This window comes from Lissotriton vulgaris, chromosome 11 (assembly GCF_964263255.1).
Source record: "Lissotriton vulgaris chromosome 11, aLisVul1.2, whole genome shotgun sequence".
In the NCBI taxonomy this organism is placed as follows: Eukaryota; Metazoa; Chordata; class Amphibia; order Caudata; family Salamandridae; genus Lissotriton; species Lissotriton vulgaris.
The window spans coordinates 410,823,951-410,968,129 of record NC_141699.1 but is presented as its reverse complement, the minus strand read 5'-3'; the positions used below and the strand labels follow the sequence as shown (position 1 = coordinate 410,968,129).

The window sequence follows — 144,179 nt, the reverse complement described above, 5'->3', positions numbered from 1 at the left end:
CCTCCATAATGCATGTTAAATTACTTTAGGCCAGCACATACTATCCAGCATCTAGATTTCAGTTGTTTAACATGACGTTTATACAAAAGGTAATCAGCATTATAAACCCCTAGATTGAGGTATTAATTAACCACTTCTATTTTATTCCCAGTTATATTTCAATTGAATTTCTGTTTTCTAGGAAAGTCATAATCTCTGTCTTCCTCAAATTATGTTTAAGTTTATTTACTTCATTTAGTCCTAGGAAGCCTATTGGCCTATTTAAGAGTAATTTTAATTCATACATTTAAAATTACGATCTTTAAAATGTTTGTGCCTGCTTTGGGAGATGGACTCAACTTCTTCAAATAAATAAGATTGATCTGAAACACACAGGCAAAAAGAGGGGGGTAGTATATATCTTTGGTGCGAGCTGATCAGTAAGTTTACTCTAGATGTTAAGGTCATTCCATTATCTAGTTCTACCCTGACCCATATATTTCTATTTAATTCAGTTACAAGGGTCAATAAGCCTGGATTAATGCCGGACTGTTAAATATTTGCCTACAGCCACCACCCATCTACCTGCCTGAAGGCAGTACTAAAACCCAAACAAAGATTTTTCTTTCTATTGCCGGTCTTACTGGCTGCCAAAACTAGAGTATTTCAAGAAATTACATTTTGGAACATAGTGATTCCCTCATGGGTAAATTTGTATTGCTACTGGAATGAAAAGAAGCAACTGTATTATGCCTCTTAAAGAAACCAATCACCCACTCTTACTCATTGAAACTATAAGACAATAGTTTACTTAATTTCCTCACCAAAATAGTATAAATGGTTGTACATTTATAACTCAGTCTGTTTGCAAAGCAAATGCAAGCAAGATTTATTCAGGATAATTAATGGAGCTAACTTGAATACTCGTTCTTCAGAGGTTCTCAGACACAGGAGGATTGGCTGCAATGGTCTATTTGACCATCTCTCGCTTTTTACACTGTCTCCTGTTGAATTCTCCTACAACAATTTTGCAAGCTTGGAGTGGTTTGCCTCCTTCCTGCAAAATGAGCTCTGGTTGTTCTTCCCAGAAAATATCCCACTTGAGGTGTTTTTTCAGCTGTCATTACTTAATTAATCATTTAACATGTACATACGTCCTCTTATTGCATTCATCCAGTTGTTTCAATTTCTGTTTGGTACTATGAAGATGAAACATTACTGATTGTTCAGGGATGATGAGGGAGATTCCATGCAAGAGAGCTTTCAAACATTCATGATAATAAGGCCCAGTGAACATCAACCAATGCGCTATAGCCAAACGTGAGTAAGACCAAAGGTTGGTTGCAAGAGGCACCACCACTTCTTGGTTCAAAGTATTACAGCCTTCCTCCATGCTTGAAACACCCCTCCAGACATAATTAGTAAGAAAGCTGTGTTTCATCATTGGTAACTAACTCACATCAAATCCCCACATAAAAGATAATTTAGGCATAATTCTTGGTTCTGCTGTCGGCAAAGAAAATTCTACATGTGGTATATAAGTACTGTTGAAAAACAGTTTTTAGAAAGCAATTACTTCACGTATGCACTATGGCAACTCTCTAGGTCGGTCTTCTAAAATGTTTTCGGATTAACTTGCAAACTGTGCAGTAAGCAGCAGTGTGGGACATCTGCCTTCTCTGTGTGGTCATTCAAGGTTTTTCACCTTTTGCTGGACCCCTGATTTTTTATGGCTTTAAAACTCTGCATTGGACCTCTGTTAACCTGTAGAACAGTGCCTGTGCTCCTCCTTAAAGGAAAATGCTCCTTACCAGTATGCATCTGTTCTTGGAATGTAGAGCTGCAGATTCACACACTATGCATAGATCGCCATCTGCTGTTGGGCCCAGATGTTTGCACTTGTTTTTGTCTTGGAGAAGTCTTCGGAAGTCACAAGATAGAGGACTCCTCCTTTGGATGATAGTGCGCATGGGCATCGGCTCCATCTTCAGATTGTTTTTCGCCAGCAGGGAAATTATGGAGTTTTGTAAGAAACAGAAAAGATGCCCATGTATGCTGTATCTAATTGAAATAATACCGGAATAGATAAAGGTAGCCCGGTGGGCGTGTGTGACTCTGCAGCTCTAAATGCCAAGAACATATGCATACTGGCAAGAAGCATTTTCCATTTGAGGCATATGAGCTGCAGATCACACACTATGCATCGATTGTATAGCAGTACTGTTAGACCTGGCATCTTTGGCGTGGTTTCCCCCTATCTTTTTGCCTCTACCTCCTGTATTTTTGATGCTGTGCTGGATTTCGTTTTTGCTGGTTTAGATGCTTTGGGCACTTTGCCACTGCTGTTCAGAGTCAAAGTGCAAGTGCTCCCTGTGTAAATAATATTGTGAATGGTTATCCATGATTGGCATATTTGTGTCCCCAAGAAGTCCCTAGTAAAGTGCACGGAGTGTGCCAGGACTGATGATAACAAATGTTACTAGTGGGCCTGGAAAACTGATTGTGCACCCAAGCCCCCCCTCCCCCCCACGAGTAGCCCTAAAATGGTGTCTCGGGCCTGCCACCGCAGTGCCTGTGTGCAGTCTGTGAACTGCAATGTCCTCCTGGTCAGTGTCCCCACTGGCCAGGCCTAACCCATCCCTTTCTGTACACATTGGTCACCCCTATGGAATGCCCAAGGTACCCCCTTGGGCAGGGTGCAGTGTATGTGAAAGGTAGAGCATATACTTGTGCAGGTGACATGCTTTGGTGGTGAATTACAGCCATTTTCGTTTTTCACTATTGTAAGGCTATCTTGCCCCATAGGCTATCATGGTGAATGCTGGCTACAGTGGCTACCAGCATATCTTCCCATAGGAGCAAGATAGGACATAAACGTCTGGTATCCCTGAACTCAGAATTTAATAACACATCTTTTAGGAAAGGTTGTTTTTAAATCCTGTGTTTGAGAACAGCACTTTTAGAAAGTTGCTGTTCTCTTGTCTGACCCTTCTGTGTGCCTCGTCCTGTTTATGAATTGACTGTCTGGTTTGTGAGTGGTCTGAACAGCTCCATCTGCATCTAGAGTAGGTGCAGGGGATAGCACCTGGGCCTGAATAGGGCTGTGCCTGCCTTCCACAATGCAGGCTCCACCGCCTGCTGGGCAACTGACGACCCTGCCCCTCTCTCTGTTTTCCTGGACTCTCCTTTCCTTTCAAAGTGCTCAAGGAACACCCAGAACTGGTTCAGACCGGGATCAGAGCCCTCCTGCACAAAGGGACCAAGGCCCACATGCATCAATATCGGCATTTGCTAATTCTTATTTGCGAAAAATAGCGAATCGCAAATAAGAATTCGCAAAAGCCTATGCATCATTTTTCTCGCAAATTTTATGCGATTCGGTAAAAATCGCAATTTTTACCGATTCGCATGAAATTTGCGATTTTTCAATTGCGAATTCGCAATTCCCATTCATTCCTATGGGCTAAAAGGCCCATAGGAATCAATGGGAATTGCGAATTCGCAATTGAAAAATCCCAATTCATGAATGCATTTCAAGGGTGGAGAGGGGGGTCCAATGACCCCCCCCCTGCACCCATGAAATGTACTTTTCAGTACAAGTTACATACACACATGTCCTTAGGACATGTGTGTCTGTAATTGAACAGTTTAAAAAAAGCAATTTTAAGCATATTTAAACCATTTCGCAAATTACCACGAGGTTCAACCTCGTGGTAATTTGCACTTCCAGTTTCAAATATCGCAATTTTTTTTTAAATGATGCATTGCTTTTAAGGAATCGCAAATTTGCAATTCCTTAAAAGCAATCGCATTTTTGGAATTCGGTAAAAATACCGAATTACTCAAAAATGCTTGCTGCATCCCAAAAACATATTTAGGAAGTGCAAACGGCCGGATTTACCGATTAGCACCGTTTGCACTTCCTAAACACGTTGATGCATGTGTCCCCAAAGCCTTTTAGGGGTATAAGTACAGGACCCCTGACTACAGAAAATTAGATCATCCTGGAAACAAGTAGGAACCTCTGCCAAGGAGAAAGCTGGAAGACTGAAGAAGTACTGCCCTGCTGTGTGATGCTGGACTGACCTGCAGGTGCTTTGCTGCCTAGGAGAGGGGAAGGACTTTGCTGTTGCTTTGTCCCCTTACTTGAAGGAATCTCCAAGGGCCTTTTGTGAGCTGGCTCCCTGTTTTTGAAGTCCCAGGAACAAATGGACTTCACCCCTAGCTTCCCTGAGCTCTGCTGAGAGAGCTCTGTCCTTTCTAGAGTGCTTGAGCCAGTTGTGGTGCCTCTGGAAGTTGTACCTGTGCTGGGAAGCTGGAAACCAAGATTTGAGAGACTTTGCTACGGAAAAGTTATCGCATCGCTCACTTGCGGGGCGCATCACCGACAGTGCGAGGAAATTCCCGCCACTACGAAGGCAGAGATCGTCGCAGCACCTGTTGCCGCTGCCAGAAACGTCACATCCTTCGTTCACCATCGCTGCGTGCATCGTCGCAGAGCCTGTCATCGCTGGGTGAGATTGCCGCACCGCCCGCTTGCGGACCGCATCACGTCGCTGCGAACATAGTCGTAGAGGCATCGCATCGAGGAGCTGCGAGAGGAAGATCGCCGCTGGATCACGCATCGTTGCCCAGGAGATCGTCGCAGCCCCCACAGATCATCGCATCGTGCCTTTGCGAGACCAAACTTCCTACGAAACCTACACACCGGAATCCATACAAGTCATCGCCTTCCTCCCCATGAAGAACGGATTCGTCGCAACACGCAGGACTGCCGCCAACACCTCCCCATGGTCTCAGGAGTAACGCATCACTTGTTTTCCACCGCACCAGCTTCTGCTTTGGAACTTTGTTACACTTAAAGGTACTGTTGGCTAAACGTGACGCAACTGTGAACTTTTCACGCAACTGTGGATTATTTTTATTGCAACTTTAAGAACTCTTTCGCAACCATATTCTTGAACTGTGTATTTTGGATTTTTGTCGTTTTGGTCTTATGTAGTTTAGATAAATGCTTCTATTTTTCTAAACTGTTGTGGAGTCAGTTTGTGGTGTTTTCACTGTGTTACTGCGAGTGTTGGTACAAATACTTTACACATTGCCTTTGATAAGCCGGACTGCTTGTGCCAAGCTACCAAGGGGGTGAGCAGAGGTTATCTAAAGAGTGTTTCCTCCTTACCCTGACTAGAAGCAAGGGTCCCTATTTGGACAGTGGTACCTACCTCTGCCAACTAGAGACCCCCAGTTCTAACAAGTACCCATCCTTAGGGTCGACTACCCATATCTGTTGCAGTAGTTTGAAAAAATGTTTTGAGTACAGCTTGGCCTGCAGCAGCTTGCTTTTTTGTTTGCACATCGACACAATAGTGTTTTGTGAATGTGTGCGGTGTAGACAATGTAGCTGCTCTGCAGATGTCATCTAAGGGAATATTCCCTAAGAATGCCATTGAAGCCCCTGTTTGCATTTTGCTTTGAGTTAGCAAATTTGTATACATTTGACAATCCACCTTGCAATTCCAGATTTGGATATGGGGTTGCCTTTATGTGGTGGTGAGAAAGATACAAAAAGTTGTTTTATTTTACGAAAAGGTAAAAAACAGAAAGTGATGTGTTAAAAGGCAAAACTCCACCGTAAGTAAACTTCAATGAAAATGGTGAGGTTTTGTAGTTAAAAAGCGTTGGTTATAACTGGAGATCGTGTTACTGGATCTTTTTATAACACTTAATTGACAAGGTTGACATGTTTCTGCTCCTTTTCGCCCAGCTGGGTCTATGGAGCATTCGTCAGGACAAACAGAATGAATAACAGGTAAGTTACTTACAATACTTGTGCAGTACCCAATGGTGTTCTACTATACACTCAGTTTCATTCTTCAACAGGGAGCTTTAGGACTCTCTGGTCCTGAGCCGCAGGAGGAACAGTCTCCGCGTCTTGTCCAGGGGCAGAGCCAGCACAAGACGCGGAGACTATTCCTCATACGGCTCAGGACCAGAGAGTCCTAAAGCTCTATAGTAGAACACCATTGAAGTGTGACCATGTGGAAATGGTCTGATTATACGTACAGGTTTAGGGGTCTCAGGTCTAGAATAGGTCTTAGAGAGCCGTCCTTTTTTGGAATGAGAAAATACAGAGAGTAAACTCCTGTGTTTTGTTGGTGCAAGGGAACTGGTTCTATTGCACCATTCTACAGGAGTGAAATGACTTCCTGCTTGAGCAGCAATAGATTTTCTAACGGCATTAGACGCTGTCTGGGTGGTATGGGGGGTAGAGGTAAGTTCTAGACAGTAACCTGACCGAACGATTTGTCTTGCCCCTATCTGTGGTAAAGTTGTTCCAGACAGGAAGGAAATCCCGTATTCTTCCCCCGACCAGAGTGGAATGGTCTGGGGGGCGGAGGGAAGTCATTGGGTAGGTGTAGAGGCAGATCTGGTATTATTGGTCTTGCCTCCACCTTGCTTATTGTTGCCTCTGTACCCGCCTCTCTGGTAACCTCTGATGAATGTAGACTGGGTGGGAGTCTTGTAAGAGGTGGAGGGGTTGTCAGAGGAGTAGCCTCTAGAGGTGCTTTAGTAGAAGGAGCAACAAAATGAACATCTGGGAGCTTGCAATTGCAATGCTCCCATGGATTTGGCTGTGTCTGTGTCCTTTTTCGTTTTTTCTAGTGATGAATCAACGTTAGGCCCAAATAAGTGTTCCTGGTCGAATGGTTGGTTTAGAATAGAAGTTTGTACTTCTAGTTTAAACCCAGAAATGCGTAGCCAGGCATGTCTACGCAGAAGGACACTTGTGTTGACTGCTCTAGAAGCGGCGCCTGCTGCGTCCAGAGCACAGCAAATGTAAGTGTGAGTGATCATTTTTCCCTCTTTTATAAAGTCATTGGCCCTGTTTTTATATTTGTCTGGAAGGTGCTGTAATAGGGTCTCTAAGTCATCGTAATGTGCCCTATCATACCTGGCTAACAAAGATTGAGTGTTGGCAATACCCCATATGTTAGCAGCTTGGGATGCTGTTTTTTTGCCAGAGGCATCCAAAAGTTTGGACTCTTTATCAGGGGGTGGAACATCACCTGATGTCTGAGAATTGGCTTTTTTCCTAGCGTTGGAGACTACCAGTGAGTCTAAGGGTACAAGGCCTTTAATATTAGCTGGGCCCACAGTGGCAGCTTTGTATTTCTTCTCGATGCTGGGGTTGATAACTCTAGCCCTTACAGGATCTTTAAAAACTTCAGGTGCATGCTTGATGACCCCTTTTAGCATAGGCAAGATATAGAGTTGGTCCTTTGTGACGTGTCAAAAGTGTCCATTCGGAAATCCTCTTCCACTGGGTCTGTATGTAAGTTAACCTCATGGTATTGTGCAGCTCTGTTGAGCAGCTGATTAAATCATGCTGTGTGCTCTGGAGGTGAAGGTCTAGAGGGGTATACATCCTCCTGTGGAACATTAGGGACATCTGGAGTGTTGTAATCGTCCCAGGGGTCAGGGGAAGAAGGTGGACTAAGGTCTCCTGGTGGCTCTTCACCTGCGCTCTCCCCTGTGCTATCCGAACTATCTTCATCGTCCCTTGGTGGGAGGGGGAGGTTGTAGGAGAGTGGTGAGGTGGGGGAGATGAAGGAGAAGGTGGAGGAGGTGATGTAGAAGGAATTCTAAGTAGAGATGTGGCAATGCCCCGTTTTTTGGTGGTGGAGCCGGTGCAGGTATATCCAATGGTCTCTTCTTTGAGCTTAGGATGAGCTGACCAGTTTTGGGGTCTTTTACAAGAGTCTTTTATTTAGGATCTGGCATAAAAAGCTCTTCTGATGGAGGCTGGTCTTTTGGGCGCTGACTTTTTAGGTTCGGCTTCCTTACGGGGCACCGTCTCTGGAACGGTTTTGTCTTTTGGCTTAGAACCATGAGGTTTTACAGTCTCTGTATGTGGAACCGGTGTTTTCTAGGGTTCCGGAGTGTTGGAATTGGGGGTTGCCCAAGTCTCAAAGGGGGTAGCATGGCATCAAGCGGGCAGGCCAAACTTCGAGGACATGTGAAGCATTCACGCAGTACCCTCAGTCAACACACCAGGCACACTACAAAAGAGGCAGGACACCAATTTGAGTTGGAAAATTAAGCAGTTTAGTATCTCCAACCTGCAAGGCAAAAAGGAAAAATACACTGGTAATCACAACAAGGCGCCAACTGGCGCCAGAGCCAAGTACATCCTGGGGAATTATTTACATGGGACAAAAAGGGTTGAGTCCAAAGTCCATGCGGTGATAAAAATGGTTGGTTAAATGAACATTAGACCTGGGGCCAATCTGGCGGGGCCAACTCAGGGTCTCATCCTTAGGGGTAGGCTGTAATTGCAAACTCTAATATTATGCATTAATACACTTTATGCGTTATTACGCCAAACCCCACCTCTGTAAGGGAAAACATCAGGGCATCATAGTACATCATAAATAGGAGCACCTGTAATAAAAGGCACAATCACCTGCACGGTGGCACAAAAGCATGCAATTAACCATTAGATAGGAAGGTGGCCTTACCATAAATGTATAAACAGTAGCCTAAGAGCCAGGCCTAACCTCAGGGACCATCTGGCTACAGGTAACAATGGCATTTCATTAGGCCTATCATCTGGCTAGGTGTATCAAACGTCAGGCGGGCAACCCTCCTCGGGGCATACATATAGAGGTGGGATGTCAGGTCTACAACACTCCAGGGAAAATTAGGCAGCAAGCAAAAAGATGCATTCCAATGGGCCTCTCACTTGGCTGTATATGACAACCCTTTCCCTGGGGACCACTACAACCTTCTACCTCCCTCCTGTGATCCTTAGGGTGAGCAAGGGCTTCTAAAAGCAGTTCAGTACGCCTCCCTGGTATCCTGGGGCTCTGAGGCAGCAGTCACCAACAGCCTTTAGTTGGTTTCTAGGCACTTGGGCCCCACTTAGTCAATAGAGGCAGGGGGGGGAGGCGGACACCGACCCTATGTCCCGTTGCCCTCTCTACCCCCCACACTGTACATTATTGCCCACACTCACCGGGCTGTCCAGGGCCTCCTTTGCGGTGGGGGCAGGCACCGGCAATGTGCCTCGATGCCCCTGCTGCAATGTGCTCTCAATTGCAGGGCTTCCCTGACCAACTGGGAGCCCTGCGGGTCCTGCAGCACCTTCCTGCGACTTCCGATTCTCCCAGGCCCCTCTTATCCTGTGGGGACCTGGACTGCAAGGCGTAGGGGCAGGCACCGGCAATGTGCCTCGAGGCCCCCTGGCGTAGCACACGCAGAGGGGAACTCTACTCCCCTCTGAGGGAGTCACCCGGCTCCTTCTCTTCCCTGGGTGGTCGGGGCGGCTCAATCGGGGCTCCCTCGACTGCACGGGAGCCTCGCAGCTGCTCTAGTCCGGGCGCCTCAGGTCGAGAGGCAGGGCTGGCACCGACAGTGTGCCCCGGCCCCGCCTGCCTCACCGGTCCCTCGCGTGGGGACACAGACCGGCGGGGTGGCCTCCCGCTCCGGTTGCTCCTCTCGGGGCCCCCTCCTTGGCATGGGGGCCCCGCAACGAAGCTTCACCCGGGTCCCCCTCCTACCTCACGGGGACCCGGGGCTTCGACTCCGCTTCTTCCTGTCTTCCCGGCCGCCCGGCAGGCGACCAATCCCTGCGCGGCGTTGGCGGGGGCGGGCCAATGACGCGGCCGGACGCCCCCGTCACATGGGCAGGTCGAGGCTGGCTTCTCGGGCCCAGCGCGGCCCTTTCTCTACTCCGGCGGCCCTCTCCTCACACCGGGGGCCGCCGCAACGGCATCCACAACGGTGGGGGTCCCTCTGGCGACACCGGGCTGCGGCGGCGACGACGGCACCAGTAAGGGGTAGGCTCCCTTCTTGATTAATTAATTATATGGCGGAAAGCGCCAAAACGAGGGTTGGCTCCTCCAACGCTATTTCTCCTCACAGCGCCAGGCCATGGCAGTGACTTTTGGCGGCAATAAAGGGGTAGGCTCCCTTAGCGCTATGTAGCGGCGAGAGCGCGCCTCCTCAACCGGCGCTATTCACAGGATTCCACCGTCTCCTCACGCAGAGCGCTCCACAATGAGGGGTAAGCTCCCTTAGCGCTATTCATAACGCACGGCACCTCCTCTGGCCACAACCTCAGCATCTTCCTTGTCAGGCTGAGGGGGCAGGAATTGAGCGCCTCACCACAAGGTGCTGGACAGGCAGTAACCGTCTTAGGCGGCCATTGTTCACCCCCCTGGGCAAACAGCACTCCAGGGGCCACAACAGCCACAGTCCCTCACAGGGGCCCAATCCTCCTCAGGCGGCTCCACACGGGCAAACTCCTCACCTCCTGGGGGGAAATCCAGTTAGCTCCTTCCCTTCCCAGTGCTCTTTCAGCGCGGCGCTGGCAGGGTTCAAGATCCCAACTGTGACAGGGACCTAGTCAGAGGCCCTACCTTGTCAGGGGCCCATGGGGACAGCATAGGAGGGGGTTCTAGGGGTGCAGGGCCCAGCTCACAGGCCCATGTGGCGGTAGCACCTCACAGCAGGTCCCCTCTCTTCCTTGTCCCTGCGCTGACTGACTCTCTGGTGACACTTCCCCCTATTTATATCCTCCTCCCAGGCAGTGCCAGGACCTTCTAGAATGTTGGCACATCTAGCCTAAACTGGTTCTAGGGGAGGGGGTGAGCACCCTGGGTGCCAGGCTTTCCCTCCAAAAGCTAGGGGTTGCTGGGTAATATTATCTAGACCGCTGACCTATGTCAGTCCAGTGGCAAAACCCATGGCCATGGCATCCATTTTAAAAGCAATACTTTTCAGTCAGGTGCGTTTTCAAAATGGGGGATATTTACAAGTGCACCATTTACAACATGTAATTTTACATTTTCACAAAGTGTCTCACATTATGTCAGGTAATTACATGTTTCAAAAGGGGTCTCACACCACTCATGGCCTATACAGGTTTAATCCCATGGGGGAGACATCCTAGGTAAGGGGGTCAAAAGCGAAAAATTTTGGGGGAAAAAGGCTAAGTCCAACACAGAGGTTTTTTTGGTTCCTTAGTTTTTGGCTCTGAAGGTTGTTCCGAACCTTTAGGGAGTGGCTTTTTGCTCGGCTCAGAGTGTTTTTCGGAGTGGAAGGGTTGGTGGCTGTTGGTTTAGGTGCAGAGTGCTTCGATGTGGAGGCAGTGTTCGACGCTGAGGAGCAGGGCGTTTTCTTTTTCGGTGCTGGTGAATGAGTTTCAGTACCGATGGCAGGCGGACTTGATCCAGAGTAGCCTGAAGGCTTGATAGGCTTCTTAGCCAAGCCTGAGGGCGGAGCATGGGAAGCAATCTCTTGGTGTGCACCCCTGGCCTGAAAATGAAGGTGTGACCGATGCCTTTTTGGATGGTGTATGGAGGGGGTCGGGGTCGACATCTCTACTTGCAACCCATTGCGCCGGAGTGAGGTCTCCGATGTCAGAGTCCTCGGCTTCGGAGGCGCTGTGTTCTTCGACCCGCTATTGTTCTGGAACGTTGACGCCCTCTTGGAAGATGTCATCGGGAATGGATGTCGATGAGCGAGCCATTGTTCTTCGAGCTAGACGGTCTCAAATGGCCTTCTTAGAGCGGAAAGAGGCACAAGCTGCACAGTCTCTGGCCCCGTGCTCCGGTGAAAGGCAGAGGTTACACACCTCCTGCAGATCGGTGTGGGGAAACTTCGACCCACATCGAGGACACTTCTTGAATGGAGTCCTTTCCATGAGCCAGATGCTAAGGCCCAGGTAGGCTCAAGTAGGCCCGAAGGCCCTCGTCGACAATCGAAATCAAGGACTTCGACGTTGGAGAGATGCGCGATGACTAGGGTTTGCGATCGAAAACAATTTCGTAGAAAGGGTGAAGGATTGCACGTCGAAAGTTGTATTGGTAACGGAACCAAACTGGAGCACGATAAACACTATAGAAAGTACACAACACTGTTTTTAATAGTTATTTGAATTCCAATTCAATGGTTACGTTGGAAAGTTGATAAATATTCAGGAAAAGTACATTTTAAAAGTCAAATTTTCCCTCCCCGGAGTTCCTGGGGCTATTTGCATTAGCTCTTCAGCTTCTCCCCGCCTGTGCTTATGCCTTGAGTAGCTGGAAATGAAGCATGCAATGCCTCCCAGTAGCAAACAATAGGCTGACCTGAACGGCAGAAAGAGATCTCTCGGAGATCAACAAAATATGCAGATGGGCGGCTGTGGGCCTCCTTTTGACAGTATAATGTAAAAATCCTGCTCGACAGGCCTGTTGAGCCACATGTAACACTTACAGCACAATTGGAAGGGAGAGAACAGGATGTCAAGACGATTCTTGTGGATCCCCTCCCTCGTTTCTAAAGGATCCTGCTTTTGTCCTACCTGAATTCTGTCTCTGGGTTTGTTGTGGGTACAGTGCCTTCTTCAAATTTCAAACTGGATTTTAGTGTTAGGGGCTCTAGGACTACCTTAGTACACTCACCACACACTCAAGCCCTCAGAGCCCAGGTTTGTTGTGGCCGAAGACTTTTGCCATCTTGAAAATGCCCTGTCACATGATTGTAAACCGGCACAAACTGTCAGGCAACTTGATCCTATTTTTTAGGATGTTGGGGCCAGTGTTATGTAGTGCCCTATGTGATATGCATAACATTTTGAAAGAGGCTCTTTGCCTCATTGGAAGCCAATGTAGGTCTCTCAGACATCTCTTGGCTGGGTCATACTTTTTCCTGTTGCAGATTGCTTTTGCTGCAGCATTCTGAACGAGTTGCAGTTTTGTAAATAGGTAGTCTGCCATGCCTACAAATAGGGAATTCCCATAGTCCAGCCTGCTTATCAGCAGTGATTGGACTAGAATCTTTCTACATTCAGTGGGGATCCATGGGAAAACTCTTTTTAACATCTTTAACAAGGCAAAGATTTTGCCACAGATTGTTGACACATGGTTTTTCATGGACAGTGTATTATCAATGAGGACTCCTAGGTTCCTTGCAGTCAGTGTTGGATTGGGAGGTGTGCCCAGGGCCGCGGGCCACCAGGTGTTGTCCCATAGATGTTGCGATCCACCGAACAGGAGGATTTCTGATTTGTCGGCATTTAGTGTTAGACAATGACTATACATCCAGTTCGATAGTTCGGTAAGGCAGTTGAGCAGCCTATTTTTCGGGTCCTCCTCTCTGTCTAGGGCTACCATTAGTTGGGTATCATCTGCGTATGAGCAGATATTGATACCCCACTTTCTCCCTATGGCTGCCAGGAATGATACATATACATTGAATAATGTCGGACTTAACGAGGCCCCTTGTGGGACCCTGTATTTGATGTTCCGGGGAGTGGACGAAAAGTTGCCCAAACGTACAGATTGTGTTCTATCCGACAGAAAGGATTCAAGCCAACCTAATGCTTTTGCCCGAATTCCTTTTGCGGATAGGGTTTCTATTAGGAGGATGTGGGGTACGGTATAAAATGCCGCAGAAAGATCTAATAATATCAGGGCGACCGTTTTCCCCTGATCCACCCGTGTTCTGATGTCATCCAGCACTGCCAGGAGAGTGGTCTAGGTGCTGTTGTTGGCCCTAAAGCCCGTCTGGGAGACATCCAATAGATTTTTGGTTTCCAGGAAGTTTGATAGCTGTTTATTTACCCGTTTTTCCAAAACTTTTGATAAATATGGTAGCTGTGAAATAGGTCGATCGTTTGCGGGGTTATTAATATCTGCACCAGCTTTTTTCACTAATGGGGGACTACTGCATTTTTCCAGATTGTTGGGAATGATGAATACAGGCCTCAGCCAGGCCTGCGAATGCAAAGGGTTGGCCCTTCTGTGCACGGAGTCCTCAGACTACACAAAGAAATTGGCACGGAAACTGGAAATACAAAGACATAGTTTAATAAACCTTTAAAGGTGGTACTACAGCCCACACAACACTCTACAGTATTGTACAAGGTAGCACAAAGAACTCAAACATGCGGTCCCCTTTTATACACAAAAGAAGGGGCTCATAAGTAGGCGGTTACAGCTCAAAACATGATTTACGACCATATATGGACATTTCTTGAACATGATCGATACATGGGTGGAGTTAACGGTTCTTGAGACCCGCCGAAATGCACATTCCAATCTACGCTAATCAGAGACAGATGTGACTCCTACGGAGCATGCGCTCGGCGCACAAGGAACTATTTATAGCCTATTGCTGGGCAAACTCCAAGGGTGATAATCAAAGAGGTAGAACTCGCCTCGTGGTGAGCACATGGCAATATATAACAGACAAGATGGACGCCAGAAAACAAAATGGAGTCTGGCCGTATTAAAGTATGAGCGGGAAAACTAGAACGAAGACATGATAGCATGTCTTCCTCGAATGCTTAATACTATCGCTGTTATATTTACAACAGACGACCCTTTCAGCATTTGCTGAAGACATTCGGTTTCCTTGGATAATCTAAATACTCGTTTATATCGATGCTCATCATGTCAGCTATCTCTCTAGTTATAGTTTTCTGATGGGCAGCCTCTGCAACGGATTGTTTATTGGGCACACAAAACGAAACACATAAAGAACATATCATTGTACTACATTGAATACATACACAACACGTGAATAATATGGCAACAACTATACAAAGTCCAGTGAGAACTTTCCAACCCCATGTAGAGATCAGGTCCAGAACCAGCCTGCGAAGGTCCAGGACCCATTTTCAACATGTATATCAGCTGCAATTTTATGTAATTTGTTAATGGCTTTATACACATTAAGGAGTATGGTCAGGGATAAAGACACAACAACTGCTTCCAATAATTCTACAAGCCCCGCCTCTATCCGCTAACATTACATCCAAAACCATTCGTTCTGTAATGCAACAATCCTAGTAATTTGCAGCTCTTCAGTAAGATTTCCAAGGGCTGCATCAGTTTGATTAGCAACAGCTTCTACTATTCAGAGCAGCTCCCACGAAGAAAAACAGTCCTAGGTTGAAATCCATATACTGCTGCAGACTAGTATCAGTCTGATCAACGTCATCAACAGACAGAGTTCGCTTATATCTATTTACAGTCACATTGTTCAGTAATTTCAAATCTTTATGATATGATGCAGGTGCCAAAAATACAGGTGGCAGTAAAAATGATACATAACATACTCCGGACCATCCGGCCGGTAATCGATAATAACCTTTGTTTCCACATACAAAGTAAGTATTATGAGAAGCGAGGAATGTGCTATTATTAAGGCCATCAATATTCAATACAATCACTAACACCTACAGGAATATGGCCTACACTCTGTACACATAAATCTGCTTGTGCTTGGGCCACAGAGATCACAAACTTCTCTTTTCCAAAAGTGTCTCTAGTGTTCGTACAAATATAAGGCGTTGATTCATTGTCCGGTCGATATTCTTCCCACTCGCATATAGTTCCGTTGGCTTGTGGATAGCCTTCCTTATCTTGATGGCATTCTTTATTCAGTCTGAAAAGCAGTCTACCCACTGTGGGTTTTCTCGTAGCAAAAAGCAAAGTGTACCACGCTCTACAAGAGCCATTATGAGAGAAAGGGAGAGGTATGAACGGTGTTCCCCCTTTCTTTTGATGCGCCGGCATCATCCCACATATCCAACAGTTCGTGGCATTCGTAGCAACGTGGGTATGATGCAACATTTGGATGAAAGTGTTATTCAAATAAGACTGTCGATGTTTCAACTCTTGATATGGAAGTGTATAGAAGAAATGCTCATCTGGGACTGGAGTGGAAACAACATATAGCTCACGGGCAGGACCTTTATCCTCTACAAACCACGTGACTGTAGCAACAACTGCTACAACGGTAATGAAACCTACAGAACCAAAAATCTTCTTATCCATTCGAACAAATGTACACACAGTATCTTCCTGACACTAAAAGGTTGTCAGAACTCTTACCCCTAGGTAGCCGTTGTTTTCTTCACCAGCGGGCCAAGACTGGTGTCACTACACTAATGCAGGGCTGATCCCCCCCCCTGCCTCATCGGCTCTCCGTTTTACTGACCTAGGGACCGTTCTGACAACTTCTCACACAATTGCAGATTCTTTTCTTGGTCGCAGATTATATCTCCTTGATCCAGGAATTGTCGGGTCCGAGAAGAACTCTTCAGATTCGTCAGGTACCACAGCACGGCCTCTTTCCGCAGTCAAGATCTCTCGATGGTCGGTCAATACAGCAGGCTACACCAGATCAGGTTGCACCTTCCGGCAATGGATGGAATGTATCCAGTTTTTCCGGTTGGTGACTCTGACAGCTGTTCTTGTGGCGAGAAGAACCTGCTCGGGACCACACCACCTCGGCTTCAGACTGCTCGACCTCTCAAAGGACTTCATGAGGACGAAGTCACTAGGCCGGAGATTATGGCCTTCTCCTGTGGACCGGTCCGGGAGTGCTTCTCGAACCTGTTGATGAATGGAAACCAGGCTATCAGTTAATTGTGCCAAATAGTCATTCATTAAAACACAAGGTACATCGTACACTGAACCCGGTTTGGGCACCCCCCATATGTTCATGGGGAGCCTGAAAACAATCTCATAGGGCGTTAGGCCCGTCCGAGAATGCGGTACTGATCTGATAGAAAATAATGCCAAAGGCAGAGCATCTGGCCAAGTCAGAGAGGTAGAAGCCTGTATTTTCGCTATTTTGAGCTTCAACGTACCATTGTACATTTCCACCAATCCTGCTGACTGCGGGTGGAACACTGCATGGAACTTTTGCGTAACTCCTAATCCTTTCAGGACATACTTAACAACGTCCGCCACAAAATAGGGCCCGTTGTCACTCCACAACAATCTACAAACACCATAGCGAGGGAAAAATTCCTTCAACAGCACCTTAGCAGTAGTCATTGCAGTATTGTCCTTCGTAGGGTATGCTTCAATCCATTTGCTGAATGCACAAACCACAACCAGAACATACTTCAGATTATTGCAGCGTTCCAGCTGAATATAATCCATTTGCAATACTTCAAAAGGCGCAGTAGGTGTTGCAAATCCTCCTGCTGGAGTTCGTGTCCCTTTTCCTGGATTGTATTTAAGGCAAATCATGCAGGTCTGTACCACTCTCTTAGCCGTGCTAGCAATCTCTGGATGCTCCCAAACTTGCGTAAGCAATTTCACAATTGCCGAAGCTCCAACATGTGCTAGCCCATCTGCCATCTGAACCATAGGTTGTACGAAGGCTGTGGGTAACTTCCACCTATCCATCTGCTTATTCCTCCAACAACCTTCATCATTCAATTCTCCATCTTTGGACCATTGCTCTCGTTCTTTATCAGTAGCAGTCTTTTGTATCTCTAACACCTCTTCCCTAGCATCGTGCCACCGCTCAGCTTGTGACTTCACAACATACATTGGAGTGGAGCCAGGTTGCATCGCAGTTTCACGTGCCACTCGATCTACAAAAGCATTTCCTTGTCCCACTTTGTCACTTTCTTGTGTGCGCTACATTTCACTATAGCTATCTTCTTCGGATAGGTCAATGCAGTCAAGAGGTTATGTACTAATTCTCCATACATTATCTGTACTCCATGTGAGGTCAAATAGCCCCTTTCCCTCCAGAGCAGGCCGATATAGTGTGCTACTCCGAAAGCATAGCGGCTGTCCGTATAGACATTCACGCATAACCCTGCACTAAGCTCACACGCTTGTGTCAACGCTATCAGTTCTGCTGCTTGTGCCAATTTCTGCGGTATGCGTGCGGTCTCCACTATTGTGTCTAACGTAGTAATTGCATATGCTGCTAAGGTTAGTTCCATCTGGTAACTTCAAACAAGACCCATTCACCCACAACTCTCCATCCACATCTGTAAAGGGCGTATCTTGCAAGTCAATACGACCCTTTGTCTGTTCCTCAGTCACAAAGACACAGTCATGTGTCTCTTGCGCCTCAGGCCGAGTCACCGGAAAGGGCAACAACGTGGCTGGGTTTAGTGTTGTACATCTCTTCAGTGTAATTTGAGGAGCCAACAGCGTTAGCTCATATCCTGTTAGACTAGCACTGGTTAGATGCTGCTTCTTCGTTTGATTCAAAAGGGCATCGACAGCATGGGGAGCCAACACCAACAGCTTATGAGATAACACAATCCCTTCACTCTGGTGTATTGACACAGCTGTTGCTGCAACCGAGCGAAGACAACCAGGCAATGCTCGAGCAACAGGGTCAAGCATTGCCGAGAAGTATGCACAAGGACGCGGTTTGTCGCTGTGCACCTGCACTAACACTAATTATGCGCATCCATCTCTCTCGTGTACATACCATGTAAAGAGCTTCGTGTAATCAGGGGTGCCTAACACTGATGCTGAACAAAGGGCCTGACGTAATTGTTGAAAAGCATTCTCACATTCATCTGTCCATGGAAGGGGGACTGGAGTATCCTTTGTCAAAAGTGCTAACAGTGGTTTAACTATGTATGAAAACCCTAATATCCACTGTCTACAAAAGGAAGTGAGACCCAGGAAAGCTCGAACATCTTTCTGCGTGGAGGGTGCTGGTGTATCTAAAATGGCTTGAATGCGATCTGGTGTAAGTGCCCGTCCCTCCTTAGACAAAAGGTGACCTAAGTAGCTTACCTTTGGTCTACAATATTGCAATTTCTTTTTCGATACTTTGTGATTATGAAATGCCAGGAAGGTAAGCAAAGACAATGTACACTCCTCACATTGTTCGGGGGTGTCGGCTGCCAACAGGATATCATCGACATATTGTATATGCGCCACGCCTTCAGGTAAAATAAAAGAATCCAACTGTCGTTTCAATGCCCGACTATAAATGCTAGGACTCTCAGTATAGCCTTGAGGAACTCTGCAAAATCTGTACGATCTATTATTTAAAGTGAATCCGAAAAGGTATCGGCTGTCAGGATGAATAGGGATCGAAAAGAAAGCGTTCTTCAAGTCTATAACTGAGAACGTTGTTGCAGTTGGCGGGACCAGAGTAAGAAGTGTCGTAATGTCAGAAACCACTGGGTATTGAGGTATCACTATCTTATTAACCTCCCTCAAATCAATAATAAAATCGATAAATCCTAGTATCAGTGTCTTTTTTCAAAAATCGGTAGTATAGGACTGTAACACACATTGTATGGAACTTCTTCAACAACCCCTACAATAATCAGATCCTGCACTATCTGTATTAGCGCCTCCTCCCCCTCCTGTGGAATTCGATACTGAAGCAGGCGCGGAAACACAGCTCCCTCCTTTACACTAATGTGTACCGGGGGAATGATCATCTGTCCCACATCAGTATCCGAAATAGCCCACAGGGTATGAGGTAAAGAGGCCAATGCAGTATCTTCTTTAATCGTACACACCCTCTCCATTGTCGGATAGTTGTCATTCAAGATAACACGTACTCCCTCAAGGGAGCATCGTATCGTAGCCCGAAAATGCTTGAGCATATCCAGGCCCACAAGGTTATCAGACGTGTTCGGGGAGAGCAAAAATGGGCATGGTGCAACAAACTTATCTACATGAAGTGCAAGAGGTTGTGATAGTGGGCTAAGAGAAGGTGTTCCATCGAACCCTATAGATGTAATTGTTAAGCCAGACAGGTGAGCCCTCGGAACCAATTCTTTAGACAAAGCGCTACGAGCAGCTCCTGTATCAACCAGGAACCGATCAGTAGAACCCAAAACATGTGCTGTAACATAAGGACCCCTCTAATCTACTGGCACTTCAACTGATTCCTTACCCCATCCTACGCAATCCTATGCATACTGTGAATCGTGCTGTTCAGGAGGTACATACTCAGACATTTGGTATTGATTTCGTTGATCAAAGACATTGGACCCATCTTGCGGTCGCATACCAGAGTCAAACCTAGCTCGATCATTCGTGTTGGCCCTAGGGCCTGAAAAATCTCCCCTACTCCTCATCGGTCCCTGCCCACACTCTTGCCGCTGTGCGCGCAGCAATGGACACTCATTCGCCCAATGGCCTCTCTGCCTGCAATATGCAAATTGATCCTGGGCCAAATCAGTACGACCAGAGCAAAAACCAGGAAAATTCCGACCGCCCCTTTCATTACCTCTACGAGGCGGTCCATACACTTGTGCTAACATAACCTTAGTTTTCAAATCTTTAGATTTCTTCTCATCATTACCCTTCGCTTCTAATTCCTGACGCTCATAATACTGAGCCATCGTCAGGAGGGATGCTGGCGACGAAGTCGTCCAGGAGCTTTCACTCGCTTTCAATTGAGCTGCTACTCCCGGCAACAAGTTCGAAACATATTTGTCAACGAAAATATGCCGACCCGTGTCGTCTGTAGGCGACTGGCCGCTAAAATCATGGAAAGTTTCCTCGAACCGTGTAAAGAAATCTGAGACTAATTCATCTGCTTTCTGTTTACATGACGCTAACATAGTCCAATCAAGCTTTTTAGGAGGAATGATAGTTTTTAATTTAGTCAAAATGGCAGCAGGAAGATCTAGAATCGACTGGGGTGGTTTCTGTGCAGGCTCCCTGTCTCTATCCTCATCCTTCAGATCCACCCATCTAGCCTTAAATGTTACAAGATCGTCCACCCTTCGTACAAATCTCCACATATCTTGGGGTAGTATAAGTCCGAAAAATAGATCAATATCGGCCAGGGTCATAGTACAGGAATTTAGGGCCCCCTCAATTTCCTCATAAAAGGTGGCAGGATTCTTTCGTGGATCAGGTAATGCAGCTTTTAACGCCATAACATCTGCTCTATTCCAAGGAGTATAAACCCAGTTATAGATGAAATACCCTCTAGCATCAGCAGACGCTGTATCCGGACTAGTACCTGCTCCTTTAGGAGGAACGTACAAAGGCGCTGCCTTCCGCATCGGTTTAACATGCACTGCATCAATCTTATCTGAATAAAAGATGGATGACTGCTTCCCGTCGCCATTCAGATTCGTTTTTTCCTCGCCAGATTTCCTTTTCCGCGCTTCATCCCGTAGCCAAAACATCTCATCCCGCAACGCAAACAGCCGTCGGACCGCATCAGGCACCTGAGAAGAAAGAAGAAGACATTTACGCAACTCTTTAGAATCAGCTACCACATCATCTGGTTCAAGAACATCGGAATATTTCCGAAAAGCTGTCACTACTTCATTAGAAACAAACTCAGTAAAATATAATTTCTCCCTATCCTCCCATACTTCAAGCTCTTTCAATAACTCTGCAAGGGAGACATTTTCCTTGTTGACCCGATAGGCAATCTTTCGGAGATCAGCCATACGGTCGGCCGATAACATAGAACGAGTATCCACTTTCTGCGTGGGCGGTCCAGAATCCTGATCTCCTCCTCTCGGAGCGGACGGGCCAGCGTACGGGGCGGAGAGCGATCTAATAATGAAAAATCATCATCATCTTTATTAAGGACAGGATAAAGAGGCTGTCGAACAGGATACTGGCCAGATACTTGCAACAACGTTCTTTCTCCTGTTTCTCTTCTAATTCCTTTGCTTCGCGCTTTTTCGACTCTTGCGCTCTCTCACGCTCACTCTTTCGTTGCTCTTTCTCAATCAGTACCTGCTCACGCTTCTCACGCTCTCGCACCTCTGTCACCCACATACGTATACACTCAAACATGTCTTACCTTACTCGCCGCTTACACATACACTGCTCTACATACTCAATTTTGCGCAAATCAAACGATCCATACAGAGGCCATCGTAACTCAGGATCCTTTTTGGTATATTTCCTCCATAACGTGCTGTACATTATGTGGGAAAAACTAAACTTTACATACATATCCCTATTCGGCATCCCCTCCGGGGGAGCCGGCTGTGATTCTTCAAGTATCAACCGTTCATTTCCAAAACAGCAGCACCACTTACGGAGTGCGCTAAAAACAGGCATGTCCAAAATAGAGCAAACTATGCAATATTATAATTAAAATGGCACTTAAAACGTTGCGCCACTCAAATTCACAGTTCAGGAGAAATATCTCCACATTGCCTGCCTATATGTGTTGCAACGCATATATGTACAAATTCAAACCAAACAATATGACTAGTCACCTCAAACAAACAAATTAGTCGCGGCAAGCGTATCCTAAAACTGCCTTGCCAATCAAGACTACCAAAGGCTCAAGGCAAGTACCATACAATGATTCTTACCAATCAAGAGTGTCCAGATTCCAACTACCAAGTTCCAAATTCACCCAAACGGCCACTATGCGGCAAACCGACAGAAGAGGTCTCAGTCGAGGACCGGCGCCACCCAGATGGTCAGATCGGAAGGGAAGGAAGAATACCTCGGGATGCCAGGACTAAAGACGCCGCTGGGAGTGATCACGTCCCCGGCAAGGTTCCAATCCTTCGTCACGACCAATCCTTCGAGCATCCGAGTCGCCAATGAGCCCCACGTGGGCGCCAATTGATGAATACAGGCCTCAGCAAGGCCTGCGAATGCAAAGGGTTCGCCCTTCTGTCCTCAGACTACACAAAGAAATTGGCACGGAAACTGGAAATACAAAGACATAGTTTAATAAACCTTTAAAGGTGGTACTACAGCCCACACAACACTCTACAGTATTGTACAAGGTAGCACAAAGAACCCAAACATGCGGTCCCCTTTTATACACAAAAGAAGGGGCTCATAAGTAGGTGGTTACAGCTCAAAACATGATTTACGACCATATATGGACATTTCTTGAACATGATCGATACATGGGTGGAGTTAACGGTTCTTGAGACCCGCCGAAATGCACATTCCAATCTACGCTAATCAGAGACAGATGTGACTCCTACTGAGCATGTGCTAGACACACAAGGAACTATTTATAGCCTGTTGCTGGGCAAACTCCAAGGGAGATGTTATGATGAATTTGTTATGATGAATTTGTAGAGCGCACGTTCACCCTGGGGTTTCTTGGCGCTGTGTACCGCTGGGGAACCCGTCCTGGCTTTCCCTGTGAGATGGTCCCTATTGGGCATCCCCAAGGTGAAGCCAGGCATCCCCGGCAGCGAGGGGGCCGTTGTGGAGATTAAGTAAGCTATTGCCCAGAGTTGCAGCGTGGGACCCATGGTTAGAGAGGCACCGAGGCGAGATTTATTGAGCCCGCTGACATTGGTTCCGTACTCTGCCGTGTCAGGAATTGAACCCTGGTCCCGGGCCGACCTCTGCTTCTGGGTCTGCCACCTCTAACCGGTGAGCCACACTTCTCAATGAGGTAGGACTCGCCTCGTGGTGAGCACATGGCAATATATAACACACAAGATGGACGCCAGAAAACAAAATGGAGTCTGGCCGTATTAAAGTATGAGCGGGAAAACTAGAACGAAGACATGATAGCATGTCTTCAGTGAATGCTTAATACTATCGCTGTTTTATTTACAACAGGAATTCCGCTAAATTCAGTGAGAGATTTAGTGCTTATGTTACTGCCGGGCAAATTACTGGGGTAAGTTGCAAAAAAATTTGATGCGGGCAAGGATCCAGCGGGGAGCCTGATTTAATTTCCAACATGACCTTACTTACTTCCTCCTCTGAGAAAGGGAAAAAACTAGAGCAACTCGCCAGAGGGGTGGGGAGCACGTGGCTCTTGGCTTGTTCCAGGTCATTATTGAAAAAAAGAGGTGTAGATTTTTTCTATTTTCTCACAGAAGAAGTCACTTATTTTATCACATCCTTCTTGTGATGGGGTCAGGTTTAACAGGAGGCTTGTAGGACTGCAGAGTTCTTTAACTATTTTAAACAGTTCTTTGGATGAGTTTTTGTTGTCCGTTATCCTACGCGTAAAATATTCTCTTTTTGCTTTCCTGATGGCTGCGTTGTAGGTCTTGAGTTCCCTTTTATAAGCGAGTCGGGCATCCTGAGTTTTAGTTGATCTCCATTCGTGTTCTAGTGTTATGCATTTTCTCTTTTGTATCTTTAGATCTGGGCCATGCCATTTTTCTGAAAGTGATAGTCTGGGTTTGTGGTTAGAGCATAGCGTTGAACAGTGTTCCAGCGCATTCATGATGTTATTCTGCAACTGGTTTATTTCCTGGTCGATAGAGGTTCTGGCTCTCTTTACGTGGTCGAAGTGCTGTTGGAATTCCTCTACCGAGAACTTCTTCCAACTCCTGGTTTTAGCCGAGTCCTGACCTAGCGATCTCATGTTTTTGAAGGGTAGATTTATGGTGAACTTAATCATGTAATGGTCCGTCCATGTCAATGGTTTTATATCTTTTATGGTGGTTGATCCTATGTTAGTAAACATAAGGTCCAGCATATGTCCCGCTCTGTGTGTCGGTAGTTCAATTTTCTGAGTCAGTTGCTGTATTTCCATGTCATCTGTTAAGTGTTTGGCTAATGAGTTATTGAATGAGTTAATGAGTTTGGCTAATTAGTTAAAATTAAAACATTTTTGTTTTTGAGACAGACCGGCAGAACTTGTGCGAGGAGCTGGGTGCTAAACTCTGCCGTGCTCCCCGGTGGATTATAAATGATCGCACCGCCGAGTAATACATTCGTATTTATGGAAACCGAAAATGCCATTGCTTCGTGTTTGCCAGTTTGTGCGGTTGCCTCTTGCCGACAGGTGAGGGTTTCTTTGAATAATATGGCCACCCCCCTCCTTTCTTATTTGATCTGTTCAGGTTTAATATTTTATACCCCGCGGGGAGTGCCGTTGCAATGTCCGGGGTACTATGACTGTCAAGCCAGGTCTCGGTTATGAAGGCTAGATCAGGTTTGGTTTCGTTTAAGGTGTCCCATATTTCAATCGCGTATTTCAATTGCGTGTTTGGGGAGATATGTCGCATTGAGATAAATACAGTTGATGTCGAGGTTTGAGGAGTTTCTCGACGTGGGACAATACAAGGGATTACTATCCCATCTACAAGTCCGGCAACAAAAGGGGCCCATAGTGTCTAAAGGTCCTACCTTGACACATGACGCATAGTCTTGTGAAGCTTTAGTGTTAAGTCTCTTAAGGTCACTGGTGGAATATGTGACTTTTGAAATATTGGATATATCGCTGATCGGTTGGTCAGGGGGTATGGCTCCGGGTCCCGGCCCGTCGCGGACAGGCGCAGACTGGCTTGCCTTCGGCGCGCCCGCTGTGCATGTCTGCTGCGCTTCCTGGGAGGGGGTACCATTTTATACTGGCGAGGGGGGAAGGTGCCGAGCACTAGTCTGCTCGCCCTGTTCCTCACTCAAGATGGTGGCCGTTGGGCAGAACCACAGGCAGCACCTACTCGGCTGCGGTGGGGACGAGCTGGTGAAGAAAAGGAGGCAATTGGGCCGATAAGCGCAAGTCAATGCCCGTAGGTAAGGGGAATTGGCCCAGTATTAAGCAGGGTGACAAAAAAAAAAAAGGAGTAGCCACATTTTTAAAAACAAGGTGAGTGATACAAAATACAGTTTTGTAGTGCAGGTTTAAAAATCAATAGCAAGCTTCCACTCATGGTCCCAGCTTTCCGCCTCAAGACCACGCAGTTCACACACACCGTACACACTGTCAATACACTACATAAATACTTTGCACATGGTCATAAGTTAAGCCTGCATGTTCTGTGCTATAGATACCAGGGGGTTCACCTCAGGTTAATTTACTGACTTTGAGAGTTCACCCTGATTACAACGGAGATTGTTCCTCGACCACATCAAATAACAATCCGATTTCTTACAGGCAGCAAGATCAAATTTTGGGTCAGAAATGCAAAATCTCAGTCTCTCATCTACATTTCCACTGGCTCCCAATCTGCAATAAGCAAATACCTGAAAGTATTTATTTTTTTGCTGTTAAACACTCTTAAGAGGTACCCTACGTTCTTCCTCTTAACATTTTTGAGGGCTTCAAGAACATGCCATGCAGAAGCAGGTTTTTAAGGCTTGAAATAAGTGAGTGATGCTGATTAAATGTGTAAAAAAACACAAATGTCCCAAAAGCTCTGTTGCCTAGGCGTATTCTATAGTAAAGTCTATCTTTCAAGCTTACTCCCCCAGGATGTCTTTTGGGGTGACTGTGCCATATGTAAATGACAATCATCAATGGAATGGAAACACAGGTGTTAATATGAGATAACCAAAATGTATCAGCTAACACTTTATCTCCAAACTGCAAAGATCTACTCCTTATCATAACCTCTCGAACACGAAGAGCAACCACAACTCAGAAAAATCATGGTAAAGCTTCAGTTGGGTCCTTGCATAACTTCCCCAATTCTTGAATACCACCTCACGTACATTTTCTGGTATGTTCCTTAACATACACACGTCTAACCCATCTCCAACTTCGATATGTGAACCGCTATACACACCTCCATTTTTACGACCATCGTGGTGCTGCTACTTGCTACATCGACACAACCAATGTGCTGAGTTCCTTATACTGTAAAACCAATCCCTTGATATTGGAACCAAAATCAATAGTAAATCTCTGCCAATACCATCCTATGAGCAATCATGTGTCCTAGCGGCATGCACATTTAGTTCCAGCTCACATTACCTATATTTAAAATTGTCTACAACTCTCCAATTACATCAATGAGTACATATCCATCCCCCTCTGAATTCATTACTTCTTCAGTCTTGCTTCCCACTATAAAGCTTTCCCGACGTTTCTTATAAAATACTATTATACATTTTAAATATGGATATTCGCACATTCAGTCTACACTCCAACCACGAGGATGCGCCTATCATACCCTTCATATTTGCTTTTAACACTACATTGATCCTTTTATAGTTGTATTCTTCTAATTCATGCCTCCACCAACTTCTTTCACCACCATCTGCATACAAACCACCTACCAAAATCTGATGTTTCACATAGGTTAGATTTTACCTTCCAAGTGAAACAGACCATGTTGCTAGGAAATTGTTGGTGGCTGACACCTGTAGTGCATTTTCTAACCTGACTCATTCCCATGTTCTCTTTCCTCAAGTTCTCCTCATAACTCTCTCTCTCATCTTGACTGCTAACTTTCCTATCCTTGATCACCTGTGCCTTCACGTTCTAGCACTCATCCAGATCCTCCTCACAATTTAGGGTTTGCTTTTAGAAGTATAAAATACCTCATTTAGATTCGGTCTTCTTTCAAGCATACTTCCTTTCGAACTGTCCCACTCTTTCACGCCACACTGATCTTTAAAATGCTCATCATACTTATCTACTAATTGACAAGTCTCACCATCCTTTTGCTTTCTTGTTCCACAGTTAGATCTTCAAATAGAACACTAATTTTAGGTGTCTTTAATCATGTTAAGTTATTATAATAACACTTCAAAGCTGTTCAACACCCCCACACCTTTTGTTTTGTCAATTATTGGAAACTCTCACTTGCAAGCATTCCATAGCCAAACAATGCATTATTACATTGCTTTGCCACATCACTAAAAACGTTGGCAAAATACTGCAATCACAATGTTTGAAATACATCAACAAACTTCACTTTAAAATAGGCTCTGCTGGATTGAACATAGAAAAAAAAAGTTGATGCTCTTATATTTTGCATCTTTAGTGCATTCGTACAGCTCAAACTCCAACTCTGCGCCATTGTGCTAAACCAAACCCAAGACCACTGGTGTATAATGCCAAAGCAAAGATTGCACTGTATCCTTTGGAGTGCAACGTTTGAGAGTCCATTCTGTCCATATATCCACGTGTTGAGCCAAACTGGATTCTACTAGGAGTCTAAACCAATCTGAAATGCCACAAACTCAACACCTTTTAAACAGACAAAGAGTACAAATTTCCACAAAAAACAGTCATGGGGAGTTAAGATTACGTCAAAACAAATTACTGTGCCAAACTCACCTAGAAGATTCCCATGAGCATTTGTTCGGAAGATCAATACTAATAATTAATCTACAAATTATCCTTTCACAATCAGTCCAGTATACAAGGAAGAATCAACAGCTGGATTCAAGCCCGATTTACAAGTGTGAGGCATCACATATAGGCAACTAACCACATATAGGAGGACATGCACAGTAATCTGTTGAAAGCCAAGAGGGAAATGCTCTGTCTCTTCATCATCGCTAGTCCCTTTCATTATAGTATCTGTTGCACAGGGACCAAAACATGCGGACACATAATGCATAGGCAAAAGATATCCACTTGGATGAATGGTCTTGAGAGCTATACAACAAGCTCAAGGATGATCCTAAAACTCCAGTTTCATCAAAGACCACCACAATTAAGCAAAGGTTAAGCCTCATGAGTAACTAAAGCTCCACTCATAGGTGCAAATGCAATTGGGAAAAGCTACAAGTCACGTGTAAAGGCACCAAATGATTGTGAACGCTCACAACAAAGGCTGGCGAGAAGAGATGATACCAGGATAACTGCCAACTCCACCACCCTGCCACAAGTACTTCACAGCTCCTGTGTCTAAATAAACAAAAACAGTATCATACTCCGACACACTTGAGGATGGTCATGGCTACTACCATAATAGTGCTGAAATACGCTTCTACAGCACCAGCAAACACGGGCTCTCCCTTGTATGGGGGCAGGGATTGCTCGACACTCATCGTCAATGGGATGAAGAGAAATCCGCACATGGTTAAAGAAATCCCAGCACTTTGTTAAGAAGGCAGAGAATACATTTTTCCTTTGGAAGACATTCCACCAAAACAACATCCACTCAACAGACTGCAACACCCATACATTCCACCCTCCGTTAAATCTAGCTTTTACATTTCTCAAGCCACTAACTGGACTCGGTGTGCCTTGGGGTATTGGAGGCAAAATATTTTAGAATATTCAGACAGTGTCGATAATCCCTAAACACACAGGGTGGATGGGCAATTGTTTTACAGAAGAACACATTTCTGGCAATAACCGCAGTGGTTAGCATTTTCATATGACAAATGAGGTCCCTCACCTTGGCGGTCATCTGTGATCCAAAATCTTTGGGACTCATCTCTAATATACAACACTAAATTATTCATGGTTAGTCTTTTGTAAAAAAAATATTTTATTGCATTCAATGTTTTAATTTTTATTTTTTTTACAAATTAGATATCAGGTTTTAATGATCAGGTAGAACAAACTTGACTCATGAAAGACTTGTTCCAATGAGTTTTTCTTTCTAGGCTAGTCAACCATTTACACAAGATTTTCCTCAACGCTACCAGTATCCCCATTGCTTTATGCTAGGGGGAGATAGTCTCTCTACTCATTTTATCCATTCGTCCTTTGAGATAAATATCACATTTTCAGCGCATTGCTAGGTCACTTCTAGTTATTACCCCGAACTCTATATCATGGTTATCAGGAAACCGGTCCATTTCTCATCTCCTAAATGTACCCAGGATTGCTCATATTTCCCCTTGCTTATGGACCTGCATTGGCTGCCCCAAAATCCAATTTAAAACAGTCACTATGATTCATAAGTCTGTTCAGATATTGCTGCGGTTAACCGAAACAGTGGTTTACACCTTATTGTTCTACTAGGGAAATACCACTTCCTTGTGGAAATAGCTCCTAAATGCAACAGAATCTAAGCTCCTCTCTCAGAGGAAGGTGCTAAAAAAACATTTTTAGTAACTATCCATTACTGGCCTCAGCCTTCAGTTAACCTGTATTCTGACAGGAAATAAAGACTTGGGGTTATAACATTTCCATCTCATTCATTTAAGACTACCATTTAATAGAGATGGTTGTGTATATTTTTTACCCTCTAGCAGCCTATACTGTACTAAATCGAAGCAGTGTTTAAATCCCTACATTTTCTGGGGAGCATCTGCACATAGACAAGTGCTTATACATTAGCTGTACCAGGGGCATTTTACTCCAAGCATTTTACTTCATAGACTAGGTACCGCCTTATAATTCCGATTAGCAATCTCAGATTAGTACTGAAATTCTTCCAACAGATTTCATCCTCTAGTTCTCCTCTGAGGTACAACAAGGTCCAAGGAGAAGTTGAAATATGTTACGTTTTTCAAGTATACGTGGGAGGTTGGTCCCCTAGAGTTAATTTGTAGAAAATCTACCTAAAACGACTAACACTTGTTCAACCATTATTTTCTGAAGTACTGCACTTCAAGTGAGCAGAATGTATTTCTTCACAAGCCAGCTTTGTAAGGTTCCCTTCCTTAGGTAATGCAACACCCTCCACACAAACTATATTCACTAAAATGTTCTGGTCATGATCCCTGTGCTTAGATTCAGACTCTGTGGCATCGCAACATCAAAACAGTTCTACCTTCAAATGTTGGTGTTTTTTTCATATGCCACATGCTTACATGAGTTCTCTGCATTACAGCTAGACTTTGGGATAGCTTTATCTCTCTCACCATCACAGATAAAGTTTTTCTCTACACTTCAGTCCAAGCCCCATAGCAGCGCAAATGCAGTACAACATATCCTTCATTTCATCCGGGCCATATCTTCAGTTATGTGATTCAATGATTGGTACTTTTTGCATTAAAACATAAGCAATGTGTTTCAACAGTCATAATGTGTCACTAACAGTAAAACTGTGGTGCGGTTTAGGACCACACGGTTAAAGCTACGAAATGATGGCAAAAACAATACATCACAAAATGCTACTATGCAGAAATTGATGCGACATTTGGGAACATACAAGCAAATTGTGGATTGAATGAGTGACACGCAAGGCACAGACTGCGGTCCAGAATCTTGTTACAGAGATAGCCTAAAAGCCAAATGGGATTGTCTTAATTAATCACCTTTGCACTTGTGCAATCGCAGAGATATGACTAGGTATCATACGTTTCTGCTTCCTTTCCACATTGTTTGGACGCGGCAATAAAGTGTTTGGAGATGGCAGGGCTGGCGTAAGAAAGTAAGTCTGTTGCACTTAATTTACTGGATAACTAGCAGGTCAACAGCTGGTTTACAGATTAGTGGATGATGAAGGGTGTAACAATGTGTCACCCTTTATGATTTGCACATCTTCATTTGGAAACACAGATATACCAAAGTAATCAGAGTTCGGATTTGATTTTTTCATTCACATTTTCCTGGTCGATTTTATCCGTGTTCTCATACCATTGGTGGTAAGCAAGGAGAGCCACATTCTTGGCTGAGATTGCACTCATTTCCATCGCACTGGCTGCCATTTCAATGCTGCTGATGTAATAAATTCTCTCATTCAGAACAACTGGTGGCACTCTCTCTGGAGGGTGGTAGTGTGGGTAAGCTAGCCATGTCTTAGACTTAACTGCTCCGTGAGACACAAAAAGCATCCCCAGTTGCTGCTCCGTAAGAGGGTTGGGCGAGAACACCTTCCATACGGGATCATCTGTAGAAACTCCCAGTGGCTGGTTTGCCTTGACTTGAACTGGTGTGACGACACCAATGCTGCTGAAAAACAGATTTGGATCTTCCATTGTCAAAATTTCAGTAAATTGTAAATTGCAGGGCTCTGGACAGCCAAAAAACGAGCGGTTAATCTGGCCCTTAACAAAGGTAGCCACAGTTTGGTGGTAAGGATTCTTGACAGCTGGAACAGAGAAGGGGAAGCTGATGCCAGACATACCAAAGTTTAGTGGTGTAGCAACTATGACAATATCGTACTGGCTGTAGCTCTCATCCGAGTCGGTCTTATAGTTCACCTGATACAAATGCACTGATCCTTCACCTGTAGAACAAGCATACACAAAAAATGCATAATTAGAGTGGAGTTTCTGAAAGGATATATTTATATACAATCTAAACGGGGTGCAAGTAGTATTAATTCTTCAACATTAACCACATTACTGCATTATTATAGTGAATCACCTTCAACATTGCCAATATCTTTATATGAACCGGTTACAAAAAAACCTACACGAATTTTCAGTATGGTGTCAACGGATACCCTACAGTTTATGATTCTCCCCTTTATAATATTAGAAAAGTTAATGCTAGAAACCTTGCTTCTGCAGCTAGTCCGTACAAAGTAGTTAAAAATGTTACTTAAAACTGCATTCCCACCCTATGTAGGCTTTTCTATTACTATCTACATTAGCAAGAGGAGGGGCTCATGTAAAATACGACATGCGCTAACATGCCAGAGCATTGATGTGGCGTGTTATTATAAAGATGGAATAGTTTACTGAAAAATTTGCCAGTTTCGTTAATACCCTCACTAGCAAGGAGGAACCCGATAGTCCTACCCCCGAACTGGATATCGTACGGGACCTCCACTTGACTTCTCTAAGGCTGGTCAGCAGATCCTTCAGGGAGATTTTGGAGAAAGACATTTCAGATGCTATTATGACATGTCCAACAGCAAAGCCCCGGAGAACTATGGTTTTCCGGTTGACTTTTATCAGATGAACAGGGAATGGATGGTCCCATTCCTCTACAGACTTTAAGGAGCTGGAGGGTGATACGGTAATACGACTAGAATTCATCCTGAAGCCCCACAAGGATTTTACTAATTGTGCGAGTTACCGCCAAACTCCCTAATGCAAACATGAAGTTCCCCGTAAAGGTCCTGGCGACCCGCCTTAATGCCTTAAGAGAATTCTCCCCAGTTAGTCACATGACTCAAGTGGGATGTGTGCCAAGGGGTTCTTTCTCGCAACAATATGCCTCTCCTTTTTAATGTTCTCTGGCACGTATATACTGATCTAGAGAAGTTGATGCTCTCCTTGGATGCAGAGAAGGCTTTTGACCGGGTTGAGTGGGGATATTTATTTTATATGTTAAGCAGTACAGGGATAGGCTCTAGTTTTATGGCTAAGGTCCGGTGGCTCTACACCGCCCCCACAGCACAGAGTGACTGTGGCGGACATACTTCGGAGCCCTTCCCTGTATCAGGAGGTACGAGGCAAGGTTGCCCTCTGTGGCCTTTGTTGTTCCTTTTAACTCTTGAGCCTTTAGCAGCTCCTATCCACCAGTCCCCTCATACACAGGATGTGGATATACACCTGTGGGTGTTTGCAAAATTCTGCTCTACACGGATAACTTACTAACTTTGAGCAATTCCTTGCTCTACATGTTCGGTCTATTATTGAAGACTTCTTGGATTTCTCCAGGTACAAAATACTACTAGGTCTTATTGGGAGGAATGGTTGAGAGTAGCCTACTCGAAAGCTGATTGGAAGGAAACCCTAGAGTACCAGGATTGTTCACGTAGAGAAGCATAATTAAATCATGCTTATTTCAATATTCTCCATAACTGACATTGGTCCCTTCTCAAGCTGTATATGGCACGCTTCATCCCTAATGCTGTATGCTGGCGATGTGCGGACATTGCCTGTGATCTGCACCACATACTGTGGTCTTTCCCTACTCTAGATAAGACTAGTGCTCTATATGGGGAACATGACACTCCTCCAGCTACACACTGGAGGAAGGTGGCTCTGAACATACTATATCAAAGTAAGGTATAGTGTGCACACAGTCCAGTGGGTCCCCAAAAGGTTACAGAGGTAAAAGTAGATACTACCTTACTCTCGATGTGTGGTAGTGTGGTTTTTGAAGGAGGCTCTCGTGGCGGATCTGATGAGGTGGTGGTGGTGGTGGTTGCGGGTTGCGTCCTTGTGAGCTGCGTAGCTTTCCGGGGTTCGTTCGCGGGCCCAGTTTTTCTCTAACTTCCGGCAGGTTTTCTTGGATGCCTAGGAGGTCTTCGGAGAACCAGCTTGCTTTTGTTCCTGGTGTGGCTGGTGGAGGGTTTGTTGATTGGGGCAAGGGTGTTGGTGCAGTCTTTGATCCATTGTCTGAGGTTGTGGGCTGCGGTGTCTGGGTCGTTCGGGTCTGCGGGTGGGCTTTGGGCGAGGGTGGTGGTTAGCTGGTCGTCGGTGACTTTGCTCCAGCAGCGTCGGTGCATCTGTTGGGTGGGGTGGGGTGTGAAGGGTTTCCGAAAGGTGAAGTGGATGCAGCGGTGGTCGGTCCAGTGGAGTTCGGTGGAATGGTTGAAGAAGACGTGGAGGCTGGCTGAGAAGATGGGGTTGAGCGTGTGGCCGGCGACGTGGGTGGACGTTGTGACGAGTTGTCTGAGTCAGAGATCGTCGATCAGGGTGGAAGAGTTGGGGTCGTTGTTGTTCTCGAGGTGAAAGTTCAAGTCCCCGAGGAGGATGTAGTCCATGGAGGCAAGGGCGTGAGTGCTGACGAGGTTGGCGATTGAGTCGCAGAACTGTGGTCGGGGTCCGGGGGGGGGGGGGGGTCTGTAGATGAGTGTTCCTCTGAGGGTGGTGTTGGGGTCGGTGTGGATCTGGCAGTGCAGGAGTTTGGCGGTGCGAGGGTGTCATCGGCGTTTGTCGAGATGTTGAGAGTGTTTCTGTGGGCGATGGTAATTCCTCCTCCTACTCCGTTGGTGCGGTCCTTGCGGGTGATCTTGTAGCCTTCTGGGATGGCTATGGCGATGTCGGGTGCCGAGGAGGAGTTTAGCCAGGTCTCAGTCAGGAAGTCGACATCTGGGGTGTAGGTGTTGAGTAGGTCCCAGAGTTAAACGGCGTGTTTTCTGGCGGAGCGGGTGTTGAGGAGGATGCATCTGAGGTAGTTGTCTTGTTTAGCGGGAGGTTTGTCGGGCCAGATGCTGGTGTAGCTGCAGTTTCGGCAGGAGAAGGGTCCTTGGGTGCGCTTTGGGGTGGCCAGGCAGCAGGTGCGTTATCGTCCGGTGTTGAGTGCGTGGAGGGTGCTGGCGGTGTAGTGGAGACGAGTGTTGTGGCGGGGGCCAGTCCAAGTTCTAAGTAATTCTCACTCACTGTACAGTTGAAAACTATTTAAAAGGGGCAGGATGAAAAGATGAAAGGAAGCTGAATGCTAAAGTGAATAACTGCTATATAATATCTGCATTTTAGAACATGATAGGCCTTGTGAAACTGCATACCCAGATTAATTTAAACTTCTTCCTATCAATAGCCAATCTTCAGCAAATCGTGGTATACAACATAATGTGTCCCAATTTTCTAATGTTTTCCTGCGTTTGGTGACTGTGACATATTAATGCAAGCAGTGCTTAATCTGAGCCGGTGGTTTCCAGTACTCAGCACCAGCACTTAACCCTTTCTATGCTCATGACAGAGCGCTTTCGTCATGAGCCAAGGTGGGTGTGTTCTCATGATGGAACTGCTCCGTCATGGCACCCAGACATGGAGGAAGCGCTGGCACTCCCCCCATAGGCAGAAAACCCTGCTTTGCACCATGAATTTTGTTTTTGTTGTTGTATGGAAGCAACCCCTTGGGCAAGGGTTGCTTCCAACTGGGTGAAATTGACAATGTTTTTTCACAATGACAAAAAGCCTAAGGTAAGGGTGCCTGCCTCTTACTTTCAGGAGAGGAAGGCCCCATCTCCCTCCTTCCAACTCCGTTACTCTAAGGTCACTCTGGTGTGGATCTCAGTGCAGGTGCTTAGCCATATACAGTAATAGCAATCACCTCATCTCTTACTCTCGGTTTTGTTCCATAGTAGGCTTCACATTGGTCCCCGAAATGGGTGGAGGGTGGAAAACAAGAGAAGTTCCAGCTGAGGTCGGGGGCCGCTCTGATCTTGGCGAGCAGACTGAGGCTGTACGACAGTGTTCTAAAAGCAGTGGCCCGCTTCTGGGCAGACAGCTGGTCACAGTCAGGCTTTCCTTCATTGGACTTGGTGAGTTCTATTTTTAGTCACTCAAGACTCAATGGGTTGATTCATCGGTGAAGTCTTCCTCCTCGTGCAGGTCTACGTGGGCAGGCTGGTTCGAGAAAATGTGGAGCAGCTGGGTCAAATCAGGTGCATTCTCGAATAGCGCCACAGGTAGCCACTTGGTTGTTCGGCACACGTTTACAAGTGCCTTAAATTAGTGGCACCTGACTGACAAGAACTGGGGCCTAGACAAAATATCAGCCTGTTGTGGCACACCTTGAACAAGTGAAACAACAACTCATTCATTAAATCCTTGTATTAAGCTGTATTTATTGCTCATTCAGACATGCAACCAAGGTATGCCCTTCATCTTGAGACCCCCATCTGAATGCAAAAAATAGCAGTACTCTGTGAAGATTACAGTCTCATGGTGCACAGTTGGTTTACTGCTAACAAACTTGAATAGTTTCCTCCAAACTAACGAATATTCAAGCAAACTCTTCATTTATTAACAATCAGTCACTGAACTCCTTTAATATGTGAAATGATCATTGCATGTAGTTCTGTTTAAAACTTGATTATTTCTTCCATAGAACTTAATTGTCCATTAATGAGGTGATTACTGTTGACTCAACATCAAATATGTGTCTCAACAGATGTTTAGCAAATTGATCAATGTTAGGTAATCAACTAATACATGTAATTACCAATAGAATTTTTTTTTAATTTGCATGAATGGTGTTACACTTAAAAACATACAGTCCCCCTAATGACGGGCCAGGTAAGACCGAAATGCATTGGGGTGTCGCCTTCAATTACATTCTCAGATATTGAGATACCAGATGCTGCTCACTGGTGGGCACACGATACAAATGTACACCAGGCAGGGCTATTCAGCTCAACAGCTATCATACATCAAAGGGACCTCAAAAAGAATGATAATTGAAAAGAGTGAGTTATGATGAGCAGATATGATAAAGTATAATAAGTGTGAGAGGGCTACCTCTTTGGAGTCACAGAGAACCAAATTGGACATGACCGATTGTATTATACACATAAGTGAGCGGGTTACCTGTACACAAGGCACTCCAATAGCGTGAAGCAGGATGAGTGGTAGGAGAGAGTAGTTCAATAGAAAAGGAGAGGCCGCAATAGCTTTGAACTGTTGTGAAACAATGGTGGGTTTGTAGGAATGAAACTGGAGGGAGGGATCAACTATACTACTGGGCCTCACAATTGCAGGTGGTTAATGATTGGGTCTATACAGCGAGGTCGGAGCTGGCCTACAGGGTGTATAGGCATGTCATGCCGGGGGGGGGGGCATGGGGGGGCAGTTGTGAGCCTCTCTTGTACAAGCGTAAGCGATGTAGGGATTATCCGTCACATGCAGGGGTAGTGATACAATGTTGGAGGGAGGCCAATAAATTCCGCCTGGTGCAATTGAAAATACTGCAACAGGTTTATTACTTGCGTACTCAATTGTTCGCCTGGGGAGGTGCCCGTCTCCTTTGTGTGCGAGGGGCTGCCAAGGGGAGGGGACCCTTTCCCACATACTGTCGGACTGTCCGTACATAGTGCCTTTCTGGACCAAAGTTGCACAAACGATGGCGTTAGTGGTGGGATTGTCGGTGCCGGTAGATCAGAGGTGGTTGCTGCTAATTATTAGAGGGGCTACCGACTGATCTAGATATAACAAGATCTGGTTAGCAACAGCTGCGGGCGTGGCGAAAATAAATATAGCCAGCAACTGGGGGAGTAGGGGGGCGGGGGGCGTGGGCGCCACCTCCCCTGGGAACAATGGATTAGGGACCTGGACTGGTGTCAGAGGGCAGAGGAGACGGTCTATAAATCGAGACGATGCATCAAGAAATGGAAAGAGGTGTGGGGCCCCTGCTGTAGATACTGATCTGAGCGGGCGGGGTGGGATAATGCAGTGTGTATTAATTGTCCATTCCACTACCAGTATGACCATTAAAGTAATATGGACTGCTGTTTTTCTGTATGTCTTCTGATCACTGCTGTGCATTGAATGAGACCTTGAGCATAATCAATAAAAAGAGTTTAAATATAAATAAATAAGGGAGCTAGGTTTTCAAATCCCAGCTTTGGTGGATTCCACAAATTGACTTGGTTTTTGGAAGTGTGTTAATATCCTTTGACAGATTTGAAATATTCTGAATGTATTTCCATGTGTTTTAAGAACGCACATTCCTCAATTATAAGCAGAGGCATCACAGGATTCCTTTGCTTCATACCAAAGAATAATTCACTAAACTTTGCATTCCATCAAAAGATTAATGGAGAAACAGAGCAGGTTGAGGCTAGATTCAGCGATCAGACTGATTTATTTAGGCTGAAAAGTCATACCATATACAATACCAAAGATTAAAACCTACAATATTTTTTACAATGAACAAAGGTGGGCAGATAAAAAAAGTAATACACCAATCAATCTCCAAACTACATTATAGACATAACATCTCACACACCACCAACTGAAAATAAAGATTGTTTGATGTTCACAACATGAATTACCAATAAACATGCAGGTACTGAAAGAAAGAGCTCTCAGAACTTCATTGGCTTCAACTTACCAGTCCGCAGAGGCCGAATCTTTTCCTCCACTGAAGTCACCATGCCCTTGATAAGGTTGGCTTTGGATGCATACAACAATCCTGTACACACAATCTTGTTTCCACCCTTTACAGACCAAAGGCCAGGATCTGTTCCTGCCAAAGACACCGCACCTATAAAAGGAAAATGATTATTGTACAACTACTCTGCTCTGTAGGTATACAGCACCCTCCGGGTCTGACATATGGAGGAATAGAGCCCATTAAAGCTAAAATGGTAATCCAGGGCAGAACCTGCCGATACATTAACAGTATATCAACACTGTTGAGAGCATCTTCCTTTAGGGGCATATTTATCAAACACTATTTGAGATTCTCAAATAGCGATTTTTTGATAACTGCTATTTGAGAATCTCAAAACGAGATGTAATTAAAATTCGCAAAAATGTTGCGATTCCTTGCTATTCCTTAATTGCGACTCGCAAATTGCGAGTCGCAATTAAGGAATGTCTTCCCATTCATTCCTATGGGTCTAAGGCCCAACAGGAATGAATGGGAAAACATTCTCAATTTGCGATTCGCAATTAGAGAATCGCAAATTGAGAATGCAATTTCAAGGGTGCACGGGTGTCAAAAGGACACTCTGATGCACCCCTGAAATTAGCATATGTGCCCATGTGGCGCAAATACATGCCCTAAGGGCATGTATTTGCGCCACATGGCACTTTGAAAAATGCCAAAAAGTGATTTTTTCAAAGAAATCGCAAATTACCACCAACTTGAAGTTGGTGGTAATTTGCGATTTCTTAAGGACAAATCGCACAACTTGGGTTGCGATTCCTTAAATGCTTTCGCGAAATAAGGAATGGCAAATTTTGCGATTCCCTATTTTGCGATGCCCTTTTGGCATGATACATCCCAAAAGGCCTTTTCCTGTTTGCGAACGGGAAAAGGGCTTGATACATATGCCCCTAAGAGTGTTATCTTCTGAAAATTTGAGATCGTTTTACACAGAAACAAGCTCTTACTCAGACCAGTTTAAAATTTTAATACAGAGCAGATGAAGGGGAGAAAAGAACTTGTAGCAGAGTGTAAAGTAAAACCAAAAAAAGGGGAAGTTCAATTTGGTCCTCACCTACAAACCCATTAATCTGCGCCCCTTGTCCGTAATTGACCCTCATGGCTGGGGTTACTATTTCATCAATAAACTTCTGTGAGAATCCTGCTTGCTGCATTGTTTCATCAATAGTCTTGTTCAGGCGCCAAACGAACTCCTCTCCACCAAGGGCATTCAGCAAGGCCTCTACACTGGTGAATGAGTAGTCCGATGTTTGGTACCGGTACACCCTGTCACAGAAGGAAGAAACAGTGACAAAATGAAACTTCTTGAAAGCCACATTGTCCACAATGCTTAAACTAAAATGCACCATCCACTTCCGCCTCATATTTCGTACACCTATAACTTGGCTGTGCATCCCATCTGCTCATCAGAAGCTGGGATGAAATGCACCTACTTGAAAAAAGGGATTTAATTTTTGGTGAGCTTGCTTAGCCCAGATCACTCTCCTGTTCATTAAACATCATGTATGAAGAAAAAGTGACATTTGCCACAACACATCCTTCTATGGAGGAAATCAAGTAGTCATCCTAATTTCACAAAGGTTTTCAATGCAGAGCTATTTAATAGAAGAGGTTAACAATCTTCTATCCCTCATTATTACTCATATCTTGCTGGAAGTTGGGGTTAAAAGGAAATGTGCCATGGCTGCTTCATCAGTTGGCTAGTTTGTAAACTATCCCAAATGAGTTTAATGTCTAGAATATCTTCCCAAATGACAATATAAGTGTTTTCGCTTTCAAAAGACTCCAGTGACTGTCTTCCTGTCTGCACACTAGTGGTTATTCTGCAGTCTTATTAGGGATGCTCAAGTTTCGCTTTACAGCCACTGCACTGTTCTTTTATCTATCGTTCTGGGTGCATTTAAGATTGCCTATCTTAGGGGGGGGCGCTAGGTGGCGCCAGACCGCAATGGCCGCACTGTAGTGTGGCTCCCATAGCCACGGGCGGTTTACTACTCATAAACCCCATCCTTGGTGACAAAATCGCTCCTTCACCATCACCACCACGTAGCTGAAGGTGTCTTGTGACAGCAGCACAAATTTGGGGCCCGTAGGACGCTCGTTTGCTGAGCGACAAGCGGCAGAACCCTGAGGCCGAGCGAGACGCTTTCAACCTGGTAAGCTTGATCGGCGGGAGGAGCCACGCGAGGCCGTGGCTGACTGTGCCGGCCTGTGGAGATTGGCCTGGGAGAAGTGACGGAAGGGCCCCTGGAGAACGCTCCGTACCAGCGCACAAACACGCACATACAGAGGTGAGAGCGCAGACTACGCAACCCCAAGGGACGGAATGGACTTCGTCCCCTGCGCAGGAGCATAGCTGCTGGGACCCGGAGGAGGGGGCGTGGGCCAAATAACGACGGAGCCGGGCATCATAGGCCCCTGCCGCCATAGGAGGTGAAAACATCAGAGGCTCACCATCGCGTAGCTGCTGGCAGATGTAAAACAAGTGACCATATTACTGAGCTGGGGCAGAGCACATCTGGTGGCAGGACTCAGGCGCCATTTTAAGCAGCCACGAGACTCGGAGTTTCTCTGCCTGGCGGGGGCACAAGTGGTGGAGAGAGGCGGACGCAGCTAAGGGCCCCACAGGCATAAACGACGGAAGCGCTCCTACAACAGCGAAGATTATCGACCTGCATGGGGATGAGATACCACAGCCGGAGACAGGCGACGTCTGGTACTAAACAGTAAGACTAGAGCCGCCATTTTACAAGTGCCTGAAGACTGGGGCCCTATAATGCGCTGGGTGACGACGAGGACTATCTTGGGGGTGCAAAGTGGCCATCGGAGCGATGCAGGGCCTGCAAAACTGCTGGCGCCAGAATCCTGCTGCAGTATACTAAGGGAAGAACACAGTGAAAATAGTCACCCCCTAGACCAAAGTACGGAGGTGCCGAACTTTGGACTGCGTATAAGTGGGGAGGGACACTCCCGCTTGCCAAAACTACTGCCTACCTGGTTGAGACGCAGGAGAGGAGGAGACTGACGGTTGGGACACCCGGAGGCATCTCGGCGTTTACACCGAACGGCAGACTGTGATTGACTATACTGCCGGAGCAACTATGGGCAGAACAGAACCCAGGCAGGCGAAGCGGACGTTCGACGCCTGCAAAACCTCTAGCTCCCACTACGGAGAGCGCGAGGATGATGATCCGGCAGAGACCCAGGATGAGGGGTGGAAAACGCTGTTGGTTGGGATGCAGCAGAGCCTGACCTCCATCGATTCGAAGATAGATGCCATGAGTAACAGGCTGGAGGCAGATGTGGTGAAATTAGATAAACATGACGAACGACTGAAGGAGGTGGAACATAAAGTGTCGGACTTGGAGGATGGAGCAGGGACTGGGCAACAACACCTTCAGCAAATGGATAAACTACTGAAAATCATAGCCGACAAGAACGAGGAGTTGGAGGCCCGCTCTCGACGCAATAACGTACGTATGCTAGGACTGGCAGAAACCACTAACACTGGGAGACTGGAAGACTTCATGGAGCGCCTACTAGCTGAACTGTTTGAACTCCTTCTCGCCCCACATGGTTATTGAGCGGGCACATAGGTCGTTAGCGGCCCGCCCCTCTCCAGGAGCCCCACTGCGCCCGATAATCATGCGGTTTTTGAACTACCGCAATAGAGACACAGTATTGCGCCTGGCACGTGAGAAAGGTGAAGTGCGGTACGAGAATACCACCCTGTCATTTTATACCGATTTCACCCAAAATGTACAGGAGGCCCGCCGCAAGTTTGAGTCAGTAAAAAAGAAATTGCAAACACAAGGCATTCAGTACGCCATGCTATACCCCGCGAGGCTGTGGATCCATCATCGCGGGAGACCACATATCTTCAGCACCCCACAGCAGGCGGAGGAGTTTCTTAAGCAGGAACGCCATTCGGCTTCGCGAGAGGAAGCAGAGAAGAGAAGATCCAGGTCTCACTCACAGCTGTCAGAACCAGGCTGATGAGGGAACGCTGCATGAATTCAGACGCCAGGCTCTACTGCTGATATGGACTTAATAGAAGCTTTGCGGCTTGGTGATGTATAACTACAGTTTGTACTATGTGTATATCCTTACAAAAACACAGATACCCATGCACACTCTAAATAAGTAAAAAATGGAATAGGAAATGGCTTAACGGAAAAGTGGAGACAAAGGCATGCCAAATAACATTGTAATTCAAGTATTGAGACAGGATAGATCAACGTTGTTGTAGAGTGTCTCTTTAATGTTCAGACACAAGAAGGACCAGCCGACACGTGTTTCGTCGTATGTGGCACAATCCGCCTACAATTCTTCAGGGTGCTCAGTCGGTGATAATTTCAACCCGATAGGGCTCAGGAACGGATAAACATAAAAGAGATGAGGTAACGTTTCCCGCACAAAAATCTTTAGTGCGTAAGTAAACAAGTAAGTTGGCGGTAAGCCTCGAGTTTGGCGTTTCAATGGAAAATTCACGGATAAGTACTAATAATGTTCTATCAGATCCCCTCGGTCTTCTGGGCATGGAAGGGATGAAGCACGAGGTCACGTGCAGAAAGACGGGTGCGTCAGTCAAGTGTTGAGTTCCGAGTGAACTCAACACTTGACTGACGCACCCGTCTTTCTGCACGTGACCGAGGGGATCTGATAGAACATTATTAGTACTTATCCATACCCCGATTTGCATCACGCTGGGCTTCCCACAGCTGCTATGCGTCCTACTCCAACTATTCTAGGGGAGTTTCCATCCTTATTATACGAGGAGTCCGGTTCCTAGAGGGAGGGAAGGAGCTAGACCCGGATGGAAGGTATTGTGTGCTTTGGGACAGATTGAATTCGTACGATGTAGTGTTTGCAAATTATTATGAACCTAACACAGATGATGCTCAGTAATTATATAGTAGCATTGCAGGATGAGCAGGGAACACCCCGCAGTACCCTCACGGATCAAATGGCTATAATGACTGGTTATTATAAAAACCTCTACACGTCGCAGCGACAGACCACGTTACAACTTGGGGAGTATTTTGAGGACGTAGCTCTGGCCTGGCTGGGCGACGCTCAGCGCCGGTTTCTGGCCCATGAATTGGAAGTGGATGAGATCACGGAAGCAATTATGTCCATGTGGTCCCGAAAAGCCCCAGGGTCTGACGGGATGCCCATTGATTTTTACAAGGCCTATGTCTCCATCCTGGCACCCATCCTGAAGGCAGTGTTTTATGAGGCCCTTGAGGAGGGCAGTCTACCCACCACTATGAGGGAGGCTCAAATCATGTCCCTGTTTAAACCTGGCAAACCCCCTGATATTTGCGATTCCTATCGGCCCCTTTCATTGCTCAATAGCTATACTAAGATACTAGCCAAAGTATTTGCCACGAGGTTAAATCTCCTTCTGGAATGGCTGGTCCTGCCTGACCAGGCGGGGTTTGTACCAAACCGAGCTACTGCGCATAATCTCCGGACCCTCCTGGCGGTCATACAAGACATCGATCCCAATAGCACATAGGTGGCTGTCTTCCTAGACGCCACCAAAGCGTTTGATTCGGTAGAAGGGGATTATGTGATGGGAACCCTGTTGCATATGGGAATGCTGGAATACATTTTATGCTGGGTCAAACTGTTATATTTCGGCACCTTGCGCCAGGGTTTTGCTGAACGGCGCCAGATCGGAAGCCATCCATCTTTTCTAGAGGGACGAGACAGGGGTGCCCCCTATCCCCGGTCCTATTCGCCATTGCAATAGAACCATTAGCAGCTAAACTTCGGCAACACCACAACCATAGAGGACTTATATACCCCTCTGGGCAAGTACTGGTGTCCCTCTGCACGGATGACATCACGCTGTATATACACAAGCCGCAAGATAATCTCAACCCGGTGTTGCGAGAAATCACTAAATTTGGGGCTATTGCCAGAGTGAAAATAAACTGGGGAAAATCTGCTGTGTTTCCCCTAACAGAGCACACGCCTTCTCATTCCCTAGACTATCCGCTGCAGTGGGAGACAGATGACTTTAAATATCTGGGCATCTATGTGACCAGGAATAAGGAGGCGCTGATGAGAACGAACTATGGGCGCGCCATGACTAAAGTGACGGATAATATCACTAACTGGCTACGGCTGCCCCTCTCGATGGCTGGGAGGGTATCTTTAATCAAGACACTCTTACATTACCATACCGTTTCAGTGGGTTCGATGTACCCGACTTTGAGCAATATTACCATAGTGCGCAGGCTCACTTTGCGGTGTACTGGTACCACCCTCCTCCATACATGGCCCACTTAGCGAAGGAAGACTGTTACATGGCCCCTGTCCCAACTACGGGATATGCGTTTGTGCCGCATAATGAGAGGGGGCAGACCCATCCACTGTGGATTGCACGGTCAGGGCATGGACCTGGTTGGCCCGGGTCGGAGATGTGACCCAGATGTACTCCCCTAGATTATCTCTGTGCAACTGTCCCTTACTACCTGTCACGAATGAAAAGATTTGCCGGAATCTGTTCAATAGACAAATATGCGACCTGGGGTGACTTGTACATAGGGGCGAGTTCCGTACAACGGAGCAATTCTTTGGGAGTGATGCGTACTCATTTATGGACCTTTTTCTATACACCAGGCTTAAGCAAAGCATCCGTGCCAAGACTCCAGACTTTCCAAAGGAGCCTGGCACGTTTGCGTCCCTCCATTTAATGCTGCAGGCGGAGGCTCCCTCACATGTAATATCCCTGCTATATAGGCAAGTTCGTACAGCCCCTCTGCGCACATTAGTGAGGGCTAGGAAGGAGTGGGATGCAGACCTTGAAAAACCACTTACTGATGACCAGCGGGAGATAGCGTGCCTTCAGAAAGCGGAAGTCTCTGGCAGTAGCAGGTTGCCCTTGCTCCATTTTAAGTACCTGCATCGGCTATATTACACACCAGCGAGGTTACACAGGCTCCAACTCAGGGAAGATGACAGATGCTCTTGATGTGGCCAGGGTCCGGCTGACTTTTTACATCTGGCGTGGGCGTGTCCCCAGGTGGCCAACTACTGGGGGGAGGTTTTTGAAGGATTAGCTGCAATGCTGAGTGTCCCCGTTGAACTGACCCCTGTCAGGGCCCTACTGGGTTTGGTCACTGATGTTGTTACGCCACACCGTAAATTTCTAGTAATGGGTATGCTCCTGGCCCGGCGACAGGTGGCCTGCAGATGGGGGAGGGGCAGGGCACCCAAATTTAAGGCTTGGATACATGATATGACAACATGGCAGGAGCATCTGCAAACGTACGCAGAGCAATTGCCATTGAAATCACGACCCCAGACATATGGGGACCCCTGAGGACCTACCTAGTGAATCAACAAGCGGACAGTGACACTGTTAACAATGGGGGCGAGGCTGCAGATGAGGTGTGAGCCTGTGCTGTGACAGTGGATGGGAGTGTGCTGTGTGGATTATAGGGACGTGGGGGAGATGTGAGGGCTGGTGGAAGGCGGGATGGGTGTTTTACGGTTCGATGGTGGCCCTGTGCACCTGCCCTAAAGAAGATACCTGGCCTGACGCGCACAATCCTGGACTACGGAATCTGAACTAAACAATAGACGCTTCGGTTGGTTTAGCACTCTTCTCGGCTGTTCTCCATGAGAGATAGAGGGGTACTGGAAGGGAGGGTGGGAAGGGGAGGGGGGGAGGCTACTGTTAATGTATGTTTATTTCTTTGTTTCGCACCACGCAATACCATGATCTCGTCCTGCATCACGCATTGTTGTAAACCAAGAATTTTCAAAATAAAAATTTTAAAAAAGATTGCCTATCTTATTCAACAGACTTGCACCACACATGGAGACTAGGACTGCACAATTCACAATTTTCTATACCAATGTGCTTGCTTCCCTGTGAAATGGATCCAAAAAAGAAGAAGCCCGCGAGTGGTGCGCGCGTGCCACAGCGAGACAGGTGGTTTCAATTATCACCCCCGTGTCTGGGCACGATAATTGAAACCACATGGCAGCGGTGCGCATAATAGACACCAATAGGCCATGGGCAGAGCACAGCGCCCGCCTTTGGTAAATTGCGTGTTGTCTTTGATAAAAAGACGCTCGCAAAGGCCAATAACCTGGCCCAAACCTAAAAAGGTGCGTAAAGCAAGATGCATGTAATAAGAGCAAACAGGGTGGATATAAAGATTGGGTTTTGTGAATGGGTAGAGGAGATTGTTCGGGTTTAAAAGAATTCAATAAAAGCATGGCGTAAAGCCAGAATGGGAGTAGCAGAAGAGCTAACAAAGGTATTGAAGAGGGTAAAAGGAGTGTGGTAGAGAGGAAATCCAAGCTTAAAAATAGAAAAGAAAAAAAAGGACTACAATTAAAAGGGAGAAAGAACTGGCTTAAACCCAAAATCCCACCTTAAAAAACAAATATTTCTTCAATAATTGCTTTCACCAGGTACAACCTGATGAAAATCATTCTTAAAACAATTGTCAAGAAATTACTATTTTCATCAGTATAGGTCTTTTTCAAGAACACATATCCTGAAAACCGTCCATGAGCAATCTTGAAAGCAAACGTGAGCAGAAGGAGAATTTTAGGTCAGGACCGGAGGCTCGGATTATGCTCATCTCTTCCTTTATTTTCCGCTCAGCAGCCTTATCAACATAACAAATACAGAGAGACTACATGTCCCATGAGTGTTTGTATTAGAACACCAGCAACAAACATAGAGACAGTCCCATATAAACAATAGCGAGGAACAGCACTTCCTCTTTCTTCGCTGCTCAGCAGTCAGTTAAGAGCCTTTCCTTGCTATTATGCATTTTATCTGCATGTACCCTGTTGCCTACCTCATTAAAGGTTGTAGCGTGGCGTCCCTTTTCTTTGATTTGTACCAGCGCTTGCGCGCCTCCTCCATGGTGTCGGGACACCGACCTGCATCCTCAGGTTAGCCTCACCTCTTCATGCCTGAGCCGCAATTCTATTACAGGACCGGAGGCTTCAGATTATGCTTCTCTTTCTTATATTTGCTACTCACAGCAGCCAATGAAAAACGTTTTGTATGCAAATAAAACTACATTTCCCATGAAGCTTGCCCATACATCACATCCTGTATAACCCCAATAAGAGCTGCTGCACCCTGTGTCTCCTCCTCTTTCTTTGCTGCTCACGCAGACAGTTAAGTGCTCAGAACATTATGTTATACTTTATGTCGTAATTGACGGTTGAATTATCTTGGAGATGTTACGATTATGTTTGCGCCTCTATCGCATAACGTTGAATACTTGTGTTAAATCTGTGTGTTGGCTGAGGGGCCATTATGCTTTCCTTGTGAATTGCCACATTGTTCTCGATTAGCGCTCGCTGGCGCTGTGGCTTTCAGACTATGGACGACTTGAGTGGCTCCCACTGGGAGCGGGGTGATTTGGTGGGGCACCCACACTGAAGCATGGTATTTGATTCGGGCGGCACCTCCAGGCATGCTCCCTTCCCCAAGGGCCTGCTGGCAGTTTAGAGTTTTTTTCCGCTGGCAGCGGCGTAATGGTGCTGCACTCCCGCCCGGAGCGGAGCTTGTATGTTGCACCGACGGCCCGTTCGGGCTTCGCTTCACTCCCTGCTGCCGCTGAGTGCCGCGCTGCTTTCAGGGCTCATTTACATCCTTAGCAGGCAAGCGCGCACCGCCATTTGCTTTGATTTAAATTTCTTGACAGTGGTTACGGCGGTGTAACTTTTCCGTGGGTGGCCTAATTAAGCTTAATTGTGTCCCCGCTGACCTCACAATGCCACGCTGCCCTCGGTAGCTTTTCCCCGTTCACAGACTTTTTCAGGTTACGTGTTTTGGTTTGCACAGAGACATCGTGGCCTAGGGGCAAGGCCTTTGCCTCCCAGCCCAGAGGTTCAGGGTTCGATCCCAGCTTCTTCAGGTTGTGTTTTTTCTTTTACAATTACAAAATCCTATTTAAATTATATTTAAGGTACAAATTAGGATTGATATTCCTCTGTTGGATGTTTTCAGTGTTTATACTACAATGGTTGGTGTGTGCATGGTAGCGTGTGGGTTCAACCCCAGAGTCCACAATACGATCTCCTGAGGGAGTGGAAATGTCGCGCTGATGTCATCTGCAACATGCCTGATTGGGCCTGCGCTTGGTCTTCATGACAAGGCCTGGCTTGGCCACACACTGAATCAAACGCTCTTTCAAGAGCTGCATACTGCGCTGGTGTTGCAACGCTACAAATGAGTCACTGTGGTTTGTGTATAGCCTTTTGTTCTAAGATTAGGTGTTTCAATGATTAGGATTTCTGAGTTAACACTATTCATGTCACTTCCATAAGGTTGTTCTGATCATTGCGCGGTCTCGCGCTTTCTCCGCCAAAGGCTTTCCCTAGTAGCCGAGTGCGGTTATGGAGTCATCACGCTTCGGTGTGCGTAACCCACTTGAGCTTCATTTGAGCGATTTGGCCTACGCATGTCTTACGCGTCCCCTGTTTGTTTCGAGGTCACATTGCCTCATGCTCTACATGAGCAGATTTCCTGGTAGCCTCCAGGCAATAAAAATAGGCTGGCCCTCGGAGTGCGCACACGCTCCTGGTATTTTACGACGACTCGGACGCCCATTGGGCTGGTATAATGACTACAGCTTTGCTGAGGAGCCCATTTTTATTCATTTCTCTATTTTAGTGTGCACAGGGTTGGCTCCCCCTCTACTCCTCCATTGTGCTGTGCTTTGCACTATTATATATTTTGTACACGGATATCCCTAGAAGGTGATTGGTGGGATATATATTGGAGGATGAGAACTAATTGATAGGAGCGCAAGAGTCTCCTGAAATAATTATGCTGACACTCAGGTTCTCCACGTTCCTGTGTGGTCAACAGGGCCTCAGGTATGACATTCCCTAAAGCAGGGTTACATGGCTTGTTGGATGCCCATCATCGTTCTCCTACCACAAATCCTTGAGCATGATTTTGTTTTATTTGGTTTTATTTTAATTCTATTTTTTTGTATTTTCCTGTTTCACCAATACGTAAGTCATCCGCGCGTGCAACGGGAACTAGACTAGGGCGTTGCGACCCCCCCCCTTTTGTGGTATGGTTGATGAATAGCCCGACGGCGTCGCCAGGCTTCTTCGTTCCTAGTCGTCTAAGAATGGGATTTTCCAGACTTGACAGGCTGCACAACAATATCCTAGTCAGCGTCAGCCACGATCGGTGATAGGTGTCGATATGACGCCATTTGCGCCAGCTCTTCCGAGAATCGCGAATCCTTTCGCTAGGCTGGGCAACCTGACACCCGATCCAGGTAGGCCCTTTGCGACAGATTCGTTATTGGTTGTACGCGGCTTCTTGCATATAGCGTTCAGGAGTGAGTCTAGTGTCTCCTCCTTCCCTTCGTTGGCGGTTGTTCCGGTGTCGGTTCTGATGGTTGATGCTAGGTATATGTTATCCCAGCTCTCTAGCGCTCCAAGTACCAAGTTATTTTACCTTTCAGTTAGCGGGATATATATGTATGGATAAGTCTATCTTAACACAGTCACGGGCCTTGGCCTCACACTTCCAGACATTGGATTATGTTGTACTGGACTAGTCCAGTTATAACCTTCATACAATGGTGACTCTTAGACTAGGTTTATCTCAATCCTACGCAACTCTGTTGTTGTACGACCCAACCTACAGTGCTAGGAAGAGTTTTTCCGATGGTATCAGTGCAAGAGTTTCCATTCGGGTGAGGGCCAAAGTAGCGGTCCGTTGGGCACCGTCACTCGACAGTTTTTCCGATCTTTCAGTTATTCTGGTTCTTTATCGTGCAGGCTTCTGCTCAGCAGGCGCAGTTTCTCGACTGCGAGAACCTTCAGCGGGTATAGGCATATACAGCACCTTCTTAGTGGACTTGTTCCAGGACTCAGGCCATTCTGCTGAAATTCTCAGTTTGGGGTTTCTGCAGTCCTTCCTCTTAGATCCTTTCGGGGCAGGACTGATTTGTCCGTTACAGGCGTTCCAGTTGGAGGTCAGTACCGTAAAAGAAGGTAGGTCAGTACCATTAGAAAAGAAGGTAGGTCTGGTCTCACGTAAGTCGAGGAAAATGATTTTGTCCCCTCCGATTTTCCGGCGTCTGGGGTCGCAACTTTCGCGCATGGAAGTCTCCATTTTGTTTTTTCCAATGCTCCTTGGGTCGGTGGCAGCCGGCTCAGTTCCTACCTTACCTTACAATTTCCCCCTTTTCTCATGCAGGCACTCATGTAGATCCGGTCAGATATTTTATGATTCACCAGGGAGCTACGGTTCGCGGGTTAACCGTTGCCTTTAATAAGCAGGGGTCAGGGTTGACACATGGCAATGTGGTAAGTACAGTTTTCCCCAGGTGGTATATATGCCAACCTTGCTTTTAGTTACGATTACGTTTCCGGTCTACATTACTTCCCGGTTTCGAACGCGCTGAGGGCGTTCATTTTGTATTTCTGGGTCCCACTCATGCAATACGTTTCGGCAACAGAGGGTCGCTTTGTTGGTATGAACACCATGTGGCAGTTTTGTGAGAACCGGATTCTCTGATTTGTGAATTATTTATTGAATAATGTTTGGGGAATTTAGTAGTGTTCACGTTACAGCGGCCAGTTCGGCCGTTTTTTGTGGCTCACTCTCGGTTCAGGGCAGGTTGCTGAACTTGCGTCGGGTTTTTCTTTCGAGTTCCTTTTTTGTGGCGTAAAAGTTCCAGCCCGGGATACTTCTCGTGATTTGCTTTTTGCCAAAAGATAGATAACAGTATGTCGAACGGACATTAACTATTGTCAGGCTGTGTTACGAGGCATTCCACCTTTAGGTGTTCCTACGGCGAGACAAGTCGCATTTTACAGGTACAGTACCTACTCTAGTAAGTTGCTCTGTAACCAATGTCTGGACTGCAGGTGGTCAGGGCCTGGTCACATGAATTCGAATGAATGCACTTTGTGGGTGTTTCTTTCCATTCCTTACAGCATGAAACGATGATTGTCGGATTTATTATCGGAGGTTTTTCTCGTATAATTGTTCATATTATTGTTGATAATTACTGACATTTTATATGTGGGTCCGAGGCTAGTATAGCCGATGGTTGAGGGCATATTGCCAGGATTGATGTTCAAAACTAATTGTGAGACGCAGTCCGTTCAAAGGACCATACTTACAATTCTTGTTTTTGATGATTCCCATTGTTTAGCAAGTTTCAATTCTACTGATTGATTTTCTCAAACTATATTTAAACAGTTTATTATGTACCAGTGGGAGATATAAGACTGTAGTGTGCGGATAAGCGTTAAACTAGCATAATCCGAAGCCTCCGGTCCTGTAATAGAATCAAAAATTAACTAGCATTCGCGCCAAGAATTTTCAATTCTATTAAGGACACGGAGGCGAGGATTATCCCACCCGGTTTATTACAGTATTAGTAATAATTACCCACCCGCATGTACTTGATATTCTGTATCAACAGAAGTTACGGGTTTTCCCTGTCTCATTCCTTTCAGCTTCGAGTAAAGAAGAAGGAACAGCTGGCTTAGAAGACGTAAACTTTCCAGTTTGAAGATGGTTCTCCATGTTGAAGGATAATTATTGGGACTCATATTCTGCGGATTGGACTGGATTTATTAATGTGTGGTCTATATAAGTTCGAGCAAAGAAAGAGGAGGAGACACAGGGTGCAGCAGCTCTTATTGGGGTTATACAGGATGTGATGTATGGGCAAGCATCATGGGAAATGTAGTTTTATTTGCATACAAAACGTTTTTCATTGGCTGCTGTGAGTAGCAAATATAAGAAAGAGAAGCATAATCCTTGCCTCCGTGTTCTTAATAGAATTGAAAATTCTTGGCGCGAATGCTAGCTAATTTTTGATTCTCTCACACGGTTCGACGACCAGGGCGAGGCAGCAGTGAGTTCACGCACTTCCAGCTCTAGATGCCTGGAAGGTCTTCACTGCTCCTTTTTCGGCATTTTAACTCAGGCGCTGCAGGGGATAAACTGCACTCCGAGCCCGATATGGGGCGGGCACTGGCACATGCTACTCGAGAGTGAGGGGAATCCTTCTCACATTCCTGGCATTAGTGTGCGGAGCGCTCCAAGCCCAATAGAGGGCAGGGCACTCGCATTCCTGACAAGAGAGGAATCCTTCTCTCATTTCCTGCATTCTTTGTTCATCACACTGGGCTGCTTCCTCCGCTGCACACACTTGCACTGGAAGCATCTCCGGTGTTTATTTTCCCCCTTACCTTTTTTTTATTTTTTACAAGGTCTCATTAGTCTATACATCTGCTCCAGAGAGGGGTTCCTCCGCGGAGCAGGTTGCCTTCACTCCAGCCTCATGTCCACGACGTGCCTTTATTACAAACAAGCCTTGGCTAATCCAAGACAGTATTTTACTTCTTTGTTTCTGTCTGGTGCTCAATTCTTCCCCTTAATTTACTTCCTGACCATGGCAGGCAAATTTTATGACTGGGAGCACGTGGAAGAGGAGCACTCCTTGCTTCCTATCCATGTGGAGCTTGTGGATGTGATTGATGCATCCTTGGAAAGAGCGGCCTCCTTGACGCTTGTGCCTCTAAGCTGCAGAATTATTGAACTGACGGTCAGGAGGACCGTGGTACCCTCGTCAGAGGAGGACAGGTGGGAACCTTCAGGCGCAAGAGCCCCCTCCAAGGGTAAGGGCAAGGCAGAACACAATACCTGGGCAGATACAGATTTAGACAGTGACTCAGATAATGAGCCAGTTCAGAGTAGACCCTGGCACCTGGTAGGGGGCGCCAAGAAACCCCGGCTGGAGGCACCTCAAAACAACGATTCCCCAGATACCTCAGGAATGAATGCTGAATCCTGAGGACATCTATCATTCCCGCTCTGCGGATTGGATACCGGCGCCTTCGGTGCGTCTTAGGAGGCAAGCCACATCAGAAAGCCTATGGCCCAAGAGGTCTGCGGCCGTCTGAAGGCAGTGTGTCCCCTGCCCGCACTAACGAATAAAGTGGCTCACACCCCCCTGAAATTGACTAGAGAATGGCGACTTTTCTTTAAAAAAATTATGAAGGAACACTCTTGGTGGTTTTGCCAGGATAAGGTGCTCAATGTCCTGGGGCCACTCACAAAATTTCTGGACTTGGCGGAGGATGCCGAAAAGACTGGCCACTTGATCGATCCTGCGATACTCTCGGGTTGGGCCCAACGGGCTCTATGTTTCCTCGGACGCGCCAATTGTGTGCCATCGATAGAATGCAGATGTTCTCTGCTCAAAGATCGAGCCCAAACTTGGTGAACTAGCCAATTATGGAGGCTGGCCCAGTGGCAAACGGAGGCTAGCCCAGTGGCGAATGGAGGCCTTTCGGAGAACCGTTCAAAAAAGAACTCTCCCGGTTCGTGAACACCTTGTCCTCTCTAGATAAGGCACAGCAATCCATCAAGAAAGTGTTCAGTCCATACATTTTTGGAGGAACTGGAAGAGGCAGGGGGCGCTCCTCTAGCCAGACAACCAATTGCAACCCCCACAGCGCCGGGACACTCTATCGGAGTAGCCGTGTGCTATAGAAGACCAATTTAACATAACAACACATGCTCCAGACTAAATGCTTCATGCAGTGGCAGGACCAGAATCGATTTGGGGGCTTCTACCCCTCGAGAGGCCACAGCAAGTGCGGCTTCTGCGGAGTGAACAACAGACCAGGAGGTGTCACCGGTAAGGCATACACTTTCTTTCCTAACAGGGGGGAAGGGGTTGGGGGGATTGCAATGGTTCCTGCACAAGTGGGCGGAGGTCACACAGAACGCTTTAGTTCTACAGACGGTCACCGGGTTTCACATAGAATTCCACGGGACACTGCATCAACGATTTCGACCACTACCTCTTGTCTTTTTGCGGGAGGGAGCGCAGGTGCTAGGCAGGGAGGTAGAGCAGAAACAAAAACCAAAAATGCAGAACCAAAAATGGGCCATCGCTTCTGCCTCTCCCCATCCCAGAGGCATTATCAGCAACCATTTCCTGGTTGAAAAGAAAGACAAAGGGTTCAGGCCAGCGATCAATCTGCAGGATTTCAATTGATGGGTGGGTCACCGCCACTTTAAAACGGAAGGGGTACACCTTCTCAGGGATGTCCTTTTACCAGGATATTACAGCTCGACCAGAAAGGTGCCTGTTTGACAGTGCAGATCTTCCCTTCCCCACAGATGCTTCCTTCAATTCCAGTGGAAGAGCCGGTTTTAAGAGTTAGCTTGTCTTCCGTTCGGTCTGACCTTGGTGTTTTGCCAAGCTGTTGAGACCAGTCATGGAGTGACTCTGGAGCACGCGGTGTACGCTTTATAGTCTACCTGGAAGACATCCTCCTGATGCACCAAGAGAAGAAAACAAGTTACTTACCTGTAACTTTGGTTCCCAGTATTGGTAACTTTCATAGATTCCCATGCTTTTGTATCATTCCCCGTCGTCGGAATGGGAGTCTCGGGAATAAAAAATACCATAGTAGTAGGTACAAAAGAGAAAGGAAAGGCCTAGGCCTCATTCCCTTTTGTAGCATATTAGCCTCTTTTTGTAAAAGAGACCAAATTTTAGGCATCAGCCAATCAGAAGAGCCTCACCCCTGGAACCTTCCTGAAGGATCCTCAGAGCTTCAGATTTTCATAGCCGTTGTGTGCTAGACACCATACTTGCTGAAGGCTGAGCTTTCCCCGGGGAGGTGGGTGGGCGCATGGGAATCTATGAAAGTTACCAATACTGGGGAACCAAAGTTACAGGTAAGTAACTTGTTTTCTTGCCCCAGTATTGGAACTTTCATAGATTCCCATGCTTTTGTATCAGAATAGCAAGCAGTAAACCATCATAAACACATTTTGTAAATAAGTACCTTATAACATTAAAAATGAAATCACAAAATGTGTTACCAATGGAAGGTGGGATAGAAAGGAAAGCTCACCAATCACTTGAAGAGGTTCCTCAAGACAGCCTGGCCCACCGCCGCCTCATCCTGCTGCAATGACTCTAAGCAGTAATGCTTAGTGAAAGTGTGCACGCTGCTCCAGGTAGCAGCCCTGCAAATGTCCTTTATATGTACCCCCGCAAAGAGGGCTGTTGAGGATGCCACTGATCTCGTTGAGTGAGCACGGATCCTGCCCACCAGAAGTTTTCCTGCTATGTTGTGGCAATGCAGAATAGCACTCGAAATCCATCTTGAGATCCCCTGTTTGGACAGAGGCAGACCTTTGCTTGGACCACCAAAGGCAATGAACAATTGCGAAGTCTTTCTAAATTCCTTGGTACGGTCTAAGTAGAATTTTAGACATTGTTGTAAATCCAGAGTGCACCAGGTCTTCTCCGCTGGAGTGACTGGGTTTGGAAAAAATGTCTTTAGAATTACTGGTTCATTTAAGTGAAAGTCTGTAGGAACTTTAGGAATGAATCTTGGGTTCGTCCGCAAGATGACCGTGTTCCTTTTGAACTGTAAAAACGGCTCTTGGATAGTAAGGCCTGCAACTCCCCCACTCGCCTAGCCGAGGTCAGGGCTAAGAGTAGAGCCAATTTCCATGACACGCATTTCAAGTCTGAGCGGTGAATCGACTCAAATGGTTCCTTCATCAGTTGAGCCAGGACCAAGTTTAAATGCCAAGTTGGAGGAGGAGGTCTCACTGGTGGATAGACCCTGAACAGGCCTTTGAGGAATTGCTTGACAATTCTTGAAGACCATAATGAAGGACCAGAGTCAGATCTCCTGAATCTTGAAATTGCCGCCAAATGGGCCTTGATCGTAGAATGGGTCAGATTAGACTTTGCTAGCGAGAGTAGATAAGGCAGGAGTTGATGAGGTTTCGAAGAAAAAGTATCAACCTTTTCCTTTTTACACCAAATACAAAACCTTTTCCATTTTAATCTGTATGTCTTGTTTGTTGAAGGTGCTCTTGCCTGGGAAAGGATGTCCTTGATCTCCTTGGAAAGAGGGACATTCATGTATTCTCGCTGGTCAGGAGCCATGCAGTCAGGTGTAATGATTTTGGGTCTGGATGACAAACCTGTCCTCCGGACATTGTCAGAAGATCCGGAACCTCCTCCAGCAGCAATGGAGGAACTAGCGACAGCAGATGTAGTTCTGTGTACCAAAATTGTCTCGGCCATGCTGGGGCTATTAGGATTATTTTGCATGGTTCCGTCTTCATCTTCCTGATGAGGCGGGGAATCAGGGGAATTGGTGGAAACGCATAAAGAAACCTTCCCGTCCAGGCTATCGACAGGGCATTGCCCAATGAGCCTTAATGGTGGAACCTGCTGGCGTATGACCGGTATTTCTTGTTGGTTGGTGTTGCAAATAGGTCCACCTCCGGTGTGCCCCATGTTTGAAAAGGTAGATCCAGAACCTGCTGTTTTAGTTCCCACTCGTGACTGACTGAGGATAACCTGATCAGTCTGTTGGCGCCTTCGTTCAGCACTCCTGGTAAGTGCTCCGCCTTTAGTGAAATTCTCTGAAGAATTGACCATTCACATATCTGTTGAGCTTCTCGCGACAAGAGGAGGGATCTCGTTCCTCCTTCTTTGTTCACATAATGCATAGCTGTGGTGTTGTCCGTCCTGATGAGCACTTGTGAACCCTGGAGTAGTGGAAGAAAGGCTTGAAGAGCTAGCCTGATCGCTCTCAGCTCCAACAGATTGATATGCAGTTTTTGCTCGCGAGGACACCAATGGCCGCTGACCTGCAGATCCTGCATCACTGCTCCCCATCCCTCCAATGAAGCATCCGTCGTTAGTATTTGAGGCGATGGTACGCTTGCGAAGGATAGACCTTGGCACAAATTGTCTTGATGTGACCACCAAATCACTGCCTCTTTCATCTCCCGAGTGACAACCACCTTGTCCTCGAACGATCCGTGCACTTGTTTCCATCGGAGGTCCAGTTGTTCCTGCAGGGGACGCATCCGCAGTCTGCAGTGTGGAATTAAGGGAATACATGATGACATCACCCCTAGCAGCGACTTGTAGCGGCGTACAGAAAGAGACCTTTTTCCCCGAAGGTTTCGTGCCAACCGTTGTAGTTTCTCTATCCTCTCTTGAGTAGGAAACGCCCTCGAGAGCCTTGAATCTAACACTGCTCCTAGGAACCGTGCTCTTCTTGAGGGCATCAGCGTGGATTTTTCTCTGTTCAAAGTGAGCCCCAGATTCTGGAACAGATTGGTGCAAGCCTGCACAGCGTCCTGCGCTAACCTTCTGGACGAGCCTTCAGTAACCAATCGTCCAGATAAGGGAAGACCTGGAAGTGGTTCTTTCGCAGAAATGCTGCCACCGGTGCCAGCACCTTCGTGAAAATCCTTGGGGCAGAGCGAAGTCCGAACGGCAGAACTCTGAACTGAAAATGGCTATTGGCTACTGTGAAGCGTAGGAACCTTCTGTGTGCTGGGTGAATCGGGACATGGAAGTACGCGTCCTCCAGATCGAGCCGGCCATGAAATCCTCCGGGCTGATCATCTTCAATATATCCTGTAGGGATACCATCCGGAAGGACAGGGAGACAAGATAGGTATTTAGCTCCCTGAGTTCCAAGATGGGGCGCCATTTTTCCAGCGTCTTTCTCACCAGGAAGAACCTGGAATAGAAACCTTGGCCCTGTTGTTTGGAGGGTTTTGCTGGTACCCTGAGCTGTTTGAAGAATAGCGCTGTTGTTGGTACGAACCTCTATAACCACTTCCTCTGCCTCTCGAACCTCTGAAGGGAGATTTGCGATACTGGAGGGTACCTAGCGACCTGGCTGTTTCTGTGTCCTTTTTGATCTCTTGAAGACTATCATCTATTAATTTCCCGAATAGGGCCTCGCCATCGAAGGGCAGATCAAGGACCTTGTTCTGAATTTCCGGTCTAAACCAAGTCGCCTTCAGCCACCCTTGGCGTCTTAACACTGCCGCTCCTGCCAACGCCCGAAAGGACGTCGTGGCATAGTCCATGGCACAGTCTATAATTTCCATAGAGACCGCCTCACCCTCTTGGAAAGTCTTCTTTGCTTTCGCCACTGACTCCGGTGGAAGCTGTTCCAGATATGGAGCTATATCACACCATAATTGGCGATCATATCGTCCTAATATTGCCAAAGCATTGGCGGCACATATTAGCAGGCTAGCCATCGATGAAAACCGCTTGCCCGTGTTATCAAGTCGTCGTACTTCCTTGTCAGGAGGGGCTGTTAAGGGAGCAGAGGGGTTCCGCGACTTCCTCTGTGCTGCCTGAGATGACAGAGTCAGGTTTTGGATGGCCCGTTAGCGCTGCAGGTACATCATCTGGTGCTTTATACTTTTTATCCAGACGCGGTAGCACAGGGACCACCGTCGCTGGGTTTTTCATAGCTTTCAAACCTTCCTCCCACAAATGATCCACAATTGGAATCGACCTTGTTGTCTTGCGGTGTGTTTCTTTGAAATCATATAAGAAACAGTCCGTGGTTTGAGAGGGCATTACCAGTTTAAATCTCCCAGCTGCACGTTCCATCAGCCGGTCAAACCTGCCGATGTCAGCAGGAGGTGAATCTACCAAGTCTTGATGAGGCGAAGCTTGGTCTGGGATGATGTAGTCATCATATTCATCCCCATCATGATCCGACTCTTGGTTACCATTGGATGATTCATCATCATCATCCCCATCCGGGCCATCGGCTGGCTCTGACGGAGCCTGAGGCACCGGCTGTTGAGGTTGAGGTGGCGTCTGTATCGGAAGAACCGGAGGGACTACAGATGAGGTGTTCCTCACTGGTGTCTAAGGAGCAGACCTACGTGGTGTTAGTCTTTCTGCTTTTGACTTCTAGTCCTGCAGTATCTTGTGGAGGTCATGCAGGAATGTTGTAGGAACCGAAATCATGTCTTGTGGCTCATAGCCCTTAGAGTGGGCCATTTGATGATATTCTCCTTCCCCTTGGTCATATGCCCCTTCTGAATCTGTCTCTTGACTCCTGATTAGTAGCTGAGACGGGCTATTGGCATAGTCATAAGCATCCTGTCCGTCTTCCTCAGATTCTCCCTGGTCCAACAACAAAGTTGGCGGTAAAGGGGTCACCCTTCTCGGGGATGTCATCTCAGGAGTAATTCTCGTTAAAGAAACCGTCACTCGTCTCTCCGTAGCCACTATCGTCGATGGTTCCGTCGACGCCGGAGATATCCTCGTCGACGATATTGGAAGTACAGATGTCGTCGTCGACACCACCGTCGACGAGCCCGCCGACGTTGTAGATATCGTCGTCGATGCACTCGTCGACGACACCACTGTCGTCGATACCGTCGTCGACGCCGTCGTCGTCACTGCCGTCAATGATGATGGTTTCCTCGTCGACGATGTTATTGAAGCCGTCGACGACGTCTTCGTCGATGATGTTGTCGGCACACCCCCCGTCGACACAGCCGTCGACGATACCTTCTTAGACGACAAAGCTTTCGTCGACGATTCTCCCGCCGACGAGCCCGTCGACGGGACCAATTGGATTTTGGGCTTCATTGTCTTCGTCGACGGAACCATCGTCGACAATGTCTTCGTCGTAGAGGACTTAGAACTCCTCTCTGAAGAATGTGAGGAGGGTTTTTTGAAGGCTGGGTCTGTCTTCTCACCCGTAGGAGGTGAAACCAGTTCTCCACAAACAGCCTTTTCTTTCCACAGGTGGAACAGGGCTTGAAAAGGGCTTTCTTTTTCTCAACTTCAGACATCCTGATGAAAAGGAGAGATTTCTGAAGTAAACTGAAGAAATCCTGAAGAAAAAACTGTAGAAATCTACTTGAAAGAGTTGAAAATAGAGCAGAGCTCAATGGAGACTCCCTAGCACAACGTGCGGTAGAAAATCTGAGGCTCTGAGGTTCCTTCAGGAAGGTTCCAGGGGTGAGGCTCTTCTGATTGGCTGATGCCTAAAATTTGGTCTCTTTTAGAAAAAGAGGCAGATATGCTACAAAAGGGAATGAGGCCTAGGCCTTTCCTTTCTCTTTTGTACCTACTACTATGGTATTTTTTATTACCGAGACTCCTATTCCGACGACGGGGAATAATACAAAAGCATGGGAATCTATGAAAGTTCCAATACTGGGGCAAGGAGGTGTTACTCTCCCAGCTTCAGATGACTCAAACCCTCCTGCAGGACCTGGAATTTATATTGAACGACCTGAAATCGGTGTACACTCCAGCCCAATGCATGACCTTCCTGGGGTTCGAAGTTGACACAGTAAAACAATGCCTGCGATTGCCCCAGCCAGAAATACGCTTGATTCGCAGGGAACTACGCTATATGCTGGTGACAGACACGTTTTCCCTGTGGCACTTAGTTCGGATTGTCGGCCTCTAGTCGTCCTTGATCCAGGTGATTTTTCCCGGCCCTCTTCATTATCGGGCTCTTCAACGTCTGAAAACTCAACATTGGAGCCTGACAAATACCCAGAAGATTGCCTCTCTCTGGAGGCCCGCTCAGAACTGCTTTGGTAGTTCAAGCACATGCAAGCCTGGAACAAGTGAGCCATCTTCAGCGCGGCTCAGGAACTAATATCCGAGTCAGACGCCAGTTGCCTCAAGTGGGGCGACAATTTCGGGGACGTTAGCACGGGCAGCCACTGGTTAAAACATGAGGAGTCTCAACAAATTGTTTGGAGCTCCTGGAGGGTTCTTTCGCAATCAGGATCCTAGTGGCCAACGAGGTGGCCTGCGCCATTCTTCTAAAGGACAATATCTCTGCAATGTGATACATTAATTGCCTGGGGGGCACAAGATCCAAAGTTCTGGCAGGTCAAGCCAAGGACTTTTGCAACTATTGTCTAAGGCACAATCTGTCCGACACAAAATATCTTCTGGGGAGCCTTAATCAGATGGCGGATTGGTACTCCAGACACCTGCAGGACTTCAGTTGCTAGAAGTTAGATTCCCTGATCTGTCAGAGACTCATGGTACATTGGGGCCACAGGTGGATCTCTTTGCCTCGTATCACAATCACCAACAACCTTGTTCCTTCAACTGGAGACCAGATCCACTCACTGATTTGTTTCTACAGGACTGGACTCCGTTTCGGGGGTATGCATTTCCCCCTTCTCCATGATTCCCAGGCTTATGGCACTAATCAGGCGTCAAAAAGTGGAAGTGATCCTGGTGAAGTCGCAAGTCTGTTTCCAGTTCTACTGGAACTTTCTACGGATTTTCAAATCAGACTATCCCAGACTCCTCTTCTGTTGAAGAGCTCGAACAGCAAGTTGCACCCTCTGGTTCAAGAGGGTTATGGGAGGGCGGGTTGGATATACAGATGTAGAGGCTGAATATATTGTCTAATGCTGGGTACTTTATTATCAAGTGACACCGTTTTTGGCTTGACTGCAGGGTGTGGTTGCTCTTCTTCCAGTCCAGGGTTCTCTCTCTCAGGTTGGGGATGTGACAACTGTTTCCATGCCTTCTGTTGTAGGACCGGTGGTCAGGGAATGATGCTCGGGTTCATCCGTGGTGCTGTCTTCACCCGGAGGCTCTTAAAGAGGGAAGAAAAAATGGAGGCAGTCAGTGAAACTGTGGGAATACAGGGCGAATATAAACCGGTCACCAACAACTGGTGATGTCTAGGGATTACTCGCGGTCTGACTCTTAGTGAAAGACAATACGATGTGGGAGGAGCAGAGGGAGGGGTCTAGGGTGAATGGGATCCGGAAGCAGTGAATAAAAACAACTAGAGAACGCCCCACAATCGTTTAGCAGGGTTTATCTCACTTGCAGTGCCAACAGGGTGCGATTTCCTCCCCGTACCTGTGATCCTCCCTCCTAGTTTAATCCATCCAGCTTTCTCCCGAACCAGCGTCACTCACTGGCTCCGCCGCAACTCTCCTGAGTTGCGGCCGCTCTTTAGTCTCCTCCGGTGGACGCCACCATTCTTCGGTCCAGTGGTCATCTGCTTCTTCCTCCTCGGCTCCACTCCGGTCGCCGTCCTCGTGTTCCACACTCTGCTTGGTGTCTTGCACTCGTTCCGCACTAGACTCCTCGTACCTCTCTTAGCTTCCACTGGTCAACAACGTCTCTTCCTGGTTTAGCCTCCCTTTCAATCGCTGTGCAACATCGCTTCCGGGGTCAACTCCTCCTCTCTCCCCCTCCTTGTCACGCTGTAGAAAAACATGAGAGGTGGGTGTGTCTTTTCACCTGGTCGCGACTTGCCCTAGTCTGCCCCTAGTGTTCTGCTCCCCAGTCGTGAAGGATCCTGGTCGCTGTAGTCCATTACCCGCAATGGGAGTTACCAACCTGGAGTTCACCCTCTCACAAGGGGACTCTAACACTCATGGCCTGGAAGATTACAGGGGTTGTTGGGAAATCCCAGGCCTTTGGACAGGGGCTTCCTCTCTTATCAGAAAGGCATGTGCAGAGTCTACAATCATACAGTACAAATCGGCGTGGCACAAGTGGTCATGTTGGGGTCTGCTACGGGGTTATGACCATGTGGGGGCGGATGTAGTTCACATAGTGAATTATTTATCAGAATTGGCTGATGAAAGCCTAGCTTAAAATCGATCAATTAATGCCAGTCGTTCTGGTCTCTGCAGGGCATGTCCCACTACATGAGACCCCAGTAGGAGAACATCCTTTGGTTTGTAGACTGATGAGGGGTATTCAACGGTCTTTTCCTCCGCGTACAAAGTATTCTTCTTTATGGGATGTAAACATGGTCCTCAGACTACTTCAATCATGGCAGGATAACCGATACCTTTCACAGAAAGAACTAACAGGAAAGCTAGCCATGCTTTTGTGCCCGATCTCTTGTAAACGAGTATCAGATGTGTGAGCGCTAGAAATATCTTCTTGTATCTTCACACCAGAACGTGTCTTTTACGATTGCCCAACTGACAAAATCCAATACTAGGGTGGTTCATTATTTGGCGTCCCTGGATCACCTTAGGTGAATGTAGTAAGTTGTCTCAGGGCATATGAGTAAATAACAGAAGAGTATCCTGGTACCTCACAACTTTTTCTTTCATTAATGAAACCTTTCAAACCGGTCTCGTCCATTACGATTGCACGCTGGGTGCGATGGATACTGGAAGAAGTTTGGATAGATACCTAAACCTTTGGTGCACACTCCACAAGGGGTGCCATGGCGTCAAAAGCTTTTTCATTTGGGAGTAGTCTAGAAGACATCCTTGGAGCAGCGGATTGATCCTCACTTTTAAGGCTTTTTATTTCAAGCCTATCTCATACATGGTCTCGCTAGTGGTCAATCAGCTTTGAATTAGCATAATACGATCATCCGGACCTGACATAGAATAGAACATTTACTAGCTATCGTGAAGGAAAGTTTCAATTCTGTTAAGGACGAGGAGGCGTGGATTATCACCCTCCCCCGCCCCCGATTGGTGTTACCAGTTTGGGGGTCTACGCTTTTGGCTGCTGGATAAGTAGAACTGCCTTTCGCAAGTTATTATGGCTGATGTTTTTATTAACCAGGACACATTGATTTTCTCCTACAAGATGCTCTTTTGTGCCACTTTTCACTAATGTATATATTTTGTTCTTATATACATTGTGGTTGGACGTTCTGTTGGGTGTTCTATTTTATCTGATATTATCTCTCTTGCCTTCGCAGGGTCGGATAAGAAGCAAGATTGTTAATCGGAAAGCAGTACAACATCGGTTTCGCCTGAAGAAAGAGAAAGTTCTGTCGCTATTGTTTAAATGGGACTGTCTCTATGGTTGTTGCTAATATTCTAATGCAAAGACTCATGGGATTTGTAGTCTCTGAATTTGTGTTGATAAGGCTGCTGAGCCGAAAATAAAGGAAGAGCTAAGCATAATGCACACCTCCGGGTCCTTAATAGAGTTGAAACTTTCCTTCACTATAGCTAGGGAATTTTATAGTTCACACAACTTTTGTATGTAGAAGAAATAATTTCTTGGTGACAGCATTTAGATGTGGAGTGAAAGATCTCACTTTGAAAAGATTTCTAGGCGTTGTTAGTTCAGTACTGAGGCTGAAGGAGCCCATAAAAAAGTACTGTCAATCAATCCATTGGGCTCTGAGGTAGGATCTGAAGTTTCATGACGTTGAGCCAGAACAAATTTAGACTCATCCATTCCTCAAAAATGTGTTTGCCCGGGCGTGGCCAAGATGGCGACCTGATCGGATGCAGGTCTCAGTGGCTCCCTGCCCAGATCCCTCCTGAAGCCCCTTGCAATACAGCCTAACCCCCCCAAGCACCACATACCTTGACTGCCAGGTAACTACGATCGACTGTCGCCCCCGGGGTGTTGTGGCTAGGTCTGTGAGACCCCCGGAACTGCTCTGAAGACGGAAGGCTGCTCAGCCGCGACTCCCGAAATGGCGGCCGCCCCGGAGCGGTGACCAGCTTCGCGCCTACATTTCACCGGCCTCCAGTTATCGACGGGGTCGAACTGCCACCTGCGGAGCCTACAAAAGTGCCCTACTATCTGCGGCCCTGGGTCCGGGGTTGAAGCGGAGCGCTGGCTGCCATTGCGACCCGGCCGGCAGAGTGAGGAGGGGTGGCCGAGAGTCGCGAAAATAGAGGCCCCGGTCTCGGGCCTATCTGGGACGCACAGCCGGCGCCCGCACCACAGCCATGCCTGGTTGTCCCCGGGGTGCGGAGGTGACACCCGGAGCACATCCTGCACATCGCGATACCCCGGACAGCGTGAGACGGACCGGCCGAGGGTCACGAGACTGGAGACCCAAGCTTCGGGCCTGGGCAACTGCCGAGGCAGGAAGGACTGCGGCGCGAGGCCCAGGGCGGCTCTTGGGGAGGCTGTAAGGAGAGCCGGCCGCCGCGACTGCCATCTGAGGTGTGGCGGAGCCGGCCCAAAGGAGCAGCGGGCGTAGCCGGGGGGCCAGAGCTGAGACTGCATGTAACCTGGGCACCTTCGAGAGCGAAAGGCCGCAGCAGACCAGCGGACAGAGGTGAGGAGCGCGACGGAGGGTTTCTGAAGAGGAAGCTCGGGTGGCCCTAATCGAGCTCCCGGTGCGGGGCCCGGGACGATGTGGTGGTGGGGCACGCGCTCTCCGGTGGCGCCATTGGACGCTGAGGCCCTGTCCACTGCTTGCCCTCCGCGCATTTGATCACCCGGGGTCGCCTGAAGACAAGGGTTGGTACTTGGCTGGCAAGGCCTATTCCAGTGCACGGGCCTGTCTGGCTGCTCCCGCCCGCTGGCTGAGGTTCATCGTGGGCCAGAGGTGGGACACAGAGATCCCTGAGAAGGCCGCCCGTTGACTTGCTGCCCCTTGGTGTCCCCGGAGCTGTGGCTGCGGAACCTCAGCCTCTCAACCGCGTTCACACACGCGCTCTTACACAACAAACTTCCTCGGTTCTCCCCGGGCTCCCTGCCCGCCATCAAGAGAGGCCGGACAGGAGGCTAAACGTGACACAACAAGCCCCAGAGAGGGACTCGGACACTCCCTAAAAAGCTAGCAGTGACCCAACCGTGAGTAGCAAATACGGGGCATCCCTGACGCAACGGACGGTCGCCGCGCTCCCCGTCGCAGATCCCCGAGACAGCGGTGACGGAGCCATTCTCCCTGTAACATAGATTGCAGTCACCCTTGCAATCTCCAAGCCTCTACATTTATTCCCAATCCCCTGAAGGTCTACGGGTGGGACCGCTCCAGAGGCTGGACACGACATGGCAAGCCTCAGTGGGAAAAAGCGACTCAGACACTCCCGGAGATGCTAGCATAAACCCAACACAAACCTGGCAAAGAACCACCCTCCCCTGAGGCCGCAAGAACACTGCCAGAGCCATCTGGGGACCACGTGCCTATCACCAGGACCTTTCTGAAGACTTTGTTCAACTCCCTCAGGGATGACTTCAAGTCCCTGAAGCAGGAAGTGGCCGGAGAGGTTCGGGAACTCAGGAGAGACGTGGAGGGTCTTGGGGAACGAGTGGTCGCCATCGAAGAGGCTGACCTGACCAGGAGGAGCGAAATCGAACAGCTCCAGCAGGAAGTCCTGAGACTCACGGATCAACAGCTAGACCTCCAGGCCCATGCAGAGGACCTTGAAAATCGCTCCCGTCGCAACAACACACGGGTCCGGGGGGTCCCTCAGAAAGCAGAAGGGGCGGATGTCACTGGCTACCTACAGGACCTTTTCCGAAACATCTTAGGGGAACCTGCAGACTTTGTCATCCGGATCGACAGGGCACATATAGTGGGGTTTCTCAGGCGTGCTGCCGCCCCGCCGCCGGACATCTTTGCCTTTCTTCCTGATTTCCTGCTCAAGGAGAGGATTCTTCGGGTGGCCAGGTAAGCGCAACCTCTTCAATTTAAAGGTCACCCTGTCGCCTATACCAGGACATCTCGACCATCACACTACAAAAACGGAAAACATTTAAAGTAGCGACGGATTTTTTGCGACGGCAAGAGGTTCCATACTCCTGGGGCCACCCGTTACTGCTGATATTTAAATGGAATGGGGCCCTACACCAAATGCGTTCGCTCAAAGACACTTGTGCTCTACTGGGACTTGACTTAGAGGAGGACACGTCACTGGTGAAAGCATCGCAGGGGCCTCCTAGAGGAGACTGGCAAACAGTAGGCCGCAGAAGATCCCAGTCGAAACGTTTGAAGCCCGAGGCCCACATCATTACGCAGGAGAGGGCGACGGCCGTGGCGGAGGTGGCCATGGAAACATCAGCCTCTAAATGATTTCTACACCCGATGGGGGGGGGGGTTGTTCATAACGCATACCATGCTCACGGGCTGGGGGGGTGCCGGGCTGGGGGCCACGATGGTCATCGCTGGACATGACCCTAGTAAGTAACTTTACTACACCCCTGTGTGGACTAACAGGACTGGGACTATGCATTCTTATGGTTTGGGGGTTGGGGAGTGGGCGGGGGGGATGAGCATTTGGGTCTGGGAATTGGGGTTCGCGTTTCAAGCTCCCGGGGTTGGAACGGGGATGGGGAGGGCAGGGCATGGTTTCAGTTGGGGTTGGTTTGGGACAGCGGGTGGGACTGCGGGTGGGACCCAGTGTGCCAAAAGGGATTGGTCAGTGATGGAATTGCTATACTTTACATTTGTCTCCTATTGCCTCGCTTGCTTCTTCAGCTAGCGCCTTCCCTTTGCTCATCTCTCGATATGTCTTTAGCCACACACGACGCTTCATGTACATTTCCCTCCGGGACCGGGGTTTCGGGGGGTCCTCCTGTGCTGACTAGCTCACTACATCTCCATCTGCCACGGATGCGTGCCTCTGATTTTGCGACATTCCATCTACCCTCCTTACTATGGCTGATTCCAGTTTGAAGGTGCTGACCCTCAATGTGAAGGGGTTGAATAATCCTATCAAAAGAAGGGCTGTAATTTCCTACCTAGAGAACTCGGGAGCCAAAATTTGTTTATTACAAGAAACTCACCTTTTGCCAAAGGACTGGCACAGGATGCGCTCCCGTGCCTTCCCACAGCAGTTCTTTTCCTCTCTCCCACTGAAGAGGGCTGGGGTGGCTGTTCTAGTATCTAGGCACTTCCGAGGAAGGGTGGGGGACAAGGCGGGGGAGGTCAAGGGTCGCCTCTTGGCTTATACCTTTCTGGTAGGTGACAGATGCCTGACGATAGGTTCCATCTACGCCCGAATACAGGACAGGAGGCTTTTTTAAAAGGCGCAGTTTCGGAGTCACTTCAACCCTCTAACTCGGTCTTGCTCATGGGAGGGGACCTCAATTTGGTTATGGACACGAGCAAAGACAGGTCAGGGCATCGCTATGGAGACTCCGGCACTATCACAGCCACCGGAGCAGAATGGCTGTGGGGGAGAGGCCTGGTGGACCTCTGGAGGACCAAACACCCTAACGCGACGCAATTCACCTTCTACTCCCACGTGCACCGCACATATGCCAGGCTAGACCATTACTTGGGCTCCTCTGAGCTGCTTGCGACCCTCGGCAAGGTTTGCATGGTGCCTGCGGCCCTCTCGGACCACGACGCGGTGTAGTTGTCGCTCAGGATCCCTGCGCCCCTACGGGTCGTGGCGCCTACGCGAAACTCTCCTACAGAGACCGGAGGTCACGAAGCAACTTCACAAATGTATCGTCGACTACTTAACCATTAATGATTCTCCGGAGATATCGATGTCAGCTCTGTGGGGAGCCCTGAAAATCGGTGGCCCGCGGTGAACTCATCGCGATAGCCGCAGCAGAGGCCAAGGACCGTAGGGCAAAGAGAGACGACCTCACCGCTCTGGTTTCTGAACTGGAGAGGGTTCACAGCCGCGCCTGCGCTCTGCGGGTCTGGACGCAGTTGAAGGCAGCCAGGGCCCAACTAGCCAGCCTAGATACTGACAGGGCAGAATTCGCTGCTCTCCGCCTCCGCCATACGTATTACGTTGGGGGTAACAAAACTGGCCGCTTACTTGCTAGTGCTCTGAAAGCGAAGACCCAACGCTCAAAAATCTCTGGCCTTACAGACGACTCCGGCGTCATCCTCACTGAGGAGTCTCAGGTTGCGGAGGCGTTTCGGACCTACTATGCCTCATTATACGGGGCCGACGCGGTGTCCCTCGAGGAGGTCGATGCATATCTAGACTCGGCAGCGATTACCGAGCTGTCTCAGGCAAATGCAGATGCCCTGGATGCCCCCATCCATCTAGATGAGGTGCTGGCCGCTATATCCCGCCTTCGCCCGCTTAAATCCCCGGGACCGGACGGTTTTTACAAAACCGTTAGCCAGCTGCTAGCTCCTGTCCTTACCCGGCTTTTCAACTCCTTTGAAGGCCCGAGCTCCATCCCCCCGGATATGTTGGCAGCCGAAATAGTGGTGCTGCCTAAACTGGGTAAGAAACCCACACACTGCTAAGCGTTCCGCCCTATTTCGATACTAAACCTGGACCTGAAACTCTTCACCGGAATTTTAGCTGCACGTCTTGGTCCATGCCTGCCTGGGATCTTGGAGCCTGACCAATCGGGCTCTGTGCCTAACCGCCAATGCAGCGATAACACCAAACTGGTACTCCAATTGATAGACAAGGCCCATTTCCAGGACTTGGATTCTGCACTGTTGGTCATCGACGCTGAAAAAGCGTTCGATCGTGTCGACTGGACCTACTTACAGCGAGTCTTGACGCGCTTTCGGTTTTTAGACCGCTTTCAGTCCTGGATCGCCTGCTGTTACCACCGCCCCCAAGCTCGGGTCCGCTTGGGTGGCCTTCAATCAAACCAGTTTGAAATCCAGCGCGGCACAAGACAGGGGTGTCCCCTCTCCCCCCTCCTGTTTTCCCTGTACATAGATCCCCTAGCACAGAAGATCCGGGATAACCCCGCTATCCGTGGCATCACATTCGGCAGAGAACCCCACACGATCGGCCTTTATGCCGACGACATAATAGCCGCTCTACCATCCAGACCGCTCTGTACCCGCTTTTTTGGAGGAGTTGGACTCCTTTGGTGCGGTCTCAGGCTTTAGAATCAATAGGGGGAAATCCCTGATATTACCTCTGGGCAAAAACGCCCACCCCGGCGGGTCTGCCTCCACATATGGGAGCGATCTCCAGTTCACCACACAACTCCCATACCTGGGCGTCACTCTCACTTCCTCGACAGAGCCGACAATAGCACCTAACTACAAAACCTTCACTGCCCAGATCCGGACCGACCTCAAGCGTTGGTCCAAGCAACCCCTCTCCCTACTAGGGAGAGTCGCAGCGTTAAAGATGTCAGTCCTACCTAAGATCTTAGATCTCTTTCAGACCCTCCCGGTCGCGCACCCTGTAGGCGTCCTTGCGGACCTACAGGCCGCCCTCCACCATTTCATCTGGGAGGGGAAATGATCACGCTTACATAAACGGCTGGCATACCGGAGCATGGATAATGGGGGTCTTGGAGTCCCCAACCTATTGCAATATTTCCAGGCCTCTCAGCTCCGTAATTTGGTGGAATGGTATAGGCCGGAATACGAGAAGAGGTTCCAGGATAGGACAATGGCCCAGACGCCCCTTTGGAGGGTTCCTTTCCTCATCCGGCAGCACCGGCCGCGATACCTCTTGAAGTCACCTATCGCCCGCACTATAATGCGGGTTTGGGACACGGTCGCTGTCAAGAGAGGTTTGACAACCTTTCCCTCCCAGTTTACCCCCATCCTTGACAACCCGGAGTTCCCGCCGGGCAATAATCCCCACGCCTTTTTGCAATGGCGTGGTACCAACTGCTGTTCTGCTGGCGACCTTTTCAATTTACGGGGCTTTCTTCCCCTCTCGGACATAAGGCAGGACTACGATATAGCAAACCCTCACCTTTTCCAATACTTCCAACTCCGACACTGGCTCACTAATCTGGCCACCGTCACTCTAGTGGGTCGACCGATGAAGTCTTTGAGAAATGGCTGATGACAAAAGACACAGATAGACATCTTATTTCGGACATCTACAAAATGCTCACGCCTCCAACAACCCCAGGCAGAACCGCAGGTCAGAAACGTTGGGAGGCTGAACTTGGCAGGGCATTAACACCCAAGGAATAGAGCTATATATACTACAGGGCCTCACACCACACGCAACACCGTAGGCAGGGAAACTGCGGTGAAGCTGGCAATGTATTGGCATCTCACACCGGCCCGGCTTCATAATGGGAACCCGACCCGCATCGCATTGTGCTGGAGGGGATGTGGGGAGCGAGGCACATTACCCATCTCCTCTGTGAAGTCCGGAGTTATTGGGAGGTGGTCCTGGACGACATTGACTCCACCTTTGACACCGAAATCCCAAGATTCCCAGCCTACACCGTCTTGGGCCTACCTCATGCACTCCCTTTTCCTTGAAATCTACCCAGGGGCGCCAAATGGGGATTGCCATGCAAGCGGCTACGCAACATGTCCTATCGCTCTGGGGTTCGACCAACAAGCCCACACACACGGGATGGCTACACAAACTCTGGTTCACTTTGGGGTTGGAATGCATTCAGGCTACACTTACACACACCACTGGTGCATTTCGAAAGGTTTGGCTCCCGTTGCTATCCCTCTTGTCCAAGGAATTTAACGAGATCACATGCCCCAGATATCTCCGCATTCTGCGCCTTACCAAAGCTACGCATGACCCTCCGTGATCTCATGTATGGTCGCAATATCCACTATTTGATTGCTTCTAAGACTGTTTCTTGCGCATGGCACACTGGTTGGGGTGGGGTGGGGGGGAGAAGAGGTGGGTTGGGAATGGGGCGGGGTTCCTGGTTTTTGTGCTTACAATTCTGCTCTCTTACACTGCCTACCATTTGTTTCCTTGGTATCATACCTCTGCTCTGGCATATGTACTTCGCCTACTGTTCGATTTACAGAGAAGACGTGTCTGTCTGTCTCGTTCGCCTTATATGCCTAATGCCTTTTCATCGTAATGTGATGCCTATTTTTGCTCTTAAAATCAATAAAACACATTTGAAATTAAAAATGTGTTTGCCATATGGTAAGGATTTCCAGGTCCTTGCTCTAATTTGAGAGGGATCTGTGTTTTGTCTTGCTGGGTGAGGATGTTCATGCAGCAAGTGAACTAGGCAATGCAGGCTAAAGCCGTTCCACCGACACCTGCATGCGTAGTAAAGTGATTGAAGAGCACACTGTGGTCGATGGTGTTGAAAGCTAGAGAGACCCAGGATCATTAATAGACACGACTGGCCTACTCTTGAGCCACTAGAATGTCCATTCTGATGCTTGGAGTGTTGATTCTGTTCCTCAGCAAGGAAAGAACTACAACTATAGATCAATTATCTTAACCCAAGTATTGAAGACACAAAACAGTGAGGTAGCTGGAACGAGTATCAGGATCGGCAATTATTATTTCAAAAGTGCCACTACAACAGCATGTCTGATGTAGGTAGTGAGAAATACATGATTAACAAGGCTGGTGTTAATCAGGGCAAAAACAAGGAGGCATAAATTAATGAGATTTGTAATGCAGTTGTAGGTGGTCTCACAAGAATTTGGGGAAAGGACAAAAAGATATTGGAAAGGGGGTGAAGGCTTTGAGTGGGGTCTGGCAAGGAATAACTGATGTAATGATTAATTCAAAGGGCATGTGAGATAGCCTAATGCAGTCTTATGGCGAAGTCTTTTTTTTCAAAAGAATGGAATTAAGTAGTTATAAAAGTCAGGAGATGATACTGCTTTGACAAATTCTGAATATCTGCGATGCAGATTTGAAAATGCTTTTAGTTTGATTTAGTGATACAAGTCTTATAACCATGGGGGTAGATGTGGCCAACAGTGATGGTGGAGGGTGCTCATGATTTGCTCACTTTTTCCTCTAGGGTGTTGCTAGTCTGGAAAATTACAGTTTATGCAGGGGCTTCCCAGATGTTTTTGCCCTGTCGATGAACGCTATTTTGTTGGCTATATATCTCTGTGCACTTCATCCCTGCTAATCTGTGGCAAAGTGATATGTAAGGAAATATTTTGGTGAATCAGCCAATTCCAAATTAATTGTGCCAGACTTGAGAGAGCCTGAGATCTCGTCCCTCTTTGTTTCTGCATGTAAACATGGTGGTTGTGTTGCACGTGCGGATGAGGATTGACGAACCCTTTATCCTTGGTAGGAATGAACGGAGCCCTGGAAAAACTGCCTTCAGATCCAACAGGTTGATGTGGCATAAAGACTCCTGGTCCGACCACCTCCCTTGAACTTGAAGTTCCTGGAGGTGAGCTCTCCATTCTTCAATGGGAGGGTTTGCTGTCATTATCATGAAAGGCTTTGGTGGAAGGAAGGATAGGTCTTGCGAGATTGCTTCTTAATGTCCACCAAGACATTACCCACATCATCTGAGGCGTGATTGATAGTGTCTTCGAAGGAGCCTCAAGCTTGTATCCATTTGGCGTCGAGCTGCTCCTGAAGAGGTCTCATCCGCAGTCGACAGTGAGGAATCAACAGAATGCAAGATGACATCATCCCCCACATTGATTTGTAAATTCTCACAGAAACAAACTTTTTTGAAGAAAGGGACTGAACCATCCTTAGAAGACGAGAAATTCATTCCTCTGTGGGAAAAGCCATTGAGCTGTTGGTGTTCACTCTCAGAAACACCAGAGACTTGGAAGGAAGGAGTGAAGACTTCTCTTTGTTGAGCTTGAGACCCAAAGAGCAAACAAGCATTGGAAATGCAATAGGTCTCGCATTAGGAAAGTTTGAGCAATTGGTATTGTAAAGGACACTTTTTTATTTATGTGTTTGTTTTGAAAATAGCAAAAGTAATAGCTTTGTCAGTTACAATGTCAATAGTTTTAACTTTCGCAAATGTGACACCTATAGCATTTGTAATGCAATGTGTGTTGTCTTTACGTGACTTAGATGTATTGATATTGCAAATAACAATGGGTTTTAATTTTGTAAATAATTAATACTTAAATAAAATTTATTGTAATTTATAATGGCAATAGCTTAAACGTTTGTAAATTAATTTTGTGAAGATTATGTTCAGTGTATTTTATTGTGACGAAAATCCAAGAACATTGCATTTGCACCTGGTGGTGGATGTGGTGGTGGTGGGTGTGGTGGATGTGGTGGTGGATGTGGTGGTGGATGCGGTGGTGGATGTGGTGGTGGTGGATGTGGTGGTGGTGGATGTGGCGGTGGATGTCATGGTGGATGTGGAGGTGATGGTGGATGTGGTGGTGGATGCGGTGGTGGTGGTGGATGCGGTGGATGTGGTGGTGGATGTGGTGGTGGTGGTGGATGCGGTGGAGCATGTGGTGGATGTGGTGGTGGATGTCATGGTGGATGTGGAGGTGATGGTGGGTGTGGTGGTGGATGCGGTGGTGGTGGTGGATCCGGTGGATGTGATGGTGGATGTAGTGGATGTGGTGGTGGATGCGGTGGTGGTTGTGGTGGTGGATGTGGTGGCGGAGGTGGAGGTGGATGTGGTAGTGAATGTGGGTGTGGTGGATGTGGGTGTGGTGGATGTGGGTGTGGTGGATGTGGTGGTGGATGTGGTGGTGGATGTGGTGGTGGTGGGTGTGGTGGTGGTGGGTGTGGTGGTGGATGTGGCGGTGGATGTCATGGTGGATGTGGAGGTGATGGTGGATGTGGTGGTGGATGTGGTGGTGGATGCGTTGGTGGATGGGTTGGTGGATGCGGTGGATGTGGTGGCGGTGGCTGTGGGGGTGGATGCAGTGGTGGTGGTGGTGGATGCGGTGGTGGTGGATGGGGTGGTGGATGTGGCGGTGGATGTCATGGTGGATGTGGAGGTGATGGTGGATGTGGTGGTGGATGTCATGGTGGATGTGGAGGTGATGGGGACACAGCACACAAACCTTACAACGAGCACTAACACACCACATCCATCTGCAGAGCCGAATGGGCGCGTTGTGATTTTATGCATATGTGTGTGAAGGAAGTACATAGTTGTCAAAATATTGACAAGGCGAAAGTAAAATAAAATGCAGTTTTTACACATGAGTGAGTGTGTTGTGTTAGGGTGGGGGTGAAGGGAAGGAGATGCCAGAAGGTGTATTCAGGATAGAATGAAAAGAGGGGGCTGAAGAGGAAAGAGATGAGTTGTAAGATATGCAAACGGAGGAGATATGGAGAGGAAAAGGGCATATATGTAACAGAGTGAACATAACCAGAGTGAGTGAGACACTCTGAAGTCCACACCCCCTTCCACTGGCCTCAGTAATATTGAACTCTCAATCTCACTATTTCAGAATTGAAACATTTTTGATATTAATTACTGCCAACAAAATTATTGCTGTTACTCAACAGCAAACGACCATTGAGAAAGCCAAACCCCCCACCTGGCACATACCCCCTCATTTCAGGTCATGACCCCGATTGTTACATGACACTCAGGAGAGCTACTAGGACCCTCTGTCTCAATTTTATAAATATATATTATGTAGCTGTGCAGCTTTGATCGCTCCAATTTTACTTAATATGTAATCTTGAGTGAATATGTAATTTGTTAATCTGTAACTCACGTCACGAGTAACTGCTGTACATATAAGTAGTGTTGTCTACTACCATGTCACTTTTTCCTTATGTAATTTACTTCGCTCTAGTCTAAAGTGCTCTGACAACTCTGGGTAAAGTACGCGCTATGTTAAAAACACATAAATAAATAAATTGCAATAGTCCTGTTAGGTTTTTGGTGCACGTCAATTTTTGTGTTCTATAACTGGATGCAATAAAGGAAAGCTGGGAGAGGAACCAAAAGTCAGGTTGGGTGGCACATACTATGGAAATCACAGAAACTGAGTTTACATATTTAAGCCACACCCTTAATTAAATAGGCCAAACACCTTTTGGAGACCCCCTCCCCCAAACACCTTTGCATCCCACTTATAGCCCAGTGACGAACAGTATTGGGAGGGGTGATCTGTTGGAATTGGAAAGGAGGGGGAATTTGTGAGGGAGAGCAAAAAAGAGCTGTAAAGGGAAGTGATGGGAAATTAGGGGGAGAGTAAATGAGCTGGGAGAAGTTCAAAGGGAGGCGAAAGAAGTGTGCGAGAAAGAGAGGGGGGTGAGGAGGGAGGGGGCCGTCTGAGGCGAGGTGGCGTCGGTGCGGTGAGAGGCGGATGTGGGGCGACACAACAACAAAGAAGCAGCGAAAACAAAGCAACATATGGCTGGGGAGTTACAAAGACCGTAAATTAATTATAAAGCGAGGTGAGATAATGAGAGCACGTGCTCAGTCCCCTTGAAGGGGAGGGGGCAATGGCGGGCGCAAGGCAGAGACTGCAGAGTGATGCGAGGCTCCGGCGGGGTGGAGTGTGCGCGAGAGAGGAGGGGGGCTAAAGAGATTGATGTGTGTACATATAGGCTGGTAAGACCACCGGCCTAGAAAAGGACCAGAGATGCTCAAGCAGGTGGACAAACAGACAGGCAAGGAGCTCTTCGGCAGCAATTTTGTGACCACCGGAAAATTAGAAAGCCTTGGGAGGGGAGAAGAAGTCGCAATCGCACCACTGGCGCCCTGCTTGTTCCTTTTGATGCCTGAGGCGTTGAACTGTTATAAGAGTCCTGATAATGTTTTGCTGCATCTCTGTGCACTCGTCACAGAGTGCTCTGAAGCTGTGGTTGGCCGTCATCTTGGCACTATAAACACGTAAACAGGCGATACTGCGTTGACATAGGACACAGATTCAACAAGCTCTGACTGCAGGCAGAAAATACTTAACGGCCGGCGGCGATGGAGGGCAGGAAAGTTAGAGAAAGAGGGGTGAGAGGTGGCGAGGGCAAAATAAGGAACTGAGGCGCCCCAGCTAAAACAAGGAGACTTTAGAGATCTTAGCTCCTTCCATTGAATGGCTAAGGCAGGGTGAGGTAAAAATGAGGTGTTTATGAAAACGCACTGCCATTGGTCAATAAGGAGCATGCCACAAGATCTGAAGTCAAAGAGCACGGCAAGGATGATCGACTTTGCTGACAATGCCTCGAAGGACTTTTGCGACAGCTACATGGGATAAAGTGTTTAATATAAAGATTTTTGTGCTGTGCCAATTTGCACAAAGGGGGCATGCGTGAAAGATATGCAAACAACAGTTATGTGTTTCTAAAATTGTTAAGTTCGCTGCATTTCACACTATTTCACAAGCGACGACCTGTGCTCTGTTTGTAGTTTGTAAAGTGATTGAGTTTGGACCAACTGACGCTTGGGAAGAAAGTCACTCATAGAAGATGCGATCGCTGTCGCATGCCTGGTCTATGAAGGAAAATAAAATCATACCACCCAGGACCACTGTTTTCTTAATGGGGGCAAAGGGCTGGAGACGCAGTCTGCTGTACCTTGAGCTGCGCAATTCAGGGAGATTGAGTTTATGTCTGTGACATCATAGCGGAGATGCTCTACCCACTGCAGCGCAAGAATGCATTTTACTGACTTTCTCTTCATTATCAATAAGTGCAAGAGACGGGAGAGGGGGATGCAGGCAGCACATGGATAGACCAGGCAGAGGGGAGGAGGGGGAGAAGAACCCAACAGATTAGCTCTAATGATCTCGGACATCTCCACTCCAATAACCAGGCGGGCAAGCACAATGTTTTGTCTCAATTTTCCTGTCTTTAAAATGTTACGGCAAATCACTTTCTGATAGCCGCTGCTTAGACTCAGCTGCCTGATGGGCGAAAGGCTTCTCTGCTACATAAGTGAGAGAAATCATGTCACTGGGTAGCGACTATGAGCAAACTCACCCGAGGTCTGCAAAAATGGATCAGTCTGCATGTGTGTCTGTGTATGTTCCTAGTACTCGTGAGTTGATAATGAAACAAAACTCCCACGCTAACCAGGACACGGCGGGCAGGGGAGGGGGCGGAGCGGGGAGAGGTGCGACACGGCAGGCAGGGGAGGAGAGTAGGAGGAGGAGGGGGGGAGGTGAGTAGGAGGAGGAGGGAGGAGGAGAAATGAGACACGGCGGGCAGGGGAGGGGGCGGAGCGGGGAGAGGGTGTGAAAGCAGCAGGGGCCTGGAGTGCGGCTGAGGGAACTGATGTGCACGCGCTTTTAAGCTCAATGCGCATGCGCATTGAGCTTAAAAGTCACGGGCACCGCAAGGAATCGCCACGATTCCTTGCAAGTTAGTTAAAGAGTGGTTAAGCCCCCATAGTCTCGCAAGCTCGATGCGCATGCGTATCGACAGGCGAGACCTAAAAAGGCAAAGACTGGGGTTCGTGGACTTTCTTGCACCTTGAAATGTTGGAGCCTTGACCAACCAGTCGTCCAGGTAGGTAAACATCTGCTGACCAGAGCGCCAGAGATAGGCCGCTACTAGTGCCAAGCATTTGGTGAAAACCATGGGCACAGACTTTAGCCCGTAAGGTAGCACCTTGAACTGGCAGTGGCACCCTGCCACATGGAACCTGAGGAAATGACGGTGCTTTGGATAATTAGGAATGTGAAAATAAGCGGGGTCGCTAGAGGGCGCCAAGCAAGATGGCCGCACTTGCGTGAGGCTTTTACAGTTTGGGCGCTCTATCCATAATTTATCCTGGACATTGCGCTCTTCTACATGCCAAACTTACAACCTTTGCCGTCTGAACTAATGGAGATGATAGCGGGCTGAGAAAATCGCTGTTGCCTACCAGCAGCGCCTGGAATGCACAACATGGCGGCGGGTCTGATCTGTGATACGAGACCGTGAGTGGCTGAGAGGTTGCTGTGGCCGAGACGATCCTTGACTGTATTGCCCCGGGAGATCTGACGGGGCGGAAAGATTGGCACCTGGATGTGGAGGAGAGGCTCTTAATTTCGCTTGATGTCGAGACGACAATACGGAATGAGAGGCTGAACGCTATCATCCGTTAAGAAAGTGAGCAACCGGGGGGAGGAGCCAAGATGGCGGCCGGAGCGGACCTGTAGACTCCCGGCTCCGCCAGTCCGTTTTTGCCGTGCTGACATCCTGATCCCAATCCTGGCACACTCGACGGCAGACTGTGTGCGACACGGCGCTGATCACAGCGGTGCTCTCCCGGACCCTGGACCTGCCCGGCAGCCGAAGATATTTGCCTCTTAGTTCCCGGCCCTGGTCCCCGCTCCCGTGGGCTCCTCCTTCCGTGCCTCTGAGACCAGCTGCCGGCCGGAGTGCCCCGCCGGCGCTGGCTTCAGTGGAACCAGTGTGGCCCCTGCGAGGCGCTGCCCGAGCCTATTCATCTGGGATGGCACGGTGTGGACTGAGAGAGGACAGAGTTTGCGGAGCCGTGGACCACCATCGTAGCGGAGCCTTTGTCTGAGGCGGCAGGTACGGGGAGAGGACTGTCCGGCCATTTTGGGTCGCACTTCGTTTATTGATCCCGTGCCTCGCTACCCGAGACTGCAGAGGGGCGTCTAACCTACACGCGTTGTCTCTGGGGCACGGAGCACAATACTCAGCCAGCGACTACAGGGGGGTGCGCTGGTGCTCTCCTAACTCCGGTGCCCGTCGTGGAACCTGGTCACGATGATTCAGTGCGCCGTCATGCCTGGTGGGGAGCTAAGCCCGTCCACGCCAGAGACCAGTGCCGCCCTGGCTACAGGGGAACCCGAGATTCGAGAGATCCCCCGGGGACACAAGACCCAGGGGCTACAGCCTGTGATTTCTCTCGGCGCTGTCCTGTCAGCCCTGCGTGACCTCCGCTCAGAAGTGCGCCACTGCTACAGTGAACTGGGGGACAAGTTGGACCGCATGGCATCTACGTTGGGCTGGGGTACTAATGCCTCGGATTTGCAAAGCTGCTGCCAGCCATTGCCTGCAACGTGTGGGGTGCCGACGATCTCTCCTGCTTGCTGCACACCTGAACTCACTGTCTACCTCGCTGACGCCCAGGATTACCAGCCTGATGACTCCCCTCGGGACACTTTGTTTCCCCTCCAGGATATGGGTGCAACACTGTGGCCAGACTCTCTATTGTGTGTGCCTCGAGAATTGTCTGCAACGACGCGGCTGCTTTCTCCTCCTGCGCTGCGCCCCTTGCCTATCCTGAATAAATCATCGTGTACTCTTGGTGTGCTTATGGAACGTTCTGCTGCACTCGACAGACTCCCTGATTTCTCATCGTGGCCATTTGGTGCTCCTTTATTGTTGTCCTCTGTCCTCTCGCCATTTTGCTCCTTTGTTCTGTGGTGGGCGGGACTCTCTTGGGCGGCGCTGAGTGGGTATCCACGCTCGGGTCAGGGCTAGGCCGCTTTTCTTGCTGTAGGCTGCTGGGCTGGTGGACCGGGATTTGGGGATGTATCTTGTGTCCGGATTACTTGATCGCTGTTGATTAATGCTTCGCTCCTATATTACCTTAATGCTTGCTGTTTCTCCTGAACTTGGGGCGGAAGCTTCTTATGCTGTCGGTTAATGGGCTGGTGGGACCGGGATTGGAAATGATACACTCTGATTAAGTCGCACACGTTAAAATGTCTTTTCCCTAACTGCTTGTGTATCAATATCTGGTTCTCAATAATCGCTAATTGTGTGGGGATTGTGTCTCTGACTGGAGAATTGGGAATGTTGTGATTGGCTCCTCCTCCCGCTTCACTTGTAGTTTTTGAGGGTCGCAGATTAGGATGGCCTTTTCTCACTCTCTATATTTCATAGTAACATTTTTATTCTTTTCCTTCCTTTTTCCTTTCTTCTTCCTTTACTTGAACTACATTTCGGGTTCTTTAAGGGGCGACAGGCACATTGTCGGGGGGGGGGGGGGTAGGCCGTAGCCTCCGCGTTGGTGCAGGGTGGGGGGGTAGATTTAATTTCCTTATTTAGTTTCTATGGGCCTTTTCTCTTACTTTCCTGCGCTTTCTCATACTGTTTTCCTTTCTGGGTCTGTGATAGAGGATGGTTGGGAGTGGGTGGCGCTGGGAGTGGCACGAGCGTGGTTCCTGTTATCCGCTTTGTTTCCTACTGTATTGCCGCTTTGACGAAGAGCTTCACGTACTTGTTGTTATTCTCCTGTTGCCTACTCATGTGGACCTAATGTACGGACTCGGATATCCTTTACACCTATCCTTCATTGACTTTTATTTCTTCAAAAAACCTTAAAATTTAACCTTTACTGATCCTTCTCCCTGGTGGCACGTTCTTTCCAACGTAACTGTTATTAATTGTTGTTGTATCCTGATGCCATCGGAGGTCTGTATTGCTGGCACCTGTGCTCATAAGTATTGTGGCCGGCCGGATGGTTGTAGGCCCGTATTTGTTTTTCTGCAACACGCACAATAAAGGTTTTCAAAAATGTAAAAAAAAAAAACAAAAAAGAAAGTGAGCAACCGTTACGGAGCTGAGCCCTGGGCCTGGCGGCACACAAAATGGCGGAGGAGCCGGCCTGGGGGACGGAGCTGTAGGCGCCGGGGGATCACCGGGACCGCGCCGGTCCTGCGGACGCACTGCCTGTAAGACCCGTAAGAATGGCTCGGGACCAAATGAGAACACGGGAAAACTGCCTTCGTTGATTGACGAAGCTGCGGCTGCGGAACTGGCGGCTGGACGCTGCGATCTGATTTGAGGTAGGCCGGTGAAAAGAAGCTGTGCCCGGGACCCAGCGGAGCGTGCCTATGAGGGGTTGAGATTCCTCCGGGGCCGGCGGAGCATTACCGAGCGTCCGGAGTGCCTTGCTTCCCATTATCCCCCGGGTAACCTGTTGAGGAGCACACATTGGGAAGACATGAGAACTGAGCTAGATGTGGCGAGGCGACAGGTTGTCGCGTGAAACTGCGCTGGCCCCATCACTGGGTATAAATACTGTCCCTGGGGCGTGGACCACGGATATATTGCCCTATCTATTTTACTGAGAATGAGAACTTGCTCACGCTGGTGACCTGGTGAACAGCGATTACCGGACAGACGACCCCCCCCCATATGGTCTGCATAGCGACTGACCTATATAATTGTTGCCCCTACCACATGGTGCACTGATACAGTCTGAAGAGATGGACGCCTCATAACTGCTGCCTCCACCGAGATTGCGATCAAAGGGACGTTACACTACATGAGTTAGACGCTATCCTGCCTTAATTTGAATGTCCCTGACTAACTCATAAAAAGCGCTGTGAGGACGTCCGCTGGGACCCCCCGAATTTCCTTCGAGTAGTTTTCTGGTTCTGTGAGGGCTTTCTGGACCTCTTGCGTCTCCTTCCAGGACGGACATCTGACCAGGTCTGGGACTACCCATTACAAAGGATGCACTGACCCGGCACGGTGCCTCTCTTCTCACTATCAACGCTTGGCTTTGACATTATCCCGTAAGTTGCGCAGCTGTCTCGCTCCCCTTCCTCCTGACTCGAGGTGGACCATAATGGGGAAGCCAGACGGGCGCCAACCCAAGCTGAACTTTGAGGAGCGCAGAGGTAACCGTTCCCAGACGGACCCAGAGGAGGAACAGGCGGAGGTTCAGGCACCCTTAAATGCCGACCTAAAGGACCTACTGCTAGCCATGCAGTCCAGCCTGACCTCCATAGAAACTAAAATGGACTCCATGGCTGCACGTCTGGATGGGGTGTCCCACAAAGTGGATAAGCATGAGGAACGGCTAACTGAGACGGAACGCCAGACATCAGACCTGGAGGACGCTTCCACTTCGACGACCTCCAGAACGTCAGAGATGGAGTGGGTTCTCAGAGTAATAGCGGCAAAGAATGAGGACTTGGATCTCGTTCTCGAAGAATCAACCTCCGCATCTTAGGAATTTCGGAATCCACCGCCACTGGAAAAATTGAGGAGTACGTGGAGTGCCTCCTCATTGCGCTATATCGGAGGAAGGGTTTCTCCCCAGTACTGGTGGTCGAGAGAGCCCACCGTTCGCTTGCGGCCAGCCCGATACCTGGTGCAACACCTCGCCCAAACATCGCCCGATTGCTAAATTACCGGGACCGAGATACCGCCCTCCGACTGTCCAGGGAGCAGGGACTGCTTCGCCACGAGGGGATGGACATTTCCATATATCCAGACTTTACAATGGCCGTCCAAGACCAGCGCCGTAAATTTCTTCCGGTAAAGAAGAAGCGACAACAGCTGAACATCCCCTATGCGATGCTGTTTCCAGACAAACTCAAAGTGACGTACCAGAGCAAACAGCACTTTTTAACACATCGCAACTGGCGCAAGACTTCCTTAAAACTTTGCCCAGGCAGACAGCGGACCGCGCCTCTCCTCCGCACCATCCTGATGCGGGAGGCGGAACATCGGATGTGGAATGATCCGGAGACTCCTAACTGAGAGTTGCACATTGAGACCGTGCCACATTATGGTGCATCGGATGCTGGGATGGTGAGGTAATCACTTGTCATGACTTCGGGGGGGGGCTGAGATGGCCTGACCTGTTCCCCCCTGCTGGGGGGACATCACTGACCTCAATCCTTCCGCAACTGACCACCCCGGTGAAGAAGCTAAGAGACCGGTGAGCCTGGGTCGGATTGGCTAGCCCCTTCGCCCTCCCCCCCGCCGTTTGCTGGACTACAGACCTGTATGTCTTGTCCCTTGGATGGTCAGATGGCACCTCCTCATGATAATGTGATTGGTATGTAATCCGACACCGCAATGACACTAAATATGAACACCCGAACGTCCTTGCCTTGGCGAGGATGACCCCTGGTCACCATCTAGACCAGCGGTCTTCAAACTGTGGGGCGCGCCCCCCTGGGGGGGGGGGCGTGGATGGGTTGCCAGGGGGCGCAAATGCCTCGGCAATGAAATGTAAATGAGGATGGCCTGGAAGTGCGGCGATGTTGATTTGCTGCATTTCCAGGCTGTCTCCATTTACTCCGAGGACTTGAAACGAGAACTGAGATCAGAGTGCTGTTTGGGGTGGGGGTCAAAGAGGCTGCTAAAAAAGTGTTTTGACAGTCATGTCTAATTATTTACCCACATACATTTGCTTACCAAATGCTATACAATACAAGATTGGTATTTTTCTTCATTTTTACATTTAATTATTTTGTCTAGCTTGTGCTTTTGAAATTGCGCTCAATTTGGAAGGCTCTATGGGTATTTACAAATTTAACTTGAATTCTTTATCTGAGTCTCCCATAATCACTCTGTACAATCAGCAAAAATTCCTATTTCTTCAAGAAAAGAAAACGTGTGTTATTATTTGCCCGTTAGACTTCCTGCTAAGGATCCGAGATAAAGGGCACAATTCTCGAAAAGAATTCAATGGGAGCCAATTAAGGCACAGTATACTTGTGTGGTGACAAAATGAACAACGTAGGCGATACACAAACTTTAACATTTGCATAAATCATTGTTGGTTTATGGTCATTGGTGTCAAATGTACATGGACATATTTTTAAATCACACAGAATATTTGAATGTTGTCCTTTGGGGCGGTCTTCAAACTGTGGGGCCTGTCCCCTTGGGGGCATGGGTGGGTTCTGAGGGGCGCCCAAATGCCTCTGCAAGTACATGTAAATGAGGATGGCCTGGAAGTGCATGATGTATATTTGCTGCATTTCCAGGCTGTCTTCATTTACTCCAGGCCCTTGAAGTGAGAACTGTAATCAGAGTGCAGTGGGTCAAAGAGGTTGCTAAAAAAAAGTAAAAAGTATGTGTTTTGTGTTTTCACAGTCATGTAAACGCAGTAACAACTTAATTGAAAAATAAAGGCAAGTTAAACTAACTGGTGATAAATGCACTCTTTTAGGTTATGAAACCTCGGTTAGTGACTACCATCACTCCAGATGTCTGTGTGTTTTAAAGCTGAGCGACACAAAATTGAACCCTAATAGGTGCAGAGGAATAGTGACCTTTGCATTTATAGTTAGGGCCACTGGAATTAATACATTGTGTGGTTTTGGCTTTTTGCTCATAGTAATGGATATCCTGCATTTGCCACATCATTCATCTATTGCTGCATAATTTGTAGATTTTAACAACAACAAAATCAAACGGTTCAAAAGTTCAAAAAATGCAGCAACACATTACCCCCGCAGTGGAAGGACCTTTGTAAAGGTTGACTAGTCACCTTTCTGTTACTTATTGCTATGTGTGGGGGTTAAACTAGTACTTATGAGGGGCAGTATATGCCGGGACAGTGTTAACAAGTATAGAAATGATAAAATACTGTAGTAATGCTATCACAAAATATGCAGCATAATTCGCCGGTTTGCTGCATAATGTAGTCAACCGTGCTGCATAATTTGGCCTTCTCCTGCCGCATAAGTCTAGTGGCCCTCTTTATAGTACTATGAGGTCCCAGCCTACAGCAGAGAGCACTGTGAATATGTAAGTCAATCATCCGTACAGCAGGTACTGCTGCCAGGTGTATAAGTGGCCACTGCTGGAATCATATGCAGCAGGACTGGAGCCCAGGGGATTCAGGGGCCCACTACATCACAATTATGAATGTGTACCTTTAAAAAAGGGCATGGGAGCTTATTTTCGTTTCTAGCCTTAGGACTGAGGTGCTGGTCCGTCATTGTGAGGAAGAGGTAAAAGATGCATAAGAAAGAGCCTGCTACTCAGGACTGCAGTTATCAGTAGTGCAGCAGGTGTAGTTGCATTGGGGTCCAGGATTGTGAAGGGCTCACATCACCCCAATAACGGGGAGCAGTATATTTGGGATACTACTTGTTTTTTTTAATGCATTTGCTGTTTTATAAGTCTCATATTTGTGCGGTTTATAAACTATGGAAAAAGTTCTCCTGAAATCATGTCATAAGTCCAGCATGCAGCCATGTCCCTTCCGCAGCCCCAATCCTTTCCATAATGTTTTGGAGAGGGGCCCGATCTCAAAACGTTTTGCTTAGGGGGGCTCAGAGCAAAAAGTTTGAAGACCTCTGATCTAGACTCTACCTCATAGGTGAACCCTTTATAGAATGTTTGTTATAGTTTTATTGCTGGCTCTGTTTCGGGCCATGTCGTGCTCCCTGGTAGGGAACACATGGTTTAGGGTGGGGGGGGGCAGGATTGGGCTACTGATGTGGGAGGGGGGAGAGAGGAGTAGGAGTTTTATGGGATTGTCGGGGAGGGTGGGTTCTATCCATAACACGTTGGGGCTGTTATTATGGGAAGGGGGAGGGCCGGGCACTGTTCTTCTTTGTTCTTTTTCTTGTTTGTTTGGCACCTGACACGATTTCACTGAATGTCCTAGATTTATGTAACCACACACAACATTACCCATCATGCCTTCTACCTCCACGTTTGTGACAGAGACTCAACCCGCAGCGCTAAGATATAACTTCATTTCTTGGAAGGTCTGCGGTTTGGGGGACCCTCGGAAACGTCGTCATATTCTCGTATACCTTGACCGCCACGATCTCCACTGCGCTATGCTGCAAGAAACACATCTAGCTCCCAATTCCTCTCCCACCTTCGCATCCCGCTGGGCAGCCCACAGGGGATTCTCCTGTTATTCATCGTATACTCGGGGGACTGCTATTCTTGTGCACCACACACTCCCGTACAACCTCCATAGGGACCTACGCGGATCCTCAGGGTAGATATAGTCTATTGTGGGGCAGGTTACTGGGACAGTCCATCACCTTGGTGTCATGCTACGGACCAAACTCTGATGACCCTGAGTTTCTTAGAGTGTTATGGGGTAGAATAAAAGATTTGGACACCACACACCTGATTTGGGGTGGAGACTTTAATGTTATGCTTAACACTACTTTAGACAGGTCGCACCCACATCACACTATTACACATCAGCACAGCGCACCCTTGGAGACATTGTAGAGGAACATGGCCTTATAGACCAGTGTCGAACTCACCACCCTGCGACTCGACAAGGCTCTTGCTACTCCTCAGTGCATGCCACCTGGTCGCGCATAGACTATTGGCTAGTTGACAAGGAAATGGCAACTTGGACACCCTGCATCACCTTTTTATCACGCACATACTCTGATCACTCTCCAATTCTGCTTACGCTTACTCCACTGCAAAAAGAGCCCCCGTGTTTGCAATGGCGTCTTAACCCGCAATCCCTACTAGATCCTATCTTCAAGGACGAGATTGAACAGGAAATTTCTGACTTCTTTGAACGCAACACTGGTTATGTTCCCCTTTATTCTACCATATGGGAGGCTTTTAAAGTCACCATTAGGGGACTATGCATTGCGAAGAGTGGCGGTGTCTTAAGAGATATAAGAAATACACTCCACAAATTGGAGGCGGAACTTAAAAAATCCAAGCCTGATCTCCAGGCCCCGCCCTCCCCCATACTGCAGGCGCGGATACGGGAACTCCTTAACGACTAAACTGCAAAACGCGAGTGCAACTTTCAGGGGAAATATCACAGAGCTCGGTGCTACAGAGAGGGTGAAAGGCCTGGTAGAGCGCTAGCCTCATCGATCCGACCCCCCGGTTTACCAATACAGTATTGGAAATCGAGGATGAAGACGGACTGGTGCGTAGAGACTCCTCTGACATTCTTGCGTAATTTCGGCAATTCAATAAAAGCCTATATTCTACACACCGCCACACCCCAGTTGACTTTGAATCTTTTTTCAAGGACACTTCCATAGCAAGGTTGGGAAATGGCCAAAGGGAGTTTCTATTGGCTCATCATGAAGATGACGAAATCGTCTCGGCCATCATGCAGTTAAAATCTGGCAAAGCCCGAGGACCGGATGGCCTTTCAGCTGAATTCTACAAGACACGTATTCGAGGAAGCCCGCGAATCTGGCATCCTTCCCCGCACAATGAGAGAGGCACTCATCTTCTCCTTACCCAAACCAAACAAACCACCCACGCAACTGGACTCCTACAGACCTCTCTCTCTAATAAATATTGACGCCAAAATCCTCGCCAAACTAATCGCCAACCGCATTAGCCCCCTCATGCCACTGTTGGTCCTTCCCGACCAATCGGGCTTTGTCCCAACCAGAAGTACTGCGCACAACTTGAGGACATTATTCGCCCTACTACAGGACGTTGACCCAGAGGAGAGTGTGGCTGCCATATTTCTAGACGCCACTAAGGCATTCGACTCTCTAGAATGGGACTACTAGTCCTTTGTGTTGGAGCGCATGGGCTTCCCTCCCCCTTTCCTTGTTTGGATTAACTTACTGTACACTGGCCTACGTGCCACAGTGATGGTGAATGGATTACGCTCTTCCTCTTTCCCATTGGCAAGAGGCACAAGACAGGGGTTTCCCCTCTCTTCTCTACTATTCGCATTGGCCATCGAACCCCTTGCTGCTAAAATCAGACAACACCATTGAGAACATGCCATTGTTTATCCAGAGCGGCAGATCCTTATTTCATTATATGCCAACGACATTACCCTATATTTACGTCACCCTGAAATAAGTTTGAACCCCATACTGCGAGTATTCATCCTGTTTGGACAATTGTCAGGGGTCAATATCAATTGGTCCAAGTCCCAAATATACCCACTCACTGACACTACCGCGAGATTTACTCCAGATTTTCCCCTCGCATGGTGAGAGGACACGCTCACCTACCTGGGCATCACTGTGTCACGTTCACGTGAGGAACTCGTGACATCCAACTACGGACGCGCCTTGGTATCTATCACCGACAAAATGACACGGTGGATTGCGCTACCACTATCAATGGCTGGCAGGACCTCGTTGATCAAGATGGTCATCCTACCTAAACTCCTGTACTTATTTGTCAACATTCCCAACACCCCCAGCCGCCATTTCTTCTCTGCCATCAGGACCCAACTGATCAGACTAGTGTGGGGTGGGAAGCAAGCCAGACTCAAATGGGACACACTCACCCGCCCTTACAAGTTGGGAGGGTTCTGTGTACCAGACATAGAATTATACTACACCTGTGCGCAGTCACACTTTGCTACATACTGGATGAAGCCTCCCCTGGCAATCGAGCATGGGTACATGCGCCCCACCCCTAGCACTGCCTATATCAGCGTCCCTCCGGTCCCTAGGCACACTATAACGACCACTGTGAAGAGCACAGTCAGAGCTTGGCACGATCCGGCTAAACTGGTCAACTGCGCGCCAATATATTCTCCCCTCCTCCCCCTACATGGGCGGCATGATCTCACTGTTACCCAGGAGGGAGGCTGTCGACAGTTTCTCCGTAAACTCTCTTTACATACATGAGGACAACTATACACTGCTGGGAAATTAAGAACTAGCGAGGAATTCTTTAAAGACGTCGAACCTACTTCTTGGGACCGCTTTCACTATATCAGACTCCGGCAGGATGTGAGAGCAGCCACACCCTCTTTTCCTCTAGAACCCCCAGTGATGCTCCCGATACATATTTTACTACAACAGGAAGCCCCCGTGCATGTATTGTCGACCTTACACCTCACTGTTCAAACAAATAGAGAACATGACCCACCACCGACCCGGGGCAAATGGGAGAAGGAGCTTGGTCACCCCCTAACTGATGAACAATGGACATACTGCTGTACCCAGACGGCTGAGATCCTTTAACAGCAGGTTCCGAATGATACACTATAAATACATACATTGCCTATATTATACACCAGTAAAACTCTACAAGCTGCATCTCCGGGAACATGATCGCTGTGACCGTTGTGTGGAGGGAGAGGCTGACTTTCGTCATCTGGCATGGGACTGCCCGCCTATACAGCACTACTGGGGAGAAGTGCTTGCTACACTAGACGTCATGACTGGCATGCACATCCCCACCGATCCACTCACTGCCCTCTTGGGGTATACCGAACCTATTGCCATTAAAATGCGGAAGTACACCTCCATGGCGCTATTACTTGCCAAAAGGAAGATAGCGTGCAGATGGGGGAGGGGGAGAGCGCCGAAATTTAAGGACTGGCTCCAAGACTTATTATATTGCCAGGAACGGTTACAAACTTATGCAGAACTTCAACCCCCTTCAGCACGCCCAAAAGACATAGGGGGCCCGCTGCAAACTTATTTATTAGAGCACACTGCAGATCATGACGCAGCGGCCTCTTGATAAATGTCACCCACCCCCTTTTGGTCTCCCCTGACCGCACATCCACCTATCTCACACCAATAAAAGAGGGACGATGACCGTCATATTATCATGGACTGACACAGGGCCTTACCATGGCTATTGTTTTTCCTTTTGTTTTCTTTTTTATTATTACAAACGAAATACCAGTGAAAATATTTATTATCCTTTATCAGATGCCTCAGTTGTATGTTAACGTTATCACTCATGTATGTGAGCATTATATTAACTCTTCCTTCATAATCCACCACACTCCACTAATGCAGCCGGCCCGTAGGGGTTGTAGGCGGCTTGCTGTGTACTCCACTACCCCCCCAAACGCAAAAGGAAATCAATCCGACTGCTATGCTACCTTGTTGCTATGCCAGCGGAGAAGCAGATGTAGGCAGTAAGCATTGATGTATAACGTTTGTTGACCTTCAATAAAGGTTTCTTGAATAAATAAATGAATAAATAAAAAAATAAAAAAGGAATGTGAAAATATGCATCCAGAAGATCCAGAGAGGTCATGTAATCTCCTGACTCCAAGAGAAGGAGAATCTCCTGGAGCGACAATACCCGAAAAGGGAGGATTGGGCAGGGCTCCCCCCATCCTCAAGATGGCCTGAGCCCAGGGTCGTGCATCACCTTACCTCTCTCGTCTGAGGGGTGGAGTTGGCACAGCAGGGCACCCCCCTTTTCTGAGGTAGGGTTTCCAGCAAGTCTTCCCGCCAGGGTGTGGGGTCAGAACTGGTGGGAGCCAGTTGCTGAGTAAAGCAATTGGTCTGGAGAAGCTCACAAAGGCGGAATGCCTTTGAAGCTTCCCCTGCCCATCCTGCGGGAGGAGGCTTGGCACCTCGTCCCAGGATGGGCATTGTTGTAGGCCCATGAGAGCGGGAGCTCTCCACCCAGGGGTCCAGCAACATGTCTGCTGTGTGGCATCCTAGGCAGCCTCTCAGGATTGTAGGTTTAGGTTTCAGGGGGTATTTCTAAGATGCCCTCTGTAGTGCATTTTACATTAAATCCCACACTGGCATCAGTGTGGGTTTAATGTGCTGAGATGTTTGATATCAAACTTGTCAGCTTTCAGTGTAGCCATTATGGTGCTGGGGAGCTCGTAATGACAACCTCCCAGCACCATATACTCCTAATGGCACCACTGCACTTACAGTGCCCAGGAATGGCCCTGGGTACTGTAAGGGCACAGGGCTCATGCACCTGTGCCCATACCATTGGCATAGGGCACCCAGCTAGAGGGGTGGCTGATGTATGCCAGGGCAGTGGGTTTGTGGGCATGGCACAGAGGGATGTGTGCCATGTCGACTCTTTGTTTAGTTCTGCACCAGGACACTCAGCCTGCAAAGGCAGGGTGTGTATGTGTCAGGGTAGAGGGCCCCTAAGGGTGGCACATAAGTGCTGCAGCCCTTAGGGGTCTTATCTGGTCACAATGCCCTGGGTACCTAGGGTACCATTTACGAGGGGCTGACATGTGGCCAGAGGTGCCAATTGGGTTTAGGCTTTAGTACAGTTTTTAGGGAAGGAACACAGGCCTTGGGTACCTAATTGGCAGGGACCCAGGGAACACCAATGACAAGTGCATCAGATATCAGGTAAAAAGTGTGGGGGGGGGAGAGGGGGGGTTACTGCAACAGAAACTCACTTTCTCACAGAGTCTTCTGGCACAGAAGCTGGATTTTCCATTTACTTAATGTCCTCATGCCACAAGTAGTCGACAATAGGAATTGCCCTAACAGAAAGCTACGTGGTAGCCTTGAAGTCGTACAAGAAGCATTTCGCTTGCTTGACGGGCATAGGAAGGTCAAATTATTTTGACGCTCTTTCAAGAAGGTCATGGAAGCCGCCGATATCTGCTGCAAGGTAATCAGCCATTAGCAGCGAGGGGGAAGGCGGTGTATGTGGCACATAATCCATCCACTCATCATGTACATCAGTTTCCACTTGTATCTCTCCCTCCTCCAATTGCTGGTCACCACTATCTGATGCTCTAGTAGAGATCTGTAGGGGAGATTAGGACTTCCAATTTGGCGGTGCAGGTGGGGTTTCTTGATCTGGGGTCTTGGCAGGCTCCTCCTGCAGAGAAACTGGCTTCTGGCCAAATTGGCCTCAGGGAACCGTTTATAATAGTCATTTAACATCAAACGTAAGTCTGTGACGAGTGACATTGGAACGTTAATGGAGGGTTCTTATTGACGGCCCTCCTCTTCCTGCTCATAGTATGGGTACTGTACCTGGAAGGTGTCCAAGCGCTGCATACCTGAGCGTCTGTCCGAAACTGAATAATCACCTTCTAGGTACACATATGGGTCATCTGGTTGATCTTCTTCAGATTTCTGGCACTTTAGTCTTAGTTGAAAGGAGCTGTAAGCAGGGCCATAAGGACCTTTATCCTCCGATTCCTGAAATTCCAGGAGGCGAGAAGAAGGCAGAGGAGATATCTTTGAAAAGTCTTGTAATAATGATTGAGACTGGCATGTCCATTTTTCTCATCAACTGGATCGCCACCAGAGACTGCACCGACGGTGTGAAAATATCGGTTGATTGGGCGGAGACGCTAGTTGACGGGCAAGTTCTCGATGACTAACTCCCTACCAAAGCCGTCGACATACCACTTCAGTCTTCATCGACGAGACAGCCGTTGTGGTCTTGACCGTCGTCGATGTTGCTGCCGAAACAGTCGATGGAGTCTTTTAGATGGTCTTATGCGGAGAATGCCTCGTTGACAAGCCCGACGACGGGTGGATTTTCTGTGAGGGAGTATGTGGTGCAGAAGGAAGAGCAGAACCAGATCTGTTTTGGGCCTGAGACAAGCCAGGTTGATCTTTTTTCGCTCTTTTTTGCACCGAAGACTGCTTGCTCTGAGATCTTTGTTTCTGTGGATCTCTCTGACCAGAAGAAGGATCCTCATCCTTCCTTTTCTTAGAGGAGGTATGAGGCCTTTCCTCACTCTCCGAGTCAGATTCCCTCACAGATTTTCTCTTTTGAAGCCAAATGAGAAGTCTTCCCTCACGATCTTTAAGGGTTTTTGATGAAAAAGTCCGGCAGTGCTTAGTCCTTAGGCTTGTGATCTGTGTAAAGGCAGTATAAGCACTCTTTAGGAGGGTCTTCTGAGAAAAGTCTGGACTTTCCACAAGTCTTGCATGCCCTAAACAGTCCTTTTCAGACTGACATTCTGCAGTAAACTCACTTTTTAGCAGCATCTCAGTTGCTCACTTGAAGGATGGCTTCGGAAGTGGGCTTTGCAATTAGCTCCAACAAAAAATGCAAGCAGCTAAATCAGGCCGTCTCTCTGCTCCCTGGTTGACAGAGGAACTAAGGAAAAGTAAAAGCTTGTGCAAATGCCTGGAAAGACGATGGAGAAAAAAAGTCTTGATCCCATTAATAAAACTACTTACAAATTGGCCTTGAAGGCCCACTATGCTAAAGTTCGAGAAGGTAAAAAAAGAAATCCTGGCCTCAAAAAAGCTGGGAATAGAAGCCTGGAATGGTTTAAGATTGTCAAGGCCTTCTCCTCCCCAAGCGCAATTAGGCACCCTTTCACCCCTAAAGATCAATGGACATGCCACATGGCGCAATAGTTGTATAATAAAATTTAAATTATCCAGGAGGCATTTGGGACTGCGCTCCAAACGAGCAATGGTATTTTAGTTTCACCCCCTCTTGCCTGCTCCAATTCAGACAAGACTCTTTTGAAGTTCCCCCCTATTCCCCTGACCACGTCTCTTTAAATAATGCAAGCGCTGAAATCTGGCTCTCCCTAGGACCCTTACCCGGCCTCTATTGCTGAAGTGATCAATTCAGCAGTCAACTCAGTCCTGGATCTCTCTTTAGCAGAGGGTTTGATGTCAAAGGGCTGGAAACACGGTTGAATCTTGCCACCCCTCAAAAAAACCTTTGGGAGCTCCCTCTATAGCCAGCAATTACAGGCCAATTACGCTACTGCCATACTTCTTCAAGGCTCTGGAGAAGTATGTGAACATTGTGTTTGCTGATTTTATAGAGACAACCCATGCACTACACTCCAGTCAGTCGAAGTTAAGAGCTAATTTTAGTACGGAGACAGCGCTATTGGAGGTCTCTGACACAATTAATTAAAAGTACTCTGGACAGCGGCTTAAAAGCAGTACTGATGCTGCTGGACCTCTTGGCGGCCTTTGATACCGTGCCCCACGATTTACTTGTGCACAGTCTTCAGGGCTGTAGTATACGGGGCACGGTCCTTAAATGGTTTGCCTCCTTTTTGGAAAGCAGCTAGCAAACCGTATGGTCCCCCCTTTCTCTGCCCTTATTCCGCTCATGAGGGTCGGAGTGCCTCTGCACTCGGTGCTGAGCCCAACTTTGTTCAATCTATAAATGGCTCCCTTGGCACTCGTGGCTGAGCATTACGGAGCAAAGGTCATATCCTACGTCGATGACATGCAGCTGCTGTTTACTTGCGTGACAAACGCTGTGCTGAGAGGAGATGAAATTAACAACTGCCTGACCGAGGTGTTCACCTGGTTCAGGCAAAACCAATTGTTATGCAACTCTGATAAGTCCGAAATAATTTTTTTCGTCAATAGTCCCGGCGTGGAATAGCATAATTGGTGGGCCCAGGAAATGTTCACCCCACCGTTTGTCCAGTTACCAGCGTAAAAAAACTGGTGGTAAAAATGGATGCAGACATGCCCATGAAGTCGCAAGTTAAGTCTGTGGCCGCCACATGTTTTGGAATACTGAAAATGATGAGGAAATGGTCTAAGCCTTGATAACATCTAGGCTTGACTGCGCCAATGTTCTGTATCTAGGCCTCCCAGACTACCTACAAGGCCACTTACAGGTGGTACAAAACGCAGCAGCAAGGACCGTCCTGTTCGTTGACCTTAGGACTCATATGACGCCTCTTTTGATGTTCTTGCATTGGCTCCTGGTGCGAAAGAGGGTGAACTTCAAGGCTCTGGTACTGGTCTTCAAAGCCTTTCATAATGTCGGCGCCCCCTATATTTAGGAGCAAAATCCAGATCTATGCTCCAATCAGAACCTTGCAATCCTCAACGCAGAGACTGTCGATCGTCCCAAAGTTCGCCTGCTCGTCTATGGGCGGACGCTCATTCCAGGTGACCGCTGCTAGGCTTTGGAATTACTTGATGCCTCACCTGAGACAGGAACAGGTTCTCCTTAGCTTTAGGAAAAAGCTAAAAACCTGGTTGTTTCAACAATAGCCAAGCCACCCGTAGCCGCTTCCAATTGCTCTGTCAATAGGGTTAAGTCAGCGCCAGGACACTCTTAGGAGTAGCTGCGCGCTTTACAAATACCACATAACATAACAAGAGAGTGAGTAACACAATTCTTTTAATACTTTTTTAAAAACTGTTTTATATATCGCAAACTTGACCCGAATCGGGTATCAGAGCGCTTTATATAGCACCATCATTACAAGAGGACACATTCATTTTTGTTAGGCAAGGGGAGATTAAGTGATTTGCCCAGAATCACAGGATGTCCAGCGTCATTGACGAGACTCAAACCCAGGTCCCAGATATGAGGTCGCCGCCCTAGTCGTTAGGCCAACTCCTCTGCCAATACTTGGTGAAACGCTCCAGGTAAGCAAATCTTTGGGTTTTTTTTTTTCGACTTCCCGATAATCACGAATATTTGATCAAAAATACCCCAAAATGTATATTTTATCTAATATTACTGGGCAAAACAGTCACCAATGGTTGAGTAAAGAAGGCAAGGTGTAGAGTGTACCATCCCAGTAAATAAAAGATCACTGGTTGGCGCCATCTCGGAGGTGATCAAGGAGTAAAACTCTTGTATACCTGGGCAATGAGGACAAAAAGACAAGAAATAAAACATGAGAGGGTTGAGGAAAAGGAACTGCCAGCTGAAAGTTGAAAAGTTCAATGTAGAAACAATGACTAAACAGAGCTCGGGAGACTCCCTAACACACGATGTGCAGTAAGAACTCTGAGGTATGGTGGCCCTACAGGGGATGGATACTCAGGGGTCTGCGATGTGATTGGTTGGAGTTTGGATGTTCTTTAACGAGGCTAACTGGTTACCAAATACTATAGAATTTCAAGGGGTATTGTCCTTTTAGCTTTTATACTGCTATTTTACTGTTATCGTGGTACTCCCAACATGACGGAGATGATTCCAGCATGTGAATCTATCAAAGATACAATACTGGGGAACTCCCTAAGTGCCTCCCTCGAGGTCCTGGGGTAAGGGGAGAAAGAGGGGTTTTAGCAGTTTACTCCTATGTTGAAAGTTAGAAAGTAAAAACTTAGAGCTGGACAAATTAGTTAGTGTAGCCGACCAGCACTCCATCGCAGTCCGCGTCAAATTGTGTCTAGTTCCTGTTCTACCATGACCATTGACTATCCTTAGCACTGTGTGCTTTTTGACGCTATTCCTAATTAAAACTTTAAAATTCATATCTCGGGTTCCCCTTATTGAACATTTTGCCTTTTTGGTGTCATTTGTTCATTAGAATTTACTCCATTTAAAAAAAAAAATTGTTTTAGGATTTTTTTTGTTTTGCTTTTTTACTGGTTTAGTACAGCACAAATACTTCACACATTACCTCTAAATTAATTAAGCCTGTCTGTTATGCTCCATAGTTACCAGGGAGCTGAGTTCAAGTTTATACAGTGACATTTGTAGTTTATCCTGACAAGAACTGGAATTACTTGAGGTAGGTACTTACACCCCCTCAACTACTAACCCCATTTCTTACACTGCCCTTACAACTCAGCTGGTAGTCAGATGTGTAACAATAGTTTCCACTACTTCCAAGAGTTGAATCTATGGTAATTTAGTAGAGCTATGTGGTAAAGGGCCCAGGTGAATTTATTCTCCAAATGAGCCAACATTTCTGAGGGTGCATGAGAGATTGGTTTGCTATAGCTTCGAGTTGTCAGTGCAAGAGTTACTAAGTATTCTTCCAATGTCCCTGTGGATGTGAGAATGCATGGTATGCACATGTGTAGGTCATTTTTAGTTTGTCTGTGATTTGGAAATCTACAAAGTTTTGGTCAGACCATGTGATGAGAAAGTACTGGGTGATCTTAAGGTCTGTGATCTATGAAAAATGGAGGGAAAGACTATGTCCACTAAAGTGCGATGTAATTAATTGAGTTAGGCTTAACCACTCCATATTACCAATAAATCCTTGTTAATATGAATGTGATTGGTTGTCAGTCCGGCTATTTGGGTCACCTTGAAATGCAGCCCTTTTTTTCTGGATTGCGAGAATTAACTGGATGATGTAGTCAAGGTCACTCAGAAAGGAATCAGTATTCTTATAGAGCGTAACTAGTACAAGAGGTGGTAGAGTGCTCCACGTGAAAACTAGTGGTATATAGATAATTGTTATAACTAGTAGTATACAACAAGTAGATAATCAGTAGCAACATAGAACAGTAAAGCACAACAACTGAAATATGCTGGAACACATTTGCTAGTTCACTTAGCACTGAAAGGATAATCATAATTTTGAAAATTAAAGAAAGTCAAAACTTAATTTTAGCATGGCTGTTGGAGTCAGCTTGTGGTGCAAAATAGAAAGACTTCTTTGTATTCACATGTTACTGAAACAATAATGGGTTTATTTGTAAAGGTAAACTTACACATGAGTAAATCCACACATATATATTTACTCCTACATTTTTGAGTAACTGTAATGCATTTGGCAATTCACCATTTATGAAAAAATGTAGACTTATATGCTCCCCCCACCCGAAACTAGGGGATGGAGTTTAATTTACAAGTGTAAACTTACTACTTGTCAATTTTCACACATAGGCAGAGATCTGCATCCCATGTCAGAGATAGCTTTATGTAAAGTACAGGGAAAATTTTAAAGGTCATTAAACTAAAAAATGTTTTAGTATAAATATTTCAATGTTAACTATTAATGTAAAATAGTTTAAAATGTTAATTTTAAATGCGAAACAAAAATACAAAAAAGTTAGAGTTTATTTACTTAATTTTTTATTACATTTTTAAATATTTTTAATATATTTAAAAAATGAACTTCAATTTTAAAAAGAAAATCCTACATAAAGGATAATTATATAGTAAATTATTTAAAGTTACATACAGAAGTAATTTAACCTGTCCCAAATGCCGGACTGGGGCTAGGGGTCGCAAAGCGTGCTGAGACCTAACAACACCCTCTTTCGACCGGTTAATATCAATACGGAGCAAGAAGTAGACAATAACCACACCGCAGCTGCGAAGCTCCTAAGAAGGCGACCACCTGACTGGAGAGACGAATCTCCTGTGACGCTGCCTGCCGCCGAGGGGTACGGAGAAGGGGTGCAGAGTGCTACTACTAATACAGCTGTCAAACTTGTGGGACCCCGCGCTTTTGACCCAGCGACACCCCTTGATGCCCGTAATCCAATAGTGAGGAGTGGGAAGTGCAGAACAGTTCACTGCGAAAATCTTGAAAATGGTGGCAATCCATCGGCTGGGGAGAGCAGCTCTCTGTGCTGCTGCCAAATGCTGATAGGTGCGAAGTGACTGGAGGAGACTGCAAACATCTGTGAGCCTGCTGGACCCATGGAGCCCCCCCCCCCCGCCCACTCTCTGCCCTGTGAGGAGAGACGAGGAGGTGCATGCAATTACGGTGGGTGAAGGGGGGGGACAGTTGGACCCGTATCGCCCGCCAAGTATGCAGACCAGTCTTACGCCCCAAGCTTTTTTGGGACTGTGAGAGTGAGGTCCATCCATGAGGATGCGGATGTTGGCCCCTGTCAAAACACTGTCCGGGGAGCGAGGCTGGTCCCGCCCTACAGCCTTCCAGCATGACAATAGCAGTGCAGGCCTGCTGCGGCCTACGGAGGGCTCCGACTGGCTGCGGCTGATGTGGCAGCAAGAAACAAAGCGGGTTGGTGCTGGAGCTAAGAGGCGGCAGGCAGGTCGTCGCTCCCCCACTGCAGTTTGGGAACTCCTACAGGCCTGCCATATACATTCACCCTAGCACAGATAACAGTTCACACCTTGGAAGTCCTAAGTGCACCTCTCCAGCTTGTATTACGGCAGCAGCTGTCTAAAGATGGGCAGAGCAGAGGGGAAGCAGAGAACATTTTCAGATTGAGCACGCAAATCTGCATGCACGCAAAACGAAATTTATCAGACCACGGAGGAGGGGTCGCACAGAGACAATCAAGCCCCAGCATCAGACAATTTGAAAACATTACTCATAACAATGAAGCACAGCCTTTCCTCTATAGAAGCTAAAATGGCCTCTATGTGCACCCGCATAGATGCGATAGCTCAGAAACTTGAAAAGAATGATGTGTGCACTGCAGAGGCTGAGCACAGAATCTCTAAGCTGGATGATACATTCGAAGGCAGAAGGGAACATTTGCTCAATATGGAACGACTTCTGTAGGTGATTGTGGCTAAAAGGATTTAGAGGCGCGATCACGCAGCAACAATATACGCATCCTTAGCATGTCCGAATAGAGAGAGCCCTTCAGGCATTGATGGTGCGACCTCCTCCTGGGGGAACCCCCGAGGCCTATCATCGCCAGACTGTTCTCAGGCCAGAAGGAGGGTGATGTCGCGATCTCAGTAGTTTAACAGTGCCAGCTTACCTTTGAAGGACCTGCCATTGCAATCTATCCACATTTCACAATGGCAGTACAGGAAGCGCTGAAGAAATTGCGGCCAGTGAAAAAAGATTCAACAAGCAAACATCAAGGACGCCATGCTGTACCCAGCGCGCCGGCGAGTTGCGTATCAACGGAGACAACATTTGTTCCTCAATCCACAACTTCAAAGGTTCTACTTGAGGGACTCCCCCAAAAGATATGGCCCAAGCTGCCTTTCGTTCTCCTTCTCTGCTGTCTGAGCAGGGCTGAAGGGGTGCGCTGTGCCAAGATCTGACGGATCTTGAACTATAGCACAGATGCTCCGATTATTGACTCTGGATAATGCTCCTGATCAAAAGTTTTAATTGCAATATCATCAAGTTATGTACCTGTTAGCAGTTGCTAGAAAGTGTAAATGTGATGCATCCGCCTCATCATCAAACTGTTCACAAACACTTCGGAGAATTGGGATCACCATGAGAGTTCCCTTGGGACCCTCATTCCCTTGGAGGTGGAACCTGCTGCACCCTCGAGCGACACCCCAGAAGGGCCCCAATAATGAAAACTTAACTTGTCTTTTGGCTTAGTCTTCATTTCTTTTCTGTTTCACGCTGCTCTGGTCCTTCCTCAATCTGCTCTTCTAGTGGATTTCTTCCTCTATCATCTTTCAATCTATTTTCACTTTGGCACCCGCTGCATGCCAAAAGTTGTGCTCACTAGGGGAGCTTTCAGCAAGACTCAATTACTTGCTCTATCAATCCTGGCATACAGTTCACTGCATTATTATGATTTCTCTTTTGATTGTTGGGAAGGGAAGGGGTACTGTCTCCGGCAGGTTTGGGCTGCTTTTGTGGGTGGGAGTGGGAATGGAAGGCTGTCAAAGACTTTCATGTTGCTAAAAAATGATTGGTGTGGTCTGATGCAACACATGCTTAATACTCTAGAACCCTTTGGTCTGCCCTCTCAGATCTGTTCCCTGAAGTCACACGTACATGTCAGCTAATCACGCGCGACAAGGATACAGCTTTTTAACATGGCATGTGCGTGGCCTAGACAACCCCCAGCAAGCGCAGGCACATTTTGGCTTATTTGGAAAGGCACAATATTCACTTAGCTATGCTCCAAGAATCACACCTACACCCCCTCGATTCCTACCACCTTTGCCTCCCGATGAGCGGCACACAGAGGCTTTGCTGCGTACTCCACGTATGCCAGGGGAACAGCGATACTCATCATGAATGTCCCAAATTAGCGATGGGGTCTATGAAAGCTTCACTTGGCCGCTATAACCATATGTGGGGGCAGACTAGCATCACACTATCACTTTGGTATGCTGCTATGGCCCCAATAGCAAGGGCCTAGATTGTTTTGCTAACTTGAGGGGGAAGGTCGCAGACCTAGGATCCACTCACATTGTGTGGGGGAAGGGGGATCTGAACATCACGACTGATTTGAAGCGGGACAGATCACACCCCCAAGCCCATCACTACACAAATGCCCAGCGCCAAGCCAGATATGCTATTGCTGCACACCATCTCTTGGATGCTTGGAGGTCTCGCCACCCCATGAGAACAGAGGGCACATTCCATTCCACAGTTTATTCTTCGTGGTCGCGACTCAATTATTGCCTATTCTCCAGAGGTCTTGGTCCTTGGTTGCAGCAGGTATTCCATCTGGCGCATACATACTTGGATCGCTCTCTGGTGGTGAAGCTGCTGGCTCCCCTGAGCACCCCTGCACCCTACCTGTGCTGGAGACCCCCCCCCCTCTTTCTCTCTTAGATATCCCGGTCAGGGTAGATTTGGGAGGGGAGATGCAAGACTTCTTCTGAAGCAATATAGATACAGTTACTCTGTTAGCAAGTGTGGGAGGCCTTCAAAGTTGCTTTTTGTGGGGTGTGCATAGCGAAAGGAGGCGGCTGATTTTTATTAAACATATTGGCTGTCTGGTCCCAATCTAGAAAGCCCTATACGAAGAGGCTTGGGAATCCAACATTCTTCCACTATCGATGCAGGAGCCGACAATCATTTCTATATCATAACCTGGCAAACTGGAAGATAAGTGTATATCGTACAGACCCTTATCCCCAATAAACTGCAACATGAAAATACTGGCCAAAGTGCTTGCTAATCGATGGAGCCTGCTCATGGACTCCAACCAGTCAGGCTTCATCCCTCGACACGCAACGTCATTTAACCTCCGTACTCTCTTTGCTCTAATGCAGGACATTGACCCCGATCTATCTGTGGTGTCGATCTTTCTGGACGCCACCAAGTCATTTGATTTGCTGGAGTGGGATGATCTCCTAAGTAACTTGAGCCAGATGGGATTTCCACCCCCTTTCCTGTCCTGGATTGAGTTTCTGTACAGCTGGCCGCAGGCAAGGGTGCCGATTAATGGGATATGCTCCCCCCATTTAAATATTACGCAAGGTACAAGCCAGGGCAGCCCCCTATCCCCTGTTATATGCGCTAGCCATAGAGCCACTAGCAGCCAAGCTCCTGCAACATCACCGGGACTATGTGATTTGATACCCCACAAGGCATTTGCTAGTATACCTTTATGCAGACGACATTACACTGTATACTCGGGACCCTGAAATTAAGTCTCAACCCTAGACTGCAGGAGTTCATTAACTTCGGCACACACTCTGGAATAAATGTCAAATTGGAAAAATCTCAGCTTTTCCTTCTCAGCCCTGCGGTTCGGCTGTATGTCTTGGACTACCCACTGGTCTGGTGTGGCTCTGAGATCAAGCCCTTGGGGATAATCATCACAAGATGTAGAGCAGAACTGCTGCGGGTCAATTACGGAATGGCATTGGACTCCCCAACAGAGACTATAGCTGGGTGGATTTCTATGCACTTCTCGTTAGCAGGCCGGTTTCCATTGATAAAGATGGTAGTGCTTCCAAAGATACTTTATCTCTTTATTAACATTCCTTATAACCCGGGCAGACATTTTTTCCAAAGCTCTAAAAACTCAACTTAATCATCTGACATGGGGCACGAAACAGCCCAGGTTGAAGTCAGAGGTGATGACACACCATTCTCGAAAGGTGGGGGGTTTGACGCTCCCGATATGGAACTCTATTTTTTTAAGTGCCCAGGCGCACTTTGCAGCATATTGGTTTTGAACTCCCTCATATACGACACCACTGTTGTGATCACGGCATTCTTTGGGACGCCTTCTTGACCCCGGGATGCCGAGCCCTCAATGGTCACTTGCCCCTCTGTGGCTTGGCGGGGTATAGCCAAGCGCCTACAGGCACCCATGCGGTACTCTCCACTGTGGAGACCCATTATCATCTGGATCTTTCGGTGACGCAAGAAGCCGGGTGTCGCCGGATGCTCTGGAGGGTTGGGATAATAGCATGGGGGATTCCAGGATAACGAGGCGTTCTTCAGAGACACTCAGCCCATCCCTATGGATCTGTTCCTATACGTTAGGGTAAGACGAGATGTTAAAACTGCCACCCCTGACTTTCACTGTGAACTTCCAACGAGGTCTCCCTTGCAAATATTGGCCCAAAGCACTAACCCCACACATGTAGTCTCGGTGCTCTTTCATAGCATTTAGAACGCAAGCAATGAGCTGTGGCATAACTCTTGATTGCATTGGGATAGTGAACTGGGAACCACCCTAACTGCTGGACAGTGGTGATATTGCTGCCAGCAAACGGGAAAGATATAGGCAAGGAGTAGACTGCGTAGTACACACTTTAAAGATTTGCACTGGCTGTATTATACCCCTGCTTGGCTTCACCGGTTTTACTTCTGACCAGATGACAAATGTGACAGGTGTGGTAGGCTAGGGACAGATTTCGTATATTTAGCATGGGAATGCGAACCTCTTAGCGAGTACTGACAGAAGGTTTTGGAGTCCTTAGAACAGATAATCGAGTCCTTGATTCCCGCCACCCTTCTCACAACGCTGCTGGGTTACACTGAGGGGGTGAAACTTTCAGCCAAGAAGTAAGTCTCTCTTAGATTAATATTAGATAACCTAAGGGTAGCCTGCAGATGGGGAAAGGGTCGGGTTCCCAAGTTTAAGGAATGACTACAAGATTTAATATTTTGTCAGGAGCAATCACTCATTTATGCAGAACTGTTACCACCTGCCACCAGGCCAAGAGACATGTGGGATCCCCTGCGAGCGTTATTAGACCACCCAACTGAAGGGTTGAAAAACAAACCTACTATCTGTAGTGGACACCACTCAGTGAAGAGAGGGCAGGGAATGTGGATAAGATAATGGAGTAGGAAATGAATAGGGGGAAGCATGCGGTCTAAAAGAAGTTGCCTGAAGCTGGGGGGATGGGGGAAGGTGGGAAGGATTTGGGCTATGTTAGTTGCCTCAAAACCACGAGGGAGAGACCGACCGGAGAATAGACACTGTTTTAAGTAATACTCATTTCAACAGTATGATAGAAAGTAATGGACAACGTTGAAGGAGCAAACCAGACTATGAGTAATGTACAAACTGCTGATGAATGGAATAGCCGTCTAATCGGATACAACTTGTTTCTTAAATGGCATAATACCAATGAAGATTTTTTTTTTTTTTAATTAAAAATCGGGGTCCTTTTCTTTTTATAGATACATTAATGTTTAAATGCATTAAAAAAATAGATTAACAGGTAATATGCAAATATTTAAGATTTATATATAATTGAACAGTAGACCTATATTTTTCAAAAGTTCAAATAAGTTAATTTAACATCAGTTCCTATGAGCTTTTATTTTTAACTGCCTGATTCCATTATTTCCTATTGGATGGTGTTGCTGTGCCAGTGGTTGGCCATTGGTGGTGCTGGGCTTATTCCAGCACTAAGCTGGAGTACAGTTACAACTATTTTGTGTCTTTTCTGGCTGTAGTAACTATAAAAGTGCAGCCTGCAGTTAGTAATGGTGGGTGGTGCATGTCTCTCCCTAAACCCCTCCCTATCCCTTGTATAGTCCCTCCTTACTCTTCCCTAAAACCCTCCCAATTAGTCACGATTCCACCGCAATCGTGAGCACTTGGGAGTAGTTTTCTTCTGGAGAGGTCTGTTGTCCACAAGAGATTAGAGTTTTTGTCAAAGGCAGCAGTCCTCCAAGGCTTCAGAGGTCGCAAGCTGCAAGACAGGCTGCAGGGTCACAGAAACTGGAGACAGGCTGGTAAGCCTGGGGCCAAGGAAATTGTCGTCTTCAGTTGTCTCTGCAGGGATCTTGCAGATCTAGGGCCAGATGTACGACCCTAAATTGTATGCGCATACGGGTTTGAGACCCGTTTGCGAATGCAAAATGTTTCAGGGCCATGTACAATTCCTAATTAGCGACTCGCTAATTAGGAATTGTGAGTCGCTATTAGGAAGAGGCGTGCCAAAGGCATCCCTTCCTAATAGCGAGTCTCTACCCTATGTAAAAATGTTTTGCGACTGCAATTACGGTCGTCAAACACTCGCAAATTACCGTCCTCTTCAAGAGGGTGGTAAAGGAGTCGGGCTCCAAAAATATTTTTTAAGGGCAGGCAATGGTCCCATGGACCACCACCTGCACTAAAAAAAAGAAACTGAAACGTTTCATTTTTTCTTTAAATGCATCCCGTTTTCCTTAAGGAAAGTGAGCTGCATAAAACAAAAAACTGCCTAATTGAAAAGCAGTCCCAGACATGGAGGTCTGCTGAGCCCAGCAGGCCACCATCCCTGGGAGAGCCAGCCATTCCCAATAGGGTGACAAATTGGGAGTTGGTCATTAATATTCATGAGCCTTACATTTTTCGACCCCATTGAATATCCCTAACAGTGTTTCTGACACGGTTGTACATTCGCTTTTGCGACTCGCTATTTTTCGCAATTTACGAGTCACAAAAGCAAATGGTTGCACATCTGGCCCCTAGTTTCTAGGTCTGGAGAAGCCACCTAAATACTAGATTCTGGGGCATTTTAGGGGAGCAGCAGGTAGGGCCGATGGGCACCTTATCTGAGGTGACTACACCCTCTAATCTGCCACCCTCCTGAGGGAGGGGGGCATAGACCTAGCCTTGATTGGAGGGTTCCCCATCTTAAAGATGGCGGAACTGAAAGATGTGCTTCACCTTGCCTCCCCCTCCTTAGGGGTGAAGTTGCAAAAGTGGGCCCATCTCTTCTGCTACGTTTTCCGGCTGGTTTTCCCGTCCAAAGTAGGGGGTGTAAAGCAGGGGCTGCCATTTGCTGCTAGCAGCAGAGGCTGGGGGGTCACATTACAAAGACGGCTCCCTTCAAGCACTGGCCCATCCTAAGGCAGGAGGTGTGACACCTCTTCCCAGGATGTGATTGTTTCTGTTCCCAGAGAGCAGAGGCTCTCCACCCAGGGGTCCAGTCACATGTCTGGCGGTGGCTAGCCACCTACAGCAGGTCAAAGACCACACCAGGTTTGGCAGGTTTTCAGGAGGCACCTCTAAGGAGCCCTCGGAGTACATGGTACAATAAATCCCATCCTGGCATCAGGGTGGATTTATTGAGAGGACTAGTGTGTTACCAAACACTTCTTTGTTCAGAGAAGCTATCATGGTTCTGTGGAACTGGAGCTGTCCAGTTTCCAGCTCATGGACTCTCTATGGTTTTACTGGCACTTACAATATTAAGGATTGGACCCCCAATATTGTAGGGCCATACCCGCTCATGTAGATCTGCCCTCACCTGTGGTATAGTGCACTCTGCCTTAGGGCTGTGAGGCCTGCTAAAGGGGTGACCTACCTATACCATCAAACAGTGCTAGCTGGCATGGCACCCAGGCTGGGTGCCATGTTGGCTGTCATGTTTCCTCTCACAGAGGTCTGCAAGCTGCAAGGGCAGTGCCATGATTCCAGTGAGGGTTGTCCCAGGGGACCCTCTTCAGCTCATAGGCCCTAGGTACCTAGAGTACCACTTAATAGGGACTTACCGGGGGAAAAAAGTACCAGACTGGAGACATGATTTTAGTGAAGACGCACTGGCACAGGCGGCCTGGATGGCAGGACCCCATAGCACTACAACTGAAACCACAACAAAACCAGGCAGAACGTGTGGTGAGGGGTAACCATTTGAAGTCTCTGCTCAGCTACTGCTGCCAGATAACTACTTTATGATGCATAAAGATCAATTGTGCATTCTCAGGTTGGAAGTTTAAAATACTATGATTTGTCCCCCAAAAACACTCCACAGAAACGTCTGGTCAATCCCTCACCTACACCAGGAGGCAGAGTCTTTTCGATTGTCACTTTAGAACAGCCACTTACCTCTAAAAACTTTATGGCCTACCATTTGTAAAAAAACTTTTCTTACACATTTGAAAATTTATTGTTTTCACAGAACCAACCTGCCTAATCACATCAGCTGCTTATGTTTATAGAGTGCTATATAGGCCGGACTGAACTTAACAGAGTGCATTAAGACTTTTTGTAGACGCTGTTTAATACTGGCATTGCATGTCACTCCAAGTAAACGTTCTTACATCAGTCTGGAAAAAATAATGCCTTCTCTCACAGATGGCACACAACAAGGACAAGGCTAAGTGATTAAAGAAAGAATTGAGAGAGTCAATAGAAGTTTGACACGTAACAATCAAAAAAGTTAGTTACCTCATGAACTTGTCTAGCATTTCTTCCACCCACATGTACATGCGCAGAAAATTGAGCCCGTAATACCAGATCATCTTAATTAGATTGATAATCAACCAATTGCTCTCCTCAAACACAAACTCCTTGCCGCTGTAGATCCCTATTGTGCTGCTGGGGGGTGGGCGAGCAGAGAGACCTGGATGGATTAAAAAAAAAAACATGTTTTAAAGGACATAGAAAAGAAGGTGATGAACTGTGAGTGACGACCATAACAAGTTAACAAAAAAAAATCTTTTCATAGCTTACTCTGTTGTGAATGATAATTGAGGTATCCCTCTGGAAATAGTTAGAACAACATTTAAATCATATCTATCTCTGAAACAAGTTTGGCTGTTTTACCTTTCTATAATAAAACATAACTAAAGCAAGACAAATACATTACCTTCTGCTAATGATCTTTCGGGTGGATAGGTAATCACCCTAGATTTCAGGCTGGATCCAGAAGATTGTTGCCAATTATTTCTTAAAGGCTTCTAGTGCATCAATCATATGTGAATTAGAACGTCTACAAAATCCATAGTTAGATCAGCCAACTATTTTGCATTCCAGAGTCAAAAAACCTATATTCAAATATCAAATAATTCTGAAGGGGCGTGACTATGTGAGCTCTGGAATACCAACTCCTGTTGGAGTTGTGCATAAAGGGAGTATTTCTCTCCACAGTCTCTCATCCCTGGACATGGTCTGTGTTAGATTTGGGGGTCTCTGGTTGGCACAGGTATGCACTTGTGACAAACAGGGACCCTCTCCTCTAGTCAGGGCAAGGGACTCCCTCCTTAGAATAACCCCGACTCACCCTCTAGGTTGCGTGGCAAGAGCAGACGAAGCTAAACTTCAGGGCGTTAGTTAGTTAAGCATTTATGACCACATTCAGCAATATAAAGACACACCACAAATGGACACCAGGCGTAGTTATGTATATAAATACTTATGCTTTATGTAAAAATATGTTTCTATGCAGGTTTAAATTACAAGACCATAATAACGATTTTAAATGAAGCCACAATGCTTCTGTAGCCAAGAGTTCTTTAAAGTTCTTTTTAAAAATGCTTAATTGCGGGTCCTGTGCACTTCGCACTGGCTGGGCGCCCCGTTCGTGGCAGTTAGATTTTAGAACAAAAATGAGCTTTAACAAACGTTGCGGACCCTGTGGCCCGATGCAAACACCGACTCGGTTCGAGTCGCACAGTACCTTTTTGGATAGGGTTCACCGCGTACAGGTGCGGCCACAGGGGAAGGTGGGCTTGGGACGGGGTCGGCGGATCTCCACTGGCAGTCCGGCTCGTAGAAAGCCTGGAGGCGCGAGGCGGGTGAGCAGGGCGGGCGGTCCGGGGCTGAAAGCGTTTCACGGGTCGAGGCATCTGCCAGGCGAGCGAGGCGTACTCCTTAAGTACGCGTTGTGGTTCAAGGTGTACCTTCGGGTCGGCTGGGGTGCTGTGATACAAATGTGGGCAGGCAAGACACAGAGCTCTCAGTACGCGGCGTACAGAGGCTTACAGCGTGCGGCGCTGCCCGGCAGGTCTTAAGGGTGCGGAGCGGGGCAGCTGGGTATCTCTTGAACGTACGGGCCGTCCGAGGCTTGAGGCAGCACTTGAAGCGAATTCCTGTGGGAGGGGTGCGATGCGCACAGCACGCTCCAAGCGGGCGAGGTGAGCGGAGTGCGGGCGGCCCAGTGAAGCGTGGAGAGAGCGGCTCGGACTCGAGCGGGGCTCTCACAAGGCAGGGGCAGCCAGGCACCAGACGTCACGGCCCAAGGAGGGGGCAAGGCGCATTAAATGTCACAGCTCCGGCGAGGGGGAAACACAGTAGACCAGCAGCAGACGGGCGAAGGCAGGATGAGTCCAATGGTCCCGGAGCTCAGCTCAGGGGGCAAGCTCGATTCCAAGCCCTTGGAGATCGCTTCTGAAACATAAGTTCTTTTTAGGAAAATAAAGCAAGTCTTTGGACAGCAATAAGTCTTTGTAGGTTTCTTCCTCTCCTTTGGCAGCAAGGCAACCACTGCAGGCCAGTCCCCCAGGATAGGGACAGTCTTCCTCCTTCAGCTTTACCGGTTCCTTCCCCCTCGGGCAGAGGTGTCTTCTTGGTTCACAAGCAGGATCCGATTTCTTAGGAGCAGGGCTCCTACTTTTATACACCATTTCGTTTGCTCTTGCAGGCCAGGGAGGCCTTGGCTTGATTCAGTCCAGGCCCTGAGCACTTTGTTTTGCAAGCTCTGGCTTCTCCTTTCAGTGAGCAGGGCAGGCACATCAGACGCTCCGCAGGAGGTGGAGCCAGCATTGTGGTGACAAGTACAGTCCAGGAGTACTCTGTTGACAGTCTTCCCCTCTCTCTTCACAAGGTGTAGGGCAGAGACATCAGACGCTCCCCAGGGGGTGGAGCCAGTATTCAGGTGGCAGAGCACAGCCCTATTCAGAGTCAAGGGGCACTCCCCCCCACCCATCCTGGTGTAATGTCTCTATTCACCACCTGTCAGCCCCAGCCTGTCTTCTGGAATTCCCCAGCCCTGTCACACACAGAAACCAGACAGCAGATACACATCCTAGCAGAGGCGGGCTGAAATGGTTAAGCAAGCAAAAACAAGCTTTCTAAAAGTAGTATTTGCAAACACAGGATATTAAATTAAACTTTTCAGGCATACTAAACTTGACTTTCTACCATGTTCCCTGAGCCTGCTGGGATTATAGGGTGTAATAATTCCAGCAGCCCATTCTGGCCTATGAGAACAGGTAGCCTTACAATAGTGAAAAACGAAAATGGCTGTAATTCACTATTAGGACATGCCACACACAGCAGTGCTTGTCCTACCTTATGCTTACAATGCACCCTGTCCTTGGGCCTACCTTAGGGGAGACTCACATAAAGTAAAGGGAAGGTTTAGGGGCTGGAAAGTGTGGGCACTTGCCCAGCCAGCATGACAGTACCAGACTGCACGCAGGTTCTGCAATGGCAGACCTTAGACACATTTTACCAGGCCGCTTCTGTGGGTGGCACAACCAATGCTGCAAGCCCACCAGAAGCATTTGTATTTACAAGCCCCGGCACTGCTGGTGCACTTTAAGCCAATGATGGAAACCAATCAATGTATACACTTTTTACAGGGAGAGCATATGCACTTTAGCACTGGTCAGCAGTGGTAAAGTGCCCAGAGTCATTAAACCAACAAAAACAGGTCAGAGAGAATATTGGAGGAAGGCAAAAAGTCCAGGGATGACCCTGCAGAAAGGGCCAAGTCCAACAGTCTGCAAGCAGCAAGGTGCAGAAAGAGTCTCCAAACCTCCTGTAAGGCCAAAGAGAATCTTGGAAAGGGACCTAAGCTTGCACAATTTTTGTTCCTGCCAAAACTCTGATAAATTAAATCATCACCTTAGTCTGGTCGGAGAAAGAAAGCAATAAGCTTTTCTATCATCATCCAAGGTTCACCAGACAAGACACTTCCAACCACAGCATGTCACACCTACAGGAATCATTACATACATGAAGTGTTTGAGATTCTTCGCAATGCCTCAGCTGATCATCAATCTACTGATCCTGCATATCATGAGTCTGTTGGTCAATCTTCTACACTCAACATTGATTACCTTTTTTGATAAATGTATGAACTCTGCATTCACTCTGGTGAGTCTTAGCAGCATCACTGCTTCCGTTACTCTGAGCTCTCCCTTGATAATTAAACTCTTACAATAAGTAAGGTCTCTCGCTCACTCGCTTCGTTAAGAGGAAGGACACCAAGGTCCCACTTTTATTGATGAAGAGCATTCTCCCCCAGAATACTGCATAGCAACTCCATTCTCAACTCCTACTTCAGTTCTTATAATGTTGCTCTGATCCTTGAAGAAAGCAGATATACCTAATTTAACTAATAAAAACGTGGCCTTTGTTAAATGCTCATTTCGGTCCTTTCTGCGGTTTCCAAGCTTGAGGAAAGTGGTCTCCAAAAAGCCGACCGATTTCCTTGAAACCTTTGTTTTTTTAATATTCATCAAGCTGCATTCAGGACACAGAGGTAAGAAACTAGTATCAGAGGTGCTCTAGATGACCCCAGACAAGTCTAAGATTCATAGATGCAGAGGCCATGATACTCTTTATTAATTTGCAGCCACTGATTAAGTCCACTGATATTGAAGGTACCACCTAGCACCTGTTTCGCTCCTTGATCACAATGCACTCTCAAATGCCATCATTCAAACCTTTAATTTCTCATCTTACAATATGACCTATTGTGTTGCATGGCAATTGGCTGTCACCGCCTTCATTAATGTCGATGCTGGAACATGTCAAGTTGAAGACGCTAGGTTTAATCACCAGTGTTTAAAGCTGCTGCGTCCCTTTACTAATGGGGAGACATTCTTCTCTGTCACTCTGCTTGGTCCTTCCTTTCTGAAGCCAAGGTGCTGTTACCTGGACCATGTTCAAAACACTTCTGCCTGTATGGCTGCTCTCTCTCTTTCTTGGCACCCTATCTATGGAACACCCTTTCCTGCAATATTGTGTCAATTTCTTGAACACCTCGCCTCCAGAATAGTGATTATAACTCTTATTTTGCTCAACACCTTCTCCTGCTCTTTGGTCCTTGCACTATGAGGCTCTTGGTTGTACAAGCTCTCTATAAATATACTTGAATGTATTCATTATTTTCCTGCTGTGATGAGGAGGTAAAGCCCCAATGCTCCTTTCAAAGTGGGATTTTAAATTTAATGGCCGAAAGAAATGGGTCCTGGCCAGACACAGTCTCATTAACTTGGACTTCGATTTCAAAACTTAATATGTGATTCCATGAAGAGCTTTGCCTCCATACTGCACATAATTCTTGAGTGCCGAAGGGGGTAAAGGTTGCATGTACCTCCTAGAACCCATAAACAGAACAAACATGACAAACGATGATCTATAAAAGATATCCGCCAGCAACAATTTGAATAAGGCCTGAACATTTCAGATGAGCCGTGGAGAAGAACAAGAAAATAAAGAGAAAAGACTCATAGTTCCAAATCCGGGCATATGTGAAGCAAGAAGAAAATATGTAGTGATACCACCCACCCACGTCACTCGTCACTGTTATGGGCCCACTATGTCACTCCCAGCTGTGATGTCCCACAGATCTAAGGTGTTAGTGAAGCAGAATTGCAGAAAGTCTTCTTTATCTAGACTGAAGCACGGTGAAGGTTCACAATAAGGAATCTATGGCTAGGACTATCCATTACATAGCCGGTTTTATATTTTACATACTACTGCAATATCACTGTCTCAGAGCACAGTAGTTCTATGCTTGCTTTGCTCAGTGCGGACGGGTTTTCTTCCAAAGACTTTACTTCAGGGTCTGGACTTGCAGATCAAGATGATGCATTCTAGAGAGTGTTCGGGCAATCACGTTATGAGATGCTATTCATCAATGCACATTTTTCTGGTAACACTTCTTTATTGTAGAATTTCTTGAAATACAGAAAATAAGCAGCTACAATCATCCGAATACGTATAAAGCACTTCAAATATGTTTACAAGAGAGTGGGTAATAAGGTGCTCAGTAGCAATAACCAAGTAGCCCTGCAGTGTGCAAGAGGCAGTCATTCAAAATGCATAATAGGTCATTCGCCAATGGCGTCAACTAAATAAGATAAAATTAGGAACAAACTTTGACAGGTTAGTGCCCTCCATAAGTCGAACAAAAGAAAATGAACAAAGTCACGTGACAGCACTGTTAGAGTTAGTTAGTTCCCCTCCTCCCAGAGGGTAGATGCACATTTTTATATGAGCACTTGTCAGAGCCTCCTTCGTGAAGTGGGACCTGAACCAAATTAGGATTAGGTAGGACTCAAAGCCCTTTCTGAAAAGGTTTAGTTTTGTAGCTCTTTTACGTGAAGAAGGGCTTGCTACTTTCTTGATGTGTAGGTTTAACAACCAATGCTTCTCGCAAATCAACTTAGGCTGATCATAAAGCTTAACGTTATCCAATCTTAGGTCCAGCCAAAGTTTTGAGTACTAATCAGAGATATGCTGGACCTTTTGCCTAGCCCAAGCCTGATCAGGTAAGAACCCAAGTGTTCGATTTGATAGAGTGCTGGAGCCTTCCTTTCACTGCATCTGAAAAATAAAATGTGTGCACCTGGTTATGGCTGCTTTCAGCAGGAGAGAGCAACATCTGAATCCAATCAAACTCAAAAGTTTGATTGTCTGTGTTGGAAAAAAAGTTACACCCAGTTCATAAGGGCATGTCAAATCACACGAGTGGCGCCTTTTCAGTACAGTTACTGCTCGTTCATCTTACACTGAATGATCCTTTAAGCAGACCGTAATTCTGTTAAGATCTGGATTGCTCAACATTTAAATGAGGATTTGAGCATTGCCTGCATTCCTTTGGAATTGATGGCAATTCAACTTCTTTTACTACGACACAAGCAGATGCTGAAGTGGCAGTGATTATGAGAACCCATGTACAAGAGTGTTAGTTGGGTTATTTAACTGTACTATCAATTCTCATCAGTTTGTCTGTTGTCCAAAGGAAGGATCAGAAACGCTATAAGGCAAAGCAGTAAATACCAGCCAATTTTTAGGTCTCTCCTGAGCCAGCGCATGCGCTGCCCTGGTGAGACTTTTAGTTAGTGGGCTTCAAAAATCCCACCACACGCTTTTTGTGTGGCCTAGAGCGTGCAGTTACGTGCACAGGCGCGATCTGTCTTTCCCCGCATCACTCACGGGCACCCTCACAGCACGCGATCCCGTCACTTTCACGGCCGTGCAGCCAATGCTGGAAGGCAGCATGTCTCCAGCTTGCCGCTGTAGTTGGTGAGCAGTCTCTCTTTCATATGTGACTGGGAAGCGGTCTGTCCCTTTCTTCTACAGTAGGTGAGCAAACTGTCTCTTACCTACCTCTGTAGATGGTGAGCAGTCCCTTTCCAGAGCCTCCTGTTTGAAGCCGGGAGCTTTCCCTTTCTCTCCGCCAGGGAGATTTGTGTCTCTGACAGCGCAGAGGTCAAATGTTGTTTTATTCGTACACAGACATAGCTGCCAATCCGACCCATGTTGGGACAGCCTCGCCTTGTCCTGGTTAGCTGCCAAACTCTTGTGCGTGCAGGGTCCAGACCTGTCCCGTTTCCTAAGCAGGTTTCAGCCTTTAAGTCCATGTGTTCAAGTGCGGGTCAAAATCCAAGACTGTCTGATGTGTCACAAGTGCACCTCTGACACACACTTCTTGGCCCCAGTGAGAGTGGCTGGGTTTTGCCAGTTCACAATAGACCCTTGCTTCCCTTTTAAAGTTACCACCTAACCCCCATGTCCACAAGCACATAATCCAGTCCTGGCTTTCCTTATACACATGATTGCTGTTTCAATTGGGTCAGTGACCCAGGACTTCAACTCCCAGAATGCCTTAGGCAGTTAATGTAAAATCCAGGATTGGAATCATGCGTCCTTGGTAAATGTGGTAATTTGTAATCATTAACCGCTTAACCCCTTTCCTTCCTGTAAGAGCTTAGAAGTGTAACCTGGGAGATCAGCACTAGACACACCATGAACAGTTCACGACTTACGCTGTGCACAGTGTTCTGTGCTTTACAAGGTGTTCATGAACGACGCTGCTGCTCTTTCACATGGGAGGAGCCGAAACCGCAAAGAGAGCCAACCTCCTGTTTAGCTTTGACATTTGCTCATCACGCCTGCCCTCTCCTCGCCACACAGGTGCTGCTGACAGGATCATGTCTGCAGCCTTGATGGATGGCTCAGAATTTAATAAGCTGAGAGCCAATATAACCACCAGGAAGCAGCCAGTCTGAGTATATCCTTCTGATGCAGTTGCCAGGTGCTGCCACAAACGGGGGCTTCCTCTTCCGGGTGTCTGAAGGGGCCACCGGGTCAGGTTCCGGTCACCCAAACCAAATGTTGATTCCAAAAAAGAATTGGTGCATCATCAGGGGAGAACTCAAGGGGCCAAATGTAATTTGCAGCACTGCAGGGCACAAGTCATAAACAAGCACTGGCATAGCCAATAGGTCTCGCTTTTGGGACCTTATAAGTATTTAGTTATGGAGCACAATTTCCTCGTTGCAACAACAATAACTGTTGCATGGCTGAACAGTTATGAGGTCACAAAGGCGAGACCTATTGGCTATGCCAATGCTTGTTGTATCTGGTCATGAAGGATCAGGCACTTTGCAGTCACTTGAGGACCTATAGAAAGTGTGTGTATTGATGTTCAGTCTGGTTCACCAAAGGAAATGCTCTTGACATAAAAGAATGGCGGTATTCACAGCCAAAGAATCGAACTGTGAAAAATATATCACAGTTCTTGAAAAAATGTTTCTGAAAAAATCTTTCTATAAACATGCTAAGAACCAATCCACATTATGATGTGCTATGCAACAAACAACCAGTCGGTTGTATATTTATGTGTTTTTTGTCTTCTTTCTCCTTCCTTCACAGGTACCAATATGGTAATTTTTAGGGGCTATTTAACCCCAGTGTCAAAACGGACCAGCCTATTTTTGCGGTCAGTCTACGTGTGATAATAGGCATACTATATCCACATTATTTCTCGCAGAGTGTAGTAGGGATCGTATCTAGGTCCTGATGAGAAACGCAGTGGGGACTGCGTACAAAACATGTCAACCAAGTAGGGAGTAAGATTTACCTCCCACTTATTCCATTCCCCTTTTTTAAGGTTTCCAGCTAGGGAAGTGAATAAAGTGTATTTTTTCCACTAGCCAGGAATTTTTTAAATCTTTTTTGTAATCTTCACTTTCCCTATCACTCTCACAAACTTCATCACACACAGTCTATTCACATAAGATAAGTGCTCCCGCATAGTCGTAGGTCGCAACATGCCCCGCCCCGTAGAGGGACAGGGAAACCCTAGATGAAGCATGACACAAGGGGACTCAGTGTGTGAGGGGTATTTTAAAAACACATAGTGCTTCTCCGTAACATCTCTAGGGAACAGCTTTTTCACTCATCACGACAAAAAAAAAACTTGGAAAACAATTAAAAAAATAAGATACACATGATAGGATCTCATTGTTTATATACAGTCTGACCGGAGGTAGATTCTATTCATTAGAAACCTCTATCCTCCCTCTTTAGTTGTTTTGATAGACCTATAAGAAGCATCAGGACATTAGGATATCTTGTGTAGAGGGACAACAGGAGGTACTTTCCAATTTCAGCTATGCACTGTTGTCTCTTGGGTTTCTGGCATGCTGCATGAACATTTATGTCCTTTGTGTGGTTCTCTGGCTCTCCCTGCTACAGCACACACCTGGTGGTGTTCTGCAGATGAGCAAGCCTTTATTGGAGAGTTCAGTCCGTATAGTCTCTCCATCATCATCAAAATACTTTATTCGGTATACAGCAATACCATAAAAGTACAATACAAAAACAAATCACAGTGTTTAAAACCTAATACAAAAATATCTCTACAATCCATACCAAATATTAACAGGTAGTTATGAATTCATCTCAGATCATAAAGATAAAAAGCCTTATTAAAAATGGGAGATCTGGGGTTCCTGGACAGGTTACATTAAGATCCATCAGGATTGGGAGAAAAGGGTATCAGTCAAACAAAGTGCAAAGTGAACCCCCCTCCAGCATGATTCATTATCTAAACAGAGTGATTACTAGTGCAAACGATTAACAACAAATGCAATCATCCAACATCTTTTGCGTTTGAGTCTTGTGGCCATTCTTAAAAAGTTGACAGTGTTAAGGCCTCTGCGGAAAGTTGTAGAAACAATAGGGCCACCGTTGCCTGTTTAAACCCAGCATCCTTTAAAATACCTTTAAAAACAACTTCCTGGGGTAAGCGTAGTAGGGGCACAACAAAACAAAGTGGAGAGTGTCCTGTGGAGACTTTTGGTCGCAGCCACAGGGACCCCTCAACTCAATCATGCTATGTACCCCAAAGGATCCCGCAGTGTATGGTGCAATAGATTCATCGTAAATCTGGTCATTAAAAAACGGTCCTGAGCATTATAAAAATAGGACAAATACAGTTCCATTCCTATGCTGGGTTTGGCCAGAAGGTATGCTCTAACCGAGGGTTTAACCAACTCCCCGTCTTCCCTGGTAGAGGCAGTTTTCTGTAGAAATTCTGTCTTAATGAGGGCCTTGTCCCTAGCTAGCAGCTTTGTCGGGTGATTAAAATAATCAGCATGGCCCAGGCAGGACAGGGTTTCCCTCACATATTTGAGCCAGGGAATGTTCCGTCCACGCTCCGGGGCGATGCAATCCATTATTATCTGCTGGCTTAAGACCGCTTTGGGGTTTGTCCATATTTTAAACCAACAGGTAATAGGTTTCAGTTGGATCCGGTCTCTAATATAAGTGAGGCCCAATTCTTCATGAATCGAAAGGGAAGATGTGCTCTGGGGGACCCTAAGTAACCACCGTAGGAATTTGTTTTCTTCAATTTGGATCCTCAGGGGGTCAATGAAGCCTCAATCCTCGCTGCCATATAATGTTTTGGCAATACAAATGGCATTATACAGGTTCAAGATTTGTTCCGGTGACCAGCGACCCAACCGGTGTGCAAAATTCATAATTGCCCCAGTAGAACTAGTTAGGGTTCTGCTTTTCTGATCTGCCAATACCTTAAAACGAACATGACTGTCAAATGAAATTCCCAGATAAGAAAATGCCTGCACTTTTTCCAAACAGTGGGTACCGATCCTGTAGTTAAATTTCCTACATGATCTTTTCCCCATCTCCATGATATAAGACTTGGAGAGATTGGCAGATAAGTCCAGGTTCTCCATGAAGTTGACAAAGCTATCTATAAGATGCTGGAAACCCCGTGCAGTGCGTGCCAGGAGCACCGAGTCATCCGCATAAAGCAGGACCAGGATTCCTCTTCTTCCTATCCTCAGGGAGTCCACCCCTAGTTCTCCAAGCGCCTTATCTAAGCCATTAATATATAAGGTAAATAAAAAGGGCGCCAAGATACAACCCTGTCTCACTCCTCTAGAGCATGGGAAGGGATCGGTGGGGTCTCCCTCCTCATTAAATCTGACCTGGGCTGAGGTATACTGGTGCAGGGTACTTAAAATATTGACCAGGCCTGGGTCAACGCCCATGTCCCCCATTGACTCCCACAGCTTCTTACGGTTAACGGCTACCAGAAGATAGAGATTGAGGCATTGATCAGTGGTTGAGCGGCGCGGTCTAAAACCGTACTGGGTATCAGAGATGACACCATGTTCATCCACCCAATCCATTAACCGATTAAGAATAGCCCTCCCCAAGACTTTCGCTGTTACATCGATGAGAGAGATAGGTCTATAACATTGTAGATTGTCCCTATTACCCTTTTTGAAGATCTGCCCAATTACTGCAGTGAACCAGGATGGTGGCATACCCGATTACACTGCTGTATTTATCGCTCTGGTTAAAATAGGAGCCCAAAGTTCTACCTGATTCAGAAAAAGGTGCCGGGGAATCCCATCAGGACCCGGGGCCTTGTTCAGAGTCAGGCCCACGGTTCCGGCTTTTATCTCTCCCAGAGAGAAAGAAGTTTGGACTGCACATAGGTTCCCTTCCCCTGCCGGTGGTGCTAAATCATTGTTGCTACCATGGTTGTAGAGCCCTTGAAAGTGCTCCACCCAGGCCTCAGGCAAGACATGACATACAAGCTTGGGTTTATTGAAGTTTTGAAAGCAAGGTTTGTTTATTACTTTCCAGAAAGCCGATGTTTCCCTTAACTCGGCTGCTTCCCTTAAATTCTCCCATGCCTGTTGCTGCAGTGATGTTTTGGAGTGTTTTAATGCCGGTTTATACTGCTCCCTGCAAGTGGACACCACTATCTTGTCTTTAGAGACAGTTATTAGAGCTACCCTCAGTTCCCTCAGGGCACTGGAACATTGCCAATCGAACCACCTGGGGGTATCCGGTCCCTTTCTTGGCATTGTGCGCCTAAGCAAGCCATTAATGCATTTGGCGACTCCCTCAAAAGCAGTAATTAGGTCTGCCCCCTCTACTGATGGATCAAGACACTTCCAAACCAACTGGTCGTTCTCCGTTAGTAGCGCCCTGTAAAACATCTCACTGTTAACATTAGACCACCTCAGTCTCCTTCCTTGGTCGGTGGCTCAGATTGTGCCACCGAGCTGATTTCGGCGTGGGTGCTTAGCCTGGTCAGGATTCCATACGGACAACACCAAGGGATTATGGTCACTGAACGCACTAGATTATATATTAAAACTTGTGATCCTGCACTTTAACGTGCTCGGGACAAAAATAAAATCAATAACAGTTCCCCTTACCTTTAAAAGTTGGGGTAATCTGATGGTCCGTGCCCACTCTAATCATATCCATCGTGTGTGTGAGGGCATTTGTACCCAAGAGCTTACTTAGCTCACTTCCCTCCCTAGTATGTTCCATGTGCAGTCCCCTTCCACTGGGCAAAAGGACCATTCCCCCTCACTGCTAATCAAGTGGGGGCACAAGTGGCAATTAAAATCTCCTAATAATACCAATTGAGCGCTCGGGCCCCAAGCGCTTCAATTCCTGCCAGCCTGTGTTCCAACTCGACCAAATTAGCTAGGGTCTGTCCACCTGAAGTAGCAATGCAAAAATTAATAAGGGTTACTTTTAGGCCCTTGGTCATGAACTGTAGCACCTGTATGCAATCTGAGTCCCAAGCTAGGTCTTTCCATCTCCCCCACAGCCTCAGGGCCACATAGGTGATCAGGCCTCCCTTAGCTCGCCCTGATGGGGATTTGCACGCTGGGACAAAATACAATTTGTAACCTTCCAGTGCTAATGTACCAGAGTTTACCTCCCACATTTCCTGCAGACAAATGATGTGAAATCTTTTTATGTAGACTAATCAGTCATGATTTTTTAGTTTGCTGGACAGTCCTGCTGCATTCCAGGAAATTATGTCAATGTTTCCCTTCCCTCCTTCGAGTGGGGTTTCGGGCCTACGACTAGTATGCGGTCTTGGAGGTGCAAGGGGAGTGCGGGGGTATGTCTCTGGGTCTGAACTACTAAGGTCTCTGAACGTTAAGGGATGTAGATACCTAAGCCGTCAGCGTGGCTATCCCTCGTTTGTCTCCCTTAGGAGGCACCCCCTCCCGGCTAGCCCCTTGCCCTGGGAATGGCCCCCAGTCATTCAGTCCAGTTCATTTAGAGCAGAAGCGCTGTGGAGCGGTGCGTACCGATTAGCTGACGAAGCTAAACGGCCCTCCCCATTGAGCCTGAGTGGGTATCGCCTTGGGTCCTCGCCAGTATTAAAAAGAAACGGGTCCCTGTAAAAGAAGCTGAGTGGGAGCATTCTAATATTTGTACCACCTTCCTCCCGATAGATCCCCTGCCGTTGGTTGGCAAGAAGTTCTCTTGCCAGCTGTGGATACCTAAGGTTTAGAATCACACAATCTCCCGGAAAAGCCTTCCTGCTTTTTCCAATCCAGATACCCTTCTTGCCATGAGAACAGGTCTGTGATGTGTGATGTTAAAGCCTACATTTTTAGCCAGCCAGTGAACTGCCTTGTTAATCAGGGAGCGCTCAGTTTCTTCCCTCTCTTCGTTGCAGGCCGGGATCCCTGTCAAGACCACTGTATAGGGGCTTGCCGCCAGTGGGAGATCGAGTACAGGGAGACCCCCTGGGATTTGGAGCATGGTCCGCTATTGATGGTACGGTGTCATTAAATACTGTAGGTCCACTTTCGGGGGGGCTGGTTGCTATAGGGGTGATGGATCTATGCTCCAACTTCTCCTCCCTTGTCTGCCCATTGTCTATCCGGGTGCTTGATGGTCCTGAAGCCTCACCCGTGTTGATTCCCTCTATTTGGCCTTTCTTTGCCACCTCCTTCCTACCAGTGGGCAGGTCACGCTCCTTGTTGGCCCCCTCTATGCTTTCTGATGTGTGGACGTCCTCAGCATGTGTGCTAATCTCATCGTCCCCAGCCCCATTGGGCCCTGACCCCCTCTTCAATGAGGATGCAATGCTACCTTGTGTGAGTAAACGGGAGAGTTGCCCCTCAATCACATTCGGTCTCTCGTACAGGGGCCCAAGCTGGCTGGGCAACATTATTTCTAGTTTGAACCATAATTATCTATCCCTTCCCTGCCTCATCTCGGTTTCCCTGCAGTTTTGACACTGAGCAGGGATTACAGGCACCCCTGCTTCACCAGCCCCCTTCACTTTGGCTGCACCCTGTCTGGACTTTTTCGATAGGTTATGCCCCCCTCTTCTTAGACAATTGCCTGGGGCCTTAATATCAGCCAGAGGGATGGCCGTAATTGGTGTGCCCTTGGCCTGCAGAGCCTTTTTTGATCAGGGAACCACCTCCCCGCAATCCCTTGGAGTATTGATTTTGCCTGGAGTATTTGGGGGTGTCCCACTCATCTTCCCCTGATCCTACCAGGACAGGTGTCATAGAAAAGCGACCAGAGGGACCCTCTATCTCGTGTATGGCAGTCTGCAGCTGATTTCAATCTGCGTCAATAGTCAGAGTGTCTTGTGGTGATAAACCCACCCCTTGTGGCAATGATGTAGTGTGAATTATAGCCTTTGTTGTATTATCAGTTACCATGTTGAATTGACCGGGGGGATCCCAGTAATAGGGGATGTACACCTAGCTATAAGACCCATAGAGGATCTCTTATGTTCTATTAGCGTATCAAGGGAAAGTCTCTTCTCAGTCAACAGAATTTCATGGTTTAAGAAGGACCCGCCCTATTTAAAAAAGCATCCAGGGTCCTCTTTACCCCCCCCCCCCCACTACCGAGTTTACTGCCTTGCGTTTACTCATCTCAACAATGTAGATTTATAATAAACTCAGTATGACAGGAGACAGGAGAAGGGCCGCTTAAGGGCACGAAAAATCAGTACCTTACTGAGTTTCTGCAATATCTCAGTCCAGAGGCCCTCGTGAATTTCAGGGCCTGTAAAATCAGGGAGTAGCTCTTAGACCGCCTCCTGGCATTTGGTGATATGATGCAAGGCTGTTCGGCGATGTTACCCGGGCCCCGCCCCTGATCTTTTTCCCAATGTTTTGCAATCTGTAGCAATGCTGTTATTCGGATTAAAAATAAGTGAGAATTAAGGGGGGGGGGGGTGGCCCAGCCCGGCCTCTTCTGGTCCCCGACGGGCACGAACAAGTCCGCCCTTGGCCCGGGCACGACCGTGCACGTCCCGCGCCACAGGAGCCCTAGCGTCCTTTCAGGTGCCTCCTGGCGCTGTCTGCTGGCGTGCGCGCCGCAAGGGACGCTGAGAGGTGTAGTCTCCCTCCCCTCCAGCGTCCGTCCACAAGAAAATGGCCCCAATGACTCTCGGCAGTGGCGGCTCCTGCACCAGCTGTGAAATCAGGTAGGAAAATGACTCTTGGCAGTGGCGGCAAGTTCAGAATGAGCTCATGGGCTCTGCTGTCATGTCTTTTCCCTCAGCACCGGTGCACCCTCCTTCTCCCTCTGGATGCTACGGTCGCTGCCCAGCTTCGGCCTCTCATCAGTCGCTCGCCGCTACCTTAAGACACCGTAAACAAGACCGAGGGAACTTCGTAGAGTCAAAGGATGAGAAAAGAGGGGATCCTGCTCCTGGGGAGGACAGATTCTCTATTTTGTTGTAATCACGAACAAAATAAAGCAGGTTTATTCTGGTCATGTAAACTTTTCACCTCTAAATATCCCGAATACAGATCACAAGGTGACAGCAACCCAAATTAAAATATGCAGAAGGCTTTTTAAGTGGCACCTTTGCATACCATGTTTGAAGTCTCTGGAGCTGAGCCTCCATGGAATGGTGTGTTTATTACCTTCGCAAATGTGTGTAGCTACATTAAAGATCACAGGAGGAAAGGGCATTCCACTCTATAAAAGAAAGCATGCTGACGGCTGTGCTGACAGGGTTCCTGCAGCCAAGCAGTGAATGCCCCTTCTTTTTATCTTAGACAAAAATAAGATGATCTAAGTTTTAGGAAGCTGGTTATTCTCAGTCTAGCACCAAGACACCATCAATGGCTCCTGTTCACGCTTTACAAATGTTGGAACATAACATTAACATAACAATGTAGGTCAAATGATAATATTGCTGGGTTGTCCCAGAGGTTTTCTAAATATTTATTTACCTTTGCCTTGAATAGGAAATCAGTAGAGGACATATTCACAACACTGTGACAAAGCGTTTCTGGTTCGATCACTTTGTGGAAACCTCAGTGTCAAGTCATGTGGGTGTGAGAAGCCTTTCTTGCCATCCAAACTGCCTTGATGCTCCCACTCTTGCTGCTTGGCTTCTATCTCTGTTCGACATATTGACGGATTATTTACCATGAAATTCAAGGTTGGGTTCCTAACTTTTCATCTTGGGTAGATCTTAGCCAAACCGCCTTTTGACTGCTTTATCAACCAGTTTTATTTTTAGCACGACTACAGACAGTTTTAGAAGTGGGTTACCAGTGGTAATGAGATCAATACAGGCCCACAGCATCTCACAGGTGGTTGATTGTAACACTGTCCCACTGAATTTATGTCATTGGTGAGGTGGATGGACAATGTAATTTCTACACTTATTTCACAATAATACAATAATGAAGCCACCCTATGCGTAATGTGCGTATTACAGCAATACATTTCTTTTGAGATTAAATCGAATCAATACAATGCAAGGCAACAAGTTAGCTTTGCCAATTTTGAAGTTACTGCGCTGCCATGTCAGTGATTTTGTGATTTTAGTGATGTTGCCATGTAAGGTTATCAAAGACTTCTTAGAAAGTGGTATTGGTTTTTCTTCCATTGGTACCTGTGGGGGAACAGGACTAATGAAATTATTTCTTTTGAGCATGTGCAGACAGTGTGGACTACCAACGATGATGTGATCCTTGCCTATGTCCATATCTTAAACCCCAAACATGCATAACACATTCTATAAAAAAAAAAAGACATGAACATCCACACAGTATGTTCCAATTGCTTTGCTTATTTCATATTAGATATATATATTGCTCAGGGTTACCAGCAGGGAAATGAAAACGCACTCTCTCGTCTCAGTTTAGTTACAGCGGTTTATTCAGCAACCAGCACCCAACGCGTTTCGCTTCTTAGAAACTGGCTCAACATCCCGTGAGCAAGCTTTGTAAGTCCTCCTTTTAAACAGTCATGTGACTTCCTGTGTTGTCAATGGATGCATGCTGGTTAATGTAGTGTCCACTACATTTTCATCACCAGTTTGCACCATTTTGTGTCCTTGTACAGTTTTTAACGGAAAGAAAGGGATGGGGGGTTGGGGGAAGGAGTGCATTTATTCGTATGCAGACAAATTAAGTAACTCTTTGGTGAGTTTTTTTAATATCCTCTTTCTCTCTCCAATGAGCCCATTGGATTAGTAATCCGGCGTCACTTGTTGCTGTTCACAGGTTTTTGATCAGCATTATTGTCACAGAGTCTTTTACTGTGTTTTGTATGTGTGTTTGTAGCCCTCTAGTGGGCTAGTTTGCAATGCTGAGTTCAGGGGTCCACTTTTACATCTTGCCATCAACAAAGTTAGAGGTGTACATAAAGTTCTTCAGTTAAGTTTAAACCTCTAGGTTCCAGAGTCCTGAAGTTGATGATGTGTTTCGACTCTTTTAGTCTCAGGTTTTTCAGGCGATCACCGCCCGCTCAGTTTGTGGAACTTGTTCTATGGCACAAAATTTAAGTAATTCCCAATTGCTTTCGTGCGAGTTTTCCATATGTCTCACCACTGCATAGGAGCGATCTTTGTTTGTTGTCGCCCTCGTGTGTTCTAGTATCCTCTTCTTTGCTTCGAAGGTTGTGCTCCCTATATATTTTTTATTACAGGGGCATTCAATTAGATATAACACATATGAGCTTTTGCACGTCAGATGTTGGGGTATTGTCCATTTCGTTCCTTTTCTGATTTCTATTTCTTTGGTTGATTTTGCAATTTTGCACACTTTGCAGTGTCTGCATGGAAAGAAACCTTTCCATTGCAGCCAATCGATCTTCAGTGTTTCTTTGTAATGGCTGTTCATTAGACGATCTCCCAGGTTTCTTGTTCGTCTGTAGGTTATGTTAAGGTGATCACCTATAATTTGTGTCAGGGTGGGATCAGTCTTCAGAATTGGCCAGTGCTTTTGTATGATTTTTGACAACTTGTTATTTTCAGCGCTATGGGTAGTTATCAATCGGATCACGTCGTTTTTTGCACGTCATAAATGCGCACCCCCCCCTTCTTTCCGTTAAAAACTGTACACGGACACAAAATGGTGCAAACTGGTGATGAAAATGTAGTGGACACTACATTAACCAGCATGCATCCATTGACAACACAGGAAGTCACATGACTGTTTAAAAGGAGGACTTAGAAACTGGCTCAACATCCCGTGAGCAAGCTTTGTAAGAAGCGAAACGCGTTGGGTACTGGTTGCTGAATAAACCGCTGTAACTAAACTGAGACGAGAGAGTGCGTTTTCATTTCCCTGCTGGGAACCCTGAGCAATATTTAAACGACTAACCCAGTCGTAGAAATCTGCACCACACCATCAACAGAGCGCCGACACCGGCCTGGTTGACAACTGCTTCATATATATATATATATATATATATATATATATATATATATATATATATATATATATATATATATATATATATATATATATATATATATATATATATATATATATATATATATATATATATATATATATATATATATATATATATATATATATATATATATATATATATATATATATATATATATATATATATATATATATATATATATATATATATATATATATATATATATATATATATATATATATATATATATATATATATATATACATATATATATATATATATATATACATATATATATACACACACTAGCGGCCCGTCCCGACCCCGACGTTGTCTGGGTAAAAAAAGGCTAGGCAGCAATGGTTTTAGTATCATTGTACATTCGTCCCACATGATAAGAGACACATTTTGAAGCAGTGTCCCCAAAGGTCCGTTTATCCGAATAGAGCATATTGAATCCCTTTCAAGGGAAACTGTTAGAGGCAGTTCAAAGGTAGAATGTGCTGTTTTCACAGCTGTTAGCAAAGTGGCAGCTATTCCAGATGAAGCAACAGCTAGAGCCAAATTCCCAGAAGATCGAACTTTGGCAAGTATGAGGTTGATTAGGTAAGTCTTTACTGTGCCACCGGGGGCGTCTATGAACAATAGTTTGCCTTGCTTCTTTTCAACACTATCAACTATGGTGTTGTAGGCGGGTTGTTGATCGGGAACTAAGTTAGGCAAGTATTGAGCAAGGTAGTTATTTAGCTCTGGAATATTGTGTGCGGTTGCGATATTGTGGTATCCAGTTAGGTTAGTTCGGACCGCTGGCGGCAGGCTGAAATCTTGTAAGGACTTCTCGCTTAATAGATACAGTGAGTCTTCAATTTCTATAAGTCCTTGGTTTATGATTTCATTGTTGATAGCAGCCCGTGCCGACGTTGTCCGGGTATGAATTGCTGCCGGCCAGTAGTATATTGTTTTGTAGGATTTTGTTTTGTTAGCATTTCTTATCTCTGACAGGCCTGTGAAACGCTCCGATTCACAGTGCACTGCTGATGCACTTAAGAGTGCGCGTTCAGTAGTGTGTGAACTCGAGTTTCCATACTTTATATTTCTTTTCAATATTATATAGCGCAAACTCGACAACATGGCAGGAGCACAATTTACATTACAGAAGAACGCATTCGTTTGTGGTAGGCACGGGGAGACAAAGCGATTTGCCTGGAATCACAGGATGTTGAGCTGATGCCGAGTTCGAACGTACCTCCCCAGCTCTAAAGTTCGCAATTCTAGAACTTGTGGCGGGTGGTGTGTCTAAAAGTGTATGTTGGTGCTGGCCATCAATGAGAGATACCTGTGCATTTTTCAAATGGGTGGTGAAAAAATATGAGTATGTTGCTGGGGATGTGGGCCGCCGTGCCACCAATGTGCTTACCGGGGAGGGTAAACACCGATTATTCCGCAACTTTCTTTCCGCATACCATCACTCCGCATACTTTCATTACGAAAGTACCATGACTCCGCAATGCCATTATAACGCATGTCATTACATTTTATATGCTTTTACTACGCATACATTTACAACGAAATTCGTTGTAAATGCATGAATGGTAAAAGCATGTTTTTTTCATGTTTGGATAAGGTAAGTATGGGTATAGGGGTATATGTTTTGGGGTACTGCGGTAATTGTTTTGGGGTGTTTGGGTATTTTAAGGGTTCAGATATAGTTTTGGGTTATGGGGTACAGGGGTAGTTTTAGGGTAGGGATAGGTATGGGTTTTGGGGTACAGGGGTATTTTTAGGGTTCAGGGCTAGGTTTGGGTTTGGGGGTACAGGGGTATTTTTAGGGTTCAGGGCTAGGTTTGGGTTTTGAGGTACAGGGGTATTTTAAGGGTTCAGATATAGTTTTGGGTATAGGGGTATTTTTAGGGTTCAGGGGAAGGTTTGGGATTTGGGGTACAGGGGTATTTTAAGGGTTCATATATAGTTTGGGGTTATGGGGTACAGGGGTAGTTTTAGGGTTTAGGGATAGGTATGGGTTTTGGGGTACAGGGGTATTTTTAGGGTTCAGGGCTAAGTTTGGGTTTTCGGGTATAGGGGTATTTTTAGGGTTCAGGGGTAGGTTTGGATTTTGGGGTACAGGGGTATTTTAAGGGTTCAGGGCTAGGTTTTGGTTTTGGGGTACAGGGGTATTTTTAGGGTTCAGGGCTAGGTTTGGGTTTTGCAGTACAGAGGTATTTTAGGGTTCTGGGGTAGGTTTGGGGTACAGGGGTATTTTAAGAGTTCAGATATAGGTTTGGGGTATAGGGGTATTTTTAGGGTTCAGGGGTAGGTTTGTGTTTTGGGGTACAGGGGTATTTTAAGGGTAAAGGGCTAGGTTTGGGTTTTGGGGTACAGGGGTATTTTTAGGGTTCAGGGCTAGGTTTGGGTTTTGCAGTACAGAGGTATTTTAGGGTTCTGGGGTAGGTTTGGGGTACAGGGGTATTTTTAGGGTTCAGGGCTAGGTTTGGGTTTTGGGGTACAGGGGTATTTTTAGGGTTCAGGGCTAGGTTTGGGTTTTGGGGTACAGAGGTATTTTAGGGTTCAGGGGTAGGTTTGGGATTTGGGGTACAGGGGTATTTTTAGGGTTCAGGGATAGGTTTGGGTTTTGGGGTACAGTGGTATTTTTAGGGTTCAGGGGTAGGCGTGGGTTTTGGGGTACAGGGGTATTTTAAGGGTTCAGGGCTAGGTTTGTGTTTTGGGGTACAGGGGTATTTTAGGGTTCAGTGGTAGGTTTGGATTTTGGGGTACAGTGGTATTTTTAGGGTACAGGGCTAGGTTTGGGTTTTGGGGTACAGGGGTATTTTTAGGGTTCAAGGGTAGGTTTGGGTTTTGAGGTACAGGGGTATTTATAGGGTTCAGGGCTAGGTTTGGGTTTTGGGGTATAGGGGTATTTTTAGGGTTTAGGGATAGGTTTGGGATTTGGGGTATAGGGTATATTTATAGGGTTAAGATGGGTTAGTGTTTAAGGGTGTTGGGGTATTTTAAGGAGTAAGGGTGGGTTATGATCATGGGTGCAGGGGTATTTAAAGGGAGCAGGGTGGGATTAGCACACAATATGAGACATGGCATGAAGGGTGGAACGTACCACACGCCCCCAGTGTTTGTCACGCCCACAGCACAACGCAGACACGCCCACAAGGGACTACTTTGCTGGCACGGTTCTTTTACCTTTTAAATGTATATGGTGGGCGTCTGTATAGCCTATGTCCTTCTGCTGCAACTGCCCTTTCCAACGCTGTATTGGGTGTTGTGATTGGTGCTGTGGTTCCTGAGATTACCCGCCTCAAAGGTTTGGGCTCTATCTTTATATTATTAGTATGGATATATATATATATATATATATATATATATATATATATATATATATATATATATATACACACACACATATATATCACAGGCTTCACTACTTTTTCGCTGTAGGTTTTCACAGGTCGATCATCATGGCTCTTTTCTGCATTGGATCGCAGGGAGGGGCCTGCTTTGTAGGTAACGCCGACAGGTGTCTCCCGGCCGCTATATTCTCCGTCTCCACAATTGGCCTTTTTTAGGTCGAACCTGGGCAGCGCATGCGCTGCTCTGCAAGGCATACTATACTGGAGTATGGACTGGAAGTCCCACCTATTTTCCACCGATATTGGTCATTGGCTTGTGTCATAGTCCTTCATAAATGCTAGCTTCGGACTCCCTAAAAGGCTCGTTAGTCCCTCCTTAAAACCGCCTTGTCTTCATTGGTCACCTCCCATGAGGACTGGCACTTTTACTTCGGTTGTTAAACGGTACGTCTTATTTAGTCTGTAAGCACTATTTTGTTTAATGAGTTTCTCCTACTGCAGGCGTGACATGCTTTTCTGCAACATTCAGCACGCCATGAACGCTTTCACAGAAAAAAAAGCATTTGTCAACTTGACAAACAAATGCTATTTTTGGTAAAAGAGCCTAATTAAAGCGCTTTCACTTTAATAGCGGCCACGTACCTTTCTTTAGACACGGTTCGTCTAAAGAAAGGGGTGTGGCCCCTACTAACGTGCAAGCGCAGCATGGGGTACTTGTAAGCAATACGCATTTGCAATGCAAAAGGTGTCGCATTTTAGAAAACTTTGTCCTATTGATATTGTAATGGACAATGCCGATTATTGCAGGTTTTTTAAACGCATGAATACAAGGCATTTTCATTTACAATGCCAACAGCTCAAAATCTCGCAATTGCAAGACCTATTGCACTGCAAATGCTTGTTAGCTCCCTTCTCCCGGGACTCTGGTTTCTCTGTGATTTTCGTTTTATACAGACATCATACACTGATTTTTGCCTTTTGTCTGGGCTTTTAACTTAATTCACTCCTCTGTGATTCCTTTAGGCTCCCTTAATCTTGGGTCTTGATAATTATCACATACTTTTAACGGATTGAAACACTATAGACAATGGAGTTTTTCAAACCCTAACATCTACATTTATGTTAGGTGGGGTTGCATACCAAATAATTAATTGCGATGCACCACTATTCGCATATGTCAAGTTGTGGTGTGACACTTGTTTTTATTGTCTTGGCTTATATGTTTTTATGATGTTTGCTACTAAAACCATTTCAATTCAAATTTACTTTTACATCCTGCTTAACTAGGGAACCACGTTGCTTTTCAGACATCCTTAGGTGTATATTTTGGTACAAGATGGATTCTTTGAATACTTCTGGCATTGTGATAAATCTAAATGTCTATGTTCACTGTTGATGATTGTTATTTTTTCCTTGTAAAATAGGCTAATCATCTCACTTTTCTTCTGTGTGCTGCGCACAGACACCTTTTGGATGAGAGAAAATATTTTAAAGAATTTGCTTTCAACTCAGAAGCAGTAGGATGAATACATAATGTGCACAACAGCGGAGATACTTGGCATACAGACTGTTTAGGAAGTGCTATGGGTTCTGTCGGTGGAATGGCCACGCATTTCTCCGTACCACATCCTGGAATATAGCCTGTCCCACAAGGAGTAGTGCTTTAAGAATGTCTTTGCGCCTGATCCCCATGTCAACTAAACCTTGTTGTCGATTGTATGAGAGTATAAAGCGCTTGTGGGAGTACAAATGAAGTATAATGCTTCAAACGGAAAAGGAAGGTTAGCGGTGTGAGGGTTTAGCTTCAGGCAGGAGACACAACTATATATGAGGGCATGGGCTAAATCGGACCTGCACTCCAAGTTTTGTTAAAAGATACTGTTGTGCAGGTTCCAGGCGTTTTGAATGACCTAAACAGAGGGCTTTGTGTCCCAACCGCTTCCGGACAACCACCGACAGGATATGTCAGCCGTTAGACCAGCTAGCAATAGAATGCCACTACCACCATCCTGTATCTTACAGTGGTGTAGGTAGTTTCTAGCAACCACTGAACATGACAACCCGGATTCCTCAGAGATCGTGAAAAAAAAGTGGTGATCCTTATACAGAATAAATCTGCTGTGCCTGGGGACATGTTTATTTACGTCCGGTACAGGGATTATGATAGAATACTTAGAGCCTGGTGTCGAGAAGACAGGAGTAAGCTACTAGGTAAAAGGTACCCTGTTTAGAATCGTTATTGTCATGTGGATGGGGCAATGTATGTAAAGATGGGGTACACATCAATGGGACTATCCTAAAAGACATGAAAATACAGGTCTGACTCTTCTGCTTAGCACAACCAAAAATAGGCATCACCTGAGCCTCTTATCTAGCAACCTTTTAGAGACATGACCTGCATCTCAAATGAGCAGGTTAGTGGTATTGAAGAGTGAAGATACCAACATGATTTAGACATGGCTTTCATACAGGATGCAAAAACAAACTGGCTGCACCTGAATGAGCTATACTCCGTGTTAAGCACCTGCAACCACAGGTGCATTTTATAGGACTACAAGGAGTAGCAAATACTTCTACAATACTTCTTGCCACCGGTGTTCTTTTTGAAACCCCTGTGATTTAAACAAACGGGCTGTATGTTAGTAGATTTTTAGAATATGTAGTAGAATCTGATAGCCTCGTCTACACACATCTGGATTCAATACAATTAGAAGTACACACGGAATTATAATTGGACAAGCTATTAGGGGCCTTATCACACAACTGCATGAGTGGGAGCGTGGACTTTGCAGCTCCTATGAAAACTGAAAGTGGCACCTTCACTGCCTTTCTTTTTAAATGAAGCATTGTGAAATTTGCTACTCATTTTAACGTGCGCAGGTTTGATCAAATGACCTAATGAGAGATTGAGTCAAGAGGTTGTGGAATTTCTCTTGTACTACTACAAAACTACCTTTCATACTGCCTAAGCATGTCTGTCTAAACACCACTGGGAGGAATGAGGTCAGAATGGGCTGAACGAGCCAAACAACCACAAGTTAAGGAGACGCACTAGTCCACAGTGCATTGAAGGAGTCTTCATAAGCTTAGCAGGCACGCCACAGATCCTACAGAACAGTAGGTTTTCACAGCAAGCTGCAAGGTGGGTACTCATACCAAGCAAATGAAGAACTGGTAGATCACACTTTAAAAGTATGCAAGACTTTCACTTTAACGGAGAGCAGGTTCACTAAACCATTGTCCAACATCAGTTTTCCCATCTTGGCCTCTCTCTCTGTGATCTACTTTTTCACAAAACATGCTCCTCTCGGTCTGTCATGCAAACTTTCGGGGCAAGTTAAATTGCGACGCACTTCCACCCAATATTTTGTGGGGAAATGATGAAATATCTGAGTTTTCCCCTCATCTTTCCTATTAAACAAAGGTTTCTTAGCTCATACCAACTAAGCAACAGCTTTCCTGCTGAAAAGAATAACAGGACAGACCGAAATGGAAAAAATAAATAAATAAATAATGTAAACCAAATATTTGCTATAAATTCGAAACATGAAATGATTGAAGCGCCAAATGAGATCCAATCCTTCCAAAAGTATGTTACTAGAGTTAACAGGGCAGTCCCAGTGCTAAATTACCTAGCTCCTCCACAAACTTTTTCATGTGCAAGTTAAGAGGATGGATCACGGCTCCGCCGGCCTCGTACTCATTTCCCTCAATCTCCACCGTGGCCAGCCGTCCGCCGACATCACCCTTCTCGAAAATGTCGATGGGCACATTGTTGCCAAATTTCTGACGAACAAAATAGGCTGCAGAAGTGCCACCAATCCCAGCTCCAATAATCGCTAAAACAGAAAGAAAAAAAAGAAAATGTAAGGAGTCAACGCAGGTTTTCTTTATGTCAAAACTTAAAATTCTGATGCATGTACTCTAATTCTTTTCACATCTCAAAACCCTGGGTAAAATTACATAGCTTTCTAGTATAGTATCAGTGTGCTTATTTTTTTCCTTTCAAAAAAACAAAGACCCAAAGCTTTTCTTAGGACTGTGACCCCCAGATGTGCCAAATGCTAACATTGACGACCACCTTTTTATTCCACTACTCTACACCTCGTGTTTTTCTCTATTGAAGATTTATACATCTGTTCTTTTTCAGTGGCTGTTTATCTAGCCTTTTCTTCTTCATTCAACCTCTCTCTCTTGATCAGGATCAAAGTCTGATGAAAAAAATAAGCCCCAATCATTATGAATCATTGCCGTTTCCACAATCTGCAAGTACTGGTACAAATTAAGTGCGTTGCTCCTAAGCTCCATCTGTCTCTTACTAGATTGATCTTAACAGGAGGAAAAGGAAGGTTTAATGGTTGTGGTGAGAAAGTGAACTCTACAAATTCAGTAATAATCATCCATGATGTGCAAAGTTCAAATATGCCATCTCAGTTCTGTGTGTGTGTATATATATATATATATATATATATATATATATATATATATATATTCACTGAAAAAACCATAGGTTATAGACCATATATAGTTAGGGATTAGCATTTAAAAAACCTTATTTTATTTGCACAAAACCATTGAAATTCCATATATAGTTAGTTGCACTAACTATATATCGCGGACCCGCAATCCACTGCTAATGATGTCACATATGAGACCTAGCAAAGGCACATCGGGCTAACAGTCCCTACAATTTTGCCAAGTTTCGTGGAAATCCATTCAGCCGTTCGGGCTAAAAGTGAGGCCAACCGCCCTATGGAAATTAACATGGGAAAAACGCGTTTTGGGACCCCCCTTTTTTCTCGCCCCCCCCTGACGAACCCCCCCAAATTTCCAGGAGCTGCTCAGAAACAAAATGTGCCATTTTCCTGAAAATTTCAGCCAATTCCGTCCACAAACGCCAAAGTTATTAGGCATAGAATTTTCAAAAGTTCCATAGAGAAAAAATCCTAACTATATATACCTACTGGCTATCGCCAGTAGGTAATATATATATACACACACATACACACACACACACACACACACACACACAGTTATTGCATTAACCAACGGAGCCTTAATAACAAAGAGTGCATTTACCATCATTACTTTAACTTCAATTTATTTCTTATTTACGTTGCGTGTAATATTTTATATGACTTTGCCCAAAGGACAAAGGACTGCAAAACAATTGCAGAATAACGTGCACACCGTAGCAAATTCTCTGGCCGGTCCCCCAACTTCCCTGCACTATGTATCCCAACGTCCAATACATTTGTTAAGCACCTGAGCCTCTGCAAGGAATGTTAAGTACTTTGTCAGAGGCCGTCACTGAGGCCACAGTATAAATGAAGCCCAGCACAGTTGGCATAAAATGGTGTTTCCTGGAAGCTGCAGCAGCCTACCGAAGATACACAAAGTTTGGTGAGTCACAGAGATTGTTGGGTCTCACATAGACAGCACATGCACCGTCTCTTCGAGACATGTTTACAGCTAATGGGCTACAGCTCTTCTAAAGTTTTAACATTGATTAGCTTCAGAGTGGCTCGCGTTTTCTTCTTTTCTGTGTTCTTTTCGATTTAGCATGGCATGTGTGTGTCTTATCATTGCTCCTCCCTTGGAGCATGGACTAAGTACTTGCGTTCTTCCACTGCTCCCATTTTTGGAGCTACTTTTTTGTTTTCAAGCCCTCCACGAGAGCTTGTGTTTACAGACATGCCCGTATCCTATTTGTGGTGCTCATTTTCCCTCCCAGCCCCTTCTTCCCACACAGTTACTGCTCTCCCCTCACCCCATCCCAGTTTCATATTAATCTGTCCATCTCCAAGACTGAATGATTGAACTATATATGTAGTGTTTTGGGGTGATTACTCTAGAGATGTGTTTGTGAGATGCCTGTAAGAAGCAGTCTGCACACAATGTATGCTAAATTCAGCACATGCTGAGCACAATGCCCTGAATTCCGAACCTTTAAAATACATTAAAATCAGAAAGTGTACACAATACAGAACCGTGCTCGAAAGAAAAATAACACTGGTGTTGGTAAGGGAAGAATTAGTCAACTTACATTAAGAAGAAGTTGTGTGCTTGGCTGTTTGCTAGTTTGTTTGAAGAGATGGAGAATGTCATACCACAGCACAAAGCCCCCGCAATGGACAGGAAGTGTTAGTTCCTACTTTCTGTTTTGCTAGGAGCCGCCCCGAAAATTGGCCGCAGGGGAGGTCGTAAATGACCACCCTGCACGTTTTGTTGTTTAGCTTACTTGTCAAGGTTTAAATGTTCAAATCCCATCACTAAGCCTTACTTAGGTGTATGTAAACCCGTTCCACATCTTTCTTTCCTTTTTTAGGTCACGCCTAGCGTTGCAGCGCATACCCTGCTCACTCTATTGTCATAAAGGAGACTTCAGAAGGGGACTTGAAGCCCCGCCCATCCTTCCCACTGGCCGGCGTCATTATTTATGTTAAACGCGGGCCTCCGATTGGAAACAAGCCTTTCGGTGAATGCCCGGTCTCCGTCTCGGTCAGCCCCTCCAGACTGGATTGTGCGCTGGCAGCGTGACACGGTCTCCTACATTAGTCGTTGTAGGTCCATTTTTTTTTCATTAAAGTGAAAGCGTGATGGCGACAGCTTGCTTTCGTTTGTAAGCCCTCTTTTCTTTAATGGGTTTCCGCCTGCTTTCACTTTTAAACACATGCAAAAACCACAGTTGATGGACAGAATGCAGAACAATGCCATACATTCACCCCAGTACAGAGATCTGGGCCTAAATCCATCGTTTTTTTGCACTCCACACCACCCCAGTTCAGACATGGCCATATGCAAATCAGTCTGACCCTGTGCCTCAATGGAACAGTCCAGCCCGAACTGCCAAGCCATGCCTTCCCTGGACCGGAAACAAGCTTCCGAGGACCGGTTTTTGGCATTTCAGCAGTCTTCAGCCCGGCTTGCTTGAATCCAGTGGTGTGGAGAGCATGGGACTCACGTCTGAGCATACCCATCCCACTCGGGGTGACAATTGCAAAAACCACAGTTGATGGACAGAATGCAGAACAATGTCATATGGACATGTCTGAACTGGGGTGGTGTGGAGTGCAAAAAAACGATGGATTTAGGCCCAGATCTCTGTACTGGGGTGAATGTATGACATTGTTCTGCATTCTGTCCATCAACTGATTTTAGCATTCACTTTTAAACACAGCATGCTTTCCATCAATCCTTCAATTACTTCCCACCAGAGAAGGGCTAGAAGGCTTGTACTGGTATGCAAGAGCTGATGTGGGGAGAAGTTGTCAGAGGGCGAGTGCTGGCGCGAGGAAGAAGACTCGGGTGTTGGGTTACAGGTGAGGGATCAAAAACATGGGGGCCGAGTGGGGACACCTCGGTATACGCTTAGTTGATGAACTTGGACTGGAGACATCCTGCGAAGCAGCGCCTGGTCACGGCTTCAGCACAGATTGCAGCCTCCACTCAGTCAACAGTTAATGCAGGGACTGGATTTTATGGCTGTTTACATTATTCTGTTATTCGGCAGGGCTTTCAAAAGGTGATCTGTGGAGAGTTTATGTGTGCTGTGTACACAGAATAAACTGTATTTAAACACACAGAACTAGACAGGGAGTGGGCAGGGAGCCTAGGCCGAGAGAAAAGGGGTGAAGACTGCGACAGCAGCGAGAGGAAAAGCTGAAAGGAGTTGGCGAAGTGCAAAGAAATGAAGAACTGTGGAGAGAGCACACAGGAGAAGTTTAATGCCTTCTGCCAGACCACACACACCAAGGACTAGTGCATCCTTCTCTTCTTCAACATCTGAAAATATTCGCCCGGGCGCCCTATGGGGCTGTGTACCACTACACTTTGCTAGCAGCGTTGGGTGGCTCAGTGAGCTGTACACTCGCCAAAGACAAAGGTTCTTCTCTGGAAGTCATGAGACCGAAACCAATAGGGCACACTTAGATCTTCATCTTTCAGTAAATTCAGTACTATAAACTAATAGTAAGAGTTGTTATTTACAGTGCTTGGAAACGCGAGTAGAGTTCTATGACACTACACATCAAGTTGGCATTCACGTCCAGACTTATTTGAGAATTTCCTGAGGCCCCCCTCTCTGCCACCTCGTTCACACATCCTCAGCCTACTCTCATATCTCCGCCTCAGCACCCAGCCCTGGTATAAAATACAGTGGTTGCACACAATGAAAAGCTGAAGAATTCAGACAACTCGTCAACACCAATTCCGAATAATCGGCGCAATACTGCCAAAATTATTTTTAATATTCAGCAACATGTTATAGGTGTAACAGTTGTTTTAGATATCACATCACGACGAGCAATTCAATTCAATTAATTTATATAGCGCGCTACATACCCAGAGGGTCTCAAGGCGCTAGGAGAAGGGTGGGGGATTACTTGTCGAATATCCAGGTTTTAAGTTGCTTTCTGAATGCTAGGTGGTTCTGAGTGAGGCGAAGGTGAATGGGAAGTGAGTTCCAGGTTTTAGCCGCCAGGTAGGAGAAGGATCTTCCTCCCATGGTGGTTTTGTTGATACGAGGTACAGCAGCGAGGGCTTGGTTGGAGGAGCGTAGCTGGCGGGAGGGGGTGTAGAAGGAAAGTCGTGTGTTGAGGCATTCGGGTCCAAGTACGTAAAGTGCTTTGTGTGCGTGGGTTAGGAGGCGGAATGTTATCCTCTTATTGACGGGGAGCCAGTGGAGGTTTTTCAAGTGACCAGAAATGTGGTCGTTACGCGGGATGTCTAGTATGAGTCTGGCTGATGCGTTCTGGATGCGTTGGAGTTTTTTCTGAAGTTTTGCGGTGGTACCGGCGTAAAGGGTGTTTCCGTAGTCCAGGCGGCTTGTGACCAGTGCAAGGGTGACCGTTTTTCTAGTTTCGGTGGTGATCCAGCGAAAATGTTTTTTCGAGCATGCGAAGAATAGACTTTAAAATCCATACATACAGCAGCTAAATAAAATACAATAAATAAAAACGTGGACAAATCCCAATAATATATCAAATACATATTTTCAATGACATTTCTCTAAGATATTGTTCCAAGGCTAAAACAATGCAAGGAAGGGCCTTTAATGAGAAATTAAAAGCCACTGCTGCCTGGGTAGTTCTGTAGGACTTTACGCTAAAACGAGCCGTAAGGTATGCATATTTGTGACATATTATTTCAAAATACTTTGTACAGTTTGTCTGCGGACCAGCGCTTGCATCAGAGCACACGCAGTAAAGCTGGTCCGTTGCTGTTGGTGTGGAGTACATTCAAACATAGCTTGACGGGCTTTCGTATTATTTCAACATACTTTGTAGAGCTTGTCTGCGGACCAGCGCTTGCATCAGAGCACAAGCAGCAATATAATTTGCCTCTTATTGATGCATAATTTAGTCAATCATGCTCCACCCTTCCGGTTCTCTCCTCCCGAATAATCCTAGTGGCCTTGGTCAGGATGTAAACAGACCACCAGTCGGAGGAAAGGATTGTGTAAATGGGAAGGCAAACAAATGATGTTAGTAAACAGCAATGGAAAGGATTCAGCGTGTCGGAAAGACAGGTACAGTGTAGCTAACGCACCCAGTAGTAGTAGGGGTTGTGGTGCATGAAGTAAACAGAGACAGCTAGCGAGAGGGGAGGTAAGGAAGGGACACCTATTGACAGGGGTTATAGTGTGAAATGGCAGGCAGATACAGAAGGGCAGGAAGAGACTGCCAGTGGCATGGATTTGGAGTGCAAGGCAGAAAGAGATCGGCAGGAGATCACCAGAAATAAGAATTAATGGATCATGGGAAGTTAAAGGACAAGATGGTAAAGAAGGGGACACAAATGCTGTCAACGACAGCCAGTGACAAAGACTTAGGCAGCAGGAGTGCAGGAGGAGACATCAGGAAACAGCAAGTGACTTAGATGTACAGGTCACACAGACACTTACAGGGGAAGCTATTGGAAAGAAGTGGGTAGGTGGTGAATGACCCTGAGGGAGCAGGATGAGGAGAAAGAGAGATAGCTAGTCACATGGACTGACAGGGTCGGGATGGAGACATCACCAGATCAGACCGTCAGTGAGGGGCTGGACAGATGAGGTCTCCTGTGCATAAATATTTGCATTGCCAGGAAGTCAAGTCAAGTCAAAGAATTTATATAGCGCACTACATACCCAGAGGGTCTCAAGGCGCTTAGGAAGGGGAGGAGGATCATCAAAGAAGGTTTGTGGCTGTCTCCAGATAGTTCATCGTTTAATCGCTCATCGTTTAATCGCTCATTTTGAAGAGTAGCGGTCAGTCGAAGCATTTGTGCCTAATGTGGCCTTTATGTATTCAATCTTCTGTACTAAACTAAGTATTCAGTTTGGGTGATTTGCCTGGATCGCTCTATTCTATGCAGTGTCAGAAGTTATTTCAAAATATTTCAAGACGTTTCATCCAATTGTTTTTTAGTAACTTTTTTCTTCAGTATGGATAGAGGAATGTTGTCTTTTTTACTCATTTGTTGCAGCCACAGGAAGTGGATTTCAGGCCCATGGGAAGAGCCCTGGTGTCACCGCACCCAATTGCACTTGTTGATGGTCTTGAAACTCATCATATACCATGTGCTTTTGCAGGACTGAAACATATGCTATCACATACTTTACAAGTATTCTAACCAGAGCTTTAAGTGGAATGAAAAAACTTGAGGGGCGGGAGGGGGGTCTCTACAAGGGACGTGGTCGATGTAATTAAGTGTGTGGTTTAATTAATAAGCTAAAAATCTGTGCTTAACATATCTTCCGCTCATCTGATAGAATGCTGCTTCGGTCATTGCACTGGTTAGCCCCATTGACATACAGCATTTGGCACCAAGATTGAATGGTGTTATATGTATTATTGAATGTGGTAGCTTATATTGGTGTTATGTGGGATTAATTGTGGGTAATGTTTTCATCTTTCTTTGGCAGATAGTCTTCGCATTGTACAAAAAGAGACTCCTAGTTGGATTTTCTCTGGTTTTAAAAACCTGCAAGCGGTGCGTAAACACGCAGTTTGTACTTCTAGTCCTTGCTCACCAGAAGCAAGGCTGGCAGTAACTGCACCTCTTACTGCCAGCCTTGCTTCTGGTGAGCAAGGACTAGAAGTACAAACTGCGTATTTACGCACCGCTTGCAGGTTTTTAAAACACATAAATAAAAGGCATTGTCATTTACAATACTAATAGCTCAAACTCTCGCAAATGCGAGACCTATTGCATTGCAAATGCTTGTTGTTCTTTTGCTTCATATGACACCAACACCACAGATACCTGCATTAATAGAATTACACTCCCAATCTTGTCCATACCTACCTGGGATCCCTATGGGGAATATCATTCCCTAGTTTATTTTTACTAAACAACAATTTCAAAGAGGTTGTTTTTGACTTGAGAGGATACCCAGATGAATATTTTTGTTGCATGACAATAAAAACATAAATTACCAGCGAAGCTACTCTTTGGATTATTTGCCCTCAGCGGGATGTTTTTGGTTGTTTTAGAAATGCTTCACGTTACATATATTAGTAGAGCGCATAAATTGCAATACAAAAACAAATATCGGTGCTAACCTACTAGCTGCTAATTCTTGGTTCCGGAGTAGCGTGCTACTCATCGAAAATGCGCTTCAATGGCTCGTCAGGGGTCGTAGGCGCTATATAAATACATTAACATTGACAAAAGTAAATAGCTCTCAAGTACGCGAGACCTATTGGCTTTGCCAATGCGTGTTGTAGCGTAGTTGTACTGACTTTAGCATGAGAATGAGTAAAAGCATTATTCGCTCTCCTTTTATTCAGACTGCCTCTATGTGCTCCCACACGCCCATGCAAAAACCTCCCCCACACACTTCCTTTTCTATTTTCCGACTTCCATTTTTACACTTGCACTATTGCAGCCTTGTCATCTTGTACCTCCAGGGTCTCCTGCTGCATCTGGTTTTCTCCTGCTTAAAAAACATTGGCACTGTACCTTGTATAACCCCTGCTGCTCCTGCTGCCACAGGACTTCAGCCTGAAGCTTCCCTGCTTGCAAACGTTTTGCCCCCTGACAAGTGTCTCGCCGTCGGGCTTCTCCAACTCACCTATTCTCGTGGGTGGGGGGCGCAACCCAGGGGTCTCGCAGAACCCCCGCTGGACATAGAGCACGACTCCGTAGAAGAGCAGCCTTCGAGCTCCTAGCATGGTGTCACTTCTGACAGCGCCCAGGGAGGGTCAGCAACCGCTCCTCTGTAACGGTGGTGGCGCAACGAGGCTGAGTGACAAATGACGCTGCAGGCGTCTTTACGCAGTTCAAGGGAGAGTGATGAAGTAGGCGTGGAGTGGAGGGTGGGAGCTTTGCTTGCTTTGGTAGAGGATGAGGCGGGGCGACGTGCGGAGTGGCTGAGAGCAGATAGGGGAGGGGCCGAAGCCCGTTAGAGGAGGGGGTTACTTGAACCCGGAAGTAAAAGGCAGACATGTAATGTTACAAACTGTAATTTTATTTATATAGCGCTTACTAACTCCTGACGAGGCTTCGTCATTCTGCTTCCAATTCGTGTCTATTTTCAACTCTTCTCAAATTCTGTGTACGTACGTCTCTTCTTCTGTTAGGTATTTTATTTTACCTTTTCATAGCTGTGGCAGTGTATGAAAAGTATGTTCATGAAACAACGCATAGCTGCCAAGGCTTCCGATTGCTATATGTGACATTTTGATAATTTCAGTGTAATTATGAGTGACATTCAAGCGACTATGAGTGACACTTTCTCACAAGTAAAATCAAGCAATGAAGTCAGGGGAAACATACAATTATCAGAAATGACAGATTTGAGCAACTAGAAACACTTAAGAAAATCTTAAAACATATCTTTAAAGCACCATGTAGAGATGACCAGTACAACAGGTAAGTTGAAGAGGCTTTATTCATAAAGCACACTGACACCAAGGTACGTCCTACTGCCAAGAGCCCTTGCAGTAACTGTCACACCCAACTGTCATTCCACTTGCCAGCGTTCCAACAAGGAACACACTGACGTCATAACCCATCCAGCATGAGGCACGTGCTGGTACATTACATTGTACAGAGAACAAGTAAACACAACACATCTCCTTATCATATAAAAACAAAGCAGGACTATGTGGAACCAACCAGTGAGATCTCTAGGAACAGGGATGAGACCAACCGCTAATCACGCACAAAGTCGTGTAACTTAGCTGGTGGTTTAACCACTCTCCCAAATCTGCTCACAGTAGGTTCGTCATTTGAACTGAAGTCCCGAGCTGTAAGATCTTCAACAACTGAACCATCTAAATCAACATTGGTATCACTAGTGGTCTGATATTCTTTGTCCACCTCCGATAACTCCTCGCTCAACCCACCGCTAACATCATCCTGAATCAGTGAACTGTCAGAAGTATGCCCGCCCCCAGAAGATACATCATTTGTACCCGAAGATACATCATTTGTACCATATGGGTGAGAGCCTCCACCCATCTCACGATCCAGAATCCAATCGTAGCCTTGAGCATAGGAACCATCTCGGTCAACAGGTACGCACTGAGAATGAGACGTGGCCACCCCATCTCTACACATTGACAATGAGGAAAAATGCCATGTATTACCATCACTCAGTAGCGCAGAATTACAGAAAACTAGTTCCATTGGTTGAGAGTATTGATTTTGCCATTAGATCTAGCCCTTTGATTTCTTCACTCTAACTCTGTCTCCCACCTGGATGGAAACCTCTTTGCAAGCATGTTTGGAGTCATAGTATCTTTTCCCTACCATTTGTGACTCCTTCACATTTCTTTGAACCTCCTCGGGGGACCAACACTCTCTTTTGGGGATAGCCCAACCCACATTATCCTTAGTTATTGGGGTTCTCCCTCTCAAAAGCACGAAAGGACTGGCACCCGTGGAATCACAAGGAGTTACTCGGAAAGCCCAAAGATTGTTGACGAGTTGCTATCTCCATGACAGGTCATTTTGGTTAGCTAGTTGGATTACCCCTTTAATCACCCGATTGAACCGCTCTACTCCACCATTACCAGCCGGATGGTATACAGAAGTGGTCTTATGTTTGATTCCATGTTTGGTGATGAATTCTTTAAATACTGCAGACGTAAATTGTGGACCGTTGTCCGATACAATACAATTAGGGAGGCCCTCTCTAAGGAATAGCTTGCGTAAGAATCCCACCACACTTTTGGCCTCAGCATTCTGGACCACTTCTACTTCTGGCCTCTTAGAAAAATGGTCTACCAACACAATAAGGTACAATAGTTCATCGTGTTCTCGAATGGGTCCACAAATGTCAATCCCTAATCTGATCCAAGGCATGGTGGACAAGAAAGGGGTTAAAGGGGTGGCCTCAAAGTGTGTTTAGATTTGTCTGAATTCTCACATGCCGCACAATTTCTGACATTCCTTTCATTCATTTTCAATCTTTATTTCGATCAATTTTAGATCATAAAAGATATACAAATACATATTCAATTTAAAATACAGAAGATATCCACCCAACATCATTAAAAAACATTAAAAAAGATAGTATTAAAAGCATTTGCTATATATTACAATTACATATCATCTAAACACTTCATTTATACCAAATCTTGCTAAAAGTTTGAGAAAACGGGTGCGGATGTGCCACATCGCAGTTAAAAATGTTGCTACCTCAAACACAATGGGAGGTGAAAGGTCCGTTTTTAGAATCCTATAAGCTGGGAGGTATCGAGTGAAGCCCAATGATTTAAGAAGGGGGACAAGCCAGTATTTCCTGGGTCTTCAGTAAGCCTTACAGAAAAATATAATGTGCAGATCATCTTCCAGATGGTGTGAGCATGACGGGCAATGCTCTCTTGATGGAGATTGGGCCCAGTGTTCGGTAAAAGCCCTTATGGGAAGTGTGCCATATCGCCATTGCAAAAACATTTTTCTACTAAGGACGGGAGAAATGCCATCTAACACACGTTCGAGTAGGTACGAGTCTTTGGACTAAATAAACAATTCTGTCAGGGACCCCTCCCGTATATTCCCCATTGTAACTGTTAACTTCAGCTCATGAAAGTCTCTCACTAGGAGTTTGCGTGGAATCCTGGTGCATGTATTAGCTGGATCTAGCCATAATTCTGGTCTACCTAATTTCTCACATGTTTGTTTGATGTTTCTTAACCATGGGATTCGTCTTGATTTAGGTAGACAGAGAATCTCTTGGAGCTCATTCCTGTAGCTCATAAGTTCAGGCGTGCTCCAGATACGGCGCCAGAAGGTGATTGGTCTTAATCCCAGTTCCTCCGCAATAGGTCTTAGACCTAGGTCAAGTCTCAACGGGAGAAGCGGGGTGCTTGCAGGTAATGCCGCCAACTGCCTGATAAAATTGTTTTCAGTGATCTGGAGGTTTTGAGCGGGAGAGTGACCCCACAATTCCCCTCCATATAGAACTGCCCCTCTGGCCTGCATTTTATAAATTTCAAGGGCGGCACTAAAAGGTTTATAGGTCGACCTACTTTTCATCCTAGAAATACCACCCGTTATTGGACCAATTTCAGGTAGGCCTTAGCCCGGTGTGTGTCCCACGTCATATCCTGATTAATGGTTACGCCCAGGTATTCGAAGGTGAAAACCCTCTCTAATCTTGATGAACCTATAGTAGGGTTGGGGCGTGTTCAGGGGGGGGGTTGAGAATCATAAATTTGGTTTTAGACGCATTGATCTCAAGCCCCCGCTCCACACAGAATGCTGAAAACCCATTCAGGACTCTTTGTATTCCCATTGGGGATTTGGGCAGCAGCAGGGTGTTGTCCGCAAACATGATAGCGGGCACCCTGCTGCCGTTCAACTTGGGAGCATCAATTTCATCGATCCTGG

The 144,179-nt window shown here is 46.7% G+C and overlaps 1 protein-coding gene across 1 annotated transcript; it reads right to left on the bottom strand.

Moving 5' to 3' along the window:
* Positions 1-28,840: 28,840 nt before the first annotated feature.
* Positions 28,841-140,651, bottom strand: PCYOX1 (prenylcysteine oxidase 1). The gene is made up of 6 exons (XM_086943472.1): positions 140,413-140,651; positions 131,987-132,193; positions 106,450-106,624; positions 39,116-39,327; positions 38,002-38,154; positions 28,841-31,492 (listed from the first exon to the last, which is right to left on the bottom strand). The coding sequence occupies exons 1-6, from the start codon at positions 140,510-140,512 to the stop codon at positions 30,837-30,839; spliced, it is 1,503 nt and encodes a 500-aa protein (XP_086799598.1). The 5' UTR covers positions 140,513-140,651; the 3' UTR covers positions 28,841-30,836.
* Positions 140,652-144,179: the final 3,528 nt, after the last annotated feature.

Excerpts from the sequence above, each read along its gene's own strand:
- PCYOX1 (XM_086943472.1), bottom strand. The coding sequence starts at position 140,512 with ATGCTAGGAGCTCGAAGGCTGCTCTTCTACGGAGTCGTGCTCTATGTC. Across the intron at positions 39,328-106,449 it reads ATGCTAGACAAGTTCATGAG|GGTGTACCGGTACCAAACAT; the intron begins GTAACTAACTTT and ends CTTCTGTGACAG. Across the intron at positions 31,493-38,001 it reads GATTCGGCCTCTGCGGACTG|GTGAAGGATCAGTGCATTTG; the intron begins GTAAGTTGAAGC and ends CTTGTTCTACAG.